Consider the following 121,896-nt stretch of genomic DNA (forward strand, 5'->3'; position numbering starts at 1 on the left):
TACTACCTCTTGAGGTTTGCTCAAATTCACGTCCTTAAGTCTGTGATGCTATCTACCCTTAAAGTATTGTTATAAAACTCCTTGTCAGGGACTTCCCTGGTGGTCTAGTGTTTAGGACTCTGCACTTTCAACGTAGGGGGTACAGGTTCTCTCCCTACTCAGGGAATTAGGATCTCAAGTGGCATAGCCAAAAAATGAAAATAAAATTAATAATAAAGTAAAGTAATGCTCAAAATTCTCCAGGCCAGGCTTCAGCAATACGTGAACCGTGAACTTCCTGATGTTCAAGCTGGTTTTAGAAAAGGCAGAGGAACCAGAGATCAAATTGCCCACATCCGCTGGATCATGGAAAAAGCAAGAGAGTTCCAGAAAAACATCTATTTCTGCTTTGTTGACTACGCCAAAGCCTTTGACTGTGCAGATCACAACAAACTGTGGAAAATTCTTCAAGAGATGGGAATACCAGACCACCTGCCTCTTGAGAAACCTCTGTGCAGGTCAGGAAGCAACAGTTAGAACTGGACATGGAACAACAGACTGGTTCCAAATAGGAAAAGGAGTATGTCAAGGCTGTATATTATCACCCTGTTTATTTAACTTACATGCAGAGTACATCATGAGAAACGCTGGACTGGAAGAAACACAAGCTGGAATCAAGATTGCCGGGAGAAATATCAATAACCTCAGATATGCAGATGACACCACCCTTATGGCAGAAAGTGAAGAGGAACTCAAAAGCCTCTTGGTAAAAGTGAAAGTGGAGAGTGAAAAAGTTGGCTTAAAGCTCAACATTCAGAAAACGAAGATCATGGCATCCGGTCCCATCACTTCATGGGAAATAGATGGGGAAACAGTGGAAACAGTGTCAGACTTTATTTTTCTGGGCTCCAAAATCACTGCAGATGGTGACTGCAGCCATGAAATTAAAAGATGCTTACTCCTTGGAAGGAAAGTTATGACCAACCAAGATAGCATATTCAAAAGCAGAGACATTACTTTGCCAACAAAGGTCCATCTAGTCAAGGCTATGGTTTTTCCTGTGGTCATGTATGGATGTGAGAGCTGGACTGAAGAAGGCTGAGCGCCGAAGAATTGATGCTTTTGAACTGTGGTGTTGGAGAAGACTCTTGAGAGTCCCTTGGACTGCAAGGAGATCCAACCAGTCCATTCTGAAGGAGATCAGCCCTGGGATGTCTTCGGAGGGAATGATGCTGAAGCTGAAACTCCAGTACTTTGGCCACCTCCTGCGAAGAGTTGACTCATTGGAAAAGACTCTGATGCTGGGAGGGATTGGGGGCAGGAGGAGAAGGGGAGGGCAGAGAATGAGATGGCTGGATGGCATCACTGACTCGATGGACGTGGGTCTGGGTGAACTCCAGGAGTTGGTGATGGACAGGGAGGCCTGGTGTGCTGTGATTCATGGGGTCGCAAAGAGTTGGACACGACTGAGCGACTGAACTGAACTGAACTGAAGGAAAAAAAAGACTCCTTATGAAATCATCTAGCATTGGAACACACAGATTTTTGAGGCAGGAACCTGCTGTATACCCCTTTGCTTGGCAAAACAATACTATCCTTTTATACTTCACCCGGTAGCCCATGAGGCTACTCTGTCCATTGGATTCTCCAGGCAAGAATACTGGAGTAGGTTGCCATTTCCTTCTCAAGGGGATCTTCCCAACCCAGGGACTGACCCTGTGTCTCCTGCATTGTTGGTAGGTTTTTTTACTATCTAAGCCACGAGGGAAGCCCTTGTAGTACATACTTCATCCAAACCTCTGTCTAAAACTCTGTCTTCAAAATATAATCCAGCTCCAGTGCAGAGAGGCAGCGTTTTCAGCACCATTAGGACTTTGTATTTTCATTGCCAAAGGCAAGAGTTCAATCCCTGGTCAGGGACTAAAATCACGCAAATCACCTGACACAGAGGAAGAACACACACACACACACACACACACACATAAAATTTGAAAAAAAAGAAAGAAAAAGGGAAAAAAATTAAAATAGAGAAATAAAAATTAAAACTGCACTAAAAAACCCCCCAAACTACACTAAAATGTTATTTCCCCACCTGATTGCTAATATCCCAAAATTTGATGGCTATTTTGGCTTGAAAGGGTATTTGCAGGCAGGGTCCTTATACATTGTTGGTGGGTCCGCATATTGGAAGATGCTTTCATCAAACCTGTGACTGTCACTGACCCCCATTCTCTTTGACTCAGCAATGCCAGTTCTAGGAATTTATCCTACAGACATAATCTCACATGTGCAAAATATCATATATAAAATATTAATTGAAGCACTAAAAGATTGTTAACAATTTATAGCCAAGGAGCAGAATGAGGGGTGAGGGGGTTAACTGGATGGAACATTCTAACAAGAAAGGAGGATTGGGATTCTGGTTAAAGTGACATAACAGGATTCTTAGTGAAGGCAGGCCAGGGCATGAGATATTACCTGAGATGGTGAAAGAAAGTGAAAGTGAAGTTGCTCAGTTATGTCCGACTCTGTGACCCCATGGACTGTAGCCTACCAGGCTCCTCTGTCCATAGGATTTTCCAGGCAAGAATACTGGGGTGGGTTGCCATTTCCTTCTCCAGGAGATCTTTCTGACCCAGGGATTGAACCCGGGTCACGGGCACTGTAGGCAGACGATTTACCATCTGAGCCACCATCTGATCAGATATGGAGGGGGATCTCATATACAGTATGGAGGATTCTGGCTAAACCAATTTAAGAGGATTCTTGCTAAAATTGTGGACATACAAACATTGATGCCTCATTGAAAAGTTTAGCAGGTCCTGAGCAGAATGTGGTCAAGGAGAGAATCTTTATCATGCCCTTTTCTACATCTAAAAATATTTAGTCACATGACTGTATTACTGTAGTGTTTTTTTTTTTTTTTTTTTTTGCCATGCTACACAAGGCATGCTCTATCTTAGTTTCCCCGGTAGGGATTGAACTTATGCTCCTTGCAGTGGAAGCATGGAGTCTTAACCACTGGACGGCCAGGGAAGTCCCATACAAGAAAACTCTTTTTCTATAAACCAAAAAGTAGCAAAGCATTTAATACAAAATAATTCATAGACTGTGGGAGAGGATACTTAGACTGAAAAAACCAGGGAACCATTGACCTATGTGAAAATATAAAGTGTTTTTACAGGAACCAAATCATTATTTAAACTCCCTTTGGAAAGAAAATAACAGGAAGATTGATATTGGTGTTTATGGTGTAGAGTTTCCACATTAAGATTATCAAAGTTTGTGCAACATAGTATCAAGTAGACCTGCTCAGGCAATAGAGTCCTCTTGGCTTGGCAGGGTGCCAGCCCTATCTGTTATACTTTCTTTAATTTTGTAGCACTCAGCAGACACCAATAAGTGGGATTGCTTCTGCTTCCTCACTCTGTGCTGCTGCTGCTGCTAAGTCGCTTCAGTCTTGTCCGACTCTGTGCGACCCCATTGACGGCAGCCCACCAGGCTCCCCCATCCCTGGGACTCTCCAGGCAAGAACACTGGAGTGGATTGCCATTTCCTTCTCCAATGCATGAAAGTGAAAAGTGAAAAGTGAAAGTGAAGTCGCTCAGTCGTGTCAGACCCTCAGTGACCCCAGGGACTGCAGCCTTCCAGGCTCCTCCATCCATGGGATTTTCCAGGCAAGAGTACTGGAGTGGGGTGCTGCCTTCTTCGTCCGCCACTCTGTAGTCTTCCCTTTTAAATTAAAAATTTCATCTGGGGGGAGCCTAACAGCACCAGTAGGGGAAGGAACACTAGCCTCACCGCTAAAATTCCCAAGATTCAAGCTCTCCTCCGTCACTCACAGCCTGTGTGATCCTACACAGCATCTCTGCCTGTCTCTCCAACTTCATCTTCTCATATTTAAAGGGGCAACATCTGTGCTTGTCCAACTTCAAAAACTTATTGTGAAACAAAACAGACAAGGTGGGCAAAAGGCCTTTGAAAAGCTCCAAGTATTGTTCTGATGTAGGGCTGCCAGATAAAATACAGGATTCTGAGTTGTAATGGAAATTCAGACAAACAGCTAATGCTCTATGTATATATCCCATGCAATATTTGGGATTATACTTACACTGAAACTCAATTTGTTATTTATCTGAAGTTCAAATTTAACTGAGCATCCTGTATTTTTATTTGCTAAATCTGGCAACCCTTTTTGCTATCATATAACAACATTAATGAAAACAATAGAAAACACTTACCTAGCGGTTACTACATCCAGGACTGTTCCTTGAGCCATATATATATATATGTATTTAAACTCATTAAATACTTATAAGGAAGGTGTACTACTAGACTTACTTCACCTGCCTTAATTAAGGCAGGAATTTGCCCAGTGTCACATGGCTACTATGTTCAAGCACTAAAACTTACTCATGATTCCTATATAACCTGTTTGGGTAGCATTGGCTCAGCAGAATCACTGATAAATGTTTGTGTGTGAAGAAATGCACAGATTGCCCTTGTGCTAAAATGTTCTCCTGGAGAAAGAGATGACTGTTTGTTTTGTTTCCCAATAAGACAAACATCATTATTCCTATTGGTATAGATGGTGAAACAAGGCATAGTAACTTTTCTAACATCAGAGAATTCTTTCACCCATAGCCCAAATATTTTATTGAGCAACTATTATATGCTGCACACAGTTCTAGAGACTTGTGATATAGCAGAACAAAATAGGCAAAGATCCCTGGCCTTACAGAGCTTATATTCTAGCTAGGAGAAACAGATCAAAAAAAAAAAAAAAAAAGCAAATTCTGTAGTAATTAGAAGGTGAAAACTATGCAATAAAAAATAGAGCAAAGACTTCCCTGGCAGTCCAGTAGTTAAGACGCCGCAATTGCACTGTAGGGGCACAAGTTCGATTCCTGGTGGGGGAACTAAGACCTCTCAGGCAGTGCAGTGTGTGTCCCCTGCCCCCCCCCCGCCCCGAGAAAAATGTTACTTAACAGGTAAACCCTAACAGATATAGGAACACACCTGTAGTCCAACAAAGAGGTTGACTTGCTGCAGCAGGGGAGGCCACATGGGGGAGGAAGGTGGGCATCTTGGAAAAGGGAGTAAGGAGGGGCTTCTCACAGGATTGAAGCTCTTTTTGGATAACAGCACAAGCAGATAGAAGACCAGCTCTGGGCTGGGTGCTGTTGTGAGGTGCAGCAGTTTAGGAACTGGGTATCTTATAAATCTTTGGGTGCTCAGGTAACAGGGAAGAGCCAAGTCTGACTCCATGTTGGATCTGATTCTTTGACTTAAACCTTGATTGTCATTGCTCTTGTTATAATCATACATTATGGCCTGCCTCAGGGAACCCTGCCCTCTGCTGAAAGTTAAACTAAGGTGGCTTGGTTCCACTCACTAGGAGACCATCTGACCATGCCCACCTGTCAATGGCTGCAAGAAAAAAAGTGATTAACACAGCCCCTCCTATTTTGCAAGATAAAGCTACTTTACTTCCTCACCTCCAGTCTCTCCCTGTTCTATAAAAGAAACGGGCATCCAGGCCCCCATAGGATGGTGTTTCAGGGGCCTAGTCTGCTATCACCGCGGTCCACAGGTGACACTTTCCTATTCCTGGCCTCTACACCTCATCTCCCAGTTTATCGGCCTGTCATCAGCAAGCGGATTGAGCTTGGACTCGGTAGTGGAGGGAGAAATGAAGCGGGGCTGGGCAAGTCATTAGTAAAATGCTGCATTTTCTCAAAAGGGGATTGTCAGTCATTTTGTAGCCATGCTGTGGCCTTGAGGGAAACATTGTTTTTTGTTGGCTTTGCCACTGTCCTGGTTTGTGTCTGTTGGGTACATTGTGGTCTGATTATCAGTGGGATGGATTTTCACTTTCTCAAGGTAAAGAGATTATTTAAAAAAGCAAATTTAAGGGCTTATGAAAACCGGTCACGATTTAGTATGCAGCATCTGAGTGGACCGAGGGCATTAACGGGGAGGTAAGAGTAAATACTTTTTAATTTTCCTAGTTTTAGAAATAACTCTTTGAAGCTGGGATATTTCAGACAGCTTTTATTATTCAATATCTATTAAAATTGTAGTGAAGCACACTGTTAAGGGTTTTACATGAACTTTAATAAGTTTCACAATCATCTTCAGAGATGTTGTGCTTCAGAGAGGTGTGCTTAGTGGCTCAGTCGTGTCCGACTCTTTGCGACGCCATGGACTGTGGTCCGTCAGACTCTTGTCCATTCGGATTCTCTCAGCAAGAATACTGGAGAGGTTTGCCATGCCCTCCTTCAGGGGATCTTCCCAACCCAGGGACCTTCCTGACCCAGGGACCGAAGCCAGGTCTCCTCCATTGCAGACGGATTCTTTACCATCTGAGTCACCAGGGAAGACTCTCTGGGGGGGTAGGTCCTGTTATTATTTTTAAATTATTTTTTATTTTACAGACGGAGAGGAGGAACACTAAGAGGTAAGTTAACTGACTCAAAACTACATTGTTAGGAATGAGCGATGGCCAGAGGTTAAGGGACACAAGCTGACTGCACAGCCTTTGCTTTAGCCACCTTGCTTTTTTCTTGGGTTGAGAGATTACACGGCTAACGGGAAGAACAGGAGAGAACATTTGTTAAAAGTGTTTAGTCTGGCCAGGCACTAAAAGCTCAGTGAATTGCCACATATAAAGCCTACTCGGATAAGGAAACTGAGGCTAGAGAGAATGGGTATCCGGGCCAAGTTCGTAGTTATGTTAACTGGTAGAGCCAGGAAAGTCTGGATTCAAACCCAGGACCCGCCGACCCCAATCCCAGTTCCGCCTCTCCACTGCACCAGCCTCTGCTGGGAAGGACTCCTCGAGGTGAGTGCCCTTGAAATGAGGACTTTGGTTCCCTAGGCGTGGAACCTGGGGGCAGTAGGTGGGGCGGGGGTGGGCACTTACCTGGGGGAGCCCGCCCTCGCCCCGCCCCTCCCGGGCGGAGCCGACTCGTCCACCAATCAGAGGGCCCTGGGGGCGGGCCGGGGTGGGTGCTCGGGCCCCGGCCCAGCAGTTCGAGCGGCGAGAGCGCTAGTCGACGCGACTCCGGGGCCGAGGCGAGCGAGCGGGCGCCTCAGTGTCCTTCCCCTCCCCACCCGTCGCCTGGCCGCCTTCTCCTCTCCGCGGCCGGACCGGAATTATGTGATCCCGGAAGTTCCGGCGCCATTGCTGTGTGGGATAAACAGTAATGGCGGAGGCTGCAGCTCCCGGAACAACAGCCACACCATCAGGAGCAGGAGCGGCAGCGGCGGCGGCGGCAGCGGCTTCCCCCACCCCTATCCCCGCAGTCACCTCGCTGTCCCCGGGGGCGGGGGGCGGGGGAGGCGGCAGCGACGGCGGCGGCGGCGGCGGCGGCGGCGGCGGCGGCGGCGGCGGCGGCGGCTGGACTAAGCAGGTCACCTGCAGGTGAGACGCAGAGCGGCCGGCGCCGGGCGCGGGGAGGGGACCGAGACCGCGGAGGAAGGGGGCGGGCGGCCGGGCGGGGGCGGGCGGAGGTGGGAGGCGAGCCGGCGTTGCGGTCCCCGCGGTCGCCGCGCTGCGTCAACCCCCGCCGGCCGCCGAGGCCCGGGCGCGCGGCCCCGCTGCGGAGCCGCCGCACAGCCCGCAGCCTCCCCGCACCGGGCCGAGCGGCGCGGCGCGCGCGGGGAGAGAGGTGGGCTGACTCCTCCCTCCTTTTATTGTCGCCGATCCCCCCACCCCAACCCCCGGCCTGCGAGCTCGCCGGTTCCAAAAGGGGTTTGGCGGTGTGGCCCGGAGCCCGCAGCCCTGCCGGGCCGGGGATCGCCGCCGCGGGGCCCGGCCGCCGGCCCCGCCGCCGTGTCATCCGTTTGTAACGTCTTCCCGGGTCTCTCGGGCCCCGCCCGGAGCGGGGAGCTTTTGTGATTTCTACTCTTGTGTGTTACCGGGCTGGGCGGTTCTGAGCTTTGTCTCCGAACCGAGTGCCGGCCCGGGGGGTCTTCTCCACCGCCTTAGGTGTTACGAACTGGCATTCCCGTTCCCCCCCCGGCTGGAAGGTGTCTTGTTTTCAAGTCCACGCGTCTTAAGGGAGTCGGGGAACTCGTCGCTCCGCAGGGAGACGGATTTTGTTTTGGGTTTGGGATGTGAGATGAACATATTTGAAAAAAATAAGTGATTAGTAGAGGACTGTTATGCGGACGTGTGGCTGTGCGTCTACGATAAGGGCATTTAATTGGATGTCGTACTTGAGTTTTTTTCTTAAGTGATCAGTAAGCGACTAGAAGCTTTTGTTTTTCTGTCGGTTGAAAAAATCAGTTGAAACGCCGTTATTCACCTAGGTGGGGTAATTTATATGCAGATATCAATACTTGAAAATATTTTTAATATACAGAACTCAGTGTCCTGGTATTAACAGGGGTGAAGCGTTCTCAGTGCTTAATATGATAAATTTAAGACATGAATGGTAAACTTAATTATTTTCAATAACGGGATAGAGAAAGCATAAAAGCTGTTTTAGGTAGCTTTTTTCACTTATCTGTAGATCTGAGAATACTCCTGCAGTATCCCAAAGAATGAGAATTTAAAAATTCCTATTCATGGAACCAGATCTTTGAGTCTGTTATTTGTTTTCTCTGCAGTGCTGCAATTGATTTACATGTGCTAGCTGAATCTTTTAAAATAAACTAGTGTAGTCTTTATATTCCTGAATTTTCTAGCCTTTTACCCTGCAGTTCCAGTCTGTCTGCATGCACTGAGAATAATCGTCCTTTAATATGTGGATTCTTTAAGAACTCCATGCAGTGCCTTAGTTTTTTCAATACACACCGACTCTAATGTCAGTTATTGTTTGGCTTTGAATACCCATCACTAGCTTGGCATTACTTTATATTACTTGTCTCATTATTATCCTGTTGTGCTGTGTCTGAGCTCAACTCAGGTCTGCAGAGAATGCATTGTCACGTCTGCACTTTACTTTCCTCTCTGTTAGAAACTTTCCCCTGATCTACTTCCCCTTTGCTAGTTCCTTACCAGTGTCATTAGAATTCAAAACAGCTCACTACACTAATCAATTCCTCTTTGCCTACCTTTAGATCTTTGAGTTTCTGAAATATTCTAGATCACTCCAGGACCAGCGTGAGTTTCTTGCACATGAACCCTAATAGATTAATATATTTATCAGATACAGGGTTAGACATGCCATTGTTGTTTTTCATATAAAGCAACCTATAGCTTTTACTTGAAACTGTTATCCAGTAAAAAAGTACAGACTAATTGATAAGTCTTGGGTTTTAATACTTGACATTACTTTCAGTTTAAGTACTAACATGATCTATTAAAAATCTTTCTGCTTTGTCTAGGGGAATACCAGATATATATTCATTCATTTATTGTGAACTTTGAGATTTTTGAGAACAGGGGCCCTATTTTATCATTTTATCTGTAGGGCTTTATTCAGTGCCTGGTATGTATATCTTTCTGGGACTAACCTCATTCAGTTATTCTATAAATAAGTATTTGTGCTTACAATGGAGACATAGAGCTAGATGTTGAAGGAAAGGCAGGAATGCACTGTATTATAAATATTTGCTTTGTGTTTGATAGCAAACTGTCCTTTGAAGAGAATTCAAGATAGTGCTGTGTTCTACTTTGAGTCTCTTTTCCCCTTGTATCTAGGAATTTGACTAGGGCTATTTTCTTCAAGGGTGTAATCCTTAGAAGTTGTTTAAATGTTGGAAATTTGTTTTTAATTGCTCAGAATCCTCTGTATTTTCTTGTTGGTTAGTCTTTTCTAAATATTTCTCTTAAAAATTCTATCTTATTGTGTTAATTTCACAGCTTAAAAACCTAGATATAGTTTTCCCAAAGAACTGTGTTATGCTGCCCCCACCAGGCTGTTCTGATAACTTTTATTAGAGGAATTCTGTAAAATAGAAATGCTGTTGCTTCTAGTTTTCCTGAATGTGGGGGATTAAAACAATGAAATTGTAACTTGCAAGTTGTAATTTTGAATTTAGACATTGCTAAATATTATGAGTACAGGTCCTTTAAAAGATAAAAGGCAGAATAAACCCTGGTTCTTAAACACCAGGAATTTACAGTCTGGTTTGAGAAATAGGGGAAGCCCAGGGTACATGTTCTTGTCAAGAATTAAGTAACAAAGTAAGAAATGTCACAGCAGATTAAGTGATTAACTGCCAACGTACTTAATATTCTGTAATTTCTCTCAACAATCCCAGATGCCTACCTATAAGTACTCTGAGGGTCTTGTTTGGTTCTCTTGTACCCTCACAAGCTGTTGAGGTTTCTTGTATGTATCTTGGTAAAAGTGCTTAGGTTTCCAGGAGGTACACAGTCAGGGATTCTAGTCAGTTGTATTTGTCTTTATTACTGGACAATGTCTGGTTGGCATCATGGAATCTTCAAGGCGGAAGGAAGCATAGAAATCCTGTGGCCCAGCCTCTAACAGCAAAGGCAAGCTCAGCCTGGACAATGTCATCAAGATGAATTTGGGTGATGGCTTTTGTCAGTGGCATTTAAAAAAGAAAAGTGCTTGTGTCTTGATTGGTTTTGTAATGGGAGAAATTCTTGGAAGAGTTGACATTTTTTCCTCTTTCTGTTGTAACTTACACTATCATGTCATAATCTCTTAGACATAGAGATGGGTTGGTAAGGAGGGATATCACTGTGAAGACTGAGAGGAAAAAAGGCATGAAAAACAAACCAGAAACCCAGACGGTATGTACCAAATGCCCCTGTAAAATAATGCTTAGTATTTGGCAGTGACTAGTTAGGGCTTGTATTCTAGTGTTTCCACTGATGTCACAGTATCAGGTGATCTTGTGTCTGCTTGAGTTCCTTTGGTGCTGCTAGTTCTGGATCTCAGGGGGTTATGCCATTGCTGAATAGTTCTAGTTCTCAGTCCTCACACTGAATCAGATTTATGACGTAACTTACCACATATATTTACTTTGCCAGGAGTAGTGCTGGAGGTTACTCCTTTGTCTTCTGGCTAAATTACTCCAGTTGCTTAAAATCTTACGGCATGACATCCAGGTCTTCTTTCCCTGTTGGTTGCCTTAGTCTTTCTTAACTGATTGGTTAAGTGTGCACCTTGGAAACAAATGTAGTCAGGGTGTTTGTCTGCTGGGACTGGGGAGAGATGTGGAAATGAACATGAGTACCAGCAAAGACGTTATACAATTGCTACTTACTGAACACGTGCTCATTTTTTAAATTTATTTTTAAGTTTTAAATCTCAGGGGAAACTAAGATTTGTGTAGGTGGTGCTCAGACAGCTTCAAAGCTTGCAGAAAGTTGCCCTATAGTTGTGCAAAAGTTCAGACCTTGTTAGATTGTTAAGCCTGAAAACAGTTGAAATTAGGTTAATTACAATTAGAATTTGACTTCCTGCTACTGTAGTCTTACATTTCCTTATGGACTGAAACCCTTGGGTACTTTAGGATCTTGCTAATTACAGCTCTTCCTATCAAGATGTTACATTTTTTTCTTTCTGCCTTTACATAGAAGGTATATATTTGCCAGTAATCTGAATAGAAGCTTTCACCTTTCAATTTGAAGCAGCCTTCTTCAAGGCTTCTTTAAGTAAATGTGACTGAATCTCTTTTCTATACATCATTCAATCCAGTGGACCAGTGGGGTACTTCCTGCTATTCTACCTTCCATCTGTAGATAACTGTGACACTTAAACCTAGGAATTAGGCACTTTCCCTTACTCTGTACCAGCTGTGTTGTCTGACTCTTCTCCGACTCTTGTGATCCCATGGACTGTAGCCTATGAGGCTTCTCTGTCATTTGATTTTCCCGGCAAAAATATTGGAATGGGTTGCCATTTTCTACTCCAGGCAGGGTATCTTCCTGATCCAAGGTGTCTCCTTCACTGGCAGGTGGATTCTTTATCACTCACTACTGAGCCACATGGAAAGAGCATATCAGCTGTACATAAATGCATATTTGGGCAGTTATGACTTGCCAAAATTAAATCTTCATAATTCTGTTCAAGAGAAAGAGACCAAGTCAGCGAGATAATGAGAGGGAGAATTGGGGGGGTGGGTTCTACTTATCAGAGTTACCTACAAAAAATAAGACCCTGTCACTTCCCTGATCGCTTTGTTACTTCAGATTTCTGCTTGGCCCCGGCCCCATTTTCAATTTAGTCTGTCAAAGGGAAGGTGTCCAAAATTGCATTTCTAGCTGAAGCTCCAGTACTTTGGACACCTAATGCGAAGGGCTGAGTCATTGGAAAAGACCCTGATGCCGGGAAAGATGGAAGGCAAAAGAAGGGGATGAGATGTTTAGATGGCATCACCGACTCAATGGATGTGAATTTGAGCAAACTGCGGGAGATAGTGGAAGACAGGGGAGCCTGGTGTGCTGCAGTCCATGGGGTCGCAAAGAGTTGGACACGACTTAGTGACAGAACAACAACAAAGCAAATTCCCAAGTCTTCTTAGAAACTGAGTCAAACTCAGTTTTTGGAAATTTCTAGTTAGCTACACATGTTCCCCTGTAAGACAGAGGAACAAGAGTGCTAAATGAAGGAGAGAACAAATGTTACTTATGTTCTCACATGTGGCTTTTAAAGAATTAAAATGGTTTCTCAGAGAACTGAAATATACAGTAGTCTGATCTGTTCCAGTTTACATTGTTTCTTTTTCCTTTTTACAGATAAAGCTGCAGATAAAAATTACGGCTAAAGTTAGTGGAAAACAAGCTATCTGTAGAACTGTAAATTGAGAGCAGTCGTCAGACAACCTGTAGAGACAGGATTAAGGATGACTTCAAAGTTTAAATTGGTGCCTCTGTCTACAGGCAGCCTTCCTGTGGTACCATTATAGATAATTTTCTGAGCATATGGTCTAGTTCAACTTTCTTTGTGTTTGCTTCTCATGTTTGTGTACAAAGAATATAAAAGAATATATTGCTAGTATAGAGTTAGTACTCGTGTGTTAGTGGTAGAATATATTGGCCATGGGGACTTACCAGTGGATAAGACTCCATGCTTCCAATGCAGGGGGCCTGGGTTCAATCCCTGGTTGGTGAACTAAGATCTCATGCCAGATCTAAGTCCGCACACTGCACCAAAGACCCAGTGCAACCAAAATACATAATAATAATAATAATAAAACAAAAGAGAGAGAAAAAAAAAAAAAGAGAATGTATCAGTCATGAATTGAGTACTGGCTTGTAATCCAACTTGTGGTTCTTTGTCTCACAGGTATTTCATGCATGGGGTTTGTAAGGAAGGAGATAACTGTCGCTACTCACACGACCTCTCTGACAGTCCATATGGTGTAGTGTGCAAGTATTTTCAGCGAGGGTACTGTATTTATGGAGACCGCTGCAGGTAAGAGTTTGTTTCCAATTTAGTTTTGTTTGGGGTGGATGGAGAGGTTGGGAGAAAAAACTGAGAGTAAAACATGAAATTCCAACAGCTTTGTAAATAATCGATTTAAAGTAGTACTGCTGTGTGGCTTGTTGGATCTTAGTTCTCTGACCAGGGATTGAATGTGGGCCATGGCGGTGAAAGCGCTAAGTCCTAACCACAGGACTGTCAGGGAATTCCCTGAATAGTACTTCAAAAAGTTCTCCTCCTGGTGGCTCAGAGGTTAAAGTGTCTGCCTGCAATGCGGGAGACCTGGGTTTGATCCCTGGGTCAGGAAGATCCCCTGGAGAAGGAAATGGCAACCCACTCTAGTATTCTTGCCTGGAGAATCCCATGGACGGAGGAGCCTGGTGGGCTGCAGTCCACAGGGTCACAAAGAGTCGGACATGACTGAGCGACTTCACTTCACTTAGGAATGTTAGCACATTCTGATAGATAGATCTCTCTCTCATCTCTCCAATAGATAGATCTCTCACTTGGAAAGAATGTATTATTACATTTACACAATGTGTTTGTAATATTTAGTTTAAGTAGTGCCTGAGGAGCATGTTGGGCAAACCTAGGAATAAAGTGTGGTAAAGGCATGTTTGTTAATGGTATTTCCTCTTCAAGACCAAGAATAAGGTGCATGTTTGACCAGTTGGGACTGGTTTCAGTTCTCTTTTAGATAAGAATTATGGAGAGAAAATGGGATCATAGGCATTTGGGACAGTGTATTAGGTTACTACTTAAGAGGGCTTGTCATTCCAACTAAACTTCCCTAAACCACCTGAGCTTGCAAGACTAAATTATAAGCTGACATTATGGAAAATGCTTTAGCAGTGTCTGGCTTCCTAGAATGGTGGAGAACCAAGAGACGTCAGCTGCTAAGTACTCTATCCTTCATTGAATTGGCACCATAGTCTTATCAAATTGTAATTCAGCAGCAGTGGGTTCTGCTAGCCATTGGGTAGAGCTAGTTTACAAAATACCTAGTAGTATTAGTTTTCTATTGATGTTAAAGAAATTACCCTGAAATTTAGCAGCTTGGAAACAGTAAATATTTATTATCTCATGGTTGCTGGGGTCTGGAATCTGGGAGTGGCTTAGCTTGGTGAGTGGTCCTAGCTCAGGCTCTCAAGAAATTGCAGCCGAGATTTCAGCCGGGCTGCCAGCATCTGCCATCCTCTGCAAGTCTTGAGTGGGGGCTGGACCACTTTGAAGATGGCTCACTCATATATCTTAGTTCCTCTCCTGGTAGACATTTCCCTTGGGCTGCTTTAGTGTTCTCACATTAACTTGTGCCCAGAGTAAGTGATTCAAGAGAGACATCAGGGCTGAAGCAACAATGCCTTTTTATGGCCTAGTCTCAGAAGTCGCAGGCTGCACTTCCACTATATTCTGTTTATTACAAGCAAGTCACTGGACAAGGGGAAGGAAATTGGGCCATACCTGTTGAAGGGAGGACCATCACTAGAAAAGATATTTTGACAATGTCATATCCAGTTTTAGCAGAAAAGAATTGTGTCAGCTATGGGGGTTCAAATGCTTAGAGTTCAAAAGACTAAGAAATTATTGATGAGCAGGATATATTGATCTTAGGTTACCTCACATCTTTTTTACTAGGAAATCTAGTTAAGAGGAGAGAAAAAGGAAAAGTTTCTTTCCATGTGGTCTGTCATTTTGCCCTCTGCTAAATTTTTGCAGTTTTGCTGGAAAGGAAAAAAATGACACTCCCCCAAAAGAAAAAAAACTAAAACTAAAGAACCCAGATATGTCTTTTGTAGTCACAATATTAAAGAGGGCAAAAGTTACAAATCTGTCCTACCGGAAATGAGCGATTGCTCCTTTGTAGTAGGATGGTCCAACTTAATTGTAGGGCAGTTGTGTTCCTTGACTAGGCAGTCAGTTCAGAGACCTTATCAACTATAGAGAGGAGTTGAACATGGATGAGAGTGGAGATGGACTCTGAGGTGCTGAGCAGAGAGATAGAATATAGACTGTGGATGAGTATGGCTGGTAACAGATGAACCTCTTATTTCAGAAGAGGTACCCCTCTGATTGGACCGTACAGCTGAAATGTTTGGGAAATAAGGTTAAACTGAAGAAATCCGAGCTAAATCTCTTGTGTTAAATCAGCTTATTTTTCAGGGACCTCTGCCAGCCCCAACAGCATTCTGTGTTCTCCTTGGGACAACAGTATAGAAACTCATCTTCCGCATAACTCTGTATTTAGAGTGGGCTTCCTCGTGGGAGACAATTTTAGTTTTCTTTTTAGTAAGGGTATGCAGCTCCCTTTTAGGGAGAATGATCCTGATTTGAGCTGGCTTTAGAGCTCTTAGGATAAAGTGAAAGGAATTAGAGAAACCTATATCCTAATAGTGTGCCTGAGAGGAAAGTTTGGTGACAACTGTTTGGCTGATACAGGTGATTATTAAGAGCTTGATTATAGAATAGCTAAGGAAGGAGTCTTATGGGCTTGTTCCAGGACTGTTTCCTTGTTAAAAATTGACTTGGGGGATTAAGCCTACTTTTCACTCTTACTATGTAGGGTTTTGGGTTTTTTTTTGAGAAACATAACATTTTAATAGATGAAATAAATACTCCAGTACATGCAAGGTAGAAACTTGACATTGGAGGTGGGGGAAATATCTCTTATGTAGGGACCTTCTTATACAACCTGACCGATGTCCAGGGATTTCAAATAATTTAACTCCTCATAAAGGCAGTAGTTTATAAATGAAAGATAATACCCTAGTTCCAGCAATTCAGAAGTGTTGCTGTATTCATTTTGTGTGACGGGGCCCTGTTATTTAGTGAGGCCCCAGTTCTTTGTTGCTCAGGACTGTTGTCCAAAATCTAGCATCCTTCTTGTTCAGTCTCTGTCATGTCCGACTCTGACCCCATGAACTGCAGCACACCAGGCCTCCCAGTCCTTTGCCATCTTCTGGAGCTTGCTCAATTTCATGTCCATAGAGTTAGTGATGCTATCTAACCATCTCATCCTCTGCCACCCCCTTCTCCTTTTTCCTTCCATCTTTCCCAGCATCAGGGTCTTTTCCAATGAGTTGGCTGTTCACATCAGGTGGCCAAAATATTGGATTTCAGCATCAGTCCTTCCAATCATGGTTGATTTCCTTTAGCGTCCTTAGTAAGTGCCACAGAACTCCACGTCATTGTTTCTAAACACCCACTTGGGAAAGGGACAGGATTGCCTTTGACAACTATGGTTATGGTAGATCTTGTTTCATTTAGAGAGTTTTTTGTTTGTTTTGATTGGACAGCGTGCGAGATCTTAGTTCCCCTACCAAGGATTGAACCCTTGCTCCCTGCAGTGGAAGCGTGGAGTCCTAACCATTGGACTGCCAGGGAATTCCCCTTTGGAGGAGTTTTCACTGTAGACCCACTGAATTCTGTACATTAAAAGCTTAAAAGGCAGATATCAAACCTCACAAGGGTGGGGTGGTGTGCATTGCAAGCCAACAAGATGAAGAAGTGTTATTCTTTTGTGTAGAAGAAAAATTAAACAAACTTCCTTCGCTGGAAACTGTATCAGAGTACTCTTAGCAAGATATAAAAGGAAAACACAATATTGGTTTCAGCGTTGTCTCAGCATTAATCCCCCATTCAACACTTCGGCTAAAAAGGATCAGCGATTCTGTGATAATTCATTAAAGAATTAATTTAATAACGTTAACAAAGCCACTATCATGACTGTGAATCCAGTAGATATGATTAGCTAGGGCTGGCAGACTTTCAGTATGGGGCCGGAGAATTAATATTTTTAGCTAGGGAGGCCATATGGTCTCTTGTAGCACAAAAACAACCCTAGATAATACATAAGCTAATAGTGTGGCTAGGTTCCAATGAAACTTTTATTTTGGGACACTGAAATTTAATTTCATGTCATGAAACGATCTTTTTTCCAACATTTAAAAATACCAAAACCATTCCTAGCTCCAGTTGGGTTTGACCTGAGGCCTGTAGTTGGCCAGTTCTTCATTCTTTGAAGAGCTCTCTGCTTCCCTGAACCATTAGCTTTTAGCAAATTCCTTTCAGAATAGGAGTCTTGCTTTTTCTTTCTTAATTTATTAGTTCTTTCTTGTGCTCTATCTTTCATGGTGCTTACTTACAAATTTTTACTTCAGAAGTATATTTAATAGAGATCTATTCTGCGCTGTTTACAAATGTGAACCTTCTTGCTAATATTCTATGCTATCAAAAATATTATACCTTGTTGATTCCTTGATAAACTTACCCTAAAACCAAAATGGACTCCTTTCAAAAAACTTTGGAGTGGGACTTGCTAGTGGTCCAGTGTCAAAGACCTCGCACTCCAATGCAGGGGCACCTGGGTCTATCCCACATGCTGCAGTGAAGACCCAGCTCAGCCAAATAAATATTTTAAAAAAACAACTTTGTCGTATTTGCAATTTGATAGATGATGATGAGCATTCTAATTGTTTTTTAAGTAGATGTTTGAGTCATTTACTCTGAAATTCTTCAAACGAGTATGGCAAAGGAGAAAGAGCAGAAACTAAAATATGGGCATTGAAACTAGTTCTTAGACCCTTTCGCATCTTGACATTTTAGTTTTACTTAATCCTTTAAAACTTCCTCAAAGCCCTGAAGGCTATCTTCATTGGTGAAGCTGGCATCTTAATTCCAAAACCTGGGTTCTTTTCTAAGTTAAAGGCTGTGAAAGTAATTAAAATGTGAGGACTGGGGACTAGATTTCTAAGGTTCCCTAAAGCTCTAAAACCTCAGAGCAATGCTGTTCAGTAGAACTTTGTATAATAGCATGAATGCTTTCTATCTGCTGCCCAGAAAAGGAACTGCTAGCTACGTGTGACCACTGAACACTTGAAAATGCAGCTAGTCCAAGGACCAAGGAGCTGAGTTTTGAATGTAGGTGTAAATAATTAGATACAGCTACTGGCTGCTCTGTTTTATAGGGCAGGTTTGGAGTCACATTAGAGCTAGAACACTACTTAACACGTCCGTCATCTCTAATATATTTTTGATGATGAAGTGAGACTGTCCAAGCAAAAAAGCATATTCATGATCTTTAGCTTCATAATTCCAGCCTTGAATAAATGCACTGGGCTTTTGTGGCTGATACCAGGATACTCAAAGTAGGTTACCTAATGCTTAAGAGTTGAAATAGGAGGGTTTGAGATAACATAATGATAAAAACCAGCTCAGCAAATGTTTGCCATGTTAAAGAGCAGTCTTTAGTTAGAATGTTTTATCTTTTAGATGTAAACACAGACACTTGTAACACAGATGACCCATGGTTAGTGTTGCCAGTGAGTTAATTAATTTCAAGAACTGCTAGATACATACTATACATTATAACAGTTTATGGATTGTGTTAGCCAAAAAGTTGGTTCATTTTTTCTGTAAGATGCTATGGAAAAACTGAGATGAACTTGGCCAACCCAGTAGTACGTTCATCATTAATTTCTTGTGTCTGAGTGAATTTCACAGCCTAAAATATCTAAGAATTGTGAGGATTCTTTCAGGCAGCAAGGTTGGAGATGAGGTTCAATAATTTTACAGATGACAAGGAATCAGGAAATGCACAGGGTAAGAGTTCAGAAAAGTAGGTGAGTGGATGGATGTAGGAGAAAAGGAAATACACATTGCATATTTTATAAACACTGTTTCTCCCTTTTAGTATTGGGAGCATTTTAATTTATGTATTGGTAAAATGGCCCACATTTTTACTTGTTGGATTTGAGTGTCAGTCTTGCTTTGCTTAATCAGTCAGTTTTGGCTGCATAGTCTTTTTTTAGCAGAGTTGCCATGGTAACGATAAATTATCAACTCCTGAAACTCCTAATAAGAGTGGAATTTGAGGGGTAATAGATGGTCTACAGCAGGGGTGGCTGAACTATGGTTTGTAGGGTACATGTGACTGGGTGCTGTTTTTGTAAAGTTTTATTGGAACACAGTCACGAACAGCTGTTTAGATAATGCCATGGCTGCTTTGGAACTACGGTTACGGACTTAAATAGTTGTGACATTGGCGGTTTGACCTGCAGAACCCTGAATCTGTATGGCCTTGCTGCTCAAACTGGTCCCTGGACCAGTGGCATTAGTATCCTGTGGGGACTTGTCAGAGACATGCAAAATTAGGGGCTCTACTCCAGACTCAGAAATTAGCTATCTGCCTTTTAACAATTTCCCACATGATTCACAAGAACCCAAGGACAAGACTGGGAATGTATATTCCATCTAGAGGCTTCTGGTTATACAGTGATGGCTGACTTTGTAAATTTTTTCTTTTTAAGATATGAACATAGCAAGCCACTGAAACAGGAAGAAGCAACTGCTACAGATCTAACTGCAAAGTCATCCCTTGCTGCTTCCTCAAGTCTCTCATCAGTTGGACCGACTGTTGATATGAATATGGGCGAAGCTGAGTCAAGAAATTCAAACTTTGCAACTGTAGGAGCCGGTTCAGAAGACTGGGTGAATGCCATCGAGTTTGTTCCGGGGCAGCCCTACTGTGGCCGGAGTAAGTATCTTTGAAGAAGAAAAAAGAAGGCTGGAGAGTGTTTTATCAATTAGCTGAGTTTTACAACTTTCCTGCTTCCAATTTTCATATTTAGCCTAGTCTTAATATTCTTAAATTAGGTCACCTTAAAAGAAAAAAAAAAACAGATGGAGCAAAAGAAACTTCTTGACTTTCAATAGTGATGAATGTAGAATGTTTTGAAAATGGATCTTTATCTCCTTTAATCAGTACAGTTGTAATACATTCAAAAGCTTTTTTTAAAAAGTTTTTTCTTAAACAAGGCTAATCTTGGAAATATTAGTAGCAAAAGACATTCATGTCTTTCAAGAGTGGGGGATTAGTTTCAATAGACTATTTTGGAGTTTCTCTTAAGTTCTTTTTATCTTCTTTAGCGAGACTAGTTCATGTATCTGCCTTAACCGTTTTGGACCTTTACCACCCTCTTAAACATTTTTCAGCTGCCCCTTCCTCTGCTGAAGCCCCCCTGCAGGGCTCAGTGACCAAGGAAGATGCGGAGAAGGAGCAAAGTGCAGTGGAGACCAAGAAGCAGCTCTGCCCCTATGCTGCAGTGGGGGAGTGCCGCTACGGGGAGAACTGCGCGTACCTGCACGGAGACGCGTGTGACATGTGTGGGCTGCAGGTCCTCCATCCCGTGGATGCCGCCCAGAGGTCACAGCATATAAAAGTAAGTCGGAAGGAAGCATGCACTCTAACAGGCGTCTGTTAGAGTGTCTTTGCCCTTTCACAGCATTGACAGCTCATGTCAAAGAGACAGTGGGTGAATCAAATGGTTTTCTTTAAGTAGGAGTGTTTCCCTTCCTGGCATTCTTGACTGTTTTATCAGGAATTAGGCTTTTAGAACCTCAGATTATGGGCTTTTTTTTTTTTTTTTCCTCCCCCCTTTTCTTTTCTTCTTTTTTTAAAACAATAGCTTTTCTGAAATTCAAGTTCCACACAGCCTACTCTTCTAAAATGCATATTTCATTGGTTTTTAATACAGTTGCATAGTAGTTCAACCATGATCACTATTCTCTAATTTAGGACATAACTCCTTTAGTCTGCATTCTGCCCTTCCTCCAGCTCCTGGCAACAACTCATTTACTTTCTGTCTCCATGGATTTTTTTGTTTGTTTTGGGAATTTCCTATGAATGGAATCATATGTGGCCTTTTGTGACTGGCTAAAACAGTAGCATAATGTTTTCAGGATTTGTTCATGTTTTAGTGTGTATCAGTACTTAATCCTTTTCTTGGCTACATAATAATCCTCTGGATGGCTGTGTGACATTTTGTTTTTCCTTTTGGATTGTTTCACCTTTTGCCCATTAAGAATAATCCCCTGAACAGTCATGTATAAAGTTTTGTGGACATACATTTTAATTACCTTAAGGTTGCTAGGTCATATGGTAACTCTGTGCTTAATATTTTGAGCAACTTTTTCCCAGTGACTGTACCATTTTACATTCTCATTAGCAGTGTATGACTGTTTCAGACTATGGTTTTAAGCCCATTTGTATCTGTGAGTATACTGTATTGCAAACCTGATTAGAGGAAATTTTGCTTCTAATCATAATCATGTCTGTTTAATAAAAATAAATTTGGTTGTGAGGGTGGGGGTGAAGCATGGTATAATAACTAGCATGTTTTTTATAGAATAAAATATGTGTAGTTTAATGTTATGTCAATTATACCTCATTTAAAATAAAAAGTATGTGATGTCCACACAGAAACGTGTACTTGAGTGTTGATAGCATTATTCATAATGGCTCCAAAGTGGAAACAACCAAAGTATCCGTCATCTGATAAATGGAAAAACTAACTGGTCTCTCCATACAATGGACTGTTAACCAGCAATAAAAAGAAATGAAAGTCATATATTCTACAACATAGATAACCTTGAAAATGTAGTCAAGTGAGCAAAACCAGTCACAAATGACCAGATATTTTTTTATGAAATGCCCTGAATAAACATATCCACAGATTTGTTGTTGCCTAGAACTGAGGGTGTTAAGGGGAAGTGACCACTGTGGATTTGGAGTTTCTCTGGGGTAATGAAAATGTCCGGAGACAGACTGAGGTGATGTTTGTATAACTCTGCATGTACTGAAAACCATTTCATTGTACACTTTGAGTGAATGCATTATATGGTATGAAATTATATATCTCAATACTGTTTTATTTTGGATGTGAGGCTTACATGCCTGGCACATAATTGTTACCTAATAAATGTTCATTTCCTTCATTCTTATTTTCTGACAGGTGGCAAATTAGAGTCTTAATCCTAAGTACATTTTCCATCTAGAAATGAGTACATCAACAAACAATATGAAAAACAGCCTGTAATGTGGGTGACTGCAGGGTTGAGTTGCAGGATAGAGAAAACTAGGTAATTCTTTAGTTCCTGAAGTTGAGTCCTTGGAGTTTGACTTGACAGTATCGTAAGGTCCCTTGATATCCGCACACCTGTACCGCCTGGTTAAACAAAGCTGTTTCTGATGTCATTGGGAACAGTTCTCTTTTCAGTTGGCTCTCTGAACAGGAGTTCTTAGCAGTCTCTCATGATTCCACGCCCTGACTGCTCCTCTCTGTCCACTCTCTAGTCCTGCATCGAGGCCCATGAGAAGGACATGGAGCTCTCGTTCGCGGTGCAGCGCAGCAAGGACATGGTGTGTGGCATCTGCATGGAGGTGGTCTACGAGAAAGCCAACCCCAGCGAGCGCCGCTTCGGGATCCTCTCCAACTGCAACCACACCTACTGTCTCAAGTGTATTCGCAAGTGGAGGAGTGCTAAGCAATTTGAGAGCAAGATCATAAAGTGAGACTCCTCCCCAATCTTCGTTTGTGCTTTCTATTTTGGGGAAGAATTTAGTATCTTGTGCCAACTTTCAGCCAGATGGACCGCATTTAAATGCATGCATTTTATCTCGAAACTGGGGTATTCTTCTAATTGGGAGTTCTTCTTTGTATTTCAGCTAGCTTCTAGATTAGTTGGTATTATCTACTTTTATTTGAACAAGGAAAACCCTATGTATCAGTTAGTAGAATCTTCGTGCTTTTTTCTGAGGAGATTGTGTTTAATGGATTAGCCAGTTTAGGCTCAGAGAAGAAGCATATCTAGCTCTGAATGTATGTTTCCTGGCATTTTACATTTTCCACTTTCCTATTCCATCCATTAAGCTAGCCAATATTCCACCATCCTTTAAAAATTGTTCTCATAACTGAACAAAAACTACATAATCTAAACAGAGCAAAGTTACAAGAAATAAATTTATTTAAACGAAAGAAAAAGGAGTCTGTGTGAAATGTCTTCTTTTTGTTGTTGTTTTTTTTAACCTAAAGTTATTTTTTTAAACGAACTGGCTAGCCATTGAGTTGAACTTACAAAAAAAGGAAATGGTCAGTTGTGTGGGACCCTTGCAGGAAGTGCCCATTTGCCTTTCAGTTAAGTCTTTAAATCTGGAGGTGACACACCAGGGTGTGTCCTTGAAGGAGAGTGGGCCTGTAAAGGGGAATTTGCATTGCAGCCTGTTCATTGTTTCCCAGGTCCTGCCCAGAATGCCGGATCACATCTAACTTTGTCATTCCAAGTGAGTACTGGGTGGAGGAGAAAGAAGAGAAGCAGAAACTCATTCAGAAATACAAGGAGGCAATGAGGTATGAGCACTGCAGCCTTTTCTCAAGCTCAGATCCCAACGTGTCGCTTGGGCTCACTTTGAAAAGAAACAGTGCTGCATTATACACTCCTACCTCCTTCCTACCCTTTCTTTTACTTCCCAGTACGGTTTGTCACCCCGATGACGTTTACCCGGTGCGTATCTTGCTGTAACACAGTCGCTGGGGTGCACGCCCAGGGGCTGTGTTACAATGACGCCTGCACTGCTGCTGTGGCTAACGCCCCGGGAATGGGGTCTGCCTCATCCCGAGTCTGTGTCATGGTTGTCTTACTGTATTCTTGTGTGTGGGCCTTCTCGAAGGTTCTTTCTCTGCTGGATCTGCGATTCTAGGGCTGTTAAACGGCTCGACTTGAACAGTTTCTGGTTCTAGTCAGTGTTTTCATGCGATAGCACACACGTTTAAGAACACACCTCGGGGAGGGCTATTAACAGACGTACCGGTTCTGTTCTCTCCCCATTTTAAAGAAACCCCGGATGATAGTCGAATACAGACCTGAAATCCACCGTGAGTAAGGGTTGCGCTATTTTCCTTTCCAGCAACAAGGCGTGCAGGTATTTTGATGAAGGCCGTGGGAGCTGCCCATTTGGAGGGAACTGTTTTTACAAGCATGCGTACCCTGATGGCCGTAGAGAGGAGCCACAGAGACAGAAAGTGGGAACATCAAGCAGATGCCGGGTAACTCTCACTGTTCTTTCAAAGGAGGGGAAATACCACACGCTGAGCCTGAGGCCCGCACAGATAGGGGCAGGGGACGGTGAAGGCCCAGGTCTAGGAGCGAGAGCCTAGAGGATTAAAGGAGGAGACCAACCTCAGCAAACCGGGAGGGCTATGAGAGGAAAAGCTAGAACGCTTAAGGCTCTAGACTAAACGGTGTGCCGAGTAACCAGCGGGGAGGCGTTGGTAAAAGTCGAAACCCTAAATCAGAAGTCTTGGTTCGTCATGCCCTCTGGTGTGCTGGACATTTTGCCTTAGAAACCACAGCCTAGAAGACGCTGCCCGGCAGTGCCACCCCTATCACGGCCTTGTTTTTTACAGGCCCAACGAAGGAACCACTTCTGGGAGCTCATCGAGGAACGAGAGAACGGCAACCCTTTTGACGATGAAGAGGAGGTTGTCACCTTTGAGCTGGGCGAGATGTTGCTTATGCTCTTGGCTGCAGGTGGGGACGACGAGCTGACAGACTCTGAAGACGAGTGGGACTTGTTTCACGACGAGCTGGAAGATTTTTATGACTTGGATCTATAGCAGCTCGGCGGGGCGCGTGAACTGGTCTGCCAAGCCTCAGGCAGCAGCGGGCCTCGGGGGTGGCGGTCGCGCCCAGGCCGCTCTCCTAGGCAGGCCTCTCAACTCCAGGTGCTGTCGTAATCATTTTTACCCAGGGCCTGTCTTCTCAACCCCTCACCTTTCCCCAAGGAGTATGTTGTTTTCTCTGTTTGAAAAAGTTACAAAAATAAATCTGAAAGTTAGTTTTTTTGTAACATGAATTTAACTGTCAGACAGTTAGTGTAGGTTTGTCGCGTCACGTTTTTCCACCAGATCCACACAGTTCGAGGGGAGCGTGCCTGGATTTCCAGGACTCATTTTGGAGGACCCCGGGTTCAGAAGTATCAGCACTGGCCCCTGCTTTGGGGGGTCCAGGCAGCGGGGTGATGGGTGAAGGATCTGAACTGTAGCAAGTAGCTGCCTCCTGCTCTAGACTTGGGAGGTGGGTACTTGGTTTCTGGTAAAATCTGCACATGTGTTTTTCCGTCTGGTCTCTGTCCTGTCACCCCTGCCCTGTGCACTCGTCCTGTGGTTTTGGTCTCTTTGTTTCATTGCACACAAGTAATACTACTACTGGGCAACCAGAACCAGGTGTGAATGTATTTGAGATTTTTACCGTCTTTAGCGTGATAGGAAAACTGTGAAAGAACACATGTAAGATGGGAGTGGAAGAAAATAATGCAGAGTTGGAAGCTGACTACCCAAGGCTGAAGGACTTGGGATATGTGAGTGTGAGTGCGTGACAAGCTTCCCATCCCTGCACAGATGCAGTGTTTGTAGCCTTAGCGAAAAAACTCGGTTTAGTGGTTTCAGCCTCGTGTGGCAAATAGATCTTAAAGGACAAAGCAGTTTATTGGTAGCTGTTAATAGAGCAGTGCTAGCTCTGTATAAATAGAGAAATGGGCTTAGCCACAGAAGTGCAAACTACCTGGTTATCCCATGTGTTAACACGACCTAGGGCTTGGGTCCACAGTTGTGTTTAATGTACGATCTCCTAGACTTCTCAGTCCAGGCACTTTTTGACAAACTTTTGTCCTCATTTGAGGCGTTTTTTTTGTCAGGTTTTGTGTTCCTTTTTTGTGGGTATTTGCCTCATTCCATCCCCAAGCTTTGCAGCTAGACAGTGAGATTCAAAACTACGTTCTAAGGCGTGTCCTGTAATGGAGTCATTGGTTGACAGTATAGTAAGTCAGGCTTTTCCACTAAAAGGGGAAAGAGAGGGTGGTAATCCAGAAGATAAGCTAATGTTAAATTGTTAGAAGAATTCCTCGATCGGAAATTTTAGCTTTGCGTTTTGTTGCTCTTTCCTGAAAATAACTTGGAGGTGCCCCGGATGTGTCCATCTACTGCTCTGATGCCTCGGATATCACTCGTTCTTTTCATTTAAAGAAAAAAAGATAAAAACAAAACAGTAATTGTTGCAGAGGTCTCTGTATTTTGCAGCTGCCCTTTTGTAAGACGCACTTTTCCCAAATAAAACAATTTTTAAAACCCATGATTTGGCTTCCTGTTTTGTGTAATGGGCCGTTCTGAAATGTGCAGATTGTCAAAGTGTGCTACTTGTTTCTTGCATCGCTTCTTGGATCAGTTCATCCACGAGTCAGATTTCTGTGAGAGAAGTTGGCATCTCTCCTAAAAAAACATCTAGCCTACTGAGAAATGTTGGAGAGATAGAGGGCAGCCTTACGGTGGACTTGGGATATGTGAGTGTGAGGGTTTTGTATTTTAGAATTTGCAAGGCTAACGCTTAGGCCTCCTTTGTTGGCCAGAGGCACTGCCAGTTTCTGCTGCCATCCTCTGGTAGCTGAACTTGCTTAGGATCCACACATAATGGTGTTTTTGTTCCTAATTCTATTATATACTTTTTTCTTTTTTTGCCGTATCTTGCCACTCTCGGGATCCTAGTTCCTTAACCAAGGATTGAACCTGGACCTTCAGCAGTGAAAGTGTGTAGTCCTAACCATGGGACTGCCAGGGAATTCCCTATATGAATTTTTTTATTGATAAAAACCCTTCCACCACTCCCATGGAAGACCTTAAGTAACCTTTTACAGTGCTTATTTTGTAAAATAGTTCAATATCTATAATTAAGAGTAAATAATTGTATTGCCTATATTAATAATCCATGCGATTTGAAAATGTTTCCCCGTCTAGGAATTGTGTGATGGCAACTTAACTATAGTCCTGATCATAGCTGGAGATCCACTGAGGAGTCTGTTTCTGTAAACTCCCTTCTGGTGGATCTTCAGCTGAAGCTGTTCCCTTCCCAGAGTACTCAGAGTTCATACTGATGAGGCCTTGCTGGGGACCACACATACTCCCAGAGGGATGCTAGAGGGGCTCGGAGGTGAGGTGGAAGTGGTGGGGTTTCTGGGAGGGGAGAGGGAGACTTAAACCTCTGGTTTCTGGTGCCAAAAAGTAGGAAGAGGCTTATCAGTAGCTGCCTTGTTGGCGTGTTAGTCCATTTGGGGAGAATGGCTTGGGCATGACCCAGGAGGTGGTAATAGCTGGAGTTCAGGTGGGTTGATGTCTGAAGCAGCTTTTCCTTGTGTCTTTGTGGAAAAGATGGTGGAAATTTGTGTATAAGCCAGCCCTTCATTCGTGTTGCTACCCTGTCCCTGCCTGCACCGAGAGAGAACTTCTGTGTGCTTGTTAAAAGGTTGGGGGAACATGGCTGGAGGTGTGGGGGAGGGAAGAGGGATGCCATCGACAAAGGTATTGTGGGCGGCCTCGGTTGTGCTCTTGGAATCGAGTCTGCTTTCTGGGTGCGTGCTACGGTTGCAAAGAGCATCTAACTTTCGTGGGCTGGGGAAGTGCAAGCGGAAGGGACACGATGTCATCTCCAGGTGAAACGTTTAAGACCCAGCCCATGGTTTTCCTCATTCTCCGATTTTCTAAGGTGATGGATAATATTCCAAGGAAGTGGTGGTTCAGTCAAACATAATAAATTTGATCTTTTAAAATTGATATAGATATTAGTAGGAAATATATTGTTACAAACCTGTTTTTTTGCCTACTCTTTGATAAATATTACTAATGAAAACATGGTATCTTTTAGAATAATGAGATTTTGTACTGACTTTTGTTGTTCAGTCGCTAACTTGTATCTGACCCTTTGCAACCCCATGGACTGCAGCATACCAGGCTTCCCTATCTCTCCCTCACCAACTATAGTGAGTGTTTTCTTTTGGCCATGCCAGGCAGCACGCGCGGAATCTTAGTTCTCCAACCAGGGATAAGACGCGTCCCAGCTGCGGTGGGAATATGGAGTGCAGAGTGGTAACCACTGGACCACCAGGGAAGTTCTGTACTTTGTCAGAAGCCCTTTAGTTAAATTGTTGCAAATTGGGTAGCTAGATGCTAAGTTTTTAAGTAATCCTCAAACACCTTTTCTGAGGGTTGTATAGGCTCCTGTAGGAAAGGGATTTAACCTCAAAATGGGAAAAGAATCTTTAAAATTTAGCAACCCAGTGGTTATTCTTGTATCAGATGACAGGCAGAGATCCATTGCTAAGATCTTACTTCACCAGAACTAACCAGGTCTTCATGACAGAAGGTTGTGCTCAGTCGTGGCCGACTCTGTGACCTCATGGACTGTAGCCTGCTGGGCTCCTCCGTCTATGGGATTCTCCAGGCAAGAACACTGGAGTGGGTTGCCATTGCCTCCTCCAGGGGTTCTTCCCGACCCAGGGGTGGAACCCACCTGTCTTGCATCTCCTGCATTGGTAGGAAGTTTCTTTCCTACTGTGCCACCTACAGCTCCCTTACCAGTGCGTAGAAGAGATACACCCTGCAGTACCTGAACAAACAAGTGTTTTTAGGCTCAAGTGATACGCTTTACTTTCTTTTTAATTGAAAACTTGTTCCCCTCAACAAATACTTAGAAACTGACTTACAGAAAGCTTGTACCCGCTCTGTCTTTGCCAGCAGTGATTGTAATCTAAAATGAAAGTGATGAATTTCTAAGAAAAAGATGTGTTTAAAGGAAGACTGAGGATATATTTGCCCTCTTATAAAGGGCTGGTTGTGTTTTTACTTCTATGCATGCAGGTTACTTAACCCACTTTCTTCCCCTGCCCTTGCCTTCTGTGTTAAAGTTGTATTGATAACATTTTAATAAGATGAAGGTAACTTTGTTTTACAGGTATCTGAGTCCTTGTCAGCACTGAGCTAGCACTGAGGTGCTATGAGCACCGAAGTGGCAGGAGCAGTGCCATCCAAATAATCCTTGTGATCTCTATTTGCAAACTTTGGGACACCCCTGACAGCCCAGTGGTTAAGACCCTGCACTTCCAAAGCGAGTTTCGATCCCTGGTTGGGGGATTAAAATCCCACATGGCATGCGGTGCAGCCAATAAAATATAATAATAAATCATTTCCAGACTTCTTTGCAGTTAAGTCGGTGTCATGTGACTCACTTGGACCACGTGCTGCAAGCCTCCATCCCCCCTGCTGTGGAGATGGTGGAAGCCACGTGCTAAATTGACTGTTACAGGATGGTATGGTTTGGAGGAATTCTGGGGTCCCCAAGTGACTGAAGAAGACAGCCCCTCCACCCCAAATCAGGTTTTGCATGAATCAGATTCATTGAGATTCGCAAGCCTGTTCTGTGTTTTTTTGCCAATGTGCTTGTAGTGCTTTTCTTCAAGGAACTTAGATTGTTTGTGGGACTGTTTCTTATAGTTTCTTATACTTATGAAAAGTACTATAAAGGTGTAAAGTGAGCTTTCAGTGGGAGGCCTGGCTCGTCTCTGGCCAGGGAAAGCTCATCTGAGCTAAAATCTGAAGGGGAGAAAGGGACCTCCCTTCTGCCAGACATGTGCCAAAGCCACGAGGCCGGCAAAGGCAGACATGACACCCTCTGTGGCCTGCAGGATATGCCCATCTTAGCTAAAACTGTCTTTCCTTTTAGAAAAGTATGTGAATACAAGTGTATGTAACATTTATAGGGATAATATTGGTTGCCCTGATAATATCAAGATGATCTTCCTTAGTACTTTGAGTAAGATGTGACACATCCTTCTGGTCCTCTTCTTAGCCCAACTAGAGCTTAGCCCTCTCCCCTAAAGTCACTCTACCCCCAGAATCCTGTCCTACAGGGACCTCAACTACCACTCTGCTAAAGCCACTTGCACGTTATTGGGCCACCTGGGGCGTAATTTGAAGTCCATATCACCTGGCCATAACACTGTCTTCAAAAGGAGAACTTGAATGATGCTTTATGAAAAGCTTTCTTTTATGATTTAAGTGATTTATTTTTTGACTGTGCTTGGACCTGCTGTAGGGGTTTCCCTGGTGGCTCAGATGGTAAAGAGTCTGACTGCAGTGTGGGAGACCTGAGTTCTATCCCTGGGTCAGAAAGATCCCCTGGAGAAGGAAATGGCAACCCACTCCAGTATTCTAGCCTGGAAAATTCCATGGACCTACACTCCTTGGGTCTCAAAGAGTTGGACACAACTGAGCGACTTCACTTTCTGTCTTCTTACTTGCTGTGTAGGCTTTTTTTTCTTTAGTTTCAGCAAATAGGGGCTCCTCTCTAGTTGTGGCCTTGGGCTTCTCATTGGGGTGGCTTGTTGTAGAGCAGGCCCTAGGGCATGTGGGCTTCTGCAGTTTTGGTTCCCAGGCTCTAGAGCACAGGCTCAATAGTTGTGGCACACGGGCTCCACAGCACGTGGGATCTTCCCAGATCAGGGATTGAACCCGCATTGACAGGGATTGTCTCCTGCATTAGGAGGCAGATTCTTTACCATTGAGCCACCAGGGAAGCCCCTAAAATTTTTTTCTTAATGGATCCTCATAAGTCTGTAATGCAGTTAAGGCCAGTTATTTGTCTACTTTTGCAAATGAGAACACTGGTTTCAGGAAGGAATCCTTAATGGTTTTGGACTCCACCTCTGGGTCTTTACACAGATCTGCCACCATTTGCTTCCTGTCTGGATGTAGCTCAAGTTTTCTGAGTGTCTTGAATAGCAGATTTGCATTCTTCCTCACCACTATCTCTTCAGGCAGCCTTTCTGACTTGAACATCTGTTTTCTTTTGCACTGTGGAGTCCTGAAGCCTCAAAGTTTAGGGGGAATGATTTTTTGTTGTTATTTCTAGCTATGAAATAACACCAGGAGATGGAAATATAAGAAATTTAGTTTCTTATAGAGGATATGCTTTGTTTAAATCCTGTGGACTTCAAAGATGGCCAAAACACAACTCTTACCCTCTAACTTATAGTCTAGTTCAAGTGTCTGAGACTCAGTGTGTTGAAGTGGCTGGCTTGCTCATCATACTGTATAAACTAAGGAGTGGCAGAGACTTGGGACTTCCCTTGCAGAGCAGTGCTATTCACTGCAGGTGATGGATTCATGGGTTAGGGGAACAATTCACGGGCCACAAGCAACATTTAAGCAGATGAATGGTATATTTATATCAGTGCATCTCATGTGATAAGGTCATGTTTTACCAGCTAGAAATGTAAACTGTTTCTTAATAGCAGTGATAGTCAAAGTTCTTTAAACACTGCTGTCATATCCTACAGTCTTAGGCACTTTGGAGGTCATTCGAACAGAGACATAGAAGTCTACGCACTGCAGCTTGAGACGGTGCATTACAAATATTGGTACCAACACAGTTGCGAAGAAAGAAAGGCAAAGATGGGAACCAAAATGAAGGGAGGGTGCTCATTTACGTGGTTCCTGTTCACCGGCTGGTTACCAAAGAGAAAGTGGAGAGCTGGGCTCCAGCTGGCTTGGCTGAAAGCAAACACCCATGTCAAACATGTGTTGAGGGGGACTTCACTGGTGGTCCGGTGGTTAAGATGCTGAGCTTCCAATGCAGAGGGTGTGAGTCTAGTCTCTGGTGGGGGAACTAAGATCCCACATGCCTCCTGGCCAAAAACTCATAAAATAGAAGCAGTATTGTAACATTCAATAAAGACTTTAAAAATGGTCCACATCCAAAAAAAATCTTAAACTGGCAGGAGAACAAAGACCTCAGTCCTACAACCAGAGAGAATGAATTCCGCCAACAACCAGTGGGGAAGAAGCACCTGGGACCCGCAAGAGACCTGACACCTTGCTTTCAGCCCCTTGAGACCAAGCAGAGAATCCACCTAAGCTGTGACTGCACTTCACAGAAACTATGAGATAATAAATGTGTTTTAAACCACTAAGTTTGTAGCAATGTGTCATCAGTAATAATACACTAATATATGAAGAAATAGCTCTTCAGTTTATATCTTTCTAATACCATTGGTAGTTTTCTTCCTGTGCATATCTCCTTTTTTTGTGTGTATTAGAATATGCTTTCTTTTTAACCTTTTATTTACCCTAATGGTGAACATTTTTTACCCCATTAAACAACTTTAACCCATCTTTTTTTTTTTTAAATTTGAGTAGAAGGGAATGGCAACCCACTCCGGTATTCTCTCCTGGGAAATCCCATGGACAGAGGCGTCCATGGGGTTGCAGAGTCGAACACGACTGAGTGGATAGTTGATCGACACTGTTGTGTCAGTTGCAGGTGTACAGCAAAGTGAATCAGTTATACGTGTGTCCACTCATTCCCACATAGGTCATTATAGAGTACTGAGTAGAGTTCCCTGGGCTATACCGTAGCTCCTTACTATCTACTTCATATATGTTTTGTGGCTGAATCATGTCTGACACTTGAGATCCAATGAACTGTAGCACAGCACGCTCCACTATCCATGGAGTTTCCCAGGCAAAAGTACTGGAATGGGTGCCATTTCCTTCTCCAGGGGATGTTCCCCACCCAGGGATTGAACTCCCATCTCCTGTGTCTCCTGCATTGCAGGTGGATTCTTTACCATTGAGCCAATAGGGAAGCTCATATATAGTTCAGTTCAGTCGCTCACTTGTGTCTGACTCTTTGCAACCATGAACCGCAGCACGCCAGGCCTCCCTGTCCATCACCAACTCCCAGAGTTCACTCAAACTCATGTCCATTGAGTCGGTGATGCCATCCAGCCATTTCATCCTCTGTCGTCCCCTTCTCCTCCTGCCTTCAATCTTTCCCAGCATCAGGGTCTTTTCCAATGAGTCAGCTCTTCACATCAGGTGGCCAAAGTACTGGAGTTTCAGCTTCAATATCAGTCCTTCAAATGAACTCAGGACTGATTTCCTTTAGGATAGACTGGTTGGATCTCCTTGTAGTCCAAGGGACTCTCAGGAGTCTTCTCCAACACCACAGTTCAAAAGCATCAATTCTTCGGTGCTCAGCTTTCTTTACAGTCCAACTCTCACATCCGTACATGACCACTGGAAAAACCATAGCCTTGACTAGACAGACCTTTGTTGGCAAAGTCATGTCTCTGCTTTTGAATATGTTATCTAGGTTGGTCATAACTTTCCTTCCAAGGAGTAAGCGTCTTTTAATTTCATGGCTGCAATAACCATCTGCAGTGATTTTGGAGTCCAGAAAAATAAAGTCTGACACTGTTTCCACTGTTTTCCCATCTATTTGCCATGAAGTGATGGGACCAGATGCCATGATCTTAGTTTTCTGAATGTTGAGCTTTAAGCCAACTTTTTCACTGTCCTTTTTCACTTTAATCAAGAGGCTCTTTAGTTCTTCTTCACTTTCTGCCATAAGGGTGGTGTCAGTCAGCAAAAACAAGACCGGGAGCTGACGGTGGCTCAGATCACATATAGTCGTTACTACATTTTTAAAAGCTGTATAGAATTTATGTAACAATCCTGTTTTTTTTTTTTTTTTTTTTTTAGTTTTATTTTGGCTCTGCTGGATCTTCATTGCTGTGCAGGTGTTTCTCTAGTTGTGGACAGCAGTGGCTATTCTCCAGTTGCAATGCTAGGGCTTCTCTTGTGGAGCACAGACTCTAGGGTGCTTGGCTTCAGTAGTTGTAGCTTGTGGGCTCAGTAGTTGCTGTTCCTGGGCTCTAAGAGCACAGGCTCGATAGTTGTGTTCTGTGGGCTGAGTTGCTCTGTGGCACGTGGGATCCTCCCAGACCAGAGATTGAATCCATGTCTCTTGTGTTGGCAGGCAGATTCTTTACCACTGAACCACCAGGGAAGCCCCAGTTCTGTATTGTTTTAGATTATTTTCAGGTTTTCACTATGATTAGCAGTATGGGTTCACACAATCCATGAAGAATTCCTAAGTCTAACTACCTAGCAGTAGTCTTCCCAATATTTAAAAAACCTTTGCTTGTCTCCAGCTACCAACTAATTCTTCCATTCTCAGTGTAAGAGCTCGTGAACAAGGGGTAACTACCATTTACTGAACTCATGGGGTGTCAGGCCCTGTGCTTACCACTGCAGTTCTCATTTACCCCTCAGAGCAATCTGAAGTGAATGGTGTCTCTGGTTTACAACTGTGGAAACTGAAACTTTCGTTACATCATTTGCGTGTGGTTTCACAGTTGATAAGCGGTGGAGCAGGCTTCAGACGTAACCCCTTCTGATTAGAGGCCAGACTCACGGAGATTGTGCTGCATGTAGCATACTTGCCTCCTCATTCTCCCAAAAGGACATTGCCAAGGGCCACCAGTGAGGGTCCTGCCAAATTCAGGAATTGCAGGCACCTTTGTCTTTGGCTTTTTGCAGCAATAGGTGAAATAGATCACTGTTCTCCCCAGTCTTTAATGTTATTTTACACCTGTGTCTTTCAAATGGCAAAAAGACTAATTGTCTTAAAAAAAATTCAAGGGGTTTCCCTGGTGGTCCATTGGTTAAGAATCCTCCTGCCAATGCAGGACACAGATTCGATTCCCGGTCAGGGAACTAAGATCCCACATGCTGTGGAACAACTAAGCCCTTGCACTTTAGAGCCCATGCTCCACAACTAGAGAAGCCCATGCACCTCGAGAAAGACCCAGCACAGCCAAGAAAAAAAATTCCAGTTCATCATGATCCAGAACTTCTGTGAAAGGCAAATAAATTGTTAGGAAAATTAGATGAAAAACATCCTTCAAAGTACAATTCCAAAGTTGTTGTTATTGATTTCAACAGACCTAAAATTGGATGTTGTGGCAATTCTAAATTGATTCGTGTCCGACTCTTAGTGACCTCATGGACCATAACCCACCAGGTTCCTCTGTCCATGCGATTCTCCAGGCAAGAATACTGCAGTAGGTTACTATGCCCTCCTCCAGGGGATCTTCTCAACCCAGAGATCTCTTATGTCTCCTGCATTGGGCAGGTAGGCTCTTTACACCAGCGCCACCTAGGAAGCCCACCAAATTGTTGTTCAGTCACTAAGTCATGTTGTGTCTGACCCTTTGCGACCCCATGGACTGCAGCATGCCGAGCGTCTCTGTCCTTCACTATCTCCTGGAGTTTGCTCAAACTCATGTCCATTGAGTCCATATTACCATCCAACCATCTTATCCTCTGTTGCGTCCTTCTCCTGCTCCCTTCTCTTTCCCATCATCAGGGTCTTTTCTAATGAGTCAGCTCTCCACATCAGATAGCCAAAGTATTGGAGATTCAGCATCAGTCCTTCCAATGAATGTTCAGGGTTGATTTATTTTAGGATCAACTGGTTTGATCTCCTTGCTGTCCAAGGGATTGATACAAAGATTTCTAAGGCTCTGGTTTCTGTACTTCTTGGCCTGGGACCAGGCATATAGTGCAGTCCCTTGCTTAGCAGCATTGGTTGACACCATCTAGTTCTCGTTTCTTCAGACTTAGTGCGTCCTTTCTCTTCCTCCTAATTATGGGCATTCCTTGAGGCATTTAGGAATTCCTCTGGCATTTCCACTTTTGCTTATATCTCTGTGGTCACCAGCCACTAAGGCTTTGGCTGCTGAAGCTTGGAGAGCTGGTAGAAGCAACGGATGGGTTCTAGTCTGTGATACAATTGTTGGTCTGTGGACTGATGTGTGGGAATCTCCTTATGCTTTGAAGAGACTTCTAACAAGTACAAATTATGGATCCTGGTCCAGACTTACTGAAGCAGAGCTGCAGGGCTGGGACCTGGTATGTTCAGCAGGTGCAGTGGCCCATCCCATGCCAGGACATAAATGCATTCTCTAGTCCAGCCTTCTCTTCTTCCAGTTGAGAATACTAAAGCCCCCACAGGGGAAGTGACTTGAAAGTGAAAAGAAAGTGAAAGTAACTCAGTTGTGTCCAACTCTGTGACCACCATGGACTATTATAGTCTTTGGAATTCTCTAGGCCAGAATACTGGAGTGGGTAGCCTTTCCCTTCTCCAGGGGATCATCCCAACCTAGGGATCGAATCCAGGCCTCCCACGTTGCAGGTGGATTCTTTACCAGCTGAGCCACAAGGGGAGCCCAAGAATACTGGAGTGCGTAGCTTATCTCTTTTCCAGCAGATCTTCCTGACCCAGGAATCAAACCGGGGTCTCCTGCATTACAATTCAGTTCAGTTGCTCAGTTGTGTCTGACTCTTTGTGACCCCATGGACTGTAGCACACCAGGCCTCCCTGTCCACCACCAACTTCCTGAGCCTGCTCAAACTCATGTCCATTGAGTCACTGATGCCATCCAACCATCTTATCCTCTGTTGTCCCCTTCTCCTCGTGCCTTCAATCTTTCCCAGCATCAGGGTCTTTACCAATGAATCAGTTCTTCTCATCAGGTGCCCAAAGTATTGGAGTTTCACCTTCAGCATCAGTCCTTCCAATGAATATTCAGGACTGATTTCCTTTGAGATTGACTGAGTTGATCTCCTTGCAGTCCAAGCGACTCTCAAGAGTCTTCTCCAACACCACAGTTCAAAGCCCACAGCACATTACAGGCGGATTCTTTACCGACTGAGCCATCAGGGAAGCACGGAATTGACTTGTCAGGTTCATATTGTAAATGGCCAGCAAAGGACTTAAATCCCTTGAGGGGCTACCTGAGTAATAGCTACATCTCTGCACATGTCAAAATGTTACAGAAAGTCAATGTACACAATCATGTTGAGAGAGTCACTTTTTGTGGGATCCCAGCTTTTCTGTAATGTAATTTTTTCTTCAGTGTGCACCAGAAGAAAAAATTACTAAAAATGTTACACTGGAAAAAAATATGAACTTTTCTAAAGCCAGTGGTCCTCACCTCTTTGCCCAAGTGACAAATCCCTTTCTTAGTTTTTCCTCAGTAATACATAATCTTAGTAATTCCCTTAGGTATTTAAAAATGTTTCAGTGTTTTTGTATGATATACAATGGTTAAAATTAAAAAGCAATACTAATGGCTGATAAATTATTAAAGGTTATAAAATTTATTTAAAATGCAATTATTTTCTCCTTAGGCCCTTTTGAGCTCATTTTAAGATTCTTTTTTATAGCTTTAGTGAGATGTAATTCATATACCACACAATTCACTTATTTAAGTATACAGTTCAATGGGTTTTGTTATAATACATTTTTAAAAATTGTGGTAAAATAATAAATATCAAAAATGTTAAGGGTATAATTCAGTGGCATTAATTACATTTATAATGTTGTGCACCTATCATCAACAGTGAAATTTATACATTCAGATATACTAATTTTTTTCCCACTAAAATGATGTTCACTCAGTTATTTTTATTTACATTAAAGCATTGCTGAATTTTAAAATAACCTATGTTTTGTTTTGGAGATATATAGACAATAAAATACCCACAGACAACTGCCACACACATACAAGCTTTTATATGGAGAATGCCTATATTCTTTGAAAAAATAACTGATTTGGTATATCTATAAATGTTAATTTTGTTTCTGTAATTGAAATTTCATTTCTAGATTAGATGAGATTTCAGGCTGCTATTTGTAATCAACTTTCTAAAAATTAACACAATTATTACACATTATTAAACTTATGTGTGGGTAGTTTTTATTCCCAAATGAATAAAAAACTCACTGAGTATAATTATCACACTGTGATCTCTTCTAAAGGTTGGTCTTTTCAAGTTCTAGAGACATCTTGATATACTATGTAGGAATAAGTAAATGAAAGTTGCAATGGTAGTAAAAGCAACTTCTATTCAGGTGAAGAGCAATCTTTGAATGACTTTGCAGAATTATCACCTATTCTGTGCTGCTTCTTAACTTGCGCTTTAATTTCAGCATTCCTGGAGCTTCCAGTTTGGGGCAATTATTTTGGGGTATAAATTAAACAATGTATGAATCAGAAGAAACTGTATGATGTTAAGAACATTTTAGCAGCTTCCCTTCTGCTAATGGTAAACCAACTAGTGAGTCGTTTGTGAATTGTGAGACTTACACATGTTCATTCAATAATTGATCACAAGCTCTTGAACAGATTATACTGATATTGTTGAAAATGAAAGAAATTCAGCAGGCACTGTTATTGCCTTTGGTGACATGAATCCCTGGAACCTCTTGTCAGTCTCAGGGAGGTTTGCAAAACAGCTGTGGGAGCCCCGAGGCATGCTGCTGGGTGGTTCCTCCTCTCAATCTAAGCCTTGGGCTGTGATGGCTGGACATCAGGCTGGCAGAAGCCACCCTGGTTGGCCCTGGATCACAACCATGTCACCTTACATAGGAGGGAACTCGAGTTTCTACATCATACCTGTTCAAAAGGCAGAGCACTCAGCCTGGGCCAGGCGTATTTCAGGCACAGCTCCTTCATAACTCCCCTGAAGTTAGATGGGACTCACCCAGTGCCTCCAACCTGCTACCCTTTCCTCACCCTGCCCCTTCCTCACTGCCTTTTCTCCCCTTCAGCTTCTTGTATAGAGAGAGCTGCACAAGTGTTCTTTGAAGGATGTGAAAACTTACGTATGAGAGTTTATCTTGCAGTGAGTGTACTTGTGTGTTGGTGTGTGTGTGTATGTGTGTGTAGAGGGTGATGAGGGGTTAATGTGATAGAGCCCAAATCCAGTACTGATCATTGTCTGAGAAAGCATATAGCATAACTGTTGAGTGGGCTCTGGAGCCAGATGATTTGGGTTTGAATCCTGGCTCTGCCACTTACTAGCTGTGTGACTTTAATCTCTCCATGTCTCATGACCTCATTTTTAAGATAAGAATTACAAATAATACCTACTTCAAAAGATAGCTGATAGGATACACTGAGTTATGCCTTCCTTGGCAGCTCAGTGGTAAAGAATCCGACTGCCAAGCAGGAGATGGGGGTTCCGTCCCTGGGTTGGGAAGACCCCCCGGAGAAGGACATGGCAACCCACTCCAGTATTCCTGTCAGGAAATCCCATGGACAGAGGAGACTGGCAGGCTAGAGTCCATGGGGTTTTAAAAGAACTGGACATGACTTAGAGAGTAAACAACAGCAAAGTATAAATAAAATCCTGCGGACTTTCCTGGCAGTCCAGAGATTAGGACTCTGTGCTTCCACTGCAGTGGCTTCAGGGTACCATCCCTGGTTGGGGAACTAAGATCCTCCAAGCCGAGCTGCCAAAAAAATAAAAAAATAAAAAATTTGGTACAGTGTCAGGCATATAGTAATTGCATAGTAATGTGTTTGCCATTATTATTACCATAGTAGTACTATTACTGTTACTATTAGTAGACCGTTTTAGTAATAGAGAGGGGAAGAGATTTAGGAATAATCTATGAACAATAAAATTTTCAAATTTTATTTATATTGGTTTTGAAAATTTTTGGCCATGCCCTGCAGCATGTGGAATCTTAGTTCCCCCACCAGGAATCGAACCTGTGCCCCCTCCAGTAGAAACATGAAGCCTTAACCACTGGTCTGTCAGGGAAGTTGCAACAGTGAATTATTTATTTATTTATTTGGCTGCACTGGGTCTTAGTTGTGGCAGGTGGGATCTAATTCCCAGACCAGGAATCAAACCTGGGCCCCCTACATTGGGAGCCCAGAGTCTTAGCCACTGGACCACCAGGGAAATCCCCCAAAAATGAAATATTAACTGAAAAATGTACTTATACAAGGAAATGTACTTGACACTGGCAGACGAAATAGAGGCATTCATAATCTTTTTATTCTTTCAAAATGTCCCTTTGGAACTTAATTTCATATAACTCACTTGTTAACAACCATACAGTTTTGCGGACGTGAGAAAATCACCAGCAGTCAGTCAACGCAGAGCCTTCCTTCACCAGAGCTCTAAAGCAGAACTCACCTGATGAGCTTCTAGTGCCCTGCAAGCCTGTGCTGAGCTTCAGAAAAGCCTGCACCTCTTTCCAAAGAAAGGCAATGCCAAAGAATGTTCAAACTACCGCACAATTGCACTCATCTCACACAGCTAGCAATGTGCTGCTCAGTCCTCCAAGCCAGGCTTCAACAGTACGTGAACAGCGAACTTTCAGATGTTCAAGCTGTATTCAGAAAAGGCAGAGGAACCAGAGATCAAATTGCCAACATCCGCTGGATCATCGAAAAAGCAAGAGAGTTCCAGAAAAACATCTGCTTTATTGATTACGCCAAAGCCTTAGACTGTGTGGATCACAACAAACTGTGGACAATTCTTCAAGAGATGGGAATACCAGACCAGGTGATGTGTCTCCTGCGAAATCTGTGTGCAGGTCAAGAAGCAACAGTTAGAAATGGACATGGAACAACAGACTGGTTCCATGGGAAAGGAGTACGTCAAGTCTGTATATTGTCACCCTGCTTATTTAACTTATATGTAGAGTACATCATGCGAATGCTGGGCTGGATGAAGCACAAGCTGGAATCAAGATTGCTGGGAAAAATATCAATAACCTCAGATATGCAGATGACACTACCCTTATGGCAGAAAGTGAAGAAAAACTAAAGAGCCTCTTGATGAAAGAGGAGAGTGAAAAAGTTGGCTTAAAACTCAACATTCAAAAAACTAAGATCATGGCTTCTGGTCCCATCACTTCATGGCAAATAGATGGGGAAACAATGGAAACAGTGTCAGACTTTACTTTTTTGGGCTCCAAAATCACTGCAGATGGTGACTGCAGCCATGAAATTAAAAGACACTTGCTCCTTGGAAGAAAAGCTATGACCAACCTAGACAGCATATTCAAAAGCAGAGACATTACTTTGCCAACAGAGGTCCATCTAGTCTAAGCTATGGTTTTTCCAGTAGTCCTGTACGGATGAGAGAGTTGGACTGTAAAGAAAGCTGAGCACCGAAGAATTGATGCTTTTGAACTGTGGTGTTGAAGAAGACTCTTGAGAGTCCCTTGGACTGCAAGGAGATCCAACCAGTCCATCCTAAAGGAAATCAGGCCTGAGTGTTCATTGGAAGGACTGATGCTGAAGCTGGAGCTACAATACTTTGGCCACCTGATGCAAAGAACTGACTCAGTGGAAAAGACCCTGATGCTGGGAAACATTGAAGGTGGGAGGAGAAAGGGATGACAGAGGATGAGATGGTTGGATGGCATCACCCATTCAATGGACATGAGTTTGAGTAAGCTCCAGGAGTTGGTGATGGACAGGGAGGCCTGGCGTGCTGCAGTCCATGGGGTCGCAAAGAGTTGGCATGACTGAGTGATTGAACTGAAGTTTTTAAAGCAGACCTCTGTGTGCCCTCAGCCAGGAAAGCTGCTCCACTTCCAACCCTTCTGTCCCAGCACCATCATTTCAACAGAGCCCACACTGGCTAATTACAGGTTGCTGGTGTTCGGATGAACTTGTTCTCACATATATAAACCTGTTGGTAGGAGTATTTAATTCCAGATAACCCGCAGAATGCATCATCCTAGAAGCTGATGAGGTTTTCGAGTGTTGGCTAAGACTGATATACAGATAAATGAAGGAGGAGTGGTGTGAACCCTTCACCTCATAGCCCGCTCAGCCTCTTTCTTCTCTGCCCACTTTCCCCTGATCCACTCAGTTTTCCTTCTTCTTCTTAATGACTGCCTGCTCACTGTCTCTTCTGAAAATTGCTCAGTGGTTTGGTATAGGTATATTGCTGATCTGCCTTGTGAACTCCTGCTTCACATAACCCTTTCCTTTTTAAAAGTTATTTTTGGCTGCAGTGGGTCTTTGTTGCTGTGCACAGGCTTCCTCTAGTTGTGGGGTGTGGGCTTCTCACTGTGGTGGGTTTTCTGGTTGCGGAGCGCGGCCATGTGGCCTCAGTAGTTGTGGCGCACAGGTTCAGTTACCCTGAACCATGTGGAATCCTCCCATACCAGAGATCAAACCCGTGTCCCTGCATTGACAGGCGGATTCTTAACCACCAGACCACCAGGGAAGTCCAGCCCTTTCTTTAGAAGGAGAGTATGTATGTTAAAAAGGTTAGTCTGCTTTGATGCATTTGTTCCTTCTGGCTTATAATAGATTTCCTCCCTGTTTCCAAAAGGTAGGTTGTTTCGTTTCCACAATAAATACATATTGATGTGAACTAAGATGTAATTAATTCTCCGTTGGCTCACTCCCACCCTCACCTACCCTCTGTATAGTAGCAGTTCTCAAGATTTTGTGTGGGGAGAATCACCTGGCAAGCTTGGTGAAGTGTGGGTTTCTGAAAAGATTCTGATTCAGTGGGTCAGCCTTGGGTGTCAGGAATCAGAGATAAACATCCCCTGGCCACTCTCAAAGGTGTGGTTGGGGAACCCCACTTAGAGAAGTGTTGCTCTATTATACAGTCCAATGGCTAGATGGTGTGAGCCGCACATGTAATTTAAAATTTCTAGTTGTCATATTAAAAAAAGTAAAAAGAAACAGTTGAAATGTTAATATATATTTTATTTAACCTAGAAAATCTAAACTATCATTTTAACATATAATCAATATAAAATTTATTAGGAAGATAGTTTACATTTTTTTTTTGTACTGTCTTCAAAATCTGCTATATATGGGGTGAGAAGTGGGAGAGAGGTTCAAGAGGGAGGGGACATATACCTATGGCCGATTCATGTTGATGTATGGCAGAAAACAACACAATCTTGTAAAGCAATTATCCTCCAATTAAAAACAAATTAACTAGCAATTTAGAAAAATCTGGTATATATTTTACACTCAGCTCATCTCAAATTCAAATTCACCACATTTTAAGTGTTTAGTCGTCATACGTGGCTAGTAGCTGTTTGTTTAGATCTGGTCTCAGCCTATGGATAGTGATGCTAAGGTTTGAAATGCCTGGGAACCCTCACCTGGACCCTGGGTGAGCCCCTCATAGACATTTCCCCTTTTAGAACTAGTTTTGTGGCTGGACCAGCCCTTGTAGTTCTTATTAGGATTGCAAGACATCCTCAGCAACAACCCTTGGGGAGCTTTGAAAAAACGAGGTTTATGACTTACAGGTTCCACAGGGTACATGGCTTGCCCCAGCCACACAGTGAGGTTAGTATTGGTTTGATACATGTCTATGAGCCAATTTAATTTCAATTCAGAACTAATATTTGATCCTGCAGACAACTGGGTGTTTTAGAAAGAAATCATATGCATCTCCTACATCCTAGGAGTCTGGTTCAATCAGCCCAACTAGGATAAAGTGAAATCCACTTCTCTCTCCATCACATGGCTCCTGACCATTTGGCAAGACAGTATTTATGGTCTTCAGCTCAAAAGGCTTTGCTCCCCAAACTAAGCCTCAAAGTGTGAATGTCAGGAAGCAAAAGTTAACAACATCTGGTCATCATGGCAGGCTGTTCCCCCATCCTCCTGTGTCCACACTGTTTTAAACCACTCTGGAATGTTCCAAACATCCTCTCGATAATCCTCTCTTCTTCTTTCCTTCACTGCTCACTTCTCCAAACGAGAGGCAAAGTTCAGTAGAAAACAGCTGGAGGGCTGGGGAGACAGAAGGGGAAAGATGCACAGAAAGGGAAAAAAAGAACAAATCTTGTCCTGCCACCCCTGGGCCTCGAGTCCTAGGAAAAGTCAAGAGAAACAGGGGTGTCCTCTGTTGTCAGAATCAGTGTCCCCTCCTCTGGTGTGAACTGAGGCCAAAGGGCGCCCCCCTGACCCCCACCCCAGGCAGGAAGGAGTAGAAACAGAGGCAAGTCCGGTTACTCAGCAGACTCGAGGCCAGCAGCTGCCCTTGGTTTCAGAGGTGGCCTCTGCTGGGTGTGACCTGCCTGGGGAACCCTCTCAGCAGGTGCACTGATTCTTCTCCCTCGGGGCCGGGGCCATGAGGACTGGAGTGGACTCCAGCGGGAGGCTGCCCGGGGCGCCCTCCCCGTACAAGGGCAGGCTGTGGCGGGCCATCAGCTCTCTAGCCATCAGCACGAAGACCTCGTCGATGTTCTTGGACTCCTTGGCAGATGTCTCCAGAACAGCCAGGAGGCCGTATTTCTCAGCCAGGATGCAGGCATCCTCAAAGAGAACGTGGCGTTTTTCCCACAGGTCACACTTGTTCCCTGGGAGTGAGAGAGAAGCAGATATTCCGGGGAGTAACTTCCTCTGGTTTTTTAAAAGGTGGAATTAAAAAGAACATATTAGTTCAGCAGATGCCAAAGAAAGATAGGAGACAGAACATCCACCTAACCTAGGAAAGGAAGAAAGTGAAAGTGAAGTCTCTCAGTCCTCTCTGACTCTTTGTGACCCCAGGGACTGTAGCCTACCAGGTTCCTCCGTCCATGGGATTTTCCAGGCAAGAGTACTGGAGGGGGTTGCCATTTCCTTCTCCAGGGGATCTTCCCGACCCAGGAATTGAAACCCAATCTCCTGCATTTCAGGCAGGCGCTTTACCCTCAACCGTTACACTGAGGGAGTAAGAAGAGTTAAGAAGTTAGAGAAACAGAGCAAATGGGAAGCAGAAAAAGATGCAAAGCAGCAGTCTTCAGGGGGAGAGCAGGGCGTCTTAAGAACGGTGTTCAGAAATTCGCGATGAGGTAGTACGCCGAGGGTTTAAACGGAGACTGAGGAGCTGGCCTCCCTGTGAACGGCTGGAGCTGAAGGAACACGACAGCTAACGCACAACCGTCTCTTTGACTTTTGTACAGTGGTGACGTGGCCTCGAGGGGCTGGGGTAAACTTTTGGGAGAGAAAGACTCCTTTGTGTGAAGAACCGTGGAGATGGAATGGGAACTGTGGTGGAAGGGCAGGGACACCTCTGTGAGGGAATGACACCGCTGACTATCCCAGATTAAGGCGAGGAGGCCACTGACAGAAAACAACAGCAAGACCCCTCGTGTCAGCCCTCGGGGTTGGATGCGTCACAAACCGGAACACCGGGGACACTGAGATCATCTCTGGGGGCGTTTCTGGAACCAGTTAAGAAGTGAGGGCAGAGACGGTTGTTACAACAGACACACGAGGGAGTAAATGACCAAGAAACAGTTGTGAGATTCCCAGAAATCCCCCCACATCTTGGCATCTGTTCCCCTCCTCTGCCCCACCTGTTTCTGCAGAGGAGGGAAGGGGGGTGAAGGGCGGGGCCATATGGGCGGGACAAGGAGGGCGGGGTCATAGGGGGCGGGACAGGAGGGTGGGGCCTAAGGGGCGGGGCCAGCAAGGGAGGCGAGGGAGGTGCAGAAGGGAACTGGCCCAGGCAGGGTGGCTTTGCAGGGCAGCTTTCGAGGTTCTTCTGCTCCAAGATATTCCGGGAAGCCTGCGAATTTAAAGGATACAGCCCACCTTCCTGGGGAAACCTCCAGTGAGATTAGAACTGCGTGGTTCCCCTCGGTGAGATGCATGGGATTCGCACCTAAGCTTCATTCCCTGGAAACTGCCGTTGGTGGGGTTTCCTTCCCTGCCTGCTCAGCTCTGTCATTGGCCGGGGGTGCGGGGGGCGGGGGGGGGGTACCCTCGGAGCCTCTCATTCAGCAGGGCAGGACAGTTTCCCTGGGTTGAGGTCTCAGCACTGTGCTAAGTGCTTTATGTGTTCCTTTATTTAATCCTTTCAATTCAACCATACCTTTGAAGCAGGTGCTAGCTTTATAGATGAGAAAGTCAAAATTCAGAGAAAGGGATGAACCCAAGTTCAGACAGGCAGGACAGAGAGGGAGATTTGAACCCAAATCTGTTTGACTGCAAAGTTCAGGCACTAGAGTGGATGAGACACTGCTTCAACCAGAGCTTCAGGGGACCCTGGGTGACTGTTAGCCTGACCAACTGCTGGAAAGTGTTTGGAAAGGAACTGACCCCGTGGAGGCTCTAGTTCAAACCCTGCCTCACCCATCAGTAAGTACCTTGACCCAGTTACTTAGCACCATATTCAATCTCCAGAGGCTTCGATTTCCTCAGCTGGGAAACGAGGATGGTGGTCTCTGCTTCTTTGGATGGTTGTGAGGGTTAAATGAAGGGACTCAGCGGATTCAGAGTGGAGTTTAGTACATGTCACCTGTTATTACCTCTTCTTACCAACCCTCCTTGTTCCCACAGGTCAGGAGAAACTATCATGAAAGGTGTCAGAGACCTCGGCCAGTGTCCTCCCTGGTGCTTCGAAGAAGTGGTTATTGAGAAAGAAATCTAGGCCTTTTGGAGGTGGGTGGGGAAGGATCCGTGTTAATTTGTGTAAACACAGAATAAGTGCCTTTAGAAGTGTCCAATAGATCAGAAGTCAAATCAAAAAAGTTTCTGGTTCCAAAGGGGACCTTTGGCTGAGAAGTAAAAAGAAGAGACATTCTTCCCCAAAGAGACAAGTGGTCCTCTGTGTGGAGGCCACCTGGCCTCACTAATCTCTCTTTCCTGGTTTCAGGCATGTGGGGAAAGACACCATCCCTCTGAAAAAAGGAGGGGACTAAATTTGAGGCACGTTTTCTTTGGCTGGCCGTGGATTAGGGGCTTCTGATCTGACGCAGCAGGAAGGGATGAGCCCTGTTGAGGCTCTTGGAGTGACTTTGATTAAGTTACAAGAAGCAGAATGAGTTACAAAGCAGCATTCTCCTCAAGGCTGTGCATACAACAGGGGCTAGTTGTTGTTGTTCTGTCAGTCAGTCGTGTCAGACTCTCTGCGACCCCATGGACCACAGCACGCCAGGCTCCCCTGTCCTTCACTATCTCCCAGAGTTTACTCAAACTCACATCCATTGAGTCAATGATGCCATCCAACCATCTCATCCTCTGTCGTCCCCTTCTCCTCCTGCCCTCAATCTTTCCCAGCATCAGGGTCTTTTCCAGTGAGTTGGCTCTTTGCATCAGGTGGCCAAAGCTAGACTATGACTTAGAGCAGCAAAGACAGGGGAAGAGTGGTTCTAGAATAACAAGTCCTTTCTGGAGTCTGGATGATAATACTAAATGGACTGAGTGTGCCAGCGATGTGTCCCATCAGCGGAGGTCCAGGGTGAGCACCTTACCCCAGGTCCACCTGCCCAGAGGCTGGCCAGCAACCTGGCCTGGCTTTGACGTGAAAAGAAGGAATGGGACAATGGGGTTTCCTTTCTGAGGAATGTGAGCTAGAGGGTATGAGAGAATGAGGGATTTTGTGGCAGGAGCAGGCTGGGGATGATGCCTGGAGGAACCCAAGAGGGAGGGCTCAGGGTGAGAGAGAGTGGCCAGCCCACACCCCACCCCACATGTAAGAAGCAGCTCTGAGAGAGGAGATAGATGCACAATAGTGGAGGAAGCTTGCCAGGTGGCTCAGTGGTAAAGAATCCCCCTGCCAAGACAGAAGACATGGGTTCGATCCCTGGGTCGGGAAGATCCCTTGGAGTAGGAAATGGCAACGCGCTCCAGTATTCTTGCCTGAAGAATTCCATGGACAGAGGAGCCTGGTGGCCTACAGTCCATGGGGTTGCAAAGAGCACAGACAGTGGAGGAGCCTGGTTCATCGATCCCAGCCTGAGAGGAGGGTGGCCTGGCTCCATTGTGGCTTCTCCTCTCAGTGAGTTTGGTTGCTGACTTTTCCTAGGTCCCAGGGACTTGTACCCTCACCATAAGCCCCCCCTCAATTATTTAAGGGACATTGATGAGTGTGTTCCCTCAAACATACTTCTAGAAGGAAATCCCACCCTTTATGACACACTTACTATGTGCCAGGCACTGTCAAGCAATGCATACACTTTTTCTCACTAAATCTTTACAACCCCAGTGAATATTGATCAAATGTTATAGATGAGGAAGCTAAGGTTCAGAGGGTAACTTAGCACAGAGCTAGGATATGCTTATCAATGGGTAGCTCTTTCTTAGTCCCACAGCAGCTGTCTAGACCTTTGCTCTGCAGACTTTAATTTGCACAAGAATCTCTCTAGGATCAATTCATCCAGTAGATCTGGGGTAAGGCCTGAGATGGGGCATTTGTAACAAACCCCAAAGTGATGCGGATGCTATAGATTTTTAGGGAAGTGGAAATACACTCTGTGATATCTTCATGATGAATACTTGTCATCATATACTTATCCAAATCCATAGAAAGCACAACACCAAGAATGATTCATAATTTAAACTATGGACTTTAGATGATTATGATGTGTCCATGTAGGGTCATTCTTTGTAACAAATGTACCACATTGTTAGGGGACATTGACATGGGAGGGGCTATGCATGTGTGGGGACTTCCCTGGTAGCTCAGCTGGTAAAGAATCCTCCTGCAATGCAGGAGACCCTGGTTCAATTCCTGGGTCGAGAAGATCCCCTGGAGAAGGAATAGGCTACCCATTCCAGTATTCATGGGGCTTCCTGGTGGCTCTGATGGTAAAGAATCTGCCTGCACTGCAGGAGACCTGGGTTCAATCCCTGGGTTGGGAAGATCCCCTGGAGGACAGCATGGGAACCCACTCCAATATTCTTACCTGGAGAATCCCCATGGACAGAGGAGCCTGGCGGACTACAGTCTGTGGGGTCACAAAGAATCAAGAGTCGGACATGACTGAGTGACTAGCACAGCACATGCATGTGTGGGTACAGGGGACATATGGGAAATCTCTGTATCTTCCTCTCAGTTTTGCTAAGAACTTTAAACTGTTCTGAAAAAATAAGTCTTAATACAACAAACAAAAACCCGGTGATGCTGCTGCTGCTGCTGGTCTGCAGGCCACACTTTGAGTAGTGAAAACTAAACCAGGTTGCCAAAATGAACGAGCCACCTGGTAGACAGTAGTGTCCTCAGGAGGGGTGGTGCGCTGCTTGCAAAGCTAATGCTGTAGGGAACTGACAGTATGTTGTGCTCCGTCACATCCGACTTGTTGCAACCCCATGGACTGTAGCCCACCAGGCTCCCCTGTCCATGGGATTTTCCAGGCAAAAATACTGGAGTGGGTTGCCATTTCCTACACTAGGGGATCTTCTTGACTTAGGGATTGAACTCACTGTCTTGCGTCTCCTGCATTGGTAGGCAGATTCTTCACCACTGCACCGCCTGGGAAGTTACCCATTTGCGAATATACAATGGGACTGCACCTATTCCAAGCTGCGAGTTCACTTAGTGTAGTTGAAGTTGATGTTAATTTTGATGTGAACTTGTTTTTAAGATTTGTTTAGGATCTTCGAAAGTGTGAGAAGTCATTCAAGAGTGTTGTCAGTCATAGTCATCTGAGTGGCTCAAGGGATTAAGAGCCATCTGAAGCTATGAAACTCACACTACAGAGTATTTGCTGTGTAGTCTGCAAATATGTGTGTTGAATCAGCCAGGGTGCACCTTCATCTATATGTCTCGGGTTTTTGCAATGAGAAACTCTAGGGTGGGGTCTTGGAGTCTATATTCTTTTTTTTTTTTTTTTTTTTTTAGGCCTCGCAGTGCAACACGTGCCATCTAGTTCCCCACCCAGGGATTCAATGAGTGTGCCCTGCATTAAGAGTGCAGAGTCTCAACCACTGGACTGCCAAGGAATCTGTATTCTTAACAAATTCACGCCACCCCCACTATCATGCTCAAGCGAACCTGATTGGAATTTCTGGCCCAGATGTTTTCTGAGGTCCTAGCCTCCACGTGTGCTGTTATGACTTCCTGTTCCACTGTCATTGGAAACTCGGAAAAAGCTGAGCATGCGGCGTAAAGGAAAGAGAAATGCCTTGAAATCCACATACCAATCAGCATGATGACCAAGTTCGCTGCTCCGTATTTCTCTATCTCGTGAATCCAGTGAGGAACAGACTCGAACGTGGACCGCCGGGTGAGGTCGTAGGCGATGATGGCCGCATGGGCGCTGCGGTAGTAGCTCTGGGTGATGGTCCGGAAACGTTCCTGGCCGGCGGTGTCCCACACCTGCATCTGCAGAAGGTCGGGCAAGGGGGTCTGCATGAGGAGTTCCCGTGTCTGATGCTCACCTAAGTTGTTTCCTGTGTCTCACTTCTAGAGATGCAGACTCACGAGGTCTGGGGTGGGGCCCAAGAGTCTGCTTTTTTCAGAGGCTCCCCAGTGTCATCTGGATGTGCTTTCAGGTTGGGAGTCATCACCTAAGGGACCCTTCAGCCTGAGAGGTGGATCCAGGGTACTAGGATGTGGTGTTCTTTGCCTTTCCAGCACACTCATCTCCTTGTCTAGATTTTGGATTTGTTTTTTGACCCCGGTAAAGGTGAGGGCACTGGCTAAACTGCTTTGATTTTGAAGGACCACTCAGTCTATGGTTTAGAAGTTCTATGTTTAGAAGTGTGCCCATAATTATTGTTTAGTCGTGTACAACAATGTGACCCCATGGACTGTAGCCCGACAGCTCCTCTGTCTATGGGATTTCCCAGGCAAGAATACTGGAGTGGGTTGCCATTTCCTCCTCTAGAGAATCTTCCTGACCCAAGAATCAAACCCAGGTTTCTTGCATCTCCTGCATTGGCAGGCAGATTCTTTACCACTGAGCCACCAGGGAAGCCCTTGTCCTCATAATACTACCTTCCAAATGAACAACCCAGGCAGTGGTACAAATTTATATTCCCTCCAAAAGTGTTTGAAGGTACTTATTTTTTCTTTTAGGTTTAAAAAATTTTTTTAAATTTTATTTATTTATTTATTTTTGGCCACGTTGGGTCTTCACTGCTGCGCAGGTTTCCTCTAGTTGTGATGAGTGGGGGCTATGCTCTAGTTGCCGTGTGCGGGTTTCTCCTTGAGGTGGCTTCTCTTGTTCCAAAGCACGGGCTCTAGGGCACTTGGGCTTCGATAGTTGTGGTTTCCGGGCTCTAGAGCACAGGCTCAATAATTGTGGCACACAGGCTTTGTTGCTCTGGGGCATATGGGATCCTCCGAGACCAGGGATCGAACCCATGTCTCCTGCATTGACAGGCAGATTCCCACTGTGCCACCAGGGGAGCCCCAGTACCTGTTTTTTTTTTTCATACTCTCACATTATTTATAAAGTTTATTTTTTAAAGAAAGTTTTCAAAGATACACACAACTAGAGAAAATAAAACATTGAACCCTCACATAACCATATAATTATCAAGATTTTCCCACTCTTGCTTCATGGAGCCCTTTCTGTTGATTTATTTGAAATATTATTTTGAAGAGAATCCCAGACTTTGTGTCATTTCATGCCTACTTACTGGAGAAGGCAATGGCACCCCACTCCAGTACTCTTGCCTGGAAAATCCCATGGACGGAGGAGCCTGGTAGGCTGCAGTCCATGGGGTTGCTGACGGTCGGACACGACTGAGCGACTTCACTTTCACTTTTCACTTTCATGCATTGGAGAAGGAAATGGCAACCCACTCCAGTGTTCTTGCCTGGAGAATCCCAGGGATGGCGGAGCCTGGTGGGCTGCCGTCTATGGGATCACACAGAGTCGGACACGACTGAAGCGATTTAGCAATGCCTACTTACATACTTCCTTAATAAATGGACATTGTCTTTCATAACCATAACACCATTATCACTGCTAATAAACTTTTCAATAACTCCTTAGTATGATCTAATATTCAGACCAGATTAAATTTTCCTAAATGGTTCCAAAATATCTTTCTACTATTGTGTTTAATAAGGATCCCAAGCAAAACCCATTTATTACATCATCACCAACAATTTTTGATCCTTTTTTTTTTCTTTTTGATCCTTTTTAATCAAATGGGTAAAAGGTATCTCAGTGTTAATTTCGTTGCTTTAATTATAAGACACAGTGGGTACCTTTACTTCTTTGCATAAATGTATGAGCCAGTTTGCATAAAAATTATGAAGTAGTAGTTTTGTCATATCTGTGAATTGCCCACTTATTGTGTTTAGTTGTTGGTCTTTTCTTTGATATTTATCAGAGCTTTGCTGCGTGGCATGCAGGATCCTAGTTCCATGACCAGGGACTGAGCCCATGCCCCCTACAGGGGAAGCATGGAGTCCTAACCACTGGACTGCCAGGGAATTCCCTTATCAGAGTTCTTTTCATGTCAAAGAAATTAGCCTTCTGTGAGTTCCATATTTGCAAATGTTTCTTTCTGGTTTGTCATTCAGCTTTTGACTTTGTTCATGGTATTTTTGAGTGTGTAGAAGTTTGACCTTTATATGATTATATAGAAGAATATAAATTTGACCTTTAGATATAAGCGTTAGATGGAGCAATATTTTCCTTTATGGCTTGTGGGCTCTTGTCTTAATTTTAAGCCTGATTTTCCCCTTCCTCAGTGAGAAAAGTAAATACTCCCATGTGTTTTTTTTCCTGGTATTTTTATGATTTCATATTTTATATTTACATCTTTTATTCCTCAGGCCTGTGTTTCTGAGTCAGAGTCTGTGGGTAAAAGAGGCGGTCCCACCCCTGCGCCCCTCTGACCTTCACTTTCTTGCCGTCAATCTCCAGGGCACGCACAGTGAAGTCGACCCCGATCGTGTTCTGCTGTGCCTCCATGTAGACCCCGGACTTGAAATGCTGCACAACACACGTCTTGCCCACGTTGGAATCCCCGATGAGGATAATCTTGAACAAATAGTCAAAGTTCTCATCCGCTGCCCTGGCTGAGCTGGAGAATTGCATGGCTCTTGCCACCTAGGATCAAGGAAGAAAAGAAGGAATTTAGCCTATCTTTAGTGAACAGCTACTGGCGGCCACGAACTATTCTTGGCACTCAGGATTCAGGACGGCACAAGACAGAGGAAGGTCACTGCTTTCCTAGCACAGACATCCTTGTGGGAGGAGAAGGACATTAACTACTGGTCAGGTAAGAGGGAGCCGCCCCCACAAACCCCACCTGTCCTAGGTGAGTTGATAGTACTTTAGGAGTGGCCTTGGAATGAAGGGGTTCTACGGTCTGGGCCCACTCTCAGATGGTAGCATTGACTGGACTTCGCTGGTGGTCCGGTGGTTAAGACTCCGCGCTTTCAGTGCTTCCACTGCAGGGGGCGAGGGTTTGATCCCTGGTCTGGGAACTAAGATCCCACACACCTTGTGGCCTGGCTCGGCAGGTGTGTTTTACCTGCCACTTATCAGGTGGACTGACCGGTTCCTAAAGGAAATCGACTCTGAATATTCATTGGAAAGACCGATGCTGAAGCTCCAATACTTTGGCCACCTGATATGAAGAGCCGACTCACTGGAAAAGACCCTGATGCTGGGAAAGATTGAGGGCAGGAGAAGGGGGTGACAGAGGATGAAATGGCTGGATGGCATCACCGACTCAATGGACATGAATTTGAGCAAACTCTGGGAGATAGTGAAGGACACTGCAGACCCATGCTGTAGTCCATGGGGTCGCAAAGAGTTGGACACGACTGAGCAACTGAACAGCATCAGTTGCGGAAGGCGGGCCTGGCTCTCAGCCTGTCTCCATGTCACACGGGAGGAAGACAGACTACTGGAAGTCTGAATGTCCAGGCAACCAGCAACAAACGCCAAGGGTGCTTGACAGAGAAGTCAGTTTCAGAAAGGCTTTTCTTGTCTGGGAAACTATGATTTTGAGAGTACTCAAAATGAAAAGTGTGGGGAATTCCCTGGTGGTCCAGTGGTCAGGACTTTGCACTTTCACTGCCCAGGCCTTGGGTTCCATCCTTGTTCTGGGAACCAGAATCCCACAGGCTGTGCAGCGTAGCCAAACAAAACAAAAGAAACAAACAAATGAAAAGCCCAGTGGTTCGAATGTTTGTGCTGTATTCTGCCACAGGCTGGAAAAAAAGTTTCTTATGACAGTGTCTCCCTAACTGACTATCAGAATTTCCTGGGAAGGTAATTAAATAATTAAATATACAGGGACCTCCCTGTGGCTCAGTGGTAAAGAATCTGCCTGCCAATGCAGGAGACACAGGTTTGATCCCTGGTCCTGGAGGATCCCACATACCTCGAGCAACTAAGCTCACGTGCTGTAACTACTGAAGCCCGTGTGTCTGGAGCCTGTACTCTGCAACAGGAGAAACCACCGCAAGGAAAACCCCGAGCATTGCAGCTAGAGAATAGCCCCTGCTTACTGCAACTAAAGAAGGCCTGCATGCAGTAACGAAGATCCAGCACAGCCAAAAATAAATAAATAATAAAAGAATTTTAAAAATATATGTATATAAGATCCGTCTAGTCAAGGCTATGGTTTTTCCAGTGGTCATGTATGGATGTGAGAGTTGGACTGTGAAGAAAGCTGAACGCCGAAGAATTGATGCTTTTGAACTGTGGTGTTGGAGAAGACTCTTGAGAGTCCCTTGGACTGCAAGGAGATCCAACCAGTCCATTCTGAAGGAGATCAACCCTGGGATTTCTTTGGAAGGAATGATGCTGAAGCTGAAACTCCAGTACTTTGGCCACCTCATGCAAAGAGTTGACTCATTGGAAAAGACTCTGATGCTGGGAGGGATTGGGGGCAGGAGGAGAAGGGGAGAGCAGAGGATGAGATGGCTGGATGGCATCGCTGACTCGATGGACGTGAGTTTGAGTGAACTCCGGGAGTTGGTGATGGACAGGGAGGCCTGGTGTGCTGCGATTCATGGGGTCGCGAAGAGTTGGACATGACTGAGCGACTGAACTGAACTGAACTGATATATACATATATATTCCGGAGCCCATCTCAGATCTGCTAAATAGATGTAAAAACATGCACACACACTCCCAGGTGATTTTGATAAGCAGCCAGGTTTGGGAAGCATCAACCAGTACGGTCAACCACCTGAAACTTTATTCTTGCCCTCAGCATCTCTGCTTAAACATCCATCCACACTTCCATATCTCAGATCACAAGGAGCTCACTACCTCCTGACAAAAATCAATTTTGTGTGCACAGCTCTTATGTAGGGTTGAAATCTATGTCCTTGAGGTTTCTAACCGTGGACCCTCATGCTACGCCAGGATTCTTACTCCACATGACAGCCCAGCAGACATTTGGAGCAGCAAGCAGGTCCCCTTGAAGCAGATATCCCAGACCCTTTGACTGTTCTTCAATTGTGTTGCGTCTCCTCATCAAATGTCTCATAAGAATACATGAAAGCTTATCTGTTTGATAACTAAATTTGATGTGCTGCAAATTGTCCCTGTCTATGACACCCTTCCTCATTTCTCCCTGGAGAATTCTTGCCTGGAGAATCCCAGGGATGGGGGAACCTGGTGGGCTGCCGTCTATGGGGTTACACAGAGTCGGACACGACTGAAGCGACTTAGCGGCAGCAGCAGCATGACATCCTTCCTCATTTCTCCCAGTTTTATTTTCTGGTCTTCTCAAAAGTCATAGAACATGACAAGTCTGTATCATCACACAAATTAAAATCTATACTTAAAAACCCTAAGCTTTAAATGAATGAAGGAGGTTCCCTGAAGCTCCTGTGGCTGCCTGATCCAGCAAAAAAGAGAAACAGCCAAACCACTTTTTCCCCCTCTGGCTTTTCAAATAAAGAAAGCCATTCTACTTCCGGTGTCTAACCACTGTCATGTGAGCTGAAATCTGACTTCTGCCCTGACCTCAGCCGCCTCCCCCAGTAAGTCCTCAGGCTTTCCGCACAAGCCCCCTTCACACGCCCTGCAAGGAGAGAAGAGCCACGTCCACCCCCTGCAAAACCCTCCACCCCGCAACGTCCACCTGTTGCTCACCTGTTGCTCACGTCTGCCAGCAGGTGTTTGCTCTTTCTCCTGCTTTTCCTTTTGGCCCTCCGTGCCCCTTCTTCCTCCTGCCTCGAGGTGCGGTGGGAACTGTAGTTCTGTCCCCAGGTGTCAGGTTTAGTGGCTCGAGAAACCGAAAGGAAAGTGTAAACCTTCCCTCCGTCTCCCCCTCCCCCGCCATCCGGAGGAGCTGCCACTGGGTACAAAGCGCGGCGCGGGGTGAGGTCCTGGCCACACCCGCCACGCTAAGTCAACTTTCCTCTGAGCGTGGAGCATCCCATGTCATCCATCACAGCCCGAACGAAAAGGACTAGCCAGCTGTATCAGCCAACACCTACTGAGCCGCCCTGTTTCTTTTTCCTGCTCGCCTTCTCTTGGGCGGCCCCAACCCCCATTTTTCCTGGTGTCCCCTGTTTGCCTGGGGTGGGGCTGGCTAGTTGAAGGACAAGAAGTTAAAGGGGACTACAGACCTGGGTTTTGAGTCATTTAATTGTTTTGTGGGCTTGAATAACCTTTGCTGAGGCGTCACTGAGCGAAAGGAGGTGATCCAAAGAGAAGACTGAAAAACTAAATTGGGAAGATCCCCTGGAGAAGGAAATGGCAACCCACTTGGAAAATCCCATGGACAGAGGAGCCAGGCTAGCTACAGTCCATAGGTCGAAAGAGTCAGACACGACTTAGCACTATCTTTTATTTCTTTCAAAGCTGAAAAAAAAAGTTTCCTTCCCCCCTCAAAATCTACCCCAAAACAAAGGTTAATCTCTAAGAAGACCTGGCATCTGTCAGTCCCCAACGGTGGCCATGGAAGCATCGAGCTGAATTGAATTTTCCTTTTTGACTTTCCCTCACAGAGTCTGGAAGAGTCTCTGCTTCTCCTAGCCTGGGGACTAGCTCGTCTCCATTACGAAGAATGTGCCGAGTAGGCAGTTAAGCCACAAGCACCACATGCAAAACAAAACATCTGGATTGATAAAACACGAAACTGGTATAGTGTTTTCAAACTGTGGGCTGAGACTCATTATGAGTCATGAAGTCAACTTCAGTGGGTCGTAACCAGCATTTTTACAGAAGACATGAAGAAAGCAATTGAGAATGCATTCCTGTTTTCATGAACTGTTTGTGTCAGTTGTGAACAGGGAGGTGTGTGCTGGGGGTGATGTAAGATGCGCTTCTTACTGCGTGTAGAGGCCTGGCACCGAAAGAGAGGACAGTTGATGCACTACACAGCATTTCTTTAGAAAAACTGTAAATTATGATTTATCTTATCCAAAGTTCCATTTACACATCACTTGCAGGAACCTCTCTTTTTTTAAATTTAAACAAAAATTTTTGATTAGCGTATAATTGCTTTACAAACTTGTGTTAGTTTCTGCTGTACAACAACAACGTGAATCAGTTATATGTATTCTTATATCCCCAGGAGGGCTACCCAGGTAGCACAGTGGTAAAGAATCTGCCTGCCAATGCAGGAGACACAGCAGACTCGGATTTGATCCCTGGATTGGGAAGATCCTCTGGAGGAGGAAATGGCAACACACTCCAGTATTCTTACCTGAAAAAATCCCATGGACAGAGGAGCCTAGAAGGCTATGGTCCATGGGGTCACAAAGAGTCAGACACGACTGAGCCAGTGAGCACACACGTATCCCCAGGAACCTCTCAGGGAGGATAAACCCAATGTTGGCAGGTAGAGCAAGAAAACAATCAACAACAAAAAACACTGCCAAATACTGCTGCTGCAGATCGTGTTTTGAAAGCCATGGTCATGTATATGGGGCTTGAAAATGAAGTATAAGTCAAGATCCATGGCAAACGTATGGGTAGGGGCAGGAAATAGAACCCATGAGACGTGTCAATGCGGTTAGGTGTACAAATGTTTTCTTCTTCTCATATTGATTACTGATAAGGGAAAACAGCAACAACCAAAACCAGCTGACTCAGACTTCCCACTTGGGAAGGTGTCTAGAAGTAGAAATCAAATGGTAAAATGCCTGGATGGTTATGGACATAAGGAGAAATGCTGCTTTTCCCTACCCCAACCCTGTTCACCAATGTTGACTATAAGTGCAAAGAGCTGAGCTTGGGCTATGGGGGAGATGCATTCTTGACATGTGTGGTGGTGATACAGTTTATATACTTATTTTATACACACACACATATATATGTATGCATGGTAAGTCACTTCAGTTGTGTCCAACTCTTTTGTGATCCTTTGGAATGTAGTCCAACAGAATCCTCTGTCCATGAGGATTCTCCGGGCCAGAATACTGGTGTGGGAGATTCCCTGGTGGTCCAGTGGTTAAGACTCCATGCTCCCAATGCAGGGGATCCAGGTTTGATCCCTGGTCAGGGAACTAGATCCCACATGCCACAACTAAGACCTGGTGCAGCCAAATAAATAAATATGTTTTAAAAAAGGGTTTCCAGATCTATTAAAAAAAAAAAAAGAATACTGGAGTGGGTTGCCGTGCCCTCTTATAGGGAACCTTCCCAACCCACGGATCAAACCCACATCTCTTGCATCTCCTGCATTGGCAGGTGGGTTCTTTACCACTAGCGCCACCTTAAGCCCCATATATGTGTATACACACACATATATTTCACAATGTATACATTTTACCATTTTAACTATTTTTAAGTGTGTTGTCCAATGGTATTAAATATAGTCACATTGTTGTGCAGCCATTACCACCATCCATCTCCAGAACGTTTTCATATCTCCAACTGAAACTATATCCGTTAAACAACTCCTTACTCCCTCCCCCCAGCCCTTGGTAACCACTATTCTATTTTCTGTCTCACTGGATGTGATTACCCTAGGTACTTCACACAAGTGGAATCACACAGTATCTGTCCTTTTGTATGTGGCTTATTTCACTTAGCATAATGTTCCCAGGGCTCATCCACGTTGTAACATGTGTCACAGTTTCTTTCCTTTTCAAGGTTGAATAATCATCCAAAATTTGTTTTTTACAGTAAATGTGAAACATCTGATGGATTTATTGTTGCTCACCATGGCATCACATGGTATCATAGAGCCACACCCTCTGGGGACTGTGGAGCAAACTACCCCTAGCATTGTGTAAGTTCAGTTCAGTCTCTCAGTCATGTCTGACTCTTTGTGATCCCATGAATCGCAGCATGCCAGGCCTCCCTGTCCATCACCAACTCCCGGAATTCACTCAAATTCATGTCCATCGAGTCAGTGATGCCATCCAGCCATCTCATCCTCTGTTGTTCCCTTTTCCTCCTGCCCCCAGTCCCTCCTAGCATCAGAGTCTTTTCCAATGAGTCAACTCTTCGCATGAAGTGGCCAAAGTATTGTGTAAGGCAGTTACAAATGAAAAATAAGAGACAATTCTCCTTGTGGAAAATAAGGAAAGAGGACCTCCTCCTTTTTCTTTCAAAATTTCATTCTTTGTCCTTTTCAAATATATGTGAAAATGAAAGTCACTCAGTCCTGTCTGACTCTTTGCAGCCCCATGGACTGTAGCCTTCCAGCCTCCTCTGTCCATGGAATTCTCCAGGCCAGAATACTGGAGTGGGTTGCTGTTCCCTTCTCCAGGGGATCTTCCCAACCCAGCGATTGAACCCAGGTCAGTCAAATGTATGTACATCTGTATAATGGCTAAACAATCTCTGCCAGCCTCACAACTCTGGAAAGTTTCCTCCAGGACCTGGCAGCCATCTTTTGAAATACAAATATCCAGGAAGATATCACCCCCAACTCCCAGTTCTTATGGGAGGAACTAAGTTCCTAAGTTTTCCATGCGAGCCTTGCTCCAGTTTGCAAAACCATATCCTGTCCTAAAGGTGCGACAAATTTGTTTCTTCTCTGGATAGACCAGTACAGATGGTCTTCCCAATGACTGTGATGAAGCTGGAAGAACCATGTGTGACATAAGGTCCTGTTGAGTCCTCTTGAAACCATGTAACTCAGATTGTGACTTGAACCCATGGTTTTTTAACTAAAAAAACTAAAATCATGGCATCCAGTCCCATCACTTCATGGAAAATAGATGGGGGTAAAGTGGAGACAGTGGAAGATTTTATTTTCTTGGGTTCCAAAATCACTGTGGATGGTGACTGCAGTCATGAAGCTAAAAGATGCTTGCTCCCTGAAAGAAAAGTTATGACAAGCCTAAACAGTGTATTAAAAAGCAGAGACATCACTTTGCTGACAAAGGTCCGTCTAGTCAAAGTTATGGTTTTTCTAGAAGTCATGTATGAATGTAAGAGTTAGACCATAAAGAAGGCTGAATGATGAAGAATCGATGCTTTTGAATTGTGAGTCCCTTGGACAGCAAGCAGTCATGTACGGATGTGAGAGTTGGACCATGAATAAAGCTGAGCACTGAAGAATTGATTCTTTTGAACTGTGGTGTTGGAGAAGACTCTTGAGAGTCTCTTGGACTGCAAGGAGATCAAACCAGTAAATCAACCTGACTATTCATTGGAAGGACTGATGCAGGAGCTGAAGCTCCAATACTTTAGCCAACTGATGTGAAGAACTGACTCACTGGAAAAGACCCTGATGCTGGGAAAGATTGAAGGCAGGAGGCGAAGGGGACGACAGAGGATGAGATGGTTGGATGGCATCACCGACTGGATGGACATGAGTTTGAGTAAGCTCCAGGAGTTGGTGATGGACAGGAAAACCTGGCATGCTGCAGTCCATGGGCTTGCAAAAAGGTGGACACGACTGAGTGACTGACTGAACTGGAGAGCAAGGAGATCAAGCCAGTCAATCCTAAAGGAAATCAACCCTGAATATTCACTGGAAGGACTGATGCTGAAGCTGAAGCGCCATTACTTTGGCCACCTGATGTGAAGAGCCGACTCATTGGGAAAGTCGCTGATGCTGGGAAAGTTGAGGGAAGGAGGGTGACAGAAAATGAGATGGTTGAATGGCTTTACTGACTCTGGACATGAGTTAACCGTGGCATGTTGCAGTTTATGGGGTTGCGAAGAGTCGGACATGACAGCAACTGAGCAACAGCAGCAACAACAACACATGCCTGGTCTCAGGACTTAATAAAGGTCAGGTTCTTGATGTCTCATTGCAGAAAGAATTTAGTGAGAGACAAAGTAATAGGTAAGGAGAGGATTTATTTAGACAGAAACACTCCACAGAGTGTGGGCCATTTTAGAAGGTGAGAGGCCCTGAAATATTGTGTGGTTAGTTTTTAACGGGCTGAGTAATTTCAAAGGATAATGAGTGGGAGGATTATTCCAGCTGCTTCAGGGGAATGGGCAGGGATATCCATGAATTGGACTACTACTCACCTTTTGGTCTCTAAGGTTGAACTTAGAACTGTCGTGGTGACTGTGCGTGTCATCATTTAGTGTGCTGATGTGTTACTGAGGCTCAAAGTCTGTTGCTGTAGTTTAGTCACTAAGTTGTGTCCATGTCTGCCTTTTTGCAGCCTCATGGATTTCAGTTTGCCAGGCTCCCTGTCCTTCACGGTCTCCTGGAGTTTGCTCAAACTCAGGGCGCCTGTGTGTGTGTGTATGTTTGTGAGCCTGTCATTTAGCATGCTGATATGTTACAATGAGCATATACTGAGGCACAAGGTCTAATGGAAGCCAGCTCCTCTGCTATCTTGAACCTATTTGGTTCTAATCAGTTCATGTCATGTCCTTGGGCTATGTCACTCTTTTGAAGGATGTGCCCTACCCCCTTCCCTCCTGTTTCACTCTCACTTGAGGACTAGTACGGTGAGGGTAGAGTCTGCTTGGCTATGTAAAGGAAGGTTCCTTTCTGCCTTTGCAACCTCTTAGCATCGCAGAAGTCACATCTGTGCATCACAGTCTGATTCAAAGCTTATTCAATAATAAAATTTTTCTTAATCTGCTCTTTGTGGAATGGTTTTCTGAGTTGGAAGACTTGGGGGAAAAAAAAATTCCCTCACTGTTGAAAGAGAGCCCAGGAGGGCAGAACACCCTTGTTTGATGTTGTGTGTTGTAAGGCCTTTAATTTTTGCTTAAGTCTCAGTCCTGACTATTCATTGGAAGGACTGATGCTGGAGCTGAAGCTCCAATACTTTGGCCACCTGATGTGAAGAACTGACTCATTGAAAAAAAACCCTGATGCTGGGAAACACTGAAGGTGGGAGAAGGGGACGACAGAGGATGAGGTGGTTGGATGGCTTCACCGACTCGATGGACATGCGTTTGCGTAAGCTCCAGGAGTTGGTGATGGACACGGAGGCCTGGCGTGCTGCAGTCCATGGGGTTGCAAAGCTTCGGACAGGACTGAGCGACTGAACTGACTGCCAGGATCTTAACATTTTCATTTATTGTTTGAGTGACTGGGGATGCAACGTACAACAGTGAATGATACCAACAGACTATTAGCCCTGTCTTTATCAGCAACTGCATTTAAAAAATATTTTAAAAATCTAAATCTTATGCTCTCATGGCAGATCAGTGGCACAGAGTGTGAGTCTCAAAACAAAACACAGAATAAAGTTTTTTTTGAAAAAAGATGATCTATACATTATTTCTTCGCAGATTGTAACTTCTCTGTCCGTCCCTGCCTCTTTTTCTAAGAGTCCTGGCCGATGACCGTCCGTCCGCCCCCACTCAGACCCGCCCGGTTCACCCAGGCCTTGCATGGCGGCCGGAAGTTAACTTTCTCCGCTCCTCTCTCTGTTCCCTCCCCTGCGGCCCGCAGGTAAAGAGGCGCGGTCGGACTACAACTCCCAGCATGCCGCGGGCACCCGCGCGTCACGTGAGCGCCCGGAAACCCTGGCCGCCGCGGCCCGGGTGAGGTGGCGGCGGGAGTGGCGGGGTTGCGGGCGAGGTTGAGCAAGCGGAGCGAGCAGAGCGGCCAGCTGGGAACGTGACGACTACTGCGGGTCTCGGGCGAGCGGCGGTGCGTAGGGTCCACGTCCAGAAAGGCGGGAACCTGGCGTGGGGCAGGGGTGGGGGCGCCGCAGGCGAGGGCCGGTCAGAGGGGCTTCGAGGGGGCCGGGGCGGATAGGCAGACGGTGGCCGCCGGTGGGTGTGGCGCGACAGGCCAGGCCGGCCGCCGCTCGTTCCCTCCACGCTGGGCCTGGGTTCTCGGCGCCCAGGTGCTCCGGAACCTGGCGAGGCCGGCAGGGACCGCAGCGGAGCGGGGCGGGAGGATTGGAGGGCCTCCGGGGAGAGCCTGGCCCGCAGCCCTCGCAGCGGCGCTTGTGCAAGTAAAGGGCTCCTCGTCTAGACCAGCTGAAAGGATCGCTCACAGGTAGGGCGAGGAGGCTTTTGGAAAGGATGTATGGAGGCCAGAGAAGGAGCAAAGTCTTAGCGGAATAACTGGGTTTTGCTTTTTGGCAACAACCGTGGTCTCAGTCAGGAATTTGATCTGGTTGCTTTTTCGTCATTAACTCTATATTCTTCTTTGCCGAATGTGGTCTGTTTAGTCTCACTTTTGACGGGATTTTGGGAATGTGACTGCAGAGCTTTTGGTGTTTCCAGAAATTAGGCGATCGCCTGATAATTTAAAGAAATGATTATAGGGAGTTCGTGGGGTTAGCAAAGTCTAACTCTTAATGGCCACAAGCGGAGGAGCAACTAAGCCCCTGTGCCACAACTACTGAAGCCCAAGCGCCTAGAGCCTGTGTTCGGCAAAAAGTGAAGCCATTACAAGGAGAAGCTTGTGCACCGCAACTAGAGTGGCCCGTCCCCGCTCCCCGTCCCCCATCACGGCAGCTAGAGAAAGCCTGCACGCAGTAAGGAGACCCAGAGCAATCAAAAATAATAATAATAGAAAAAGATTAAGAGAAAGCTGTCATCTGGACTTCAGATGGCCCCCACACACAGCATGAAAGTTCCAGCTAGAACAGCTTTCTTCAGTGTTTTGATGCCTGAATTATTATTTTTTTTCCTTTGTTGAATGTTTGCTGTATGGCAGGCGCTATACTTAGAACTCTTTTTAAATGATCTCATGTAAATCCTTCAGTGAGGAAATTGAGACGCAAAGAAGTGAAGTCGAGGGTCTTGGATTCTAGCCGGAACTTTCTTGCTGTTGTGTGGGCCATGTGTGACTTTAGATGACTGTCTTCTCTGAATCTTTTTTTATTATTAATTAATTTATTATTTTTGATTGTGCGGGGTCTTCCTTGCTGCCGGCTTTCTCTAGTTGCCTGCAGGCTTTCTCTAGTTGCAGTGATCAGGGGCCACGCTCTAGTTGCGGTGCACAGGCTTCTCCTTGTAATGGCTTCACTTTTTGCCAAGCACGGGCTCTAGGCGCTTGGGCTTCAGTAGCTGTGACACATGGGCTTAGTTACTCCTCTGCATATGGAATCTTCCTGGACTAGGGATCAAACCCATGTTCCCTGCATCGTCAGGTGGATTCTTATCCACTGCTCTACCAGGAAAGTCCTGTTCATCTTTGATTTCAGTCTCTGCATCAGAAAATAACCCCAAAAGGGTACTTTTAGAAGCTCAAAATCAGTGTGGTGAATTGTTGCTGACTAGCAGTGTGCATCGGAGAAGGCAATGGCACCCCACTCCAGTACTCTTGCCTGGAAAATCCCATGGACGGAGGAGCCTGGTAGGCTGCAGTCCATGGGGTCACTAAGAGTCAGACACGACTGAGCGACTTCCCTTTCACTTTTCACTTTCATGCATTGGAGAAGGAAATGGCAACCCACCCAGTGTTCTTGCCTGGAGAATCCCAGGGACGGTGGAGCCTGGTGGGCTGCTGTCTATGGGGTCGCACAGAGTCGGACACGACAAGCGACTTAGCAGCAGCAGCAGCAGCAGTGTGTATTAGTCATTGTGTCAGGTTCTGATTTGTCTTGTTCATCAGTGATAAGGAAATGTCACAGCAATGATCTTTAACTTGACTGTAAGTCCTTTGTCTCGGAGAGGAAAAGATTTCTATCTTGAAAACTATTGTTTTTGGAATATGTTCAGAATAGGTAGGAAGAATGTGGTTTGGGGAATGCTGGAATGAGCTGAGAGAATTTTCTAGAAAAGTGACAAGTATTTTACATCTGTGAGTGAGTGAAAGTTGCTCAGTCGTGTTCGACTCTTTGAGACCCAGTAGACTATACAGTCCATGGAATTCTCTAGGCCAGAATACTGGAGTGAATAGCCTTTCCCTTCTCCAGGGGATCTTCCCAACCCAGGGATTGAACCCAGGTCTCCCATGTTGCAGGCAGATTCTTTACCAGCTGAGCCACAAGGGAAGCCCAAGAATACTGGAGTGGGTAGCCTATTCCTTCTTCTTCTTTTTTTTTTCCCTCATTGCATTCATGCGCAATTTTAATTCAATTCTTGGAACACCCAAGTAGGTGAGTCAGTGACAATGTTAACAGTGGATCTTCCCTACTCAGGAATCGAACCGGGGTCTCCTGCATTGCAGGCGGATTCTTTACCAACTACATCTGTGGTAAGGAACAATTTGAGAAGAGAGAAAAATTACAGGAAGGCGTGTGTGTGTGCACGTGCTAGATGTAAAATAGTGAAACCTTACAGGAGGCTGTTGCATTAGACTTGATGGAAGAGGTGGGTGGTTGATTTTGGTAGCAGCGTGGGGATGGATAGAAGAGGATGGATTGGGGATGAACTTTGGAGGTGAAAAGGATGGATTTAGCAATGGGTAGGATGCAGAAGCTGAGAGGTAGGGAGAAATGAGGGCTCTGTGCTCGTTGCCTTGGTGGTACCATCTTCTGAGGACAGTGCTGGTGAGGGACAGGTTTAGAGGGAGACAGTGAAAAATTGTGTTGTAGCTCCAAGGATGGCCAGGTGGTCAGTTGGCTGTCGTGTTGGATCCCTGCAGGGTCTGGGTTAGAGCTGGTGCTCTGGGAGTCGTTGGTAGAAAGCCGTGGTACCAGATGACGGGGAGACAGAGGTTGGAAGTTAAGAGAGAGCCGTGTAAATGGTTATCTTACAGGCTGAGAAAGCAGGTCATTAGGGAAGTGAAGACTTGCTGGGCAGTGTTGCATGCCCTTTGAGGTTTGTGGTTTTGAATCTAAAAAGCAAAACCAGCCTGCTCGTGTGATTTTTCTTTGGCAAAACTCCACCACTTAGGCGCAGAGGAGGAGGCCAGAGGCAAGCAAGGAAAAAAGGCTCATAAGGCAGATAAGCCTAGATTCTAAGTTGGGAAAGAAGAGGAGGAGGGTCATGGATGAAAACACAGGGAGGTGACCGAGTTGGGAGCTTGCCGAGGTAAAATGACTGTTCGAGTGGAGAGTTTGAAGTAAGCAGTTTTCTGGAAGGAAGGAAAGTTGGATGTTTGAAATCCAGTTTGGGAGGTGAAAAGGCAGACATGGCTCAGACGGTAAAGAATCTGCCTGCACTGTGGGAGACCCAGGTTCGATCCCTGGGTCAGGAAGATCCTCTGGAGAAGGAAATGGCAACCCACTCCAGGATTCTTGCCTGGAGAATACTGGATGCACTCAGTACTGACTGGTTGATGCACTTACTGTTTCCTGGAAACTGGCTGGGTTTTGACCACGGAGTGGGTTTTTCTTGTGCAATAGATGAAAAGGTTGGTGGGGAAGAGGCCAGGGGACTGGGGGGTTATCCCCTTGGGTGTTGACAGGAGACAGAACGGGGGACAGTGAGAGAGCAGGGGACAAGAGCTGGGAGGGGCAGTGGGCAGCAAGGCCCAGGAGCTTCAGTGAAGCTGGGCTTTCGCCAGGAGGAAAAGAGGTTGTGAGAAGTAAGACTGCTTCTCCCTGAAAGCCCCCGGGGGAAGTGGTGTTATCTAGGGGCAAGCAGGAGTCCACCAGGGTAAGTAAGAAAGGCAGGAACTTGCAAAACAGGGTCCTGATATACAGAACTTGATTAACCACTTCTGTCCATTTCCAGAGAGCATTTCCTTCCTGCAGCGGGTGGGGTAGCTGGGCGAGGTTGGGTCTGATGAGATGGAGGTGACAAGTAATCACCTTTTTTGCCTTTTTTTTCTGCCTTTCCTCTTTGCAGTCTGTTTCCCCCCAAGAAAACTTTAATCTTAGTATATTTGAGTTGGAATGGATTCTAAATATGTGTGGAACGTGAAATTTGTGGAATGTCTTATATTCCAAGGCAGTGTTTATAAGGGGGAGATTACCAGCTCTGCCTGGACATGTCACAGGTGAAGCCATCTTTCATTCAGCCTGGATCACACAATACAGAGTATTCCATCCTGGGAAGCACCTTGTGTGGAAGATCCTGTGGGTCTCCAGAAAGCTTCCTGACAAATCAGATGAGTTAGTGATCTCGATCTTGCCTTGAGAAGTATTATAGAACAGGGCTTGATGGTTCTTTCTGATGGCAAGGACCTAACCTCTTATATGTTTAATTTTTTTAAAGATCGTTCTTATTCTCCCATGACATTTGTATATTCAGTATTCATGGATTAAGAAAATACTAAATGACCAGCTTCTATTAATTTAGAAACACTTAAAATGAATTTTGGTTTTATTGATTATAACAACACTTACATACACTTGAAAAATGTTAGATTTGTTCAATCTATACTAAGAGCCAGAAAGAAAATGGTGTAAAAATAGAATGTGCTTGATGGACTCAGACTTGGTAAAAACTCTGTGCTTCCCAAGGGCCCCAGAGCTCACAGATGATCAGAAATCACTTCTGTGATGTAGGGCATATAAGTACAAGGTATTATTAATGATTATAATTACCTGGGACCTGGTGTTATAATAATATTCATTTAAAATGGCTTTCTGCCAACATCAGGTGAATGTTTAAAACTCTTTCCCATTGTAATTATGAAGCATTTTCTCTCCCGTCTCTGTAGCTAAGGAAAAAGTGGTTTGTTTAGGAACTAAATCTAGGTAGTCTCAAACATCTTAGTAGTCATTTAAAACCACTGGGCTTCCCAGGTGGCTCAGTACGGAAAGAATCCGCCTGCAATGCAGGAGCCTGCTTGCAATGCAGGAGACCTGGGTTTGATCCCTGGGTTGCAAAGATCCCTTGGAGAAGGAAATGGCAGCCCACACCAGGATTCTTTCCAGATGGTAGTCATTTAACACCATTATTGTTGCTTACAGCCCTGAAATCCTCAACCATTATTGCCGAAGCAACGTAATCAAGGTCTGTTGGAGCATATATTTTTGGAATTATTATCTTGCCTGATTAATTATAGAATTTTGTAACCCACACCCTTTTCTGAAGTATTCAGTCCAGCGTTTTGAGTTGTGAATGTGTTCAGTTCAAAGAACTAGGATTTGTAAAGAATAGTTAAAGCTTGGAGTTCACTTGGGCATCACATTTAATTTGGGGGATGGAGGTAAATTTAGCAGTAACACTAGTAGCTCTTGGGTTTGTCACTTCCTGGAATTATAGACAGAAAGTTCACTTACATTTTTGTGAGTGGAAATTTATAGGCTTACTCGGCTCATAATTTTGTTAACATTTTTCAAGGAGAATGAGTATATGAAATTAGCCACATCTTCCTGTTACGGGATTAACCGTGGGCAAATCAGTGACCGAAATAATTATCTTAATACCTTGCATATGTTGTTTATTGTGGTCTCATAACTCTCAGAAGAGAAAGGCCATTTTTACAAATGACGTATCTGTGAATCAGAGAGACTGACTAGTCCCAAGGCTCACAGCCAGTTGGTGAATCAGCTCTCGTGTTTATATAATTTTAACCATCTCAGCTTTGTACTTTTTAATTGCAAAGTTTCAAGAATGGCCTTTCAACTGGGTCTCTTCAACATTTAAGGTTTTCAGTTCACCTGCCAAGCGGTAGTATAAATTATAATAGAGAACAGGATTATAAATAGCAGGTACAGGCAACACAGCCTTGGGCAAAGTCCTGTGATAAATTGACTTTAGTGTTGGGAGCTCTTGAGTTTATCTTCTACCTTGACTGTTTATAATACAAGATATTTATATGTTTCAAACACAAGATATTTTGTTAATTTTATTTTTTCCTACTGTGCAGATAAGGCATAGAACTTTTCCAACCCTGTGGATGTTTTCCACAGTAAGATACATGTTTGTGGTAGAACTTTTAGGGAAGTATATAGAAAACTAAAACTACCCATATTCCTGCTACCCAGAAAGAGCTATATATTCCTTATTTACTTGTAAATATTGTGTAAACCTAGAGTTCGATTCGGAGAAGGCAATGGCACCCCACTCCAGTACTCTTGCCTGGAAAATCCCATGGACAGAGGACCCTGGTAGGCTGCAGTCCGTGGGGTCGTGAGGAGTTGGACCCGACTGGGCGACTTCCCTTTCACTTTTCACTTTCATGCATTGGAGAAGGAAATGGCAACCCACTCTGGTGTTCTTGCCTGGAGAATCCCAGGGACGGGGGAGCTTGGTGGGCTGCCGTCTGTGGGGTCGCACAGAGTTGGACATGAATGAAGCTACTTAGCAGTAGCAGCGGCAGAGTTCGGTTAATTACATTTATATGTCATATGCTGCTTTTTTTCACCTGAAATTTTCTCATGTTATGAAGAAGTCTTAATTGCCTTCCAGTGCAGGGGATGTAGGTTCGATCCTTGGTTGGGAAACTGAGAACCTACGTGCCTTGGAGCAACTCAGCCCACTGGCCCCAACTAGAGAAAGCTTGCGTGTCACAGTGAAGACCCAGCATGGCCAAAAAAAAAAAAAAGGCTTAATCATCATGTCAAATGATAAAATGATAAAATATTCACCCAGATTAATTCAGCCTCTGTAATTTGTTTAATTGTTCCCATCTTACTACATGCTTAGGTTGTTTCTGCAGACTCACACCTGGAGACATTAAGTTTAGATGCTTGCTTTATGCTTTATTATTGTTGGATGTCAGAGCATGGATGAGACTTCTGAGAGGGCAGAGGAGAGGTGAGAGGAAGTAGTGGAATGAGATGGCAGAGTGGCCCTGTTTCTTTCCCCTGTTCCTTTGTGACTGACACAGATTTCGTTTCTTCACATAACAAGAAATGACTTTTTGTGAAAACTTCCTTTTGTATAGAGTTGAATGTATCTTGTATTTCTCTAGGAATGGATCCCTGAAAGTTGAATTCTTTTTTTTTTTTTTTTTTGTCAACGGCTCTTGATGAACACGGCCAGATCATCTTCCTGTAAAATGTGTTGATTTTCATTTCTGTCAGCAGTGTATGAGAGTTTAGGATCTTTAGATCTTGAGCTACATTGAACAGTCTTTTTAACTGTACAGACTTTTTTTTTTTATTACCATAATCGGCATTTCTTATGTTCTAATGAGATTAGAACTTTTGTTTGATAAGTTTAATAGCTGTTTGATTTCTTCTGAGTTGTCTATTCATTTCCTTTGCTCATTTTTGGGTCTGAGTTAGTGATTTTCCTGTCAGTCTGTGTGAGAGTTCATTCTGTTAGTACGTAATCTTTTGTCCAGGATTTCTTTTTAAAAGACTGGCTAATAGCTATAAAACATAATCATCAATCTGGTTTTCTGGTGTCAACTAATCCATGTGATTTTTTTTCCCCACAAGGCCTGATTATATAGTGTTAAGTCTAAATAATTCCGTTTTTGGATATATGCCTATTACGAGTAATGTTAATTATGTGTTTTAGTAATGTTAATTATGTGTTTTGTCTTTCCAGAAAGAAGAAATGATGTAAACCATTCACTCCCCAGACTTTCAGGTCACGGTGGGAAGGAAGGTCAGGAGGAACATGGCCTGGCCACATATTTTTCAAAGAGGAGCTCTGCTTTCCCGGTTCAGCCATCATCACATGGTCGTGTTCCTGCTCACCTTCTTCAGGTAAGTGGACCTCTGAAGCTCTGCTCTTGTCGTTGTTCTTGTTTTCCTTTTGAAGGAGCTGTTTATTGCCTGGCAAGATTGGCCTGACTAATGGTCTGCTGTTCTTTGTGAGCTCTAGTATTGTGGTTCTCCATTCTCACCTGTATTTGGCAATGTTTGAAGACATTTTTAGTTGTCACGCTGGGGGAATGGGTGCTGCTTGTATCTAGTAGGTAGAGACCAGGGATGCTTCTAAACATCTTACTGTGCCTGGGACAGCCCCCCACGGTAGAGAACTTGGGGAGCCCAAAATGTCAGTACGGCTTCCCTGGTGGCTCAGACAGTGAAGAATCTGTGTGCGATGCAGGAGCTGCAGGTTTGATCCCTGGGTTGGGAAGATCCCCTGGAGAAGTGAATGGCTACCCACTCCAGTATTCTTTCCTGGAGAATCCCATGGACAGAGGAGCTTGGCAGGCTACAATCCATGGGGTCGCAAAGAGTCGGACATAAGTGAGCAACTAACACAAAATGTCAGTACGGCTATGATTGAAAAGCCTTGATCTGATATAAAGTCCTTTAATTGTTAAAACCAGGAGCTTGAAAGCAAAGGCTGTGCATTTCCAGGGAGTACTGTGTGCCTCATTGAGTAGCAGAGATGGGCGGAGACCTCTGTGAAGAACTTTGGTTACTCTTCTGAGAGCCTGACCAGTCAGCATGACTGAAGAATCGACCGTGTCTGACTCAAGGGCCATTGGTAGCTCTCGGTAGTGGTCTGTTGATGACGTCAGTCTGTTGATGACTTTCTGGTGTTCAGGGCACAGTATTCACAAATTCTGTGACTCAGTGTTTTGATTATTTCTTCTGAATAGATTTTATTTATTATTAATGTTTATTGAAGGCACCACAAATGATAATTTTTTTTCAAGGCAGAAACTAGGAAAATGGTTTTCTAATTATATAAGAGTTAGTAGGTAATTTTAGATACTTGCTTTACAGGAAATCCACTTGTGAGGGGTTGAGGAAAAGACAGGCCTCAAGGAAAAAGCTACTGAATGGCTAGTGTAGGGAGTGGCCGCCAGAGGTTGCTAAAGACTTGACCTTATGGAACTGCAACCATGATTTTAAGGGGTTGGGATCCATCACATCTCCATCTTGTAGGTCCAGGGACCTGTTACAAGTGAACATGGGGGTTTATATGGAAGAAGACAAGTTAATTGCTTCTTTGCTTAGCGGAGGCTGTTTCAATGGATAGTTCTTATAAAGCAGTACTCTTTGTTTTTTAAAAGAAGAATTCTAAAATTGGATAAAACTTTGCAATACATCTGTGATTTTATTGAATGTGTTTTCTTTTTTATGCATTCAGCTATATTTCCTCTTTTTTTTGTAGTTACTCGTTGCTCCATGCGTCAAGAAAAACATTTAGCAATGTCAAAGTCAGTATCTCTAAACAGTGGACCCCAAGTGCTTTTAACAAGTCAACTGAATTACTGCCTGTGGAGGTAAGCAGAAGAAAGAGCTGGGATGAATTTAAGAAGGGAACCTTGCCCACCCATAAATTAAGTTCTGTTTTATTTCATTCATCCTTTGGATGACTTACTCTTTCCTGTGGTATAAAATCCAAACTGTTCTGCCTGCTTTCTTAGCTTGCTCTGATTTAGGTCTGTTTTACCATTTCAACCAACTTATTTCTCACTGTTTTGAAATCACACAATTTTGTTTTTCTTATTGTTTAGTGGCTAAGTCATGCGTGACTCTTTGTGACCCCATAGACTGCAGCAAACCAGGCTCCTCTGTTCTCCACTGTCTCTTGGAGTTTTTGCTCAAATTCATGTCCATTGAGTCAGTGATGCCATCTAACCATCTCATCCTCCTCCACCCCCTTCTTTTGCCTTTGGTCTTTCCCAGCATCAGGGTCTTTTCCATGAGTCGGTTCTTTGCATCAGGTGGCCAGTGTTGGAGCTTCGCCTTCAGCGTAAGTCCTTCCAATGAATATTCAGGGTTGATTTCCTTTAGGATTGACTGGTTTGATCTCCTTGCTGTCCAAGGGACTCTCAGGAATCTTCTCCAGCACCACAATTCAAAAGCATCAATTCTTTGGTGCTTAGCCTTCTTTATGGTCCAGCTCTCACATCTGTTCATGACTACTGGAAAAACCATAGCTTTAACTCTACAGACCTTTGTTGGCAAAGTGATGTCTCTGCTTTTTAATACACTGTCTAGGTTTGTCATAGCTTTCTTTCCAAGGAGCAAGCATCATGGCTGCAGTCACCATCCTAGTGATTTTGGAGCCTAAGAAAATAAAATCTATCACTACTTCCAATTGAAGTGAAGTGAAGTGAAGGTTGCTCAGTCATGTCCGACTCTGCGACCCCATGGACTATATAGTCCATGGAATTCTCCAGGCCACAATACTGGTGTGGGTAGCCTTTCCCTTCTCCAGGGGATCTTCCTGACCCAGGGAACCCAGGTCTCCCACGTTGCAGGCAGATTCTTTACCAGCTGAGCCACAAGGGAAACCCAAGAATACTGGAGCGGGTAACCTATCCCTTTTCCAGGGGATCTTCCCCACCCAGGGATCGAACCCGGGTCTCCTGCGTTGCAGGCGGATTCTTTACCAAGTGAGCTATCAGGGAAGACCACTTTCTCCCCTTCTATTTGCCATCAAGTGATGGGACTGGATACTAAGATATTAGTTTTTTGAATGTTGTATTTTAAGCCAGCTTTTTCACTCTCCTCTTTCACCCACATCAAGCAGCTCTTTAGCTCCTCTTCACTTTCTTCCATTAGAGTGGTATCATCTGCTTATCTGAGGTTGTTGATATTGTTCCTGGCAATTTTGATTACAGCTTGTGATTCATCCAACCCAGCATTGCGCATGATGTATTCTGCATGTAAGTTAAATAAGCAGAGTGACAGTATACAGCCTTGACATACCCTTTCCCCATTTTGAACCAGTCCATTGTTCTATGTCCAGTTCTAACTGTTGCTTCTTGACCTGCATACAGGTTTCTCAGGAGGCAAGTGAGGTGGTTTGGTATTCTTGTCTCTCTAAGAATTTTCCACAGTTTGTTGTGATCCACACAATCAAAGGCTTTAGCGTAGTCAGTGAAGCAGTAGTAGATGTTTTTCTTGGAATTCCCTTGCTTTCTCCATGATCTAGCTGCTGCTGCTGCTGCTAAGTCGCTTCAGTCGTGTCCGACTCTGTGCCACCCCATAGACCGAAGCCCACCAGGCTCCCCCATCCCTGGGATTCTCCAGGCAAGAACACTGGAGTGGGTTGCCATTTCCTTCTCTAGTGCATGAAGGTGAAAAGTGAAAGTGAAGTCACTCAGTCATGTCCGACTCTTCGAGACCCAATGGACTGCAGCCCACCAGGCTCCTCTGTCCATGGGATTTTCCAGGCAAGAGTACTGGAGTGGTGCCATTGCTTTCTCCTCCATGATCTAGCAAATGTTGGCAATTGGATCTGTGGTTTCTCTGCCCTTTCTAAATCAATTTGTACATCTAGAAGTTCTCAGTTTAGGTACTGCTGAAACCTAGTGTGAAGGATTTTTGAGCATAACCTTGCTTACATGTGAAATGAGTACAGTTGTGCAGTAGTTTGAACATTCTTTGACATTACCTTTCTTTGGGATTGGAATTAAAACTGACCTTACCAGTTCTATGGCCACTGCTGAGCTTTCCAAATTTGCTGGCATATTGAGTGCAGCACTTTAATAGCATCATCTTTTAGGATTTGAAATAGTTCAGCTGTAATTCCATCACCTCCACTAGCTTTGTTCATAGTGATGCTTCCTAAGGCCCACTTGACTTCGCATTCCAGGAGGTCTGGCTCTGGGTGACTGACCACACAGTCATGGTTATCTGGGTCATGAAGAGCTTTCTTGTATAGTTGTTCTATGTATTCTTGATTCTATTAGGTCCTTCCTGTTTCTGTCCTTTCTCACACCCATCCTTGCATGAAATGCTCCCTTAATATCTCCAATTTTCTTGAAGAGATCTCTAGTCTTTCCCATTTTATTGTTTTCCTCTGTTTCTTTGTGTTGTTCATTGAATAAGGCTTTCTTATCTCTGCTTGCTATTCTCTGGAACTCTGCATTCAGTTGGGTATATCTTTGCCTTTCTCCCTTGCCTTTCACTTCTCTTCTTTCCTCAGCTGTTTGTAAAGCCTCAGATAACCATTTGCCGACTTCCATTCCTTTTTCTTTGGGATGGCTTTGGTCACTGCCTCCTGTACAGTGTTATGAACCTCTGTCCATAGTTCTTCAGGTACTCTGTCTACCAGACTTAATCCCTTGAATCTGTTCATCACCTCCACTGTATAATCAATCATATGAGATTTGATTTAGGTCATACCTGAATGCATAGTGGTTTTCCTTACTTTCTTTAATTTAAGCCTGAATTTTGCAATAAGGAACTCTAGTTCTGAGCCACAGTCAGCTCCAGGTGTTGTTTCTGCCGACCATATAGAACTTCTTCTTAGGCTGCAAAGAATGTAGTCAATCTGATTTTGATATTGACCATGCATTTGGTGATGTCTACGTGTGGAGTTGTCTCTAAGGTTGTTGTGAAAGGGTGTTTGCTGTGATTGTTGTGTTCTCTTGACAAAACTCTGTTAGCCTTTGCCTGCTTCATTTTTGTACTCCAAGGCCAAAGTTACCTGTTATTCCAGATGTCTCTTCATTTCCTACTTTTGCATTCCAATCTGCTGTGATGAAAAGGACATCTTTTTTTTGGTGTTAGTTCTAGAAAGTATTGTAGGTCTTCACAGAACCGGTTAACTTTAGCTTCTTCGGCATCAGTGGTTGGGACATAGACTTGGATTACTGTGATGTTGAATGGTTTGTCTTGGAAAATGAACCAAGATCATTGTGTCATTGTTGAGGTTGCGCCCAAGTACTGAGTTTTGAAGTCTTTTATTGACTATGACTTTTGAAAGGCAAGCTTTTAAGACCAGATGGCTAGATTTCTTGACTGGGGCTTGACCAGTGCTGTGTGCATAGTGAGTACGTTTGATCATTCACTGACGTGTCATTAACCCTAAAGATGAAATGGCTAAGAGAGGTCATGTGCTCTAAACTCTCAGCCAGCATAAAATTCTTTCTTAACCGTCATTGAAAGGTGACCACCCAACTTCTGCTTTAGTTCTTCAGGGTGAAGAAACTCCTTGTTTTCTCAGGTGGACAATTACATTTTTATTTAACTCTCATTATTCACAAGTTCTTTCTTATGCTAAAGAGAGAGTGTTCTCTTTAATTTTGATCTTAGATTTTATCCTGAGCCTTGTGTACTAAGTTGATTCTTGCTGCCTCTCAAATATTTGTGGAAAATCCATCTCCCTAAATTTGTCCTGTTTAGGGAGAACATCTGTGCTTCTTCTTCAGCTATAGTTTTGTGATGCCAAGCTCTAAATGTGCTATTTTAGATACAGGCTGATCAGTGTATAGAATAACAGGATTGATTTAGGCACTACAGTTTTGGTTATACTGCCTTTGTTTTTAAAGTCATTGATTGGGGATCCTCAAGACCACCCTCAGATTTGGTGATTCACTAGAGGGACTCACAGGACTCAGCAAATGACTCAAAACTATGGTTGATTACAGTGAAAGAGTACAGAGCAAAGTCAGCACAGGGAAAACGCATAGGGTCAGGTCTAGAGGAAAGAAGGCAAAACCTTCAAGAGCCCCTCGTGTGTGCGTGCGCACGTGCGCTCAGTCGCTCAGTCATGTCTGACTGTCTGCACCATAGATGTGCTTAATTCTTCCAGCAACAAGTCCTGACACCCCGGTGAGGTATTGTCTACCAGGGAGTCCTGTTGGAGACTTGGTGGCAGGATTTTTATTGGGGCTTGTCATACTGGCATCCTCTGCCTGGCATGTATGAAAATTCCACATTCCCATAAGAAAAGCAAGTGTTCAGCACAAACCATATTATTGGGGCAGGCAGTGCAGCCACAGGGAGCCACTCTTAGCAGGGAATGATGGAACCCTTCCCAAGTCCCAAGGGGCAAGGTTGGCACCTTGCCAGATAGATCTGTTTAAGGATACGAATCAGGTATGCTATGTAACTCTTTCCTGCCAGTAACCAGGTCATGTTGTTAGTGTATGTTGAACTTGCATTAACTTTCCTGCTAAGATATTTATTTACTTACTTATTCTAATTGCTGCTTATTAAAATAGGTTTCATGGGAAACGACCCTGATGCTGGGAAAGATTTCAGGCAGGAGGAGAAGAGGGTGGCAGAGGATGAGATGGTTGGATGGCATCACCAACTCAATGGACATGTTTGAGGAAACTCCTGGTGATAGTGAAGGACAGGGAAGCCTGATGTGCTGCAGTCCACCGAGTCGCAAAGTGTTAGATATGACTTAGCGACTGAACAGCAACAACAAATTTTGATTTGTTCAAACTCTGGATTCAGGAGTTCAGATGGATTGGTTATGTAGAAGTCAGGTTCTGACTTACCTGGGGATCTTTGTATTTCCGTACCTGCCCTGGTGGAGAGAGCAGTGCCAGCTTTCCATTTCCTTTTAGACTTAAACATCCAGGTTTTTTCTTTCCTGAAGGCTGCTACTGGGAGCAGAGTGGCTAGGCAGTATTTACTTTCACTCCTCCTGTGTTTCTGTGTCTATAACTGTCTTAACTCTAGCTTCCCTCCAAGCCTGCCTTTCTCGTCCAAAATGGAAAGATCCTTAGAACCAGAAGTATGTGTAAAATCTAAAAAATGTTTTGTTTGTATATATTATTCAATGTTTCTTAAGTACACTAAATAGCGTCTTCATAAAGTACTTATTATAGCTGTCATGTTTATGTAGAGCTATCTTAGGTGCTTTACAAAAGACATTAAGCAGACACAGTCTCTGTACCTTGAGACTTTATAATGGATCCCACTGACATGGGCAAACGTTGGAAATAGTAAGAGAACATAATATAAAATCTATGTTTATAGATAATGGAGAGGAAATGGTTGAATCTAATATTTGAGGACAACTTGACTGAAACTTATAAACAGTTTTTTTTAATACAAGAATTTTTTTTTTCTATTAAATTAGAAAGTCTTACCACTCCAGACAGCACAGTCCTTCCAGAGTGCAGAGAGTCTAAACTTCTCTCCAGTCTAAAGCAGGATTCAAGGTGCCCTCAGCGTTCCAGCTCAACCTTGAGCACAGATGCTCTTATCAGTTCTCACGGCACCCGATACCAGAGCCCTGAACACACGTCAGCTTCAGCTCATCCTCTGCCCTGCTTCAGGAAGCTCTTTCATGTCAGAAGTTCCCCCGCCCCCACACAGAGCTGTCATTCTGTGATAAACATTCTCGCTTAGGAAACCCACACGGTGACCTTTAGTGCTTCCAGGAAGTGTCCCAAGGCGTAGCAATCATTGTAGCTCAATACAGGCCCTCCGCCACAAGAAGAGCAAGAAGAGCCTCCATCCGCGCAGGAGAGGAGCATAAAGAGCCTCCATCCGCGCAGGCCTCTACAGGCCGGCCCTCCACACGGCAGCTGTGCACAGGTGCCGGCCAGCGTGAGACTGGCAACTTAAAGTCACTCTGTCGGTGACTTTCAGGCTCATTTCCTTCTCTTCTGAGGAAATATCTGCCAGTAAACAAATCTGAATAACTAGAGTTCGTCTGTCAGTCCCTCTTACAAGCAAAAATGACCTTTCAACTTGCGACCCACACAGTTTTCCTCAAGATAGTTATCTTCTCGCCTGTTAGTATAGTTGTCTTGATTGGAGCTGCATTATTGATGTAAACTTTCTTCACTAGCCTTCTTTCTTTCATCCTGTTTTCTGAATCTTTTTGTACATCCTGCTTTTTTTCTTTTAGTTTTGGGATTTGTTTGCACTTGTGAAGGAGGCAGTCACTAGTATCTTCAGCTGAATTCTGGCAGTGAAGCAGGAAAAAGCCATTTAAAATCTGTCCGTTTTTGTGACAGCCACACCTGCAGGGAATTTTCGGTGGCTTCTCATGAGAGTGAAGAAAAAACCCTTGAAACCTGGAGCAGCTGCTCGGATGTGAGCTCTGGCTCACGTTGGCTTGTGCCCCACAGGGCTTCATCCTGGGTCCTGTTGAGCCTGGATGGGATCAGGAGTCAGAGCTTGTGGCTCGAGGGAAAGATAGTGAGGTAACTCTCATTGGAAGTATTTAGGGCCCCAAATTGTCACCCTGACGTACTGATGGGTCTCAGTTGTGAGTGTCTCTTCTGCTCCTGAAAGCAGAGTGTGAGTGTTAAGGTATCAATGACAAGACAGATGGCACAAGCCACACAGAAATGAGTCACTGGACTGCTGTCACAGTTTATATATTCTCTTGACAATTTGAGGAGTTTTTTTTCTGTGAAGCGATGATGTATTTTCAAAGTTGCTGCTTGTGGTTTTTCTCTTTAATGTTCTTTTTTTTTTTTAAATCATTTTATTTAGTGAGCTATTTTGTCTTTGGCTGTGCTAGGCCTTTGCTTCTGTGCTAGCGTTTTCTTTAGTCGTGGAGAGCAGGGGCTACTCTGTAGTTGCAGGGCACAGTCTTCTCACTGCAGTGGCTTCTCTCGTTGCAGAGCACGTCGCGGCTCTAGGCTCTCAGGCTTCAGTGGCTGCGGCACGTGGGCTCGCTAGTTGTGGCTCGCAGGCTGTAGAGCACAGGCTCAGTAGTCGTGGCACACGGCATGTGGGGTCTTCCTGGATCACAGATTGAACCCATGTCTCCTACACTGGCAAACAGATTCTTTACCACTGAGCCACTGGGGAAGGTCCTCTTCTTAATATTCTGAAGTCAGAAAGTTTTCTGTTTTACAAGATTTTTTTTTTTGATGTGGGCCACTTTTAAAGTCTTTATTGAATTTGTTACAATATTGCTTCTGGTTTACGTTTTGGCTTTTTAGCCTGCTTATGGGGTCTTAGCTCCCTGAACAAGGATCGAATCCTCACCCTCTGCATTGGAAGGCAAAGTCTTAACACTGGACTACCAGGGAGATCCCCAAATTTTCTTTCCTGTAATAACCTATCTGAGAAACCATTTAGTACAACTCCTTGATTTGGAGATCCCAATGAGCTATGAGTTTGTATTTATAGAGACTTACTGTTTCAGAAATTAAAACCAAGAAATTAAAAAAATACATTGGTTTTAAGTTATTTAAAAATGAACTAAGTAACCCATAACATGTTAATAACATAAATAACATTTTACGAGAAACGACTTTTTCAAAACAACAAAAAGAATCACTTGCTAAGGAGAGTGACACTGACTTATATTTTTGCAAATCTCTTCATGTCTGACTTAATAGAAGACAATGGATTTTCATGTCTGCTTCTGAATTCAATCTCTTGTAGCAGGATCCTTTGAAGGGTATAAAGAGAGTTTGGCTTTCAGAGATACATAGTGGAAAGGGGAGAAGTATTTTAATAGCCTTTTTAGTTAATTGTGGATATTTATCTTTGATACTATACCAGAATTTGACAAGAGGCAATTTCTTAAAGGTTAGTGACAATGTGGAATCTGAAACTATATTAATTAACTTTTTTATCCTCTTACATTAAGATCCATTTGTCTGTCTTGTCCTTTGAATGGGTCTTGGAAGTGACAGGCTCATTTCATTCTTTTTGGAGGAAATATCTGCCAGAAACCCAAATCTGAATAACTAGTCTTTGTCTGTCAGTCACTCTTTCAAGGAAAAATGACATTCCAGCCTGCAACTCACAGTTTTCTCAAAACAGATGTCTTTCTTTGGTGTGCTGGGTGCCAGATGCATATTTTCTACTTAATGGCACAGATTATTTAAAAAACAGGGGAGTGGGGACTTGGGCCAGATTTAATAAGATTAATAATTTTTAATGCTTGACAGATATTTACTGAGCGTCTAGTATGTGCCAAGGACCTTCTTCAGTGAAGTTGCCCCTTTTTGGGAACTGTGAGGCAGTAAAAGATACAGGGCTTAATAGTATAGTTTGGTGTAACTGCCTCCATCCATACTCAGGCACAGGAGTTTTATCCACCACTGCTTTTGCACCATCAGTGGAACAGTTAAAAGGGAAGAAGCAGATAGCATTTTAGTGTTATTATGCAAATCGTTGTGGCCTCATGGACCTGTTTGCGTATGGGTTTCCTCAGGTACAGAGTGCTGATTTGCTCTTCTCAACCTCTTCAGGTTTCCGTGAGGGTGGGCGGAGGTGGTTCCAGAAGGTGCTTTGGCCCAGTGAGTCTTAACAGGTTCTTGTTGTGTGACCGCAGATTTGGAGCAGCAACCATTTGTTTCCCAGTGCAGAGGAAGCCACTCTTTTCCTCGGAATGCTGGATACCATTTTCCTCTTCTCCTATGCTGTGGTAAGTTTTAGAATGCTAGGCTTTTCTGTGGAGGAAAGACGTAAATGAGTCCACATCTTATCAAGTTGGTGAGGGATTTTGAATGTGCTTACTGAGGAGAGCTCAGTTTCCCTGGAGTTTATATTTTGTGTCCTTCCCGTCCATCCATGTATCCATCCATCTATCCATCCGTCCATCCATGTGACAGATATTTTGAGAGTGCCTAGTGTATGCCTTGTAGTTTTCTCGTTGAGGGGAATTCCTCAGTGAGCAGCACAGGAAAACTCCCGACCTTTAAAAACTTCTGTTCTTGACTGGGAACTAAGAGAGACAAGCAGTAATACAATGCCATAAGGAAGGACATTACTGAGTGTGTTCAAAGGTGGTAAATGCTGTGGAGTAGAACCAGGCAGGGAGTGAGTTTGTCCCGTAGGTAGGATGTCCAGGAAGGACCTCGAGAAGAGCAGAGACGTGAGTGTAGGTAGAGATTTCAGAGCCCTTGGCATATAGATGATTTTTTTCAAGATTGGATGAAAATCATCAAGAGAGTTGATGAAGACAGGGAAGAGAGCACAGGGAGAGTTGATGAGGTGCGAAGACTGAGCTGGGCCCCAAGAAAGGGGTTCCCGCATTTCCAGCTGGGGAAGACGAGGGATGGGGTGGGGAGGCTGGAAGGGAGCAGGAGAACCACAAGATGGTGGCCGGGCCAGCTCTGACTGAGGTAGTGTCCTGGGATCGGGCAGCTGGAGTCCCTGGCTGGTCATCAGGAACATCTGGTGGCTGCAGAGGTGGCTTGCTGGTAAAGAACCCGCCTGTCAAGCAGGCGATGAGGATTCGATCCTTGGGTGGGGAAGATGCCCTGGAGAAGGAAGTGGCAACCTACTCCAGTATTCTTGCCTGAAAATCTCGTGGACAGGAGCCTGGCAGGCTACAGTCCATGGGGTCACCAAGAGTCAGACACGACTGAGCTACTAAACAGCAGCAGCCGTGCATGTGATGTGAAATCCTGGGTGAAAGCCTGAACGTCATCTGCACGTGCTTATTTGGGTGATTATTAGAATGTCCCTTCTGGGAAGAGGAAACTTACAGACACACACAGTTGGAGCAGATGTTGGATCATTCAGCCCAGCCTTTTCGGTACAGAATCCCATCCAGTGGTGCTTCTCCTTCAGCCTTTGAGGAAGTATTAGAGGAAGTCTTGTGGTCTCATGGTGGCTCATTGCTAGCAAGTAGCTATGATACTCAGTATCAAAATGGAATTTAACTTTTTTTTGGATCGTTTCTTTATCTGTTGAGTTATGATGATAATATAGTTGTCTATAGGATTAAATAGGTTTAGGAGATAAAAGATAGGTGCCATGAAAAATCAGTGATCTGGATTTCTCTGGCTGTCCAGCATTTAAGACTCTGTGCTTCTAGTACAGGGGATGGGGATTTGATCCCCATCTAACACCTACTATGTGGTGCAGCAAAATTAAAAATTAGGGATCATAGCTTTTTATATTGAACTGCATTTCGTTCTGTAACTTCCAGGTATTGTCTGGGCATTTGGAGCAGTACAGAATAAATTAGGTCCCTAATGTGAAACACAATTGAGAGATTTTCTTCTCTGCCTTTACTGTATATAAGGTTGTTGTTTAGTCGCTCAGTCGTGTCTGACTCCTTTGTGACCCCATGGACTGTACCCCCACAGGCTCCTCCATCCATGGAATTTTTCAGGCAAGAATACTGGCATGGGTTGCTATTTCCTACTCCAGGGGATCTTCTTGACTCAGGGATTGAACCCTTATCTCCTTTAGTGACTGCTGCTGCTGCTGCTGCTGCGTCGCTTCAGTCGTGTCCGACTCTGTGCGACCCCATAGACGGCAGCCAACCAGGCTTCCCGTCCCTGGGATTCTCCAGGCAAGAACACTGGAGTGGGTTGCCATTTCCTTCTCCAATGCATGAAAGTGAAAAGTGAAAGTGAAATGAAAGTGAAAAGTGAAAGTGAAGTCGCTCAGTCATGTCCGACTCTAGTGACCCCATGAACTGCAGCCTACCAGGCTCCTCCGTCCATGGGATTTTCTAGGCAAAAGTACTGGAGTGGGGTGCTATTGCCTTCTCCACCTTTAGTGGCAGGTGGATTTTTTACTGTTGAGCCACCAGGAAAACCCTGTGTATAGATAACACCCTGTAAATTGGAGCTTTAGAACATAAAATTTTCTCTAACACGGGCGGGTGCCTCTTTTGACTTAGTGAAGGGTTGACAGTAATGAGGGAGAAACATTTATTATGATGTTTATCATCTAAATTTATGTGTGTGTGTATATGAGTCACTCAGTCATGTCTGACTGTTTGTGACCCCATGGCCTATACAGTCCATGGAATTCTCCAGGCCAGAATCCAGAATACTGGAGTGGGTAGCCTTTCCCTTCTCCAGGGGAAACTTCCTAACCCAGGGATCGAATCCAGGTCTCCTGCATTGCAGGCAGATTCTTTATCAGCTGAGCCACAATATATCTATTATATGTATAATATAGTCAATTTATTAGAAACACCTGTATCTGAATTCAGGTATTTAGTTAAGACATTTATTCATTTTACATATTTGTGGCAGAAACCTGAAGTGTGTTGCCCTTAGCTTTTTGGTCTGCCTTCCTGCTGTGTGTGTGTGTGTGTGTGTGTGTGTGTTAGTTTCTTAATTGTGCCTTCCTGCTGTGTGTGTGTCTGTGTGTGTGTGTTAGTTGCTTAGTTGTGTCTGGCTCTTTGCAACCCCATGGACTGTAGCCCGCTAGGCTCCCCTGCCCATGGACTTCTCCAGGCAAGAATACTGGAGTGGGTTGCCATTCCTTTCTCAAGGGGATCTTCCCAACCCAGGGATCGAACCCAGCACTGGCAGGCAGATTATTTATCTTCTGAGCCACCAGGGAAGCCCGGAACATCCTTCCATGAGCTCAGCCTTTTAATTCCTACCACTCAGTGGGAGGAAAACAGAAAGCAGAACACTTGTACTTATCTTCAACTAATTACCGTCTGTGCCTCCCTGTACTCCTTGCCTCGTGGTGTGATGAAGCCCAAGGGTTAGATGAAACAGGCAGGGCACGTGGCCCCGTCGCTTCTGTTCCGTAGGACATGTTGTAACATCTTCATTCAGAATGCAAATAGCTAAGACGAATCCCTTTGGGAAAGCAGATACTGATGTTGGAGTTCATCTGTTCTAGAAGATGCAGTATATTTGTGTGCTTGTTTTATTATAATTATTCTTTTTTTCCCCTAGGTGTCTCAGGCAGTTATGGGGGGTCAAAGAGAAGGAAAATTTGCCCTGAATTACACTGTCTTGGTGCATGAAATGTTTACAGTGTGCAGAAGCAGTTGTCATTTCTTGAAACACTGGTGAAACTGATACAGAGGTTAGGCTAAGCACGAGAGTGAGGTTAATTTTTGTGTTTTGTTTGTGTCATTTGCTTTAGAATGTATCTTACTTTTTCCAGGCTGTGTTGTTACCCAGAGCTGTAAAATGAAATGCTTTCTTCTTAGGGCCTTTTCATCAGCGGTATCGTTGGGGATCGGCTGAATTTGCGATGGGTTCTGTCTTTTGGCATGTGCTCTTCTGCATTAGTGGTAAGTTGAAAAGTGTTGTTGTTTTCATTCCAGTTACTGTTATCTTGGCCAGGAATTTTAGAATCCAAGCAAGCCCCCTACTTCTGTCTATAGAATAGTAAAATGAATCTTTGGTTTTCTGATCCCTTGGGTGCCTTTTTGGTTAAGGGACATCTTGAGAGTGTGATTTTAATCCCACCCCTTCCTTGATTCTCAGTCACCAACAAAGGTCACAGTGTAACTCGAGTGGTGTCCATTGCTCTCGAGAACCCGGCCCCAGCTCTCTTCTGCAGTCACGTCTGCCCTGCGTGTCAGCCCTCTGCTCTCCCAGACCAAGCTGCCTTCCGTGGCCCTCACGCATCCTGCTCCTTTCTACCTCACTGCTATTGTTCCTGCTCTTCTTCCTGCCTTCAGTGTCCTCCGTTCAGCTCTTCATAGTCTAACTCAGTGTCTCCTTCAAGTCACTGGCCAGATGACCCTTGTTTCCTCATGCCTGACTTTATCCACCCGGCTCCTGGAAGTTGTCACTCCCTGTCCTGAGCCCTCGCCCCTGACTTTCCACGGAGGCACTTCCTTTGTCTGCTGCTCAGCCTGCTTGTTTCAGGTCAGGCTTGTTGCCCCTAGGAGCCTACAGCAGGGTGGTGGAGACCATAGATGCCCCAGGGCTGCACTGCCAGGCTTTCAGGCCTTCCCTTGCAGCTTCTAGCTGTGGTTTCTCCATGCTTCAGGCTCCGCTTTTCAATACCTGCACCCAACATTGCAGTGAGGGTCCTGTGAATCACTGTGTGGGGGGCATTTAGAATGGTTCTTGGCGTACTCAGTGCTCCAGAGGGCAGGATCCATATTAGAATCATCTGTATTTGTTCACAAGCATTTGTTGATTGAATAAAAGCATGGAGCTTAGTTAGACTCTATTAATTGTTTTTCAATGTCTGCCATTGGTGTATGGGGGAAAAATTATTTTCCTTTATATTTCAGAGATTGAAGCACCTTATTCATAAGCTGCTCACCCACATATATGTAGAGACTGTTTTAAAACCTGGTTTAGGGTTTTTTCCTAAACCCAAATGAACTTTTTGGCCAACCCAATGTTTTTCTTTTTTTTTTTTTAACACACTTTTATAAAAGCTGAAGTATGTCCGTAAACTCACCCTTTTCAGTGCACAGTTTTGAATTTTGACAAGTGACTAGTCGTGTAACTGCCACCTGCCTTCTGTCCCTGGCCTCTAGCAACCACTGCCCATTTTTCCTTATGGTTTCCCTCATTGCAGAATGTCATGTAACTGGAATCATACAGTATTAGACATACCCTGTTTTTAAGCCCATGCCAAACATTCCCAAAGGAGATTGACTACAAATAAAATGCCCACCCTGAGCAGAACGCCTGGAAAAAAGCAGTCACTTGATACATGCCACTGAATGACTGAGTCAGTCACAAGCTGTGGTGATACACTGAGTATCACCATAAATAGTGATAGTTAGTAAAAATAAAAATAGTAAAAATAGCTGGTGCTTTCTGGCCCCCACAATGTGCCTGGAAATTTACACATGTTATGGTGGAAATCAACACACGTGAACTCCAGTAGTCTTTTTTACCGTCCTCCATAAACAGGAAGAAAGGGAAATAGATGTAAGATGAGGTCACACAATGGGGGCTCAGTCTTTTAGAGTGGAAGATGCAAGCTGGAGGGATGGTCCTCGCTACGTTTTACGCTGTTTGCCGTCTCTGCCTGTCTGTCAGGGGTGGTTTGATGCTTATCTTGCTCGGGGCCGCTCTGAGCAAGGGCATCTGAAGAGTCTACTGCGAGTCTCTCAGGCTCCAGACATTGAACGTGTCTATCACGGAGGGTCTTGAGTCGGGGTGTCCATGTGGATGTGACCCGCATCTTGTTCTTTCTTCTTCCCTAAGGTGTTCGTCTTTGGCACTCTCACGGAGTGGCTGCATTTCTACAACAAGGGGCTGTATTGTAGCTTGTGGATCGTGAACGGCCTGCTGCAGTCCACCGGCTGGCCCTGCGTCGTTGCTGTTATGGGCAACTGGTTTGGGAAAGCTGGGTATGCCACTTTCTTCCTCTTTCATTTCCCTGTTTGATAGTTTTAATATCCGATTGTTCAGATTTGTCAGAGTCAATTTTCTCTATCCTTTTTTTTTTCAATTTTAAAATTTTATTACGGAGTATAATTGCTTTACAGTGTTACAGTGAAGTGAATCAGCTGTATGTGTACACATATCCCCTCCCTCTGGACCCTCCCCCACGCTGCCTCATCGCAGAGCACGAGCTGAGCTCCCTGTGTCACACAGCAGCTTCCCCCGGCTGTCAGCTTTATACGTGGCAGTGTATATACGTCAGTGCTGTTCTCCCAGTTCGTCCTACCCCCCTCCCCTTACCCCTCTGTGTCCAGCTGCCCATCACTTGATCTTTTCAACACCACCCGTGTCTTCCCTCTATTTTAGGAAGTTTAGAATAGCAGAGAGAGGAGGTTTCACATCAACGGACATTGGAGACAGTGTGGATTCTATAGTGAAGGTCTGGCCCGTGAGACACGTTCACAGCACTGTTCTGACTATGGTCAGACTTTGAGTGTGGCTGAGGCAGTACATCTCAATTTTTTTTTTCAAATCTTTCCTTTAGAGAACACAAATAACACATTGTAATAATAGAAATCTTGCATGTCATCTCATCATGTATCTCCCTGTGGGTTTTGCCTTCCCTGTTTTTGATACTCGGTGATCTAGTTTGACCTTCTAAAATTAAAGATAAGGAAACTGAGCTCAGAAGTTGTCCTTGGGACTTGCCTAGAGTCACAGAGCAAAGGCTTTAAGAAGATGCAGACGAAGAATTGGCCAGACTTTGGGCCTTAGTTAAATTGGCCATCTCCCCCCAAACCTTCTGTTATTTATCAGTCGTATGTGAGTTGCTGTGTGTGATGGGGGCCATGCATATGGATGGGCACCTGCTGACGGATCTTCTGGGCCACGCAGGAAGACCCGTACTTACCCTACAGATAGAAAATAAGTAGAGATATCCAGAGACTTGGCTCTGTTTCTCATTACCATTCGTGACACTCTGCCTTTGTTGTTTATCGTCATTTATGGCTCTCTGCCTTCAGGGACTGTTAATTTGGATATCTAGCTTTTGTCCTGGATAAAATATTCATGTGTTGTGAAACGCACATTGATTTCTTTGATAGCTCTGTCTTTTTTGTTTACTCTCTTACCTAGGGGCCAATGTACCCATCAGATACTACCCACTTGCCATGGTGATCAGTGCGTGCTTTAGGCAGCTCCCCTCGGTCTTCCAGCTTCCCCAGTTTCCTAGTGGGAGTAATGGTCCTTGTCGATGATGATCTGTGTTTGTTGTGAAATAATGTTTATGTTCGGTGTGCTAGTGACTTGTTTTTTTTTAATACTGTTGTTTATTTTTGCTCACACTGGGTCCTTGTTGCTGTGCGTGGGCTTTCTCTAGTTGCAGTGCATGGGCTGCTCGTTGCGGCTTCTGTGGTTGCAGAGCACAGGCTGTGGGTGCACAGGCCTCAGTAGTTGAGGCTCTCCGGCTCTGGAGTGCCGGCTCAGTAGTTGTGGCGCATGGGCTTGCTTGCTTCTCGGCATGTGGAGTCTTCCTGAACCAGGGGTTGAACTTGTGTGCCCTGCATTGGCAGGTGGGTTCTTACCCACTGTACCACTAGGGGAAGCCCTGTGCTAGTGATTTATGTTTCTTTCCAACTCTGCTGTCAGTGGTTTAATAGAATTGATTTTCAGAGGTACTAATTCCCCAGTGATACTTTAAAAAATTTATTTATTAGCTACACCAGGTCTTATTTGCAGCACGTGGATCTTTGTCACGTCTTGTGGGATCTTTCCTTTCAGTGCAGGAACTGCCTAGTTGTGCGTGTGGGCTCCAGAGGGCATGGGCTTCAGTAGTTGAGGTGCACGGGCTTAGTCGCTCTGCGGCATGTGGGATCTTAGTTCCCCAAACATGGATCGAACCCACATCGTCTGTCTTACAAGGCGGATTCTTAACCCCTGGACCACCAGGGAAGTCCCTCCCCTCTTATACTTTAGTTTTCTTTTGGAGTAGGTGATGCTGTTTGTGTGCCGTTTATTTGTATTAAAATTTTAAGGTAATGTCTTTCCAGTCATGATTTTTGAAAATTATACCAAGGCTACTTGATTATTGTTGCAAAACCAGCTATTTCAAATGAACAAAGAGAAATAAAGGCAAAACCACCTGAAATGCTTTTATTTCAAGATGATCACTTTGACATGTATCATTTTGAGATAATCCTTACCTGAGCTTTTCCAGATTGGATGACACTGGGTGTTCGGTAGCAGTGACTGGACAGTCTTTTTTTTTTTTTTTTTGGACAGTCTTAACTCTTCATTATTTCTCGGTTTCAGTCACAAAGACAAACAGCATGTTCAGGAAGGCCGTTACAGTTTACTTTTGAAAGTAAGACATTCTGTTTTTAAGTGAATAACAACTAGTAAGTGAAATTGATGCTGCGCTTGACAGAGTGACTCTTCCTGTGAAGTGTCGCAGTAAACCACGAAGTACCAGTAAAACTGTGACAACTTACAGTCACAGTTGTTTTCAGCGAGTTTCTTCCGAAATGTCTTTGATCAGCGTGTTTTTCAGACCCTGACCTTTATCCTCTTGGTAGGTTTTGTGTTTTAAAGGCTTGGGGCATTATCGTCCTGATGAAAATGTAGAGATTGTCTAGTTCAAATCATTTGATTTCCAAGTGAAAAAAGTTAAATAATCTACTGACGACATTGCCCTGAAAAGCTGTTACAATGTGTGAGTCATATCCCTCCTCCCGTTGTCAGGGGTCATTGTTTTTTTTTTAATGCCTCGCCATATAGCATACAGGATCTCAGTTCCCCAATCAGGGATCAAACCCGTGTCCTCTGTATTGTGAGGTCGGAGTCTTAAACACTGGACCGCCAGGGAAGTCCTGGGATCATAGTTTTTTAGGACACATCGAGGCTGGTGGTACTGGTAGATACACCTCTGCAGCCCCAACTGTCAATTCTGCCACTGCAGCCAGGCCTTTGAGGAGCACAGCGCTTTCCAGATGACAGCATCGAGCCCGGGCCGTGAGCTGCTGGCCATCACTCTGCACAGCTGGAAGTGGCTTCTGAACATGCTTTTTCACTGTACAGTGTTGTCTCCCTCTCCGGTTTTGTTTTTGATTTTTGGGGGCTGTGTCTCGTGGCATGTGGGATCTCAGTTCCCCAACCGAGATCAAACTGGTACCCCCTACATTGGGAGCTCACAGTTTTAACCTCCGGACCACCTGGAAAGTCCCTGCAGTATGTTTTCATGTCTCTCTTCTCCCATTCGGCACAGTAATGTTGAGATTCATCCATGTCTGCATCAATGGTTCATTCCTTTTTATGGCCAAGGAGTCATCCATTGTATCACAGTTGGTGAACATCTAGGTGTTTAGGTTTTGGCTTTTACTATTGAAGCCACTGTGCTTGTTTGTTCACAAACCCTTGTATGGACATATGCTTTCGTTCCCTTGGATAAATACCTTGGAGTAGAATGGCTGGATCTTATGGTAGGAGCATGTTTATCTTTTTAAGAAACTGGCAATTCCCTCTAAAGTGGTTGAGCCACGTTACGTTCCTCCCGGCAGTGTAAGGGCTCTAGCGCTGCGCACCCTCGCCAGCACTGGTGTGCTCAGTGTGTTTTGACTTTGCTCTTCTGTTAGTTGTGTAGTGGTACCTTGTTGTGATTTTAATTTGCATCTCCCTGATGTTTGATGATGCTGAGCATCTTTTCATAGTCGCTAAGTGGTGTCTGACTCTTGCGACCCCATGGACTGTAGCCTGCCAGGCTCCTCTGTCTGTGGAATTTTCCAGGCAAGAATACTGCAAGGATTTACCATTTCCTTCTCCATTCATGTGCTTATTTGCATCTTATTTTACATGTGTGTGTGTAAAGCATTTATTAAAATCTTTGCCCCCTTTTCAGAAACTTTGTATTTGAGATGATTAGAGATTTAACTCCTTAGAATTTTATTGCATTGTTTATCTTTCACAGTATTGAGTTCTGAGATTTCTTTACATCCCAGCAGCAAGTCTGTTGTCAGATAAGTGGCATCCAAATAGTTTCTCCCAATCCACGGGGCTTGTCTTTTTAAATTCTCTGAATAATGTCTTTCAGTGGGCCCCCAATTGAACTTCAGTATAATAAAATCTTAGAAGAAGAGAGCTACCCAGTTAAGTGTTTTGCCATTTGGGTGTACTTTGGGAAAAAACACGTTGAAATGGAACATTGATTCTGTGTAATGTGAGCCTGCGCTGTGTGGCCATTTTGTACTTGAGCTGCACACAGAACCCGTTCTGATTGTGTTGTCTTCTGTTCTGCTCTGTTCCCATCCCAGGCGAGGAGTTGTTTTTGGTCTCTGGAGTGCCTGTGCCTCCGTGGGCAATATTTTGGGTGCATGTCTAGCTTCTTCTGTTCTGCAGTATGGTTATGAGGTAAGTGTTTTTTTCCCTAGTTTTTTCTTCAGTATATAAATATATGTTTTATTTTTAGGAAGTAATCCTGTGACCGTTTAAAATGACCTAGTGCTGTGTGTGGGAGGGGCAGGGTTTGTATTAAGAGTGGACAAGCTTATGGTAGATTAAAACACATTAAAAAAAATTAGTCATGGAAAAACACCTAAGTCTAAAGACATATAATCATTTGGGGAAAAGTACTTGCAACTCATGTTACAGATAAAGAGCTAATCTCCTTAATGTATAAAGAGTGCCCACAAATTGATAAAGAAAAAGATTAACAACACACAGAAAGAAAGGTAAAGCATTTGAATGTGTAGTTCAGGGAAAGGAAAGAGAAATGGCTTATAAACATATGACAGGATATTCTACTTCACTTAGTAATATTCTTAAGTTCCTCTTAAGTGCCCCAAGGCAGTAGAGGATAGAGCCTTGGCCCAAAGAGCCAAAAATCTTTGCCCTTATAGGAGTTTAGGTATTAAGTGGTAGAGAAATGCAAATTAAAACTACATTGTAAAAAAAAAAGAGAGAAAAAACCTTACACCGTATCCTTACTAGATTGGAAAAAGTCCAGAAGTTTGGTACCATGTTTACTAGGAGGTAACATCAGGCATTGCAGGGTGGGTGAGTAAATAACTCCTCTTGGGGTCAATATAGGAATGTCTGTCAAAAGCCCAGTCACTTAACTGGGCTTCCCTGGTGGCTCAGACAGTAAAGCATCTGCCTGCAATGTGGGATACCTGGGTTCGATCCCTGGGTCAGGAAGATCCCCTGGAGAAGGGAATGGCAACCCACTCTAGTATTCTTGCCTGGAGAATCCCATGAACAGAGGAGCCTGGTGGGCTACAGTCCATGGGGTTGCGAGGAGTCGGACACGACTGAGCGACTAACACATCAGAATTATAATGGCTCTGACCTAGCAGTTCGACCTCCGTGAATTAATCTGACTGATGAGTATACTTCATCATATACAAAGAGTACATCTGCAAGGTTATTTGCTTCATCATTGTTTGTAATAGCAAAAGATTGGTAACAGATGTCAACCAAATGGGAAGTAGTTAAACCACGAAACACCTATTCAGTGGAATCTGTGCAGCTGTGAAGTAGAGTTAGGCAGCCCTGCGTGTCCAGACTGGGATAGAGCTCAGTGATATGTTAAGTAAAGATAACCGTGTGTTGAGTATTGCCATTTATGTGAAATGGAGGAAGAATTAAAGAGTATCTATTGTATTGGCTTGTGTGTTTCCAAAACAAACTTTGGAAAGTACAAGCTAAATAACAGTGCTTATATGTTCAACAAATAAAAAAATCGAATGGCTCATGTCAACGGATTGCCTGTTCAAAGACCTAATAATTGGAAACTCCCTGGTAGTCCAGTGGTTAGAACTCCAAACTTTCACTGCTGAGGGTGTGGGTTCAGTCCCCGATTGGGGAACTAAGATCCCTCAAGCCATGCAGTGCAGCCAAAACAAAACAAAACCCCAAACCTAATAACTGAAAGTAAGTTGCTCTTTTAGAAAGTAGGTAACAGTTTTTAAACAGCTTGCCAAGTGTTTGGTCCTTGAAGAATTTTGGTCTAGTTAGGGCCAGTGGGAAGTCCTTCCTGTGTTCATAGTCACCTTTTCCCAGGTTTCTTAGCTTCACACCTGGACTGTACTAATTGGCTCAAATGGGAATTTCAGGTCACCCTATGGGCTCCTCCCAGATTTGAATTCTGGAAACACTCATTGACACCTCAGGCTCCATTCTCTCTTAAATAAAATTCACTGATGCCATCTGGCTCTCGAGTGTCTCACCTGGACCTTCGGAAGGACACTGTTCTTCCCTGTGACCCCCAGCACAACCCTCAGCTCCCCCTGTGCAGAAGGCTTCCCATCTCCCTCCCGCCTGGTGGCTTCAGTTGTGCTGGGAAAGGTGGTCACTTGCCAGGATTTTCAGCTCTTCCCTAAAGCACTGTCTCCCTCCTTCAACCTCCTTGGCTTTTTTCTTCCAGATTCAGTTCCTCTGTATGTTTCCTATGGGGACTCAGCCTTCTCATTTACCCACCTCCGTGCTGCCTATATTAATGTGTGGTATCTCTTTTTAAAATTTATCTTTATTTAGTGTGTTTTGGCTGTGTGGGTTCTTCGATGCAGCACTCAAGAGTCTTTGTCGAGTCAGGCGACAAAGCAGTTGGACCGGCTCAGTTGCTCCACGACATGTGGGATGTTAGTTACCCAACCAGGGATCGAACCCACATCCTCTGCATTGCAAGGCAGATTCTTAACTGCTGGACCACCAGGGAGGTTCCTATTAATTAATGTTGTGTGTAGTGTGTAACCCCCCTCAACTGGAAACTGTCTTTGAGGGCAGATACTGTCTGTTGCGTGAGGCTGAGTGGTGGCAAGAGCGCTATTCTTGGAGCTAATTCTGACTTCCCAGTTGTAATAGTACCACTCGGTGTCCAGGAGACCTTAATTATCCTCTCTGAGCTGCACAGAGTCCCTGGGAAAAACTTGTGAGAAAACAAGTAAAACACTTAGCTCAGTGCCTGGCAGCGGCCGGGTGCCCGGCGCTCACTTCCTTCCCGGTTGTGCCATCCTCCACGTGTGTCTCTAATGACTGTGTGGTTAACGAGCATCCCCGATGTGTCAGGAGCACCTCTCCCCTTCCCGCCCCCCAGTATGCCTTCCTGGTGACGGCGGCCGTGCAGTTTGCTGGTGGGATCATCATCTTCTTTGGACTCCTGGTGTCACCGGAAGAAATCGGTGAGAGAAGCTGCTTTTCTACTCAGATCGTCTTGCTAACACGGGCAAAGAGAAACCCGAGGCTGGAACAGCCCAGATCTTTCTCCCTAGGAGAACTGTGGGCTCCTTTCAGTAAATTAAAAGAGCAGTCTTGCTGTTTTGTGTCCTGTCGACGCCACAGCCTCGCCTGGCACAGCTGCAAATGTTTGAGGGAGTGAGGCTCACCTTTTTATAGATTCAGGGAAAACTCATCATTTGCAAATGAGGTTTTATAATGGAGACATTGGCTTGAAATTAGCATGGATGGATTTTGAATTTCGCTTCTTGAGACAGATCTTTTTTCTTCAGAAGAATAATTCAGTGAAATACTTATCTGTGGTTAAATACAGATTGTACAGGCAGAACATACAAGTGAAACCACAGAAGCAGATAGATGTATGATTCTTCTGTCTTTTGAGTCTTACTGAAGAGACACGTCAGTTTAATAGTACGTAATTAACGAGTTTTTCTGTATGAAAGAGAAGAGAGCGTGACGTGGTTGAAAAAACACTGCTTCGAAGCCAGATAAAGGAGAATTTGAGTCCTGGGTTTGTTCCTCATTAGCTCTGTGACCTTGATTGACCTTGGACTCTGAACCTTAGTAACTTTTTCTGTAAAATGCAAATGAAAATAGCATGGACCTCACAAGTAATGGTGCGTGTAAAGCACTTAGCACAGTGCCGGCACCTGGCAGGCACCCTCTCAGTGTGGCTGTCGCTGTTGTTGTAGGTATCCCAGGTATCGAGACAGAAGACAATTTTGAAGAAGACTCGCACAGGCCGTTAATTAATGGTGCTGAAAACGAAGATGAAGCTGAGCCTAATTATTCAATCCAAGAAGGCAATACTGTGACCCAAGTCAAGGCAATAAGCTTCTACCAGGCTTGTTGCCTTCCTGGAGTTATAGCGGTAAGGACTGTTCAGATCTCCCCACCGAAGCCTGGGAGATACCATAGCCTGAATAGTAGCACTGCCGGGCATACGGCACCTTGAAGCAGTTAGCTTCTCTTTGAGACTTTATTTCGGGAATATATGTCCAGAGGAATCGGGAACAGTGGCCCTCAGCTTGTTTATTGACACCACTTGAGCTTGTATCTGATACTCAGTGCGAGGGTTGGTACCTTTTCTGTGCAGAGCCAGATGTAAATGTTTTCAGCCCTGGGGCCACTGTGCAGTCTCTGCCACAGCCACTCAGCTCAGTAGAGCAGAGGACTCCACAGACACATGGAACCAGTGGACCTGACCAGAAGTGGCCCGTGGCCCCAGTTTGCTGACCCTGATACTAGAGTTGGAGTAAGAAGGCAAAGATGGGTATTTTTTAATATATGCCTTTTGGCCTGTTGAAGTCTTACAGAATTATAAGTAGATCAAGAGGGCCTTGAGTGGTGAAGTCTGTTTTCTTTGACGATGTTCTTGCCATTCTAGGGAAAAAAATAGTTTGCCCTTCTGTAAAAGGCCAGAGCAGGATGCTCCACAGTATCCCTTGGTAGTGTATTCCAGTGTTTCCATAACCTCCACAGTCAGGTTTTTTTCCTAACATCTAAACTGAATCCATTCTGCCACAGTTTTTCTGTCTTGGTGTTTTGGGCCTCTAGTATGGGAGTGGGGAGAAGGCAATGGCACCCCACTCCAGTACTCTTGCCTGGAAAATCCCATGGACGGAGGAGCCTGGTGGGCTGCGGTCCATGGGATCACTAAGAGTTGGACATGACTGAGCGACTTCACTTTCACTTTTCACTTTCATGCATTGGAGAAGGAAATGGCAACCCACTCCAGTGTTCTTGCCTGGAGAATCCCAGGGATGACGGAGCCTGGTGGGCTGCTGTCTGTGGGGTCACACAGAGTTGGACACGACTGAAGTGACTTAGCAGCAGCAGCAGTGCAGGAGTGGAGTTAAGAGGCCTAGGTTATGCTGCCAGCTTACCCACTAAGGCTCTGCGAGGTCTCTGGCGTTACTCAGCTCTTCCTTGTGTCTCAGTTCCCCTTTCTGTGGATAGAAGGCCTACCAGTCCATCCTCCCTGAAGTCTGCAGTGTTGAGTTATTATGATTAAACACCTTTTTAATTTTATGGTTTAATGGTGCTTTATGAATATAACCTCTCAACTAGATTCAGAGTCTGCTGGTTGTCCTATTTCGTACTTATCTGCTCCCTTCTCCCTACCCCAGGCTAAGAGAACTGACGCCAACAGATAAAGTTTAAGCGTGAGTTCAGATCGAAGTTCGAGTTCCCACAGTTCTTCAACCAAAAGATGACGTGTCATACAGTGAAATGCATGTCCCCTGGGGGCCTGTTCTTATGCTAATGATTAGTTTTTTTTTTTTTTTTTTACAGTAGTTATTAAAATATTCTGCTGGTAAGAGTTTAATTTCTGAGACAGGACTTAGATTTGTTGTGACTAAACGTGGTGCTCCCTTGCTATCCCTTTGCATTTCACAAACTATTGTTCCCCGCCATGGGCAGGGTATAAAGGGAATCCAGTGAACTTAATCCCTTTGTCTTTGTGGCTGGCTGTCTGGACAAAATGCACTCATGGTTGAGATTTGGCTCTCTAGGGGGCGGCGGTCCTGCCAGAAAAGCCCCTTTAAAACAAGTGATACCTAGGGAATAAGTGGCAGCTCCAGGGAAGAGAATATACTAGCCAGACACCCTTTGAAGTGAGTCTCTCTGTTCCTCCCCCTTCTTCCTTTGATGCTGAATGTCAGGATTTCCTGGTAATAATGTGTTGAATATAGGTTTCTCAGCCCCACTGCCATGTTATGGGAGCTCTTACTCCTCAACCTAGAGCCACAAGGCCCGTGATGATCCTCTGCTTTCATTTTTGACTCAGAGCTTTCCGAAACTACCCTATGAAAGTAGTTTTCGTGCTGATGCTTTTCTTGGACCTTTGGAACTAGCGTCCAGGCACGTTGCTCTGCACTGGTCATCATGTTAGCTTCGAAGGAAGTCGAACCTGAAAGGGTTGGCTACTTGCAGTAAAAGCTGTGATGTTTACTGGGTTCGTTTGCTTATGGTTAGTGCTCCTCAGTGGCACGAATACCTTTTATCTTTATCTAAATAAAGAAATGTGAGTCCATGCCCTGCCTTATGGTTCAGAACACCAGTTTGCTTCTACCAGAGAGCCAAAAGGAGAAGAAGTGGGGACAATTAGGGAGTAGTCCTCTGTGTTTTTAATCCCAAGGCTTATTATACTGCCTTTCTAGATGCTAAGTTGGGGGAAGAGAGGAGGAAGGCTAGGACAAGTCAGGCAATGGGAATTTATAGGAACATTTAATTTTAAAATCAGGTACTATGCAGCTCCAGCTCTTCTGTTTTGTTTTGCTGTTTAATTGTATTAGAATGGTAGTTACGCTGTGCTGTTCGTTCCTTACTGACAGTGGGGTGTTTTCCTTGTAGTATTCACTGGCCTACGCGTGCTTGAAGTTAGTGAATTACTCCTTCTTCTTCTGGTTGCCCTTTTATCTGAGTAACAACTTTGGATGGAAGGAGGCCGAAGCTGACCAGCTGTCCATCTGGTACGACGTCGGAGGAATTATAGGTACGGCTAATGAAGCGTCTTTTCCTCTAGCAAGAGGGTGTCACTAGTCAGATTTTATTGGGTTATGAAATCTGGCATCATTTAAAGTTTTATCACTTATTCCACAGCCCTTTTTCCTAAACTGTCCTACTGGTAAATAGCCAAACTCCTTAAAAAAAAAAAGTCCATAGAAAAGAGGACCCAGCCTGCGGCAGCCCTGTGATGTATAGAGCTCTTTTTTCTCAGTCCTTTGTTGCGGGATCAGTTCTTTTGTCCTGGGATGTACTGGGATGTTGCTCTCTCTGGTCTCTTTAAGGGTGAGCCTTTTGTACACTCCCAGGGATCGCTTAGCTCTAAAGCTAATTGTATGTCAGAGATCCGAGTTATGTTCATTTTACCTATCGCCCACAGCCGAAGAAGGGAAACATATTAGCTTAGTGTACTGACTGTCAGATCATAAAGGTAGGAAGGTTATTTTGTTTTACGATTGCTTCCTTGTACACAGCAGACTTTAAATAGTGACTTTCTGCTGTAGTTGGAAGCATCCACAAGGAAGTGGGAAACTTTAAAATCAGACAGATGGACAGCGTGCATGTTAGTGGGTACCACCTACATGGCTGTGGCAGAACCTTGGTAGCCTTTCTGCAATGTTTACATTTAGACATGTGGACAGACTAAACTGCCCCGAGCATATGAAAGCACAGTGTACCCTTAGGTGGTGTGCTGTTATTGTGTTTGAACTTGTGTGTCCCATTCTTTTAAAGTTGATTTTATTTATTTATTATTTTTGGCCGTGCTGGGTCTTTGTTGCTGCCTGGGTTTTTTTCCTTCCCTCTGGTTGCAGAGAACAGGGGCTACTCTCTAGTTGAGGAATGCAGACTTCTCCTTGCTGTGGCTTCTCTTATTGCAGAGCACAGGCCCTGGGGCAGTGGGCTTCAGGAGTTGCAGCTTCCGGGCTGTAAGGCGCAGACTCAGTAGTTGCGGCACAGGGACTTGGTTGTTCCATGGCATGTGGGGTCCTCTCAGGTCAGGGATCGAACCTGTGTCTCCTGAATTGGCAGGCGGATTCTTCACCACTGAGTCATGAGGGAAGCCCCACAGCAGATTTTAATAGTGACTTTTTGCTATAGCTAGAAATGCAGGGAAGTTGTTGTTTAGTCAGTCAGTTGTGTCTGACTCTTTGTGACCCCATGGACTGTAACCCGCCAGGCTCCTCTGTCTTTAGGATTCTCCAGGCAAGAGTACTGGAGTGGATTGCCATTTCCTTCTCCAGGAGTTCTTTCTGGACCAGGGATTGCACCCACATGTCCTGCATTGGCAGGCAGGTTCTGTACCACTGAGCCACCAGGGAAGCCCAAACAGGGAAGTAGGAATCTTCAAAACCAGACGGATATACAGAATGCATGGTAGTGTCTTTACATTTATTTTTTTTTCGGGTACCACCTGATTCATGACTGTGGCAGAACTGTTCTTTTTTTTTTTTTTTTTTTTTTTTATTTTTTTTTTTATTTTTTTAATTTTTTTTTATTTTTATTTTTTTAATTTCAGGTAGCCTGTCTTTACATTTAGATCTGTGGACAGACTAAAGTGCCCTGAGCACATGAAAACACAGTATATCCTTAGGTGATATGCTGTTATTGTATCTGAACTTGTGTGTCCTCATTCTTAGACTCAGAGCCAAAGGTGAGGATGCTGCCTTTAGACTTGCACATACTTCTGTGTCCTGAATAGACTTCTGATGAGGGTGTACCAGATGTCCCAATGCCCCGAGATTCCAAACAGGACTGTATATGAATGTGACTGTTGCTTCAAGGATCCACATCACCTCTTCTTCTTTTCTAAACTGCTTATTTATTTATTTATTTGGCTGCGCTGGATCTTAGTTGCAGCACTCGAGATCTTCCCTCTTCATTGTGGTATTATGGCTCTTTAGCTGCCACATGTAAACTCTTCAGTTGCGGCATGTGGGATCTGGTTCTCTGACCAGGGATTGAATTTGGGCCACCTGCATTGGGATTGCAGAGTCTTAGCCACTGGACCTCCAGGGAAGTCCTCCACAAATTTATTTTAAACATCTTGACCTATTAGTTTTTGCCAAACCATAATTGCTGCATTTAATTTTAGTGAATATTTATGTTCACTACTACTTATAACCTGTGACGCAGAGTCTCATTAATTATCTTTCAAATAAAAAGCGGGGGGGGTGGCGAGGGTGGGGGGAAAGCAAGAAAAGGCTCCATAGCTGATCGGGGAAGGGAAAACAGCAAGGAACAGTGAGGGTGGGTCTGATGATTTTTCCTGATTTTGGTGTCTGACTGGTGGTGTCTGTCCCCATCTGCCATCGTGTGAGTTGACAGATTATCTTTCTAAAAGGAAATTAGGGAGGAGATTTTTTAGGAGAGTCAGCTCTCTTGTTGGATAGACCAGGGTTAGGATCCTGCCAGCGGGTGGAGGGTACGTGGTAAGCAAGAGTCAGGTAATTAAGCTAATTTCGAGATGTTGATTGGGTTGCACTTCTTTGTGCTGAAAGGTGGAACCCTGCAAGGCTTCATCTCCGACATGTTACAGAAGAGAGCGCCGGTGTTAGCTCTCAGTCTGCTTCTGGCCATCGGGTCCCTGGTTGGATACAGTCGTGAGTATTTCCTTGAAGTTAAACTGTTTGCCTCATCTCTTAGAACTAAGGCATTTACTTGCCTCGAGTCAGTGATCAGCCCTGGGGAGGTGGTTGAGACCAGCCACAAAGATCCCAGGGCATAAATGGGATCTTTGTATTGTCCTGTGAACAGCGGTAAAAGTATCATTACGTAGTTTTATTTGCATTGGGGAGGAAACTGGCATCTCTTTTGCTTTGTTGGTTTGTTTAAAAGCTTGCTTGGGAGTGTATATGCTTTGTCCAAGGGTAGGCTCCAGCGGTGCAGCATTCGAGCCAATAAAACAATAAAAGGGACAAGATTTCAAAAGAGGAAAGATGGTAATTAGCAGGTTTGGTATCTGTCCCTTAAGATGCTGCTGAGATAGGAGTTTTCCTGTAGCTTTTAGAAGTCACAGTAGCTTGAGCACCAGCCAGAGGCAGACATTACAAATAAGAGTCGGGAGAGGTGGTGATGGAGCTGTATCTGCTTGCTATCTCCGGGAGATCTGTGAGGTCATGGGAATCCAGGCCTGTGTGTACTGTTCGGTGGAGACACGTGTACTGCGCTCCTCACGTCATCACCCGTGCCTGTGTCTTTCCTTGCAGGTTCTCCAAACGACAAGTCCATCAATGCGCTTCTGATGGCTGTCACAGGTACGGCACAGGCTCCATTTCACTGTCTTGTTCCTCTGTAAATAAAAAGGGAAAAAGGAAACTGATTGCTCCTTCAAGCTGAGTTATTCTAAAGCCTTAATTATAGAAAACTCAGGTGGTAAAAGGAAAGATGCCTCCCGGATCCTGCTGCTCTGCTCTCACGTGACCGCCTCAGTCCTGGTGTGGCAGAAGCAGTCCCTTAGAGATTTCCTCCCATTTTTGATTGCGGCCCACACCCTCTCATATCACTCCCGGAAGTGGTGTAGGAAGAATGCCATGTTGGAAACCAGTTCACCAACTTTCAAAAAGTCCAGTATAGCTGGTTTTTCCTCCTATGTTGGAATTGGTCAGTATTTCTTCCCTTGAACCCCAGATGAATCAGTTGAATGCCACTAGGGACCCTGTTATAGAAAAACTCCTGTTCTTAAATTTGAGTTCATGGGATAGTTGAAGCTGCTGCTGCTCTGTGAGACTCTTGGCCCTGACCATGCTCAGTCCTGTGGCAGCCTCACTGAGAACAGTGGCAGATGGAACCCCTTGCACCGTTTAAATCGCTTTTTCTCCTCTCTCTCTCTTTCTCACTGTTTGGTTGAATTTGGGTAGTTAGATACTCTGACTCATCTCTGCCATAATAGAATTTGATAAACTAGTGCAGACAGTTGTCAGGGAATGCACACTTCACCGGATTAGAAAGGTCTGTTTTCTAAAGGAAAGTGGATGCTAATTAAGGTGTTACATCCGGGGGAGTTTCCATTTTTACAGGTAACTTTGCCCCCTTCTTTCTGTTTCTCTCCAACATACCAGTTAGAGTACTGGGATTAGAGTTTACGTAATTCTCAGTAGGTTCCTAGCGCGTTGTTACGAGTAGTGTCTTAATAAGAACCTGTTCTGTTTCTGACTTTAGGGTTCTTTATTGGTGGACCTTCTAATATGATTAGCTCTGCTATTTCTGCGGACCTGGGTCGTCAGGAGCTGATCCAGGGGAGCAGTGAGGCTCTGGCGACTGTCACTGGGATCGTTGATGGAACCGGGAGCATTGGAGCTGCGGTGGGCCAGGTGAGAGGGCGGGGTGGGCTGGACAGGGAGTGTTTAGCGGTGGAAGGGCCTGCCCCCGCCTGCAGGGCCACGGTAGGTGGCGCTCTTGTGCTGTAGTGCACTGTACTAAAAGCCTTGGGTTCTTAGTGACCTAACATGGAAGGCCCCTCGACATTTATCAGTTCGTCCTCTCCACTTTTACCTTCAGATTCTTCCTGTCTAGAAAGAAGTGAACACTTGGTCAGACAGATCCTTTAGTCCCTGCTGCCCACCGCGTCCTCTTCCAGCCTGAACTTGGCACTTCAGGGAGGCCAGGAGACACATGCTTCTCATTACCGCGCACTTGACACGCAGGCCCCAGCTCTCCCACCCTCCAAACGCAGACGTACACACATTCTTGCCACTGACCCCCACCAGAAATTGCCACGGACGCTGCAGCTGCCCTGAGATGCTGCCTCTGCTTCCTACAACTGTGTTTCAAAAGACAGTTCATAAATGTCTTACATCAGAATCAATCTGGGAACTCATTAAAGTACAGAACACTTAGCTTACTGTGGACTCGCTGAGTGAGGGCCTGGGGATCTGTATTTCAGCAAGCCATCCTGGCGAGTCCTGTGCACTCTATAAAGTTTGGATCTTCCAGGTTAAGAGTGGCCTACTGTAGGTAGTCAGAACTGTTGTCTCTCTTTCTTTGGCTGTGCTGCACAGCGTGCGGGATCTTAGTTCCCTAACTGGGTGTCGAACCTGCACCCCCTACGTTGGAAGCGTGGTGTCTAAACCTCTGGACCATCAGGGAAGTCCTTGTCAGAACCATTCAAATTGATCTTTCTTGCTTTCATTCAGCTTCAGAAAGGCATTGTTTCTCTGGGACAGTCATGAGTATTTGTCGCTCCTGGGGTATACCACTCTCAGTCATTAAGTGCTAATTTTGTAAAATGTAGATTTGAGAATCAACTGCATGGATAAAATATGTGAAACTATGGCAGTGATGTGATGTTTAATGGGGAAAGAAAATATGTGCAAAACCTCAGAGGATGCCCAGTGGTCACAGAAACAGAAGCCAGAATTTGAGGGGTGGGGGTGTTACTCAGATCATAAATGAAGAGAGGTCAGGAGACAGAGAATGGAAGGAAAAAGGCTTGTAGTTTTGACACTGAGGTCATTAGATGGCCTTGAAGATTGATGCTTTGCTTGCTTAATGGGGGTGGATCACTGGTATCTGATTGTGAGTAGTTAATACAAGAACAGACGTTGCTGGAGATTGTTGTTGTTCAGTTAGCCGTGTCCGGCTTTTTGTGACCTCCATGGATTGTAGCCCACCAGGCTCCTCTGACAATAGAATTTCCCAGGCAAAAATACCGTAGCGGGTTGCCATTTCCTTCTCCAGGGGATCTTCCCAACCCAGGGATTGAACCCGCATCTCTTGCACTGGCAGGTGGATTCTTTACCACTGAGCCACCTGGGAAACCCATTGCAGGAGGTCCACCGACTGCACGCATACCTCTCTCTGGTCACGTAGCGCGTGTTTATTTGTTACTGTCTCTCCCGCTGTGAGATGCGCGTCATGAGGGCAGCGTTTGTGTTGTGTTTTGCTGTCGCCCCAGTCCTAGGGAGGGTGCCTGGCACACTTGAGACGTTCAGGTACTTGTTGAATGGTTGTAGAAAGAGCGATTTATAGGATCAGGGTGTTAGCTTATTTGATTATGAAACTAAAGGGGAAAAAGAACACTTAGCAAAGGTAAGAGAACTGTGTTTTCTTGCCATGCTCTGGAGTAGGAACAGGCCAAAATGCTATTGGCCACCTGTTCAGATGTCTTCATATAAAGGGTATTGGGCAGTCTTTTTTGAAATGACTGTATTTTAGGTTTTCCTTCTTAGCTAATGTTTTCTTCATTAATCAGATGGATGGATTGTAATTAGCATTTCAAGGAGTTTCTTTCTAGTTAGAATGCCCGCTAGTCTTAAGATCCCTAACTAGGAACTTGGGGTCAGCATTAGACTGACTTTCACGGTTTTAGAAGCAGAATCAGGAGTAAATCATTGTTCGCTTTACTCATTCCTTTGGTGTGTTGAGTTTTGAATGATTTCTTACTGTTTGAGGTATAAAACCCCAAACTTCATGACTTAATATTAAAAACTTAGGACTCCGCCTGGTGGTTAAGACTCCTCACTTCCACTGCAGGGGGCGCAGGTTCAGTACCTGGTCAGAGAACTAAGATCCCACATGCCGCACAGTGTGGCCAAAATGAAAACAAAAATTCTATAAACTTGGTCCCTAGCACTTGCTAAATTCACATTGAATAGCTTTGTTCTCCCAGCCTTTCGCTGACTTCCCAAGAAAAACACTGCTTTCTCCCGCTGGTGTCCACAGCAGTTGGTACGCGCCTGTGGTAGAGCAGTTGCCGCGGTGTTTCACACTGACTGGCTGACTGATCCCCCGTATCAGACTCTGCCTTCCCTGAGGATAGAACTGCGCTGTGTCCTTCTTCTTTGCGTTCCCAATGCATGATATGATTTTGACACACAATGGGGGTTCAGTAGGTTAAATTGCAGTGTTTTCCCAAGAGAGATGAGAACAAACGTCCACATAAACATTTTTACACAAATGTGTTTCACAGCAAATGATTATTTATAATAGCTAAGAAGTAGAAACATCCTTACATCCATCAACCGATGAATGGATAAGTAAAATATGATATATTCATATCAGATCAGATCAGTCGCTCAGTCGTGTCCGACTCTTTGTGACCCCATGAATCTCAGCACGCCAGGCCTCCCTGTCCATCACCAACTCCCGGAGTTCACCCAAACTCATGTGCATCAAGTCGGTGATGCCATCCAGCCATCTAATGGAGTATTATTTGGCAGTTCAAGAGGAATGAAGGTTTGATAGATGCTACAGTATGGATGAACTTCAACTCTATTATGCTAAGTAAAAGGAGCTAGTCACCAAAGACCACCTATTTATGTGATTTCATTCATAGGAGATACCCGGAATAGGCAAATCTATAGAGAAAGAAATTAGATTAGTGGTTGCTTTGAGTTGGGTGGGTCTGGAGAGTGATTCCTAATGGGTTTCTCTTGGGGTGACGAAGATGGTCTAAAATTAGATTATGGTGGTAGTTGCACAACTCTGTATGTGTACTAAAATCCATTGAGTGATACGAGCTTAGTATTATGTAAATTATATGTCAGTAAAGCTATTTAAAAGATAAAGTAGCATTCAGAGAGTTTGGAGGGCCACTGTGCTTCCTCTCATGGGTGATTACAGCTCTGCTTTTTTGTTTTCCATGAGGCTGTCCAGGCTAAATCACTCAGTTGTTCTCCTTTAATTTCTCCCACTTAAAAATTTTACTAATAATGTGATCAAAGAACATGGGTTAAATGATCGTGTCAGTGGTCAGCTGAGTTTTGAGAAGGGTACCAAGACCATTGGGGAAAGAGTGGTTTCTTCACCAAAAGGTGCTGGGAAAGCTGGATGTACACATTGCAAAGTAATGAATGTGGACCCTTACCTTACATTACGTACAAGAATTAACTCAAAATGGATCATATACCTAACTTTAAGAGTTAAAACTAATAAAACCCTTAGAAGAAAACATAGGGACAACTCCTTATGACAGATGTGTACCAATGGTCAATGAACCCCTGCAAAGAGTCTCAGCATCCTTATTCTCTTAGGGAAATGCAAAGGAAAAACATGAACTACCACTTCACACCTAATCAGGATGTCTGTAATTAAAGCCAAGTAGAACAAAGTAGCGGAGAAGGCAATGGCACCCCACTCCAATACTTTTGCCTGGAAAATCCTGTGGACGGAGGAGCCTGGTGGGCTGCAGTCCATGGGGTTGCTAGAACGGGACATGACTGAGCGACTTCACTTTCACTTTTCACTTTCATGCATTGGAGAAGGAAATGGCAACCCACTCCAGTGTTCTTGCCTGGAGAATCCCAGGGACGGGGAAGCCTGGTGGGCTGCCGTCTCTGGGGTTGCACAGAGTCAGACACAACTGAAGCGACTTAGCAGCAGCAGCAGCAGCAGAACAAAGTAGTAAGTACTGGTGAGGAGGTGGAGAAATTCCATACAGTGCTGGTAGGAATGTAAAAGCACACAGCTGTTGTAGAAAATGCTATGATGGTTCCTCAAAAAGGCAAACGTTACCATATGACCCAGCAGTTCCGCTCCAGGTATGCTGTACTCCAAAGACTTGAAGACAGTTTCGGTTATTTGTTTGCCATTGTTCATTGCAACATTATTCATAATAGCCACAAGGTGGAAACAACTAAAATGTCCACGGATAGATGAATAGATAAGCATGTGGTATATCTATGCAGTGGAATATTATTCGGCCTTAAAAAGGAGTGGATGTATGTTACAACATGAATGAACCGTAGCAACACTGTGTCGAGTGAAATCAGCTGCACACAAAAGGACAGATATTGGGTGATTCTGCTTAACACAAAATATCTAGAATGGGCAAATTCATAGGAATAGAAAGCAGATTAGAGTTTGTCAGGGGCTGAGGAGACGGGTCATGGAGAGTTCTTGCAGAGAGTTCATAGGTGCAGAGTTTCCGTTTGGGCTGATGAAAAAGTTTGAAAATAGGTAATGGTGATGGTTGTGCAAAGTCATGAATGTATTTGGTGCTGCTGAGTTGTATGTACAACGAAAGATTGCTAAAATGGCAAGTTGTATGTTATATGTATTTTACCATAATTAAAAAAAAATGGGTTAAAAGCTACTGGATACTTTTTAGTAATTGAAAATAAAAGAATATGCTGTAGAGTGTCAAAGTCATGCAGTAATCCTGTGAGCAAATAGTGTAGTTGAAAAATGAGTGGTATACTTAAAAGATGAACTATTTTTAAAAGCATCAGTTATAGTACCTGTCACTGGAAGAAGTGATGATTAAACAGAAGTGGCTTGAGGCTGTTCATCATTCTCTCTTAATAGCAAAGTGAAAAAAATATAGACCTCTTGGACTTAGGCCTTCCATTCTATTTTTTATTTGGATTCTGCCAGCTTACCAAACGAAGGCTGTCAGTAAAGCTTTCCTAGGAGCACGTATATGCAGGAGCTCTGCAAACCGCAAAACGGTATACACACCCTGACTCCCTTCTCATTTTCTAGAAGAGCCACGTTTCATCTACTTTTTAGCCACTTCATTTTTTTAATTTATAAAGGATTATATTGTGATTTCTTTTTTTCCCTTTTAGTATTTGGTGTCTTTGATCCAGGACAACCTGGGATGGATGTGGGTTTTCTACTTTTTCATTCTTATGGTATGTATGTGCCCCCTCTTTTTTTTTTTATAAACTAGTAGTTTTTTCCTTAAGATTTGCGTATTTGTTACTTATCTCTGGCTGTGCTGGGCCTTCTCTGCTGCGTGGGCTCTCTAGTTGAGGTGGGCAGGAGCTCCTTGTTGCGGTGTGTGGGCATCTCGTTGCAGTGGCTTCTTTTGTTGCAGAGCACACGCTCAGTAGGTCTGGTGCCCAGCCTTTTTGCTCCGCATCATGTGGAATCCCACATCAGGGATCAAACCTGTGTCCCCTGTACTGGCAGGTGAATTCTTAACCACTAGTCCAACAGGGAAGCTTTTCGCTAGTAGTTTTCAAGTTAAATGAGTTCAAAACATTTACTTAAATCACTTTTTTGTTTGTTTGTTTGTTGTTTTAACACTCAAAGTAGTCTTTTTTTGTTGTTGAATAATTGGCTTAAAATAAATGGCATGTATTTGAGATATAAAATTCAGGAAGATTTAACATATGTCCATACACATCTGTGAAAACATTATCCGGATCAGGGCAGGAGGTGTCCGTCACTCCCAAAAGTTTCCTCACAGCCCCTCTGTCATGCCTGTGCCCCACCTCTCTCCTCCATCCCACCTCTCTCCACCAGGCAACTGCTGGTCCACTTTTCTATTGCTGTAGACTACTTTGCATTTTCTTGAGTTTCATATACATGGAATTACACACTCCATATTTTTGTCAGCTTCTTCCAGTCAGCATAATTATTTTGCAATTCATCCATGTTGTCGCAGGTGTCAGTAGTTCATTTCTTCTTACAGTTAGGTTAAATCACTTCTTAAACCAGCAACATTGCTGACTGCTTTTAAAGATTCTTTTGTGAAAAGTAGCATCTTACTATTCTAAAAGACACATTCATTTTTCAAGGAAGGAAAGGGCTGTTAGGTTTGCCCTTGACCTGAGTCTAATGAGTATTGTCATTCATGATTCCAGAAAAAATGGTGAGACACTTACATCCCCAACTGTTAATCAGGGTACTCTTCCAGGGTACTCTCTGTCACTAAGTATAATTTGGGAATTCTGAAGGAAATGTGTATGCCAAATCACGTAGGGTTAAAAAAGAAGCATTGCTATAGTTAACACTGTGGCATTCGAGTTCTAAAATGAACCTTGAGTCTCTTGAGAAAATATCTGTTGCACCTTAGATATTCTTGGCTGGAACTCTGTATTTTCTGGGAAGCAGCCAAAACAAAATAAGGCCTTGTGCTTTTAAAACATTGCTGTCTGTTGAAAAAGCACGTGATGTGTTCTCACCACGTTATTGAGACACAGTGCTCGAGACTGGTCCACTTGAGAGTCTGGTGACAGCTTCGTGCACCAGAGGGTGTATTTAGTATCCTTTCCCTCAGTTGAGAGCATCCTAATTGGAGGCAGCCTCCATTGCCCAAGTCCAGACATTGTCCTCCAGCCTGTCCAAGGGGCCCTGGAGACAGCTCAGCACCTGCAGTCCCCTGGAGCGAGCGGCCTTAAGGCTTACGTTCTTTGCCATCACAAAGGATGCTTCCGTCAGCTTCATTGTTTCTGGCTCCTAAAGGCTGGGCCCTGTAACTCTGTGTTCCTCTTCTGATATCCGCCCTAAGCAGAGGGAGATACTTCCTGATGTACCTGCTGGTCTAATCGTACCAGAAATTGTCATGGAAAATGGAATCTGTTCGAAGAAACGCTGTTTGAAATCTGAGCTCCAGGATCAATTCTCTGCTCTACTTATAGCAAATTATTTCATTTGGTTCTTTTTTTGAAGAGACTGTAATGTTACATTAAGTATTTTATTATAGTAACTGTAATTTTCAAAATCATTTTCTGTTTCAATAAAGATTAAGAATTATCTTTGTAGGAAGTCAAAAAGAATGTAGTCCAAATTCATTATTATGTTCAAACGATGAAGCACTAACAGAATTAAATTATCACTGTACATTTAATGCCCTTTTTCTCTTCACAGACAAGTTGCACAGTTCTGTTTATTTCACCATTAATAGTGAGGGAAACATGCTCTCTTATGCAAAGACGACAAACTCGAGTGTTGAATGAGTGACTGGTGCCCACAAAAGAACATCAGGACTCTTATTCTCTTAATTCACCCTATTTTGGGTTTGTCTTAAGAACTCCAATATAACCTCAGATTGTCAGGCCTCTTTCAGCAGTGTGAGCCCCCGGAGATGCTGACCAGAGTGAAGGCTGGGTTGTTTTTTCTACACTACAGGGATTAATGATTTTTATTTATCGCTGTTGTTCCATGAATGTACTGAATGGCCTGTGAATCTGCCAGCAATTCTGTTGGCCTGCGGAGGTTTATCCCTTTAACTGTAAATGCTCTATTGAACTTGGACCCTTGTCCTCCATCCTGGAAAGCTGAGTGACCACGCGACAGTCGTGCCCGGTTTGTAGCGACGACACGCTCCACGAATAGAAAGGATCGCTGCATTTTGCTTCAGTCATGAGTTTACAGAGAGCAGCTCATCTCTGAAGCATCACATCCTGGTACAGCGCTCCAGCGGGGCCCAGTGTAAGCCTGTCTTGGACAGAGAATCCCTTAGTTAAACTCTAAGTGGGAAAAGTCACACTACGTGCTGAGTGGCTCAGTTACTTTGTGTCTGCTCTGAAGTCGATCAGCTCCGGAAGCAGAAATATCTTCCAGTGATTGTCAGCTGTTCTCCTCCATCTTCGTTCAGAATTACCTTCAACTCCTGGAAGTCTTTTGGCTTCCTGTCAAGGACCATGAGGTACCTCAGTTGTGAACATTCCAGGATGTAATTTATAACTGAAGTACTCAACCCCAGGCTTGTTCTCTGGGAACTTTTTAGGATCCACTAGGAAGCCAGTCGGCTTAGCCCTATTTTCAGAGGCTCGGTCTCTGTCATAACCGGGTTCCTTGTGTTACCTCAGCAGAAGACTAGAATTAGAGAAAAAGGAAAGACCATTTGGCCTCCTATGCATTAAGTACGTGACATTGAATCACAGTGGATTACTAGGGCCTGAGATGTATCTAGGTATCTATTCTTTAGATGTTTGTAGAATATACATCTTCAAGGCTGTGAATTCTATACTAATTATCAATATTTTAAGGTCATCCTGTATATATATTTTAAATTATGAAAGTGAGCAGGTGAAACGTGCAATTTTGAGGGCTGCCTAATTTACATGGAGTTAGGGGAAAATTTTCAACCTCTTGCTTTGTACTCTCAAATGTGTGTTTATGAACTTGTTAATGTTATTTAATCAAGCAGACTTCCAATCAGTTAACTGCTCATTACTGACAGAAAGGGAAACTTTTGAAACACAGAAAGGGAAAATAAACTGACTTTTATAATAAATATCTGTCTGTCTGGTTATTTTCTTTATACTCCGACCTCCGCGTTGTGACTCATGCCTGGAGAGTCCCTGCTCCTGAGTGTCCCCGGCTGACCAGCCACTGACCCCGCCGGGCTGCCGGATTGCACAGGCCTGTGTCTGCTGCCTTCGAGAAAGCCTCCCCTCCTCCTTTGTGCAGGACTGTGCCGAGTTTGGATGAGTGGCCTAGTTGTAGTTTAAGAATCGTCTGTGGATGAGGCCCATTTTGGTTATTTAGCCTCTTGGTGACCTTTGGCTGAGAGAATTTCCTTTCCCCTGCCATGTAATCAGTGTGGTCACACCTTCGTATCCTGACACCAACCATTGTTTTCTTGCCCCAGTTTAAACTTAGCTGGACGAGTATTCCTCTGACCTTTCTGTAGCCCCCAAGCTGTACCTGCAATGAAATTATAAATAAAATAACGCCTTGGCATTGAATGAATTATATCTTGCACTACGGGTGGATTGCCTGTTGTTCTGGTACTGGCAGTCTACGTGCAGATTAGCTTTAAAGAACCCATAAGAATCGACCTCACGTTCTTATGGTTTTCCCTTGAAGAAAAGGCTGTCATGAAGGCTAGTTTGGAAAAGCATTCTCTGAGGCCTCGATCTCTGATAGAGTGCTCTGGCCTGCCTTTTCTGGTCACGTGGTGTTTTCTTTTCTCCTGTGCGTACTAAGTCGCTTCAGTTGTGTCCAACTTTTTTGTGACCCCATGGACTGTAGCCCACCAGGCTCCTCTATCCATGAGATTCTCCAAGCAAGAATACCAGAGTGGGTTGCCATTCCTCCTCCAGGAGATCTTCCTGACCCAAGGATCGAACACACGTCTCTTACATCACCTGCATTGGCAGGCAGGTTTTTTTGCCACTAGGGCCACCTGGGAAGCCCTTTCTCCTTCCTCGTCGTTTCAAAGGGAGAAGGCCCCTCTCCACTCCGGCTTATTCTAATCTTTGCCGCTTCCTGGAGAATGGTCCCCATAGTCAACACTCACACACAAGTGTCCTGAGGGCCCGCCCCTTTGTGTGTGGTGATGTTCAGCGAGACAGAGGGTAGAAGTTGTTCTTGTCCACTCCTTCCTTCTCCTTTTCAACCTTCGATGTCCTCCCATCTCCCACATAGGTAGCTGACACAGCCCTTTCTTATCCTGACTAGTTCTTCTGACTTATGTCCTATTTTCCTTTTCAAGACCAAGTCCTTTGAGTTAACAGATGGTATCTGCTGCCTTCCTGGCTGTTGTACTTCCTCCTCAGCTAAGGAACTAACTGTATTTCCATTCATCCAAGACAGTCCTGGTTTATGTCTCATGCTCTGACATAATTATCATGTCATAATTACAGCACCTCTCTCTGCTCTCCCAAGTATTCTAATTTGGATATCTTACCCTTAACCTCTGACCTTTTTTTCTGTATCACTACAGAAACAGTGCAATGGAATGTCATAGAACTTAGCGATCTTTTTTTTCTCATTCCTTTCTTAATCCTCCTCTTAAACTTGATGCTGGTAAACCCTTCATCTTCTCCAGGACTTTTTTTCCTTTGGCTTTTATGGCATTTCAGTGTATTGAATCTCCTTACCTCCTGTTTTTTTTTTTACTGGGTTCTCTTCTCTGCTCATCCTCTGCTAGTTTCTATAAGAGGGGTCACCAGCTTTCCCAGAGAGCTGTTCTTAGAACCTAACAATAGCTCTGTTAAGTCCTAAAGAGAGGTACTGCACCTGTTTACATAATACTATCTGGTGTTTAGTTAAGAGCAAGTCTCAAGGGAAGTGAGCTCAACTTATGTAGCCTCAGGCCCCATCCTGTCCCCACCCAGACCACACTGCCAATTGCCTTCATGAATGGTTTTCAAATTTTCCTAAGTCAGAAGCCATTTTGAGAATCCAAAACCCATGTACCCTCTCCCCAGATCAAAATGCACTTATAAACAAACATTCAAGATTTGTTACAAGGGGGCTTCCCTGGTGGCTCCTGCCAGTGCAGGAGACTCAAGTTCGATCCCTCATCCAGGAAGATCCCACGTGCTGTGGAGTGACTAAGCCCATGCACCACAACTCTTGAGCCTGTGCTCTAGAGCTGCGACTACAGAGCCCTGTGAGCCCTGGAGCCTGTGCTTTACAACTGGAGAAAAGCCCTCGCAGTGACAAAGACCCAGCACAGCCAAAAATGATAAAATTATTAAAGAGGAGAAAATAAGATTTATTACAGGGTGTTCGTGGACCAAAACTTGAAGCCAATCCTTGGGCCACAAAGTTAGAAACCTTGGTTGAGAGAATCGGGTGTACCTGTTTGCCTAGGTTTCCCACAGCCTAGCTTCTGTCTATTTCTTTACTGACTCTCCCACTGTCCCTCTACACGAACTTGCTACAGAATCAGACTGGTCGTCTTAACTGTTGTTTAGTTGCTAAGTTGTGTCTGGCTCTTTTGCGACCCCACGGACTGGAGCCTGCCAGGCTCCTCTGTCCATTGGATTTCCCAGGCAAGAATACTGGAGTGGGTTGCCATTTCCTTCTCCAGGGGATCTTCCCAACCCAGGGATGGAAACCATTCTTTACTGCTCAGCTAACCAGGGAAGCCCAGTCATCTATTACTTGGCTACAAATGGCAGTATTTATGTCTTTTTTTTTTTTTTGTAAGGATGTACCAGTTTTTTGGTTTTGTTTTTAGATGAAAAAAAGCTTAACTGTGATAGACTACATGTAACATAAAATGTATGCTCTTAACCATTTTAAGTGTACAGGTCAGTAGTTAAGTACTGATACTCTCACACTGTAGTGCTTACCGTCTTGTGTTGACTCACACTTTCTGTCCGTTTTACCTCTTTTTAACTCTCTGCTTTCTGAGTCTTACTTTTCCTTCAAGTCTTGGCCAAGCATCATGTGGTCCAAGAACAGCTCCCCAGCCAGCCTTACGAGCATCCACTGTCTCACCTTTTTTTGGTAGTGAGCGTAAGATTACTTATTTGGTGCTTAGCTGCTTACCTATTTTTATATCTGACTCTCCAAGGAGATTATTGGTCGTTTTCTCCAATGCTTAGTTCCTCGCATGGTTGGTGCTGAGTAAATGTTGATCATGTTGGAAAAGGTGGAAGGAAAAAGAGTGGAAAGGGAGTCTCGTGGGTGTGTCTTCCTGACCCCGAACCTTGCCCTTCCTCTCGCTTTGACTAGGACACCGCTTCCTGCAGTGAATGGCCAGGTTACTTAAATTGAAGTATTTACAGTGTTGTACTAGTTTCAGATGTACAGCAAAATGATTCAGTTTATATATATATATATATGTGTGTGTGTGTGTGTGTATCCTTTTTCAGATTTTTTTCCTTTATAGGTTGTTATAAAATATTGAGTAGACTTCCCTGTGCTATCCAGAGTATCTGTTTTATATATAGTTCTGTGTATGTGTTAATCTCCATGGAGCTTTTCCTGTTTACCCCTTCTGATGCTCTTTGCTTCCTTTGAACTTCTTGAGCCATTACAGGTAGACTATGAAGTCTGCCCGGGCTGAGTAGTTTTACTGGCTTATTTTATTCTCTGGTTGTTTCTGGTTAAGTTGTCATTTCCTCAGTTACATTGTGAACATGAAGGAATCAAGTCCATGTCCAAGGTTGTAGCAGCTATTTAATCAAGACAGCTGGTGTACCTTCCCACGTGGCCTCTGTACAGGTTCAGGCTCATCTTCCGTGTGTGTGTGTGTGTGTGTGTGTGTGTGTGCGTGCGCGCGCGCGCGGGCGCGATTAGTCACTCAGTCATGTCTGCCTCTGTGACCCTGTGGACTGTAGCCTGCCAGACTCCTTTGTCCCTGGGATTCTCTAGGCAAGAATACTGGAGTGGGTAGCTGTTCCCTTCTCCAGGGGATCTTCCCAACACAGGGATCGAAACCTGGTCTGCACTGCAGGCAGATTCTTTACTGTCTGAGCCACCAGGGAAGCCCCATCTTCCTTTTCCTTTTCTATAAATGCCCCGATCATTTCCCATGACCAAGTTTGTTTCAGCATATATCCAGAATAAATCAGATTCTGTATGAAATTTATATGTGTGAACACAGATAATACAAATTAATTAAATTGTTATATATGTGTTATAGATAATTCTAGGTGACTGTATATGTATATATATATAAAACTATGTGTTACTTTTAAGTGCACACACACACATAACTATATACAAATGTATGTGTACGTCAAGACTAATATTTGAAAGGGCATTCTGTGCTTAAGCCCCAGGGGTGTGATCTTCCCACCATCACCAGAACAATGCTTCATGTGTGTGCACCTCCTTTATTTGTTTATTTTAAACTTATCATCTCCCTGGCCTCATTTTCTTCCTCCCTCCTTCCCTCCTTGCCTTCCTTCCTTCACACGATTTTTACAGGTGCCCTCCTATCCATCGCTGTGTCTTACCCGCTGTGACGTAGGAGGGCCCGTGATGGATCTGGTCCTTAGGTTGGAGAGCTAAGGCTCTGAGAAGCTCATAGGTTTGCCTGGGGACACACATCTAGCATCCGACAGCAGGACTGACTCAGAACCCAGGTCTTCTGACATGAGTGTTGGTTTCTGTGATGCCACACATCCTCTTCTCATTTGACTTGAATCTTGTCCTAGGCTTCCTTCCAAGGTATATGCTGTGCAAAAGCTCACAGCGTATACCTTCCAAGGTATATGCTGTGCAAAAGCCAGCCCTACAGGTGAAAGGCCGGCCAGACGCTGCGAAGCTTTGTCTTAAAACTGCTTTCTGCCTCGCTCCTGCTGCTGGGCTGAGTGCCCCTCGGCGCTCCAGGTTTGCCTTTTTAAAAAGCATCTCTTCCCTCTTTCCTGGTCCTTCCGCCTGAGGCTCGGGACTGTCTCCTACCCAACAGACTCTGGTCTTCCCTCCTCTCGGCCCTGGAGTTGGTGGAGGTGATGCTGTCACGAGCCTACCTGCGCCAGCTCTACCCCTTCCTCTTGACCACGGTCACTACTCTTACCCTTCTTGTTCTTTATTCATGACCAAGTTGCATAGCTTGTGGGATCTTAGTTCCCCAACCAGGGATTAAACTGGGTCCTGGTGATGAAAACTCTTGAGGCCTAACCATTGGCCCACCAGGGAGTTCCCTTACTGGTCTTTCTTTTTTTAGGATTATCTATTTGTGGCTGTGCTGGGTCTTCGTTACTGTGTGGGATTTTCTCTGGGCACAGCAGCGGGGTCTACTCTTTAGCTGTAGTACATGGGCTTCTCATTGCGGTGGCTTCTCTCGTTGCAGAGCATGGGCTCTGAAGCACAGGCTCAGTAGTTGTGCTGCATGGGCTTAGTTGCTCTGCACCACGTGGGATCTTCCTGGACCAGGGATCTAGCCTGCGTCTCCTGCACTGGCAGGCCAATTCTTTACCACTGACCCACCAGGGAAGCACCCCCGCCCCCCACCCCACCCTTCTTTCTAATGAATGTTTAACTCAGTTTGAATTACGGTCTTGCATCTAAAGTGGCATGAGTCAGCTTTTTCTCATCTGCCACTGCCCTGCGATTAAAGAAATAGCTTATTTTTCCTTTTTGTCCTTTCAGAAATTAGATAACAAGTAACAAAATCATTTGCAACCATTTTAAATCCCCTTGAATCCCAAGGAAGTTGTCATAACTTCATCATCAGTGAAATACTCGTAAAAATGCCATCCCTTTGGATGAAAATGTTCTTGTGGATTGTAATAGGATAACTGGGTTTAGGTAAAGCCTTTTATCTGAGCACTTCTAAGGCCTTCAGCTTGTTTAATAGTTATCACCACACCCCGAAGAGTGACATCAGGATATGATTGTATGTGTGTATGTGCACATTTGCTTATTTACTTAGCATTTTGTTTGTTTTCCGAGGCTCACCATAGAGAGTTTCAGGAACCTAACTATTGCTGTGGATTTCATTAAAAAAATAATACCTAAGGAGTAGCATACATAACTTGCCTTTGTTGCACGGGATGAAGATGTTAATGAGGTTACAAAAGGCAGAGAGACTGCTCTGGAGCCAGAAGGGTGGGGCTGGGGGAGGAAGGAGCAGTGACTGAAGTAGGGGCTGCAGGCAGACTCCCCAAATGCCCTCAGGTGTGAGAGAGGTTTCGTCCTCGTTTGCATTACTAGGTCGGTTCTCCTAAAGATGATGATTCTGTGAACAAGGTCTTGGAGAGAAGACAATTTATTAGAACTTTGAAAATTCAAGCCTGTGCCTTGTCTGAGGGAAAGCCAAAGCTCCCGCTCTTGGTCTCTGCAGTCACTTTCAGGCTGTTGAAACAGCGTCTGGATGAAGGGGTGGGTTACTTAAGAGAAGAGCCTTTTAGAGAAAAGCCTAGCAAGATTTTTTTTTTTAGCCGTCTTAGTTCCCTGACCAGGGATCGAACCCATCCGCCTGCAGTGGAAGCGCAGAGTCTTAACCACTGGACCACCAGGAAAGCCCCAAAAAACATTAGCGGAGTGGCCCCAGAGATGACCAGTGCCGGCCCCCTTCCCACATGTGTCTGCTGCTTGGCTTTGGCACAGCACCTCACTTCATGCTGCAGGATCTAACTAATGAGGCGATTAATGAAAATCAGCATTTGTATTTTCCTCTTTCTACCCCCCAACCCCCCAAAGAAACTGTTCTTTGCTCTGGGGCTCCTTTCCTCGTTTCAGTTGCTCACACCTCTGGCCTCAGCAGGGGGAGACAAAGTTCCAAAGACCCTGCCCACCGCACTTGTCAGAGTGGCACGGGGGCTTCATTTCATTATTACTTTACATCCATTGACTTTGAAACCCTCCTGGCTAGTCATTCCCTCAGAAGTTCTCAGTCCACCCACCCGCCCCCATCCCCGCCCCACCAGCCTCTTATCACCACTGGCGACACAGCCTGCCTGTTCCATTGAAAGATCAGGACTGTCTAGAGGTTCTCTGCTTGGGCAGGTCTCTCTTCTGCACAGGAACGGAGGCCTTGACGTCACTCTAAATTCCACTCCTTTTGATTACCTGCTCTCCATCTTCCGCCACCCCCTAGTTTGTCAGTTCTCTGGGCCTCCGGTGAGATTCTCACCCTTGCTTTCCACATCAGTTCTCTGAGTGGATGCTCTACCCATGCGCCCCCCAGCCAGGCCCTCCCACATGAGGCCATTCGTTGTGGGAGTGCTCTCGTTAGAAAATGAGTTCTACTGAGCGAAAATCTTAACAGTTTCTTCCAGTGGTCCTAAATCTCCCTTCCAAAACAACAGTGAAATTAAATTCAAGCCATGAAGTTAAAAGACACTTCCTCTTTGGAAGAAAAGCTATGACCAACCTAGACATATTAAAAAGCAGAGATATTACTTTGCTGACAAGGGTCCGTCTAGTCAAAACTATGGTTTTTCCAGTAGTCATATATGGATGTGAGAGTTGGACTATAAAGAAAGCTGAACGCTGAAGAATTGATGCTTTTGAACTGTGGTGTTGGAGAAGACTCTTGAGAGAGTCCCTTGGACTGCAAGGAGATCCAACCAGTCCATCCTAAAGGAAATCAGTCCTAAATATTCACTGGAAGGACTGATGCTGAAGCTGAAACTCCAATACTTTGGCCACCTCATGTGAAGAGCTGACTCATTGGAAAAGACCCTGATGCTGGGAAAGATTGAAGGCAGGAGGAGAAGGGGACGCCAGAGGATGAGATGGTTGGATGACATCACCGACTTGATGGACATGAGTTTGAGCAAGCTCTGGGAGTTGGTGATGGACAGGGAAGCCTGGCGCGCTACAGTCCATGGGGTCGCAAGAGTCGGACACGACTGAGTGACTGAACTGAAAGCAAGACAGGTCTATATTTTCCCTTGATATATTGAAGACAACTTCCACCTTTCCCTTTCAGCCTTTTATGCTTCTAATCTTAAATCTTTTTTGAAGCTATTCTCCCTGCCGTTGCTTCCTGATCAAAGCTGACCATCTTCATTCTCTACTTTTGATGTTGTAACTACCTTCTTATTCTTTGAATTCGGTTTCTCTCCATTTTGATTTCCCCCTTTTCTTCCTAATCCTCAATCCTAAGAGAACTCTCCAGACAAAATTGTTTCATCTTCTGTGTTCCAGACACTTGTTCATACTCTATTTTTAGTTTTGTCATCACCTGTCTGCAAAACTCTAGCAAGTCAGGTGTACCTTCTCACCATTTTGAAAAATCCTCTCCTACAGTGCAAGGTACATGGGAGGCAGGACTTAAATATTTAATTTTCTCTGTGCCTGTTCCGGTACTTCTTTTACACGGTTCACTTTTTCATATGTTCCTAAAACCTCCCGATGACTACCAGATTTTTCTCACTAGCCCCTATTTATTACTCATTTTCCAATCTTAAACTGCCTGGTGATCACCCCGACGTCCTGCCAGCAGCCCAAAGTAAGAGAGTTCATTTTCTCACCCCAGTCCTGGCAAAGCTACTTCCCACATACTCTCCTACTGGTCTTGCTTAATAAGTTGCTTGAAACATTTCTGGGTAAGCTTAGGTGTCAAGGCACATTTTGATCCTTATTCATTAATGGGCTCTCTCATTAAGTGACTGAGAATTTCCACTGAGCCCTAATTCTCACATTTCCTGAGTTGACTTGAACTAGCAGTGGCAACACCATCAGCCCCAGGCTCACAGCTTAAGGATACTTGCTGCTGCATCTTTTCCTCGCTCCTCGTCCACGGTCTCCAGGTGTTACTGATTCTTTCCCCCTTGCTTTTCTTTTTTTAACATTTTTATTGGGATGTGTAGTTGATTTACAATGTTGTTTGTGTTTCTGCTGTACAGCAAAGGGAATCGGTTATATAACTGGCTTGCTTTTCGAACTCATCTTATTGATTTCTAAGTCAATTTCCTCTACCTGAATTATTCTCAAGGGCCTTATTTCTAGTGTCCCCCCTTCTAGTCTTCCCCTTCCCAGTCTGCCCCATGCACAACTCTTAGAATAATCCTTCTAAACAGTATTTTTGTGTTGTTTTTCTCCTGTTCAGCTATCCAAAGGGGACTCTCTTTGTTTCCTGGGTTAATGTTGATATCTTACATGATCCTCATCTCTAACTAGAAAATCTGAGACATCAGAGATTTGAGGGTAAGTAGCAGTGATACCTCTCTTCTGCTGATTTTTTTTCCTCACCACACCATGTGGCTTGTGGGATCTAGTTCCCTGAGCAGGGTCAAACCTGCACCCACTGCATTGAAAGGGCAGAGTCTTAACCATTGGGCCACTAAGGAAGTCCATATATATTTAAAAAATAACAACTTTATTGAGATATAATTTGCATATATCTAACTCACCCTTCAAAATATATAGTCGTTTAGAAACTACACTTCTATAAAAATTAATTAAAAAATTGAACAGTGGTTTTAGGGATAGTCACAAGTCTATCTAATTTTAGAACATTTTCATCAATCCCCAAAGAAACCTCATACCTCTTAGCAGTCATTCTAAGTTCTGTTCTCTGCTTTCCCCAGTTCATGACAACTTATGATTTACGTTCTGTCTCTGTGGTGGATGCTCAGTCGCTAAGTTGTGTCCTACTCTTTGCGACCCCATGGACTGTAACACGCCAGGCTCCTCTGTCCGTTGGTTTCTCCACGCAAGAATACTGGAGTGAGTTGCCATTTCCTTCTCCAGGCGAGCTTCCCAACCCAGAGATGGAACCTGTGTCTTCTGCACTGCAGGCGGATACTTTACCACTGAGCCACTGGGAAGCCTCTGACCTGCTGCTGTTGCTCAATTGCTCAGTCATGTCTGACTCTTTGCGACCCCATGGACAACAGCACCCTAGGCTTCCCTGTCCTTCACCGTCTCCTGGAGTTTGCTCAAACTCATGTCCACTGAGTCAGAGATACCATCTGTACCTGTGGATCTGCCTACTGTAGTGCCTACTGTAGACATTTCATATAAATGGAATACACAGTCTTTTGTGATTAGCTCCTTTCACTTAAGCATAATGTTTCTGAGGCTGCATTTTCTTAGATCCTGGATTTGTCTATTTGGTGTCCATTCATCAGAAGACCAACTATCTTAATTGTTTTTATTTTCTGTATGATGCTCTGGCATTTGTGACCTCAGGGCAGAGACAGCCCCTCCCAGGACTAGCCAGCTCTTAGCCTTGGCACAGGGCTTGCCCTGCAGTCCACTTTTCATATGCAAATAGTCTGGTCCTGAGCCCGCACACCAAACCAGCCACACCCTTTATCAGACTCTTACACACCCAGCCAGTCTCTCCCCCTCCCTAGTCAACTGAAAGCCAGGTGCCAAACAGCTAGGAGACAGCCATTCCCAAAGCCTGCCAGAATTATAGAGACTAGACAGTCCTAAACTGCTTATCCTGTCGTGTCTTGCCTTGCCTCCAGGAAACACAGTAAAGGCTCTGGCTGAGGTGTTCCCCAGCCCCTTCCGTCTCCTGGTCCAGCTCCTTCCTTGTGTGCTTCCTTCCTTGTGTGGCCTTCCTTGGGTGGCCCTGTGGGTGCGGTGTGCCCGTCTTTCAGGAACAGTGAGTAACAGAAATCTTTCAATGGCTTTGACCTCTTCTTGTCATGACTCAATCACCTCCCTAAATTAAAACCCCACAGGACTTGAATGAAAATGTAGTTTGTTTTCAGGCTACAGAGTTCGGTGTAGTTTGTTTTCAGGCTACAGAGTTCGGTGTATCAATTTTATCTTATTTTTGAGACTGAAAGCTTCTATACTCTTAGATCGGAGAAGGCAATGGCACCCCACTCCAGTATTCTTGCCTGGAAAATCCCATGGACTGAGGAGCCTGGTAGGCCGCAGTCCATGGGGTTGCTAAGAGTCGGACACGACTGAGCGACTTCACTTTCACTTTTCACTTTCATGCATTGGAGAAGGAAATGGCAACCCTCTCCAGTGTTCTTGCCTGGAGAATCCCAGGGACAGGGGAGCCTCGTGGGCTGCCGTCTATGGGGTCACACAGAGTCGGACACAACTGAAGCGACTTAGCAGCATACTCTTAGATACCTTTTGTCTACTTACTAGTGAACTGAGAAAAGTGATTATTATCAGTATATATTTCTTCTCATATCTTTTATAATTTTTCATTTATAAATGTTCATACCATATTAACGAAAGTACATTTGTATATATTTTTTTTCATTATATAATTGGACTATAAATTGCACCCTTGAGTATTGCTAAGGGTTTTGTTTTGGTTCAATGCTTTTTGTCTCTGACTTGAACCATGTCTGATATTCTCTTTGTTTGGATTTGCCTAATGTAACTGTCCTAATGTAATATAATTTCTGTTTTCAACCTTTCTGAATCACTTTGAGAAGTGAGTGTTGCCCATGCTTTGGAACTGTGGTGCTGGAGAAGACTCTTGAGAGTCCCTTGGACTGCAAGGAGATAAACTAGCCAATCCTCAAGGAAATCAACCCTGAGTATTCATTGGAAGGACTGGTGCTGAAGCTGAAGCTCCAATACTTTGGCCACCTGATGTGAAGAACTGGTGCATTGGAAAAGACCCTGATGCTGGGAAAGACTGAGGGCAAGAGGGGAAGGAGGCAATAGAGAATGAGATGGTTGGATGGCATCACCAACTCAGTGGAGAAGAGTTTGAGCAAATTCAGGGAAATAGTGATGGACAGGGGAACCTGGTGTGCTGCAGTTCGTGGAGCTGCAGAGTTGGACACGACTTAGCAACTGAATGACAGCAACAGCATACGGTAAATATTACTCAGCCATAAAACGGAATGAATTTGCATCAGTTCTAGTGAGGTGGATACCCAGAGCCTGTTATACAGAGTGAACTAAGTCAGAAAGAGGAAAACAAACATCATGTGTTAACGTATATATATATATGGAATCTAGAAAAATGGTGCTGATAAGTCTATTTGTAGAGCAGCAATAGAAACGCAGACATGGAGAACAGACTTGTGGCCATGGTGCTCAGGGGAAGGAGGGAATGGGATGAACTGAGAGGGCAGCATTGAAAACATACACTACCATATGTAAAGATAGCCAGTGGGAATTTGCTGTATGAAGTGGAAAGCTCAGCCCGCTGCTCTGTGACAACCTAGAGGAGTGGGATAGGGTGGAAGGTGGGAGGGAGGTTTGAGAGGAAGGGGACGTATGCATGCCGATGGCTGATTCATGTTGATGTCTGGCAGAAACCAACAACATTGTAAAGCAATTATCCTCCAATTAAAAATAAATTTAAAAAATGGTGATTTAATCTAATCCTCTCGAATGTTTGGCTTATTTATATTT

General features: G+C 44.4%; 3 protein-coding genes and 1 long non-coding RNA gene across 9 annotated transcripts; 3 read left to right on the forward strand and 1 right to left on the reverse strand.

The window, feature by feature from the left end:
* Positions 1-7,039: 7,039 nt before the first annotated feature.
* Positions 7,040-26,294, forward strand: MKRN1 (makorin ring finger protein 1). The gene is made up of 8 exons (XM_070369181.1): positions 7,040-7,405; positions 13,194-13,322; positions 19,637-19,863; positions 20,322-20,548; positions 22,462-22,676; positions 23,405-23,515; positions 24,073-24,211; positions 24,572-26,294. Exons 1-8 carry the CDS (start codon positions 7,188-7,190, stop codon positions 24,779-24,781), a joined length of 1,476 nt encoding a protein of 491 aa, XP_070225282.1. The 5' UTR covers positions 7,040-7,187; the 3' UTR covers positions 24,782-26,294.
* A 16,096-nt stretch (positions 26,295-42,390) lies between these two features.
* Positions 42,391-57,893, reverse strand: RAB19 (RAB19, member RAS oncogene family). The gene is made up of 4 exons (XM_005899755.3): positions 55,425-57,893; positions 52,200-52,412; positions 49,540-49,723; positions 42,391-43,991 (listed from the first exon to the last, which is right to left on the reverse strand). Exons 2-4 carry the CDS (start codon positions 52,398-52,400, stop codon positions 43,723-43,725), a joined length of 654 nt encoding a protein of 217 aa, XP_005899817.1. The 5' UTR covers positions 52,401-52,412; positions 55,425-57,893; the 3' UTR covers positions 42,391-43,722.
* On the forward strand, positions 45,124-49,432 carry LOC138987598 (uncharacterized). Its single transcript, XR_011463946.1, has 3 exons — positions 45,124-45,258; positions 45,958-46,059; positions 49,241-49,432. It is a non-coding gene; the product is annotated as an uncharacterized lncRNA (long non-coding RNA).
* Positions 57,894-62,174: 4,281 nt separating the features above from the next.
* On the forward strand, positions 62,175-121,690 carry SLC37A3 (solute carrier family 37 member 3). 6 transcript variants are annotated; one of them, XR_011463947.1, is made up of 18 exons: positions 62,175-62,310; positions 69,957-70,117; positions 71,484-71,595; positions 80,319-80,411; positions 83,907-83,990; positions 85,879-86,024; positions 90,363-90,459; positions 93,143-93,227; positions 93,975-94,153; positions 96,640-96,781; positions 99,291-99,392; positions 99,999-100,046; positions 100,951-101,102; positions 106,299-106,364; positions 118,655-118,752; positions 119,136-119,274; positions 120,024-120,163; positions 120,963-121,690. XR_011463947.1 is itself a non-coding variant. In XM_005899756.2 (15 exons), exons 2-15 carry the CDS (start codon positions 70,029-70,031, stop codon positions 108,418-108,420), a joined length of 1,488 nt encoding a protein of 495 aa, XP_005899818.1. In that variant the 5' UTR covers positions 62,175-62,310; positions 69,957-70,028; the 3' UTR covers positions 108,421-109,709. The 6 variants fall into 6 exon arrangements, 5 of the variants coding, with proteins under 5 accessions (XP_005899818.1, XP_070225283.1, XP_070225284.1 ...); XM_005899756.2 differs by lacking the exons at positions 118,655-118,752; positions 119,136-119,274; positions 120,024-120,163; positions 120,963-121,690 and adding an exon at positions 108,328-109,709; XM_070369182.1 differs by lacking the exons at positions 118,655-118,752; positions 119,136-119,274; positions 120,024-120,163; positions 120,963-121,690 and adding an exon at positions 107,969-108,313.
* The last annotated feature ends 206 nt before the right edge of the window (positions 121,691-121,896 follow it).

This window comes from Bos mutus, chromosome 4, assembly GCF_027580195.1.
Source record: "Bos mutus isolate GX-2022 chromosome 4, NWIPB_WYAK_1.1, whole genome shotgun sequence".
In the NCBI taxonomy this organism is placed as follows: domain Eukaryota; kingdom Metazoa; phylum Chordata; class Mammalia; order Artiodactyla; family Bovidae; genus Bos; species Bos mutus.

Bases quoted from the DNA above. Each gene is read 5' to 3' on its own strand.
- MKRN1 (XM_070369181.1), top strand. From the start codon at position 7,188: ATGGCGGAGGCTGCAGCTCCCGGAACAACAGCCACACCATCAGGAGCA. The intron at 22,677-23,404 runs GTGAGACTCCTC...ATTGTTTCCCAG, and splicing joins TTTGAGAGCAAGATCATAAA to GTCCTGCCCAGAATGCCGGA. The intron at 23,516-24,072 runs GTATGAGCACTG...TTTCCTTTCCAG, and splicing joins AAATACAAGGAGGCAATGAG to CAACAAGGCGTGCAGGTATT.
- RAB19 (XM_005899755.3), bottom strand. From the start codon at position 52,400: ATGCAATTCTCCAGCTCAGCCAGGGCAGCGGATGAGAACTTTGACTAT. The intron at 49,724-52,199 runs GTCAGAGGGGCG...GACCTTCTGCAG, and splicing joins TTGACGGCAAGAAAGTGAAG to ATGCAGGTGTGGGACACCGC. The intron at 43,992-49,539 runs GTATGTGGATTT...TCTCACTCCCAG, and splicing joins CTTGGTCATCATGCTGATTG to GGAACAAGTGTGACCTGTGG.
- SLC37A3 (XM_070369182.1), top strand. From the start codon at position 70,029: ATGGCCTGGCCACATATTTTTCAAAGAGGAGCTCTGCTTTCCCGGTTC. The intron at 86,025-90,362 runs GTATGCCACTTT...TTCCCATCCCAG, and splicing joins AACTGGTTTGGGAAAGCTGG to GCGAGGAGTTGTTTTTGGTC. The intron at 106,365-107,968 runs GTATGTATGTGC...ATCCGCCCTAAG, and splicing joins TCTACTTTTTCATTCTTATG to CAGAGGGAGATACTTCCTGA.